Genomic DNA, 120296 nt, shown 5'->3' with positions numbered 1-120296 from the left:
TGTGGAGGCTCCCTCACAGCCCTTTTGCTCCAGGCCCACCTTGGGTTGCCTCACGGGCTGCGGTGGCGAGGGCTCTGACGTGGCTCGTCGCCATGACGACCACAACACATCTTGAGCATGTGCGCCCGCTCTCAGAGTGTTTCTCAGAGTGGTAGCGCGTGTGTCTGATGGACAGATGGATGAGCAGGCTGATCAGCAGAGGGTACACCCTGCAGATCGCCTGGAATAAAACTCAGCCAGCAGAGCGCGGCTCTCGCTGCAGCGAGTGGAGGAACTGACAGCTCCGTATCCAGCGTGTCACATCCCACAGCGTGGTGACAGCCCTCTCCGTGATACAGCTGCTCAGCATGACGTCAGCTGATCACGTGGGGATTCCCCGGGGTCTCCCCCACAGGAGGGGTCTCCAGAGGTGGTTCATTCGCCCACGCACCGACCCCGTGCGTCAGAGGTAAATGTGCTGGAGCTGTTCTCCAGTTTGGGAAGTATTCCAGCACTTCGCCCCGTTGCTGTACAATCAAACATGTGTTGATTCGCCCAGCCAACAGGCCACGGCAGCCTACCTCAATCACCAGGGAGGAGTACGATCTGCGCAGCTTCTGAACGCAGCCAGGCGGCTGCTGTTCTGGGCGCGCACACACGTTGCTCTCCATCAGAGCAATGTATATTCCCGGCGATTTGAACAGAGGTGCTCGCAGAGCGCAGCAGCCGTTTATGCGAGGAGTACGGAGACTCAGACCTGTGTCACGCACACTGGCGGGTCACGCACACTGGCGCCTCAGTGGGATTTGGCTTTGGTGTTACGCGCACTAAGCAAAGCCCTTTTGAACCTTTAGATCAGGTTCACCTTAAACTGTTATCAGCCAAAGTAGGCTATTACTTTTGGCTCTAATATCAGCGAAAAGGGTGAGTGATTGTCCGCTCTCTCTGTGGCTCCGTCATGTCTCCGGATCCAAGGAGATGGCAGTTCAGCTGGTTTACGCCCTAAACCCGGCTTCATGCCTAAGGCTAAGGTCATCACAAACTCTTTTAGGTCAAGAGTGATCACCCTGGCTGGCTTCTTTCCCCCTCCTCACAGGCAGGGGCGGACTGGCCATCTGGAGAATCTGGAGAACCACAGAACGGCCGGTGGTCAAGGGCCGTTGACGGCCGGCCGGCCCTTTAATTGTTTTTGGTTTAACGTCATTTAAGTTGCGCTTCCGGCCGACAGAGGGCGACAGTGGCCGCTAATGCAGTTGTGTGGTTCTTATCTGTCAAATAATCACACACGAAGAAGAAAAAAGACCGGCCACACAGACGCCGCAGCAGACAGGGAGAATGACAAAACATGGATAAAAATCAAAGAAAAAGAAAAGAAAAAGGTGGGGCCGAGAAGGCAAGAGAAAAAAAGGTGAAGTTACTCGCAGATAATGCTAATAAATGTCGCAAATTGACAGACCTTTTTGGCAGCAGTGCTGCTACAATTACAAGCACTATCATCACCAGCAGCTTAGAACAAGTGCATGATGAAGACGAGAATGATGAGGGTGCGATGTCATATATACAGCCAGCCTCCTGCGTTCATGAGGGACAGAGAGTTGAGCTGGTGGAAGAACCAGCTCAACTGGCACATGCAAGTGCAGGGCAAGAGCAAGAGGTGGTAAGTACTATAGAGAAGACGAAGTATATTCAACCTAGTTTTTCCAGTTAGTGTGTGTTGCTCATGTAAGTGTAATAGACTAATATTTAAAAAAAAGTATAGATTAAACAAGTGTATTACTTGTCAACATTTATTAAGTATTAATTCAAGTAGTATAAAAATAATTAACATTATTTTTAACATTAATTTATAATTGTCTAGGTTGAGGATGGAACAAGGGCTGAGGATGACAGCCACTCACACGGCAGCTCAAGCCTGAGGTATTTTCAATGCCCAAATTCTGACAATCACAGTCTCAATAGTTTTTTTTTCTATCACCCTCAGACCAAAACAAAATATTTGACGGTACAAAGACTGTTTAAACGCATGAACGGCACAGATAGAAAATGGCTCACATACTGTGAAGAGAACCACACATTGTATTGTGCAGTATGTTTAGCATTTGCCAAGCCATCTGAAAACAATCCCTTTGTAAGTGGCATGCAGGACTGGAACCATATCAGTCAGAGAGTAGAGGAAGGACCATCATGCATAGAATGTGTGCGGAGGCCTACTTTTTGAGGGCATCCAAATCAGACATAGCCAGCCTACTACATGGATCACAAGTAGTGGCCCACAGAGATCAAGTGAAGAAGAAACGGCAGGTGTTGGAACGTGTGGTAGATGTAGTAAAGTTCATAGGAAAGAGAGGACTTGGCTACAGAGGGAAGGAATATGAGGCAGCATACACTCTAGATCAGGGGTGGGCAATTATTTTTTACAAGGGGCCACTTCAGAAACTCGAGCTGTGTTGGGGGGCCGAATCAAAAATAAGTTGAACTTAATTCTGCTCAATATACCAATACTGAAAAGGTGTTTTACAGTATGTTAAAGATAAGAAATGAATCAGCTTTATACAAAAAGAAATTAGTGCTTTTGATTTTTGTTTTCAGTTAATTTTACTTGTTCAGTGAGAAAAATCCAGTCTGTCTTGGGCTTGAACAAGTGCACGGAAATCTGGTTCAATGTCTGAGGTGGATATGCGAAGGACAGCTGAGAGGTGATCATCAGTGATAGAGGATCTGTATCTGGATTTGTTGAACTTCATCACTGAGAATGTCTGTTCACATATGTAGGTAGATCCAAAGAGGACCATCATCTTCTGAGCATGTCTCCTGATGTGTGGAAAGTTCTCCTCTTTCAGGGAAGAGTAAAACTCAGGCAGTGAGACTGACCTAAAGTGCTCTGACAGAAGTGTGTCAGACTGCAGGTCAATGAGTTCAAGCTGAACATCACTGGGTGCATCATCCACATGGCATGTAAATGGGGAAAAGATCATGTTCATTTCATTCTCAACTGTTTTGAAGTCTTTAAATCGCCTTGAAAACTCACCATGCAGTGCTTCTAACATGGATGAGTACCTCTGGAGGTGATCAGCTGATGGCGTGGCTTCCTTCAGTGTTGGCAAGTGCGTGAGAATGTTGTCCTCCATTTGGCTTGAGAGAAGCGTAGGAAGATGAGTAGCTGGGCAGTGTCACGTACATCGCAGCTCTCATCCAAAGCCAAGGAAAAAGTAGCTCTGTTCTGCAGCTGAAGCTCCAGATTTCCCGCGATGTCCTCAATCCTCCTCGTAACAGTGCGTCGGGAGAGCGGCACTTTCTCATTTCACTTTCGCAGAGTCCAACAAACACTCCTTAATGAACTCTCCGTCCGAAAACGGTTTACTTTTCTTTGCAATTTTGTGGGAAGACATAACTCGTCTTGACAGCTGCATCTCTGGATGTGGAATGTTTTGTGAAAATGTGTTGTTGGCTTTGCAGCTTAGCTAGCAAAGCATCCGACCCCTTTTGCCCGCTCTTCCTCAGACAGGTTATTGTATTTATCTGCGTGTTTGATAGCATAGTGGCGACTCAAATTGTACTCCTTGAACACAGCGACCTGCGCACCACAAACTAAACACACAGCTTTACCTTTCACTTCTGTAAATAAATACTTAGCGGTCCATGTCTTGTTGAAAACGTGGCATTCAGTATCGATCTTTCTTTTTTTGCCCTTAGCGGACATTTCGAGGACTAGCCGGCCAGCATCACTCGTAGCTGTTCACGGCATGCGCGTTTATGTAAATAAATTAAAAAAACAGCAGCGCCCTTTTCAAAATAAAAGCAACACAGTTAGAAAAGTATTTATGCCATGCAAGCAATACAGCTGTGTTGCTTTTATTTTGAAAAGGTTGCTGTTTTTTTTTATTATGTTATAATTTATGATCAACCTCACACGGGCCGGCCAAGGGGCCGGATGTGGCCCGCGGGCCGTAAAATACCCACCCCTGCTCTAGATGATGACAACATTGACCATGGGAATTTTCTAGAGCTCATCATTTTTCTTGGAAAATATGATGTGTGTCTGAAAGAACATCTCACTGAGTGCACAGAAAAAAGTAAGAAGATGCACCAGTCACACTCACAGGCTATAGGTCGGGGTTCTGCTGTAACATTCCTGTCCAAAACAACTGTAAACAACGTAATTTCCACAGTACAGAGGCTAATTCAGGAGACCATTGCAAAAGAGGTTGCTGAAAGTGGTATGTTTTCTGTACAAATAGATACAACCCAGGACATTACGTCCCATGAGCAGTGTTCTGTGATTCTGAGATACGTCACAGACACTGTCCAGGAAAGGCTTCTGGCAGTGGTCAAATGTGAAGCATCCACTGGCCAATATTTTGTCCAGATGCTGACAGATGTAATGGATCGTTTTGATTTGGATATCAGTAATGCAACAGATGGTGCGTCCAACATGCAGGGTCAATATCGAGGCTTCTCCGCACTCCTGTCATCCAAAGTCCCAAACCATGTACATGTTTGGTGCTATGCACATGTGCTAAACCTCGTTCTGTCTGATACAACTGAAGTGTCCATATCTAGTGGGTCCCTTTTCTCCCTCATGAATGACATTGCTGTGTTCATTCGTGAGTCATATAAAAGAATGAATGTGTGGGAGCATAAAAGCCAGGACACTCGACACAGACGCCTCTCCCCAATTGGAGAGACACGGTGGTGGGCTAAAGATGTAGCCTTGAAGAAGATCTTTGGCTCATTTGGAAAGCCAGACCAGGCTCTGTACATTGATGTCATCATGACACTAAGTGAATTTCAAAGTCAGGCCAATTTGAAAACTGCAGTGTGTGTGTCAGAGCAAGAGGATTCCTAGAGGCGCTCCTGAGGTACGAGACAGTGTTGACTGCCCAGCTTTTCCTTCGGATTTTTGAAGTGACAACACCTCTTTCAAAATACTTGCAGACATGTGGACTAGATATCGTGTCTGCCCACAGGATGGTTCTGGACACTCAACATGCACTGATGAACATGACAAGAGATTTCATGACAGTGAAGACAGCTGCTGATACTTTTGTTGAGTGGGCAAATGCAAAACTCGAGGCAGAAGAGGACTGTGAGCTTGAGTTGGAAACAACACTTCCACTGAAGAGGAACAGGAAAAGGAAGATGATGGCTGGCGAAATGGCAAGTGATGAGAGATTGACAGATGCAAACAGGGCCTATGAAGTAGAGGTCCATAACCAGGTCCTGGATACTGTCACAGACAGTATCAAGCGACGCTTCATGACCCACAGCACTCTGTATGCTGACTTGGCTGTCCTTGATCCAAGAAACTTTCCCCAAGTGTGTTCAGCAGAAGCTCTGCCTGACTCTACATTTCAAGATCTAAGCAAATACTTGCTTAAGTTTGACAGCAGGGCAACTGCTGCAAATTTGCAGTCTGAGTTGAAGTGTCTGGCAGCCCAGTGGCCACGGCTTAAAATGTCTGCACTTGAAGAGTACAGAGTAAGAATTTGCTCTGGTTGTGAGGAAGAAGAGACAGAGGTTTTAAACAAACAGTGCAACTCTTGTAAAGAATGCTCAATATGTTGCTACCAACTTCTGAAACGCTACAACCAGAGGAATTTTTCCTCCTCCACGGCTTTGCACGGAGGAATGTCAGTGGAAGACATTTGCACTGCTGCATCTTGGTCTTCCCCCCCCTGTTCATTTATTCAATTGTATTTGAGGGATGTCTCCCTTTCCCTGTGCTGAGTGTCCTGTCAGAGTGAGTGACGTCAGGGATCCAGCTGTGCGCCTCTCTCCTGCCTCTCGGCACACGGAGAGTGGCCTGTATTTCCCCCCTTTTTCCCCTGACACATTTCGTACGGAATGTCTTGTCAGAGTGAGTGATGTTGGGGACACAGCTGTGCGCTCTCCTGCCTGTCTATCTACACGCAGAGAGCTGCTATTCCCCCTCCTTTCTGTCACCGGGCAAAGTGTGACCTTCGTCTCTACTTTTTCACAGCGGCAGGTATGTATTATTCCCAGCCTCGTCCCCTCATGGAAAATATTCATGTTATGCTATATTCCAGGGACTGTGATGCGCCATTCGCATGGTGCAAAGGGCATGGGTTGTTATCTGAGCAGGTGTGTCTGTGCTTCTAGTACCGGGCGGACCCAGTGGGGCGCAGACTACATCTTGCTTCGCCCTTAACCCAATAGCGATAGCCTTAGAGGGCGAAGCCATATACGAAATAGAACTGAAGTTACCTACTGTAACTCCAGCTTCTATGAGTATTGGCGTAGCCCTCTAAGTGCTGGGCCCCACTGGCTCCACGAATAGCTGAAGAAAAGTTATTTTGTATGGGAGCAGATTGTCGGGCCTCCTTCCTATTTATACCGGAAGGGAGCCCGAGGGTGGGGCCCACCTTGCGGGCGGGCGTGGACTACAAGTGTTTCAGTGCTGCGCAGGGAGATTACCCAATAGCGATAGCCTTAGAGGGCTACGCCAATACTCATAGAAACTGGAGTTACAGTAGGTAACTTCAGTTTCATGTGAAGCGTCATCATAACGGTGCTATGCTAACAATGCTCATGTTTATTAACAATGTTTATTGTTTTCTTAGTGTCTCGTGTGACTGCAATCATCACAGGTCTTTCAGTGTCTGCTGCCAAAACGTTGTCACCGCGGTACCTGTGAGCCCTTATGTAATCTGATACCAGTTTCAACCAAATGCTTCCTCGTGACATTTTGTTTCCCTTTGTCACCTATTCATGGTTCCAGAGAAACATATTTGCTATGAAAGATCTTTTTGTTTTCGTACTTCCTCTTGCCAAACTCTATCAGGAGAGTCAGAACATGGGCGTGTATGTTTCATCTGCTATCAAAATTACTACTTCCACTGTGATTTAAAAAGTCACAAGGTGTTATTTTGATCAAAGTAACAGTGTTAACTATTATACATGTCTGCAATGCATAAGGAAAACGTTACTTTAATTCCCACTATTTAGCATTTATCGATCATTAGTGGGGCATTGACTCAGTCATTGTTACCTAATTTGGCGCTAGTGATGTAACGATATTCATTTAACCCTCCTGTTGTCTTCGGGTCAAATCTGACCGATTTACTACTTTCATCAATCATAACTTTTTTGTTTTACATTCGATTGCATTAAGGCTTTATGATATCCTTCACAGTAGACATTTGAACATATACAATTGCTGATCACCACTTTCATTGAATTTTGGATGATTTAGTCAACTTTGAAACACCCATGGTGTTCCCGGTCAAACATGACCGCCATAAAGAAAAGGAATTAGTAACCATCCAGATCAGATAAAACACACACAACACCCACACACATACACACACAATCTAGATGCCTCCCCCCCCTTATGTGCCCAATCCCCCCCATGTGAATCACACCTGGCACTCACAAACACACACAGAACAATTTGACACATGTCCCGCTCTTATGTGCCCATCCCCCCAGATGGATCACACCTGGCACATGCAATACATGTTCAGTGTCTATTCTTTGTATATTTACTGCAGTTTTTCATGTATACCAGTAGTCTGATACAATATTTACAGTTTGAAAGGGTGTTAAATGAAATTTGGTGATTAATGGTTTTTCTGTTTATGTAATAGCAGTTAAAACAGGACCGGTCAAATTTGACCACGAACACCAAAGTAAGGGTGGGGGGGAAACGAAGACAATAGGAGGGTTAAATAAACATCTTTGAGCTTATGAATTAAAGCTGTTGGCATTAATAAACACTTAGATCTACTTAGACCTTTGACATACAGGTCCTCCCAGGGCGTTCCCAGGTATATTGAATATCAATCCCTCGGGCATGTCTGATCTGCCTAGTGGCCACCACCAAGCTTTGCAGGAAAGCTTCAGGAGATTATGATCACTTGCCTGAACCACCTTTATACAACACTGCACTGAGCTTCCTCAAGAAAACAATTCTCTGATGTGAGAACTGCTGAAAAACCTGTCTTTCGGTAAGTTTCTTAATTGGAGAAATGAAAAGAACTGGAGTGTATATATTTGACGGTGCTCAGAGGACATGCATGCGCTTGGCAACAAAACCACGGGCCGCTGAGCAGAGTACACACAGCCATGTTTCAGTCACAAGACAATGCCTGGGACTCTTGCTGCTGACTGACTTGTGTTTGGTATGAGCCGGCAATAGATCAGTTACAGTAATAAAATGCATTAACTGTAAGTAATTACAAAATGTCTAAAGATATCCGAGAGTTAAGGCTAGCCGTTCAACGCTACATAAACCTCAGACATGCACAGACATGTGAGTTGTCAATTCCTGTCTGTCTTTCTTGTTCCAACCTGCATTCTCTCCTTTCCCTCCCCCACTTAAATAGCAAACGCAACCACTGTAATTCAGTAAGAAATAGTTCTCAGGTACAGAAAGGGTGTACGCGAGTTATTCAGCATCCTATTCCCAAGAAGAATGACACATATCATAAAATCAATGCCCTGCTTCAAATTATTCAAAATGTCTTGTAAATTGTTATTTAGAATGCTGTAGGTGCCATGCAAATGCATTTTATTTTTCCCAGGGATGCCTGAGCATTGTGTGTTGTGAGTCAGTGTGAGTCAGCTATTAACTGAAGCATAAGATTAGTTTGAATTCTCCTTGTGAAATGTAGAGTTGCTACATAGATGGCAGGGATATTTGGTGTGAGCAAGAGTGTGTGTACAGTATATGACTCAACCCCATTTAAACATAAGATAAAGGGGCGGAGTATGAGATTGTGTGTGTTTGCAGGTATTCACAGGTCTCAGCTTTCTTCCTCTTCCCTCCTTCCTATTGTTGCACATTCCCTCACTGAGAGAGGAAATCATTTTTCAAAGACCCAGGACCTTTAGCTCACACACAGAGAATCTGCTAGCTTTCTTTCCTTCGGTGAGTAGACGTATTTCATTTTTGTCATATTTAAAAATGTGGTTTAACTTTACTGTATGCTTATTCCCGAAGTCACTGTGTGGTACCATCTTGCAGTGCTGGTGGGGAAACCTGATGAACGACATGCTTGAAAAGTAGAATAAATTATTTGATAATGGTCAGTCTTGTCTCTTAAATCTTTGAAGTACCTTTTCCAACAGTAGTCTGAATGCTTTAGGCGGCTGTGATGCAACACTATCTCCAGCCTCTCTAGAAAAGCGTCATAGTGTAGCAGGCATGCTAACCTACTTTTATCTTTGTATTCATCCAGTAGTGAATGTGTTTTGCACAGATTCATTAAATGCTTTGTGGTGAATCACAGTGCCCTTTAACCTGCATGTATTCTGTTCTTTGGATAAGGTTGATGTTTCTTTGATAGGAGTTGATCAATTAAAAAAAAAGACTCAGGCGGGGTCAGTCCCCCTTTAGGGTTGTTTCTCTGTTGTTGACGAAGAAACAACTGGGGTAGCTTCAAGGAGTACTTCCTTGTGTGTCTCGGGAAAGAATAACTGCAAAAAGTGTTTTATTTTGCTTCAAGGCAAGGTGAACAATTATTATAGTTTCTTACACTTCCTGCAGTGTTATGCTGTTAGGCCTATTTGGTCATTTGTATGTGATCATTTAAAAGTAAAATATGTCTGAGGGTGAGACGCTACACAACACCTCCTACAAAGAAGCGAGACACTGACTCCATAATTGTTTAGCCATGGGAATCAACTTACTTTGTAGTTGTTTAATGTATTTTTATATTTATATTGTGTGTCGTTATGGTCAAGTTGTGTCTCTTTGTAGTTGTCATTTTTTAATAGTTGTTGTCCTTTCTTTTGTTTTGCTTTGCTTCTACCTTTGACTAGTGTTTTTGTACCTCTTTGTCATTTTTTTGCATCTCTTTTTAGTAATTTCTTACCATTTATTTGTGGTCATCTTGAGTGTCTTCCTGCCTGGTACGATGTCTCGTTGAGTGACATTTTGTAGATAAATGCCAGGTGACATCCTGACACTTTGAGCCCCTGGGTATGTGCCTGGTAGTCTCACTCAAAATCCATATGTTCCATAGTGGACATTTTCATATTTACTACTTTTTGCACTTTGGTTTTGTTTTATATATAAAAAATGAACTAACATAACTTATTAAATATGTATGTTTTGGCGAATTCTAAAGATAAAGTCTGGAATTAGAATGGGATCGATTTTAATTTAAGATCACATACCTTGTAGCCCTTAATGCTTTCTTGGGATTGTAGAAAATCCTGTTTGTGCCTGTCAAAAACGTTTACCCATTTTTTAAAGTGTGCATAGCAATAAATTACAGTATTTCCATTGAGAACCTGAAGTCAGAAGAATCTTAAAGGTCCCATGACATGCGTTTCCGGTTATTACCTGTCCCCTTGTGTGTTATGTAGCTTTTTCTGCATGTAAACGGTCTGCAGAGTCAAAAACCCTCAAAGTACACCCTGTAGCGAGTAAAACTCTAACACAGAAAATACCTGTCTATGCTGCCCCAGAACGCCTCGTTGGAGATTTCTCTTTTTTTTCCTGGGTACAGTGACGTGATCTGGGTACAGTGACGTGACCATACCCAATTGGTCCAAATGGATCAATCCGCGGAGCCGTTACGTTAAGTCCGGATTGGTCCAAATGGACCAATCCCGGACTTCCTTACACACACACAATCTTTTCTCAGCTGCAGCTCCGCGGATTTCTCAGCCTGGGACGGCGGGACGCGGCGAGACTGTGAGTCTGTGTGTGAGCACACACACAGACTCACAGCCAGGCTGCGGGTGTGTGAGCACACACACACAGACTCACAGCAAGGCTGCGGGTGTGTGAGCACACACACACAGACTCACAGCCAGGCTGCGGGTGTGTGTGTGTGCTCGGGCTGGTTTAGGGCTGGGTTTCGCTGTGTCTCGCCGACCAGGAAACCACACCAGTAGCCACGCCAGCTCACACTGTCCGCTCCTTGCAGCAGCGAGCCTCGCAACGTCCTGCCAACACGGCACCCAGACCCCACGCAGCATTCTCTTCTGTTTGTTATTACTGGTGTCATTTTCTGGTTGCTAACAAATGTCATTGTAACACATACATAATAATGTAATACACATACTATACAGAGATGCTGTATGAGAAACCAATGTAAGTTTGGAAAATTGCACAATGTAAATCTATTCTAGTAGACCTAACCAATAGAATTATGATCAGTAGAAATGGCCATGTCATGGGACCTTTAAAATATTAGTATGAGCACAACCACATCACCACAGCCACTTATCTGTATGGAAGGTGGATTGCACCAAAGTTGGAGAAGGGGACAACGATAGATAGAAAATAATATGGTGAATTCCACAAAGGAAGGATCACTTGTGGCTGGGATAATTTGATTTAATGAATGTTGCAGTGCAGCAGTACGGAGCCCCTACAGGTTCATATACAAAAATATATACTTTGTCGTTCGCACGAAAAAGTAAATGTTTACACAGAGAAAGTATCTCATTTTTTCATGAACCTTAGCCAAAGTTAAACAGACTTGAAGGAAGGCAAACAAAAGTATTTGCACACATGTTTGACCTAGCCCCTGAGGACATCCATCTTATAGAAAATACTTTTCTCTTTGTCCTGTTAACCTATTGTGATTTGGGTGTGGTCTCCTTTCATTAATTCCCTCTCACTCTCTATACATCACTGCCTCCCTCAGCAGCCCAGGGATCCCCGTCTACCTGCCATACCTCCACCATGACTTCCTTCCTTCTTCCCCAACCGGGAGGCATCGACCTCAGCCTGCCGACATGTGGAGAGATTCGATGCAGCGACCACGGTTCCTGTCTGAGTGAACCGGGGGGCGGCACCGGGTTCGTGTGCAGCTGCGACCTGGGCTACCAGGGCGAGGCCTGCGAGGACACGGTCAACGGGGCGCTGAGCCTCCCGCTGACCCTCAGCGTGCTGGCCGTCATCTTCGGGGTGCTCATGGTGGCTTTCTTCGTTGCCAAGATAAGCCAGAAGCAGAAGAAGAGGAACAGGTACTGAAATATGTTGTTCTTAAGGGACAATGTTAACCTTTTGGTAAAAAATGTTTGATAAGAATTATTTTACCTTAAAAAAGTAGCTTGAGTCGGGGTGTTGTTCGCCTAGCTTAGCATAAAGACTGCAAGCAGAGGCACAGCTAGCCTGGCTTTGAAGTAAACAACAACTTCTGAAGCTCTTCCCTAACACCTCCTTTCTGCTTCTTATATGTTAAACTGAAGTTGAAATTATGTTTTGCTAAAAATAAATAGATGCGACTTCTTGCCAAGGCACCTGCCGCTGCTGAACGGAAGTTGCCACTAGATGCCGGTGTTGTGTCAAATTATGCACCCCCATCATGAAATGCCCCCCTTGTCACGGGAACGCGCATTTCTAAATGACACGTTTATATATACAGTCTATGGTTTACACCTTAAAACGATGTTTAAAACGAAAAGTAAACGTTCAGGGTTTTTATTAATGGTAATTTTCAGACTGTGAGTTGTTTAGTGGTAGCTTGATATAGTCTTGATTCTTGTGGTTAAACTTTTCGCTCCGTATAGTAGTAGTGGTGTCGAAATTCATTCGAAATTCATTCGTCACTTCCTTTTCAATTTTCTTTTTTTTTAATCTTTTTTTTTTTCAATTATTATTGTTACGTCATGTCTGTATACACGTCCTTTAAAATGTATTGTTTAATTTTACATATTTGTCATATAATAATCAAAATATATGTTTACAAATGTTACATAGTCTTTGTCAGCATATTTTTGCCACGTTTGCACCCCTTGCTACTGTATCTTACATAATAAAAGTGTCACATTCATGAAACTTGCTCCATTCATTGGTACTAGTCCTACAACTATTTTATGACAGGCCTGGTTTATCATCCGAGTCAGAAATAAAACAAATAGTCCTGCAATTGTCCAACACATTTACATACACACAGTAATTAATAATACATGTTGAATGAAATAAAGTGACATATTATCCATACTAAAATTGTGTACATTATCACACATAAAATAAACATTCATTTTGAAGATTAGAGTCCAGTGACATGGTAAGCAATCAAAGTCAGTGTGAACAACATGTCATATTCATCTTTAACCCTTGTGTTGTGTTCGAAAGCTGTTACCGTTCATGGTGTTCGCGGGTCAATTTTGACCCATGATTTATCTCCATCTCCAAAACACTCCAAAATAATGACCAAACAATCCTGTTGTAATTTATTCCATAGATTCTTAAGAATGTCAGTCTTGCCCAATGTTTGATAGGCAGGTTTTGTCCCCACTGTGTAAGTACACTGAAAAGCAGGATATTGTGTTGCATGTGTCGCAATTTAGCAAAAATGATTGATCAGAAACAAAGCAGCTTTTCAAAACACCCGAAGTGAATTTGTTGTATGTGCTGTGTGTTTACTTTACATCATAAGCAAGACTTACTCATTTTGGTTTTTTTGTCTAATAGGAAACAACAGGCAGCAAAACAAGGCTACAACATCGCTGTGTAATTTGGATGAATCTCCATTATCTCCGAGGTAAGTGTTCAGAAGGAAATATTCAGTATTTGTGTGCGATTACCAAATTGTAGTAGAGGATTTAAGTCTACTAAAGTATCTTCCTTTAATTTCAATATCATTTTTTTAAACTGACTTCATATTTGCTGCCTTTTATTTGCAATTTGTTGGTTATCTTAATGTACCCACGTCAAGCAAAAATGCTCTGTAGTGCTGCTATTGGTCAAAACACCACAGGGTACCTTAACCTCACACCATTTGTGTCTAAATGTGTTTTTTTTTTTTACATTGAATGAGACTGAAAAGAAAAAACAGGATAAATGATCACAACAATAATAACTCTGCTGTTCTTATCCAGGTCAAACATGGCATTGTGGCCAGTGATACGCTTGAGCTTCCACCAGCATTCTTCTGCAGCACGCTTACAGCGCAATTTGTTGAATTTAGTAAAAAAAGGACAGATCAGATCCACCATTCTTTCTTGATGACTGGTGGCCCCTCTTCTACGACTGATGCTGCAACATCAAAGAAACCCAAATACTGAAATATTGAACTGAACTTTAAAAGGATTGACAGAGACACAACTTCACTGCTTTGTTTCCCGTGTATCATTTGACGACGACAGGCAAGTCAATCATGTCAAAAAGCCAGCGTGTATCAAAGAGCTTTCAAGCTGTTCATTTAGAAAGGCAACAGGAGACTGACTAACAGTATGTTTACAGGTATGTATTTGGCGCCAAACTGGATTTGGGCCATTAAAAATGTTCCTTGCAAACACAGCAGCCACCTTTTTAAACTGTTTTCTATATCTCTGAGAATTAGGTTGACACTACTATTATTTTCTTACAAGCACAATACAATGTTTGAGATGTCCTTGCTAGGGCCCTGCATTCATCACCAGCTTTGTAGGTTTGTTTGAATATTTATAGAATTTTGATGAGATACTGTGGCTCACTAGTGCTCAAGAACAATGATTAAACATAATACAAAATCCTAACCATTAATCACAACATTACATGCAACCATTTTGGTGTAATAGTAGTTTTCACACACTGATTGCATTTTTCACATTGCAAGAAATGAACAGACTAAATGATCGTGTCTTTGGCAGTTTAAATAGAAATGTCACAATCTGCTTACCACACATTTGTACTTCCCTAATCACATTTCATATAGCTTATTTCCATTTCCTATTGTGTCCTCTAACACTGGCTACATCAGGTAAAATAATGCAAATCAGTTGCTCTCTGACGCAGCAGTTGCTTCTTTTTAAATGCAGAGAAAGCTGAGCCCAACAGTAGTGATTCTTGCTGGCCTGTTTTTGTACTATCTGCTAAAAGGAGTGACTTTTTACTGGTATTAAAAACAAAAATGCTTTCCTCAGCAATCAATTTCACACAGGGTAAGACGGGGATATTAACCCGATTGGATTTGTCGTTTATTTTAGTCACTCTGAGTAAGATAGCCAGTGTTAAGAGCTTTTTATGCTGTATTGTCTATTTTTTTCCTACACTGCTGATTGAATTAATGTTTTATATGCTTTTTGTAGTTCTTGACAGCCTATAGCATCAACAATACCCAACACTTTATGATATTGTCTATCCCTCTGTTTTTGTGTTGCTGGATTACACAACAATTCCATGTAGTCAGACATGTTTCAACAAGCTGATATGCTCATAGAAGGTGATTATGTAATCATGTGTGCCCCTGTGTGTGTACAAAACTGGCTGAAAAGTATGTAATTCTTCTCTGTCAGAAGTTATTGGTCAGAACGACAAAGGTAAACTCTTTTGATATATCTATTTGAAATATTTATGCCTCATTTATTTAAGAGATGGAAACATTTTAAAATATTTGCACAACAAATCTGCAGTAAACCACCAAAACTAAGGATTTTATTGCTGATTTTCCACTCTACTAAACACAAAAGCTGGAGAAAAAGTGCCTTTTAAGTGTACTGATCAAGAGGAGTCCTTTTGAAAGGTGAATATACTATGCCAATAACCTGAAACTGAAACTTGTGCGCACACCTCCTCAGATCCTGTTTTACTTCATTTTAAAATTCTTCTCTTGTCATAAATGTTTGACACTGACAGTTTAAAATAAAAGCCTGATATATCTTGTCTTTTCACTTGTATTATTCTGTAATAATAGTTTGTTGTGTTTATTTTGTGTTGCTTTTATTAATATCACTACTGCTGATATGTGCAGAATATGTATGTGCAACTGATATTTACTTAGTTTGTATGTTACATTACATTTCGTTTAGCTGACGCTTTTATCCAAAGCGACTTACAATAAGTGCATTTGACCAAGAAGAATACTAACTTGAAGAAAACAGAATCATATAAGTACATCAGGTTTCATAGAGCCAAACCATTTCAAGTGATACTCAACAGGCTTTAGATAAGCCAGTCCTTTGTTAGTATATAAGTGCTTTGTTAGTATGTAAGTGCTTAGTTAGTATCTAAGTGCGGGGTTTTTTTTTTCATTTTATTGCTCGAAGTGGAGTCGAAAGAGATGAGTTGTCAGTCTGCACCGGAAGATGTGTAAGCTTTCTGCTGTCCTGATGTCATATAATGGGGATCATATTGGCTCTGTAGCTATGCAAGCTGATCTGTGGTTAACTGATTTATGACTCAGTACCCCTAATTAACTATTTCACTGGCATGTATATCATATCTTTACTGCACATACACTTTTTGTTCTGTATGTATTTTGCTGTATGTTCACCAACTTTCAAATAAAATGTACAAAAACTCACAACATATCAATGTTTTATTTAAAATATCAAAGATTTGTTAAAAGGGTCCCTTTTCTGATAATTTTCCATTCATATTTGTATTTTGTGCCTCTACTATGACATGTTTCCATGCTTTAATGTTCAAAAAGCTCTTTATTTTTCTCATACTGCCTGTGCTGCAGCACCTCTTTTCACCCTCTGTCTGAAACCAGAGCCCAGTCTGATCTGATTGGTTAGCTGGCTGGCTCTGTTGTGATTGGTCAACTGCTTAGAGAGGTCCCACCCCTTAACATATCACGTGTAATGTGTTGGAGTGCTATCCAATACAAGCGTGAGTGTGACGTCATTATGTTACAGAAGTAAACAAAGTCGACCTGTTTTTGACTTAACCCTGGCCAATTAAATCTAATTAAATCAAACGACACTTCTTATTTCTGAAGTTAACACGACATTTCATACAGATTCTTGCAGGACTGAATTTGAACTTATTGTAATTATAATTGATCACTTTGGATAAAGTGGTCAAATGAAGAGGAAAAGTTATAATCTTGCTAGGAAGTTAAAGATACAACTATTTTATTATGACAAATGATGTGCAGCTGTGAGACAATAGCTAGTAGTTTATTTCAACACTTTGTTTCAGCTTGACAGACTGTAAGTATCTTTGAAATCCTTACGTAACTTTTAGGGTTTCAATGTGTTTTACCACTGACTACAGACAGCAGCCAGTCTGTTTGTACATCAAAACATGCACCGCTGCCTCTCTGCAGTCTTTCTGGGATCTTGTAACATGATTGTATCAGCCTCAGTGTTTACTAAACTTAACTGGACCAGGAAGGACTGATCTGTTATCATGCACTTCAGTCTTTGTTATCAGATATAATATGTGTCTGTGATGTGAAGGAACAGGAAGGATCTGCCACGAGGGTGACACTATGTCAACACATGTGTTCATTTTAATGAGAAAACTTTGCATGTTTGTTTTTCAGGAGGGGCAACCTACAGTAGCATTTTAAGTTGGTGCTGTATTATTAAAGGGGAACTGATTACATGCACAAGGTTAGGTTTAATATCCTGTGATGTCTGTGAAAATAGTCATGTTATCTGTGACTGTGGAGGAGCTTTCTGAAGTCTTATACAATTTTAAAAAACAAACAAAAAATAATCGAAGGTCACTCAATTGTTCCTTTCAGAATACTTCTTAGCAATTGTTTTTGAGCAAGTAGCCTACTTACCTACTTTGGCTATAGGTAAGGTTTGTTTTTAACCTATAGCGGCCCCTACTGGACGGTTAAGGGGAATGAGGAGGTAGCATTCTATGACAACGTAAAGCAGTCAAACAAAGGTTTTTCAAAGATCCTCAATCACAACTACAGGAAGGTCCTTAAGCTTACGAGGTTATATGTGCAACAAAGAAATAGCCTGAGGTCACCTTGATGATGATACTGGAGGTATTTTGGCTTTGTTTTAGAGAGTGCAACCTTTGTGCCTGCGTTACGATGTGACATGTGCCATTTAAGTTTGAGTGTAATGTGAAGCTGGATTTGGTTACAAAATGGTAAATATGGGAATGAGCATTGTGAAGCTGGACCCATACTAGAAAGTTAAGTCAGGATCATTAAATTCCCGTATTTGAGTCTCCTTCATGGAGGTTTAAAGCTATTATAAAACTTTAAAAAAAAAACCTCTTCAGCATCTCAGGAGAATGAGGCTATAAATTCAAACTGATGCCATTTGTCACACCCAAACACCATCTCTCCTCACCCCAGCTATACTCCGATTGTCAATTTATGAGTCACGGCATTCTTTGCAATTTTATGGACACTAATATGAAACACAACACAAATATTTTGTGTTGGTCTGCTGTAGGTCTGCTTTATGGCACTGTCAGTGACTTGTCCCAGTGTGTGAGCCTCAGACAGAATACTGCTAAACTTTGCATTAAAAAAAGTGACTTACTCTATATCTAACTGGGGCATTCAACAGGTCCAGCTGGGAGTCTGCATCATGATTACTTGGAGGCCATTTTAACAACAAAAGACTGAACGGCCAGGAGATATAGAGAGGCAATTGTTCACTACAGCGTCGCCTTGTGCAAATCCAGTTTAAACAAGAAATGCTGTTAGACAAGATGTTGAAAGAAACAAACCTCTCCGACCGGTCAGGAAACATTCTATCTGTACGTATGAAGAAAAGAAAGTATCTGTGTAAAATGTAGCCTTTCTGAATGTGTGTTTGAATTTGGCCACATGTAATAGAAATTGCAGGCCAAACTATGACAACAAATGTAACCTCACCTTTATAACCACAGTTATTCCCCTTATATATTTTTTAAAAACGTCTTTGTTTTCTCCACATGCAATCTGAACACTTGTAAAGTAACAATAAGTTGATACTCAGTCATCTGTTATTAGGAAACATTGCACATTTAATAAACAACACTTGTATCACAGAGCAATGAGAACAATATTGCTCCCCTTTCTTTTTCAACAGGTGGCCTGTTGTCCTACAAGGTTGGCCATAATCTTAAGGTGCATAAGAATACAGTATTTACATAAAAACATTAGGGGGAAAAATTGGCAATGTAGACAGAAAAAAACAGAATTCTTCACCTTTTACTTTCCTTCTAATATCCACCACATCTCCACCGGCACTGCTCTGTTTATAGCACACTCCAGACAGAGTATCATGATGTAAGTATAAATCATAACCCAGCTATTATGGGTCTCATTGCTAGCCCTGGCTCACTCTCACATCATTTAACAATATTATAGATGTTTGCCTTCAAGTAGCCCATTACTGTCCTAATGATGTGGCTAACTCAATGTATAGACTACACCTAATGAGTTTACAGTGATTTCATAAAGTGTTAATCTCTTGGCACCACTGACATATTCTTTTATGGCCTAAAATAACTGTTGGTATAATGCCTTATGTAACAATACTCCATAATATTAAAAACTCTACTTGTAATATAAAGTTTACCATCTTCCTAGAAAGTTTCCCACTCTCAGTCCTTTATTTAATGTCCATTTTACGTCGTGTTCCTCTCCTGTAGTGTTTTCTTCTCATAGGTCTGCCTCATAAGGCCTGCCGCCGTATGAGGTGTTCGCTGACCGGGCTGCGGGGCTCTTGGCCCGGGGGAAGGACACATCTTCATCCAGGGAGTCTTTCGAGTACGGGACGCTGCTGGCCTCGCTCCGGGCCCGGTCCAGGCTCGGCACTTCGACTCTTCTCGCCGGCTGTCTCCTGCTGGCGAAGCGGGCTCCGGTGACCTGCTCCACCGGCTTCTCCCCTCGGTTCTTCCCTCCGCAGCACCGGCAGATCCCGATGAACATAACGAAGCCCCCCAGGATTTCAAAGATCCCGCCTATGTAGCCCAGGATGATGCAGTAGCCAACGCGCACATCTATGGTAGGGGACACCGTTGACACTTCTTTTAGGATGTGGGTGTACCAGGCGATGGGTATGATGGTCATGACCCCGGAGAGGAAGATCAGGATTCCGCCCAGGCCAGCCAGCAACCAGTTAGGCCTGTCTGTCCAGCAGCGCACCCCAGGGATGGCCACTGCCAGCCCGATTAGAGTCACGATGAGGGAGGCCACCATTAAACCCTGGGCCACCTCGATGACCTGGTTCCCGAAATATTCGATGTCCTGCAGAGTGCAGTCCGCCCTCGTCTCGACTGTGGTGGCCCTGCAGATCTCCCAGATGCCCTGCTGGATGAAAACATCAGGCGGCTCTGAGGGAAGCGAGTTAAGGGTCCTCCAGTTTGGGGCCACTGTGGCGGTCAGGTTTAGGATCCATCCGCAGGGAGCCATGACCATCCCGAAGATCAAGATGCCCGGGGTGCGCAGGGATGTGCGCATCCACTCCTGCGTTCTCTGCGACGGCATGGTTGTTGGTGATGTGTGTGTTCTTGCTGCCCAACTCAGTGTAGTAACTTACACAGGAGAGACTGAGTTTTGACAGTTCCAACAGCTGCTATTTAAAAACAAGTCTGACTGAAACCTGGCAGTGGGCGGGGCTTCAGGCTTACCTGTCTGCTGCCTCGAGTCACCGAATAGGACAGGTGTGGCTGGCCAGCTTCTCATCTGCACCTGCAACTGCAAGGAAGGGGAGAGGGGAGTTTCGACGAAGCTTTTATCATGATGCAAATGTGTGTGATAAGAGAAGATAAAGAACAGGAAACATATTCAGATCTCTTTCCAGGAGACAGTTACAAAAAAAATACAACTTCTATTTTTATACCCCTTTTTTAAATCACCTAAATGTAGTTTTGTCCTAAATGTTTTTATACTGTATTTAAAAATGTAGTCCTTAATTATTATTTAAAACACTTATTTAATAATGATGTGATCAATAAAATGTGTCTGCATATAGGTATACTTTCGCATTAACACATTTAATATGCATTAATTTAAGAAAGAGGAGACTGTAAGAAATATAATTACAAGAAACATTTAAGCACTTAAATGTTTGTTTGCGTGTGTATATTACGTTATTTACCTTTTATTATTAGAGGGGCCTCAGCTCTCCACAGGCTGCTCATTTTGACTCATCATCTTCATTACAAAATTCTCCTTTTTTGGTCCAAGCATGTCATAATACTCAGAGATTACGATGGTTTTGGTTTGGAAAATGCCCATATGGCTGGTAGAAATTCAGTTCAGCAGGAATCCTCTGCAACCAACTGTTCAAATACCTTTTCGGCGTCTTTGAGTTTGTGAACTCCTCCTCTCTGCTTCTATATCTATCTGCACATCTGTTAGTTTCATGGTAACACTTTGTTTATCTCACCTTTCTCTGACTTTCTGAATAGGCCTAAAACCCAAAACATGAACAGAGTCATTGGGCAAACTCCCGGAAAGCAGCAGGTTGAGAGTGTGACTATCCCACAGCCATCAACCTGATCAACCCCACATAGAAAGTGATTTAGCTTCTAAAAGAACCAAACAACCCGAAAACAGTTTGTGATACTCCCACATAATACATTGTTTGAATTGACCACTTCTGAAATTCTAGTGTCTATTGGATCTTTACCCCAATGTGACCCCATTTCCCCAAATAAGCCCTCTAATATATATTAGAGTTTACTATATTTTATTTCTTTTAAAAAGACTGACACCATGAAGAAATGGAAGACATGAGCACTCTGGAAACTGCACTTTGGTTATTAGGGACTTCCGTACCAGCAAAGTTGTGTTTGTGTTGATGCAATTTCCCACAGTGAACCATACAAATTCAAACTCTCCAGTCACATCATGCTGAGGGCGTTGTTTTTTTATGTTTTTGTTCTGAGAGTTGTTTTTCAGGCCTGGCTCAAGCTTTGGCACAGAGAGCAGTTGAAGATGGTATGTGAGGTATGTCAACCTACCGGAACTTTGCATACTCTTCCTCTGATACCACAGTCCTGTTTTATCACTTCTACATGCTGAATCACTGATGTCATGTTACTTTACTTGGGGGTATTACAAAACACAGAGGATTGTCAAACACTGTTTAATTGCATATCTAATTGACCTTTTGATGCTATGGCCGATCTATTTCACTTAAAATCCTGTGGTAGCTTCTGGCTTCAACCCAAACACTATCACTAATCGGGCTTTCTGTTTGGCACTGTTTTTCCTTTAAAAAGATGTCACATTCTTATATTTCGTCACCTCTCATATTAATTAAATCTACTGTATTTCTTATGTTGTTCTTGTTTTCTGTTTAATTAGTTTGATGTTGAAGCTTGTGTAAAGGACTTTGAACTGCCTTTGTGTCTGAAATGTTGTAACTTAACTGAACTTAGTTGAAACAATTCTTAAAAAGCTATTTTCAAAGATGTTCAAGTTCTTCTAAGAAGCGGAACTTATCTTTATTTTCATTTTAAATAATGTATCTGTAAAATAGAACTACATGTTTTTACAGTTTGCTTTCAACTTTTCTCCAGGTTTTTATTTCTTAATGTCACAATGACACATCTTTTTTTCATTTCACAATTATTTGCAAACGGCATTCACAAGTGGTGAATCATACGTGCTGTCTGTCATCCATACTGATGCAGTGCAGACGATTCCTTGTAACTCAAATCTAAATGTTTTACTTGACCATTTTTGTAGATATAGTGTCACCAAAATAGTAAAGATTGATTTACTTTAATAGATCAAATCTGTTTAATGTTGTTTTTAAGGGTCTGAGTTATTAGTCCCAGCATCTTTATAGCAAGAAGGTCCTTGGCTCAAATCAAAGCTACGTGTCTGGATTTTTCCTCATGTTTTTGTAGGTTTTCCTCTTGGTGCTCAGGTTTCTTTCTGCAATTCAGCTCAATAAGGCTACACATTATGGTACAACATTGTATGAGGACATTACCCTTAAATATTTGAATAAAGATGTGTAACTTGGGTTAAGGTGGAACAATGCAAAAAAAAAAACAGTGACAACATGGCAGAGTGTAATAGATCACCTGTCAATCAATCAAATTCAAATTCCTTTAAGCTAATTTTACCCTCTGCTTTTTTCAAATGCACACATAAGAAAACAACTATTAAAACCAGCACAATTATATATATTTTTTCGAAATCTGTGGTAACATATTTACCAAGCTTATTTTGCATAATGTATAAGTCTGCTGTGTAATGTGTAGGCCTAAGTGTGTTTTAAAAAATGCCCGTGATCACATCTACAGTGCCTTTTTTTGTCTAAATTGATACATACTGTAATCAACAATTTGAGCAATATATTGTTATTTTGTATGTTAAAGTGTTTGCTGTGTTAACAGAAGAACTGCTGCAGCTCCTCTATGCCATGATCATATACTGTATTTAAATTAGTACCACAATTCTCCACTAGATGGTTGTGTTGAGTTTCTACAAACCATCTGACATGACTAAAGTCCCCCTGCATTTTACTAGGCTAAACCCTTTATATATACAGTCTATGGGCTAAACTAACACCCCATTATGTTGTAGTAACCCATCTGCCAAGTATGCCATGTTTCCTAAACAAAATGAAAGGTTATTAGTTTTTGTTAAAAATGCCAAGCATGCCATGTTTCCTAAACAACATGAAAGGTTATTAGTTTTTGTTAAAAATGCCAAGCATGCCATGTTTCCTAAACAAAATGAAAGGTTATTAGTTTTTGTTAAAAAAGAAAGAAAACCAGACAAACAAAATAATATGAGTTCCATCTGACAGATGGAGCCATAAACACAACTCAAATGAAAACCAATATAAGAGCAAATGTATTATAAATTAATAGGTTAGAATGAATATGTTTAGTTTTAGTAACATTTAAGCCTGAGATCGCATGATGTAGTATTGTTAGATGTGCCAAGAGCAAGGACTGTCTTAGGTAAGACAGCTTTTATGTGCGCAGCTCCACTTGCTTGGAACAATCTTCAGCAAGAATTGAAACTGAGCAATCTCATTCCTCTGCATGTTTTTAAAGCTAGGCTAAATGAAATGCTCGTTGATACTATGGGTACTTGTAAATGTCTATAGCTATGTAAATGTATCCTGTAAATATAATGTATGATGTCCTTTATTGTTTTATGTTTCATGTGGAACCTATATGCTGCAGGTCTCCCTTGAAAAAGAGATCTATGATCTCAATGGGACCAATCTGGTTAAATAAAGGTTTGAAATGAAATGAAATGAAAGCCCATAGGCTATCTATTCTTTTCATTGGGGCCTTTACATTTGAAAAAACATGCAAATTGCCTAACTTTTAGCTACATCCCATCTAAGTATACAAACCCCCAGATTAAAAAAGCATATACATTTTGTATTATTCACATACAACACATAAAGGCCAAAATGTAATCTACATTTGTGTAGACGGTTAAGTAACTACATTCTTTATAATGTAATTTTGTTACCAATTTAGTTGTAGGCCTACTGATATTTTAGTAAAGCTTTATTCAATAGTTTTGGATAAACCGCCTAGTAAATGTAATCCCAGTAAACCCAAGCGGAAGTTGGACTTTCCTGGGCAGGAAATTGTCATCAGTGTTTTTGTTGCTAGTGGGTACTGTTGTGTTGTGAAAATGGCGACGCCTCGTCGCTCCTCTCAGCAGCAGCAGCCGAACTCCCCGCTTTCCTCCCCGCCCCGCGGCTCCTCTCGCCCCGCAACCCCTCCTGGCTGTCCGGCTGCACCCACCGACGATGCCACCTCGCTTTCGCGCAGAGCCGCGTTGGACAACCAGGCTGACGGGGAGGCAGCCCCTTCATCTCCCACCGCCTCCCCAGCTCTGGCCCTCTCCGCCAGCAGCAGCAGCAGCACTAGCAGCAGCGCTAGCTCCCCGACAACCACCGAGGGCAGCGGGTCCAGCCCCGGCTCTACGCCCGACTCGGGCAGCGGTGACGCGGCCAGCAGCAGCAGCAGCGGCGGTGGTTCATACGGCGCTTTCAGGGACCTTTTTGAAGCCTGTCGTAACGGGGATGTGTCTAGGGTGAAGAAACTCGTGGATACACTGAATGTTAACGCAAAAGACATGGCAGGACGCAAATCTACACCCCTACATTTCGCTGCAGGTAAACGTAACGGAAATCACTGTTTAGACAAACTGAAGTCTTACTCTGACTGTTTGTGGAGCTGGGAGGATGCTTAGGGCGTGGGAGCGACCAGAAAGTAGCTAATAAACAATACACTACTAGTTGTAGCCTATGTTTTACACAACAGTTTTCAGGATGGCATCACTTAACAGAAATCAACAGAAAGATATGAAATGCATCAATAAATAAAAATAACATTTTAAGATTCTAAAACATTTATTGTAACACATGATAATTACCCTTTGTATTTATGTTGTCAAAAACGAATCCCCCATCTCTTTCTGTATTAAAACTTGGTAGGCTACCCCTATAATAAATACATTAATAGTGCTAAAGTAGCTTGGGCTTCTAGATATAAATATTTCCAGCATCCTTTATCTCAGTTATACTAGAATTGCCAATTATAAAGTTTAATAATTATTCAACATCTATTGATTTGATTACAATTAGTTGGTTCATGGCATGGTTAATTTAAAAATCAATTCTGGATTGAGTACCTAAAGGTGTGGATTTCAGGGTCTAAAGGTGCTGGGCAAGTTAAGTGTGTATAACATTATGGAGTTTTTAAAAAGGTCAACTGATTACATGAATGTAAACATGCAAAGGCACGATAATATGTGACATATATTCATGTCAAACTTGCACAAATAAACACACTTTTCTTTAAAAAAGATAACAATAATGTTACAGTTGATACAAAAAGTCCTTTTGCTTATATCAATGAATATGATTTCTCCAAAATGTAACAATTTCAAAAATAAATGACACACAATAACTCTGTAAAACTGGTATTTTGCGTGATTATTCAACAAAAGCTTGAAACAACTTTTACTTGGTGTGTGGGATTACTGTCCATCCATAGAAATATCTAGCTTCTTCTGGAAGTTGTGAATCAATTAGAAGATAAGCATCTTGATTCTTACATAAATCGATATTTTTTCCCCAGCCTTAACAAAAGGACAGGCGGTGCAACACACATTATGTGTGGGCAGAGCAATTTCATTAAGGGCCCTGTAACTATTTTTGTTCCTTTTTTAGAAAACTCACTTCGCATTGGTAGAAGTAAGACTATTTGGAATGAAATGTACCAAATAATAAACCTTAAATCGTGTTGCTGGATAGCTCAGTAGTTAGAGCTGGACACCCATAGAGTTGAACCTGTTAAGTAAGCAGGTTCAACTCCTGAGCTCACCGAACATGTCAGGCAATATTATCCCCTCTATCTCCCCCTTCCAACTCTGCATCTCCAATAAAGGCACTCTCTGGCTCAAAAACATATATAAAAAAAAAGGAAAAATACATCGGGGAAGGGCTGAAATGTCAGTTTGTGTGTTAAACTTTGCATCGGCACAGTAATTTGGCAGGTGCTTCATGGGTTAAGAGATGCAGGACCAAACGAAAGGTATTCTACACTCTTGTTTTTGCCACAAGCAAGAAGACATAGAAAAGACTAAAGATAAAATATAATTTTTTTCATTTGAATCTAAAACGTACTTGTTTATGTTCCACGGCTAATATGAAAGGTGCTCATCTTGACTTAAGCGTTTCAGCTCCAGGGTGGACTGTTTTCAATTCTTTCATCTGTGCAGGCAAAAAGATAAAAGCAGAATAACTCGCACAGCTGCTTCAGATCTCAGGCCTTCCTAATCCTCAGCAGCTTGAACAGTGAGCAGAACTCTGGAGTCCCGTGACACGTCTGTAGTGAAGACATAACAAGCTTCAGCTGAGAGCCGCTTTCCCAAACAGCTGCCACGTGGATGCCTTGCATGACAAATAAACAAAATGTATAAAAATTAAAAAAAAGCCCAGAAGACAATTGAGAGTCTAGTATCAATTATTAAAATGATACGAGAATACAATTGAAAACAGACACAGCAGTGTTTTGTTTCCGCTGTGTTGCTCCTAGATGACTGCTTCGAGTTTGAGAATATCTGGGATCCTCTCTTCTTGCAACGCTGCAGATTGGATTCAACCCTACATAAATAATCGATATGCAATATGAGTTTTTTCTGGGCAAGACGGATCAATTGCCTAACACCTACTTCCCTCTTCCCTATCTTTTCTCTCTCCTCTCTCGTCTCTCTCTGATCTTTTCTCAGGTTTTGGGCGGAGGGATGTGGTCGACCACCTGCTTCAGATGGGCGCCAATGTGCACGCTCGGGACGATGGGGGTCTGATCCCGCTTCACAACGCCTGCTCATTCGGCCATTCTGAGGTGAGACTTTACACAGAAATGTCAACAGTACTCCCCCCTTATCTCAGATGAAAATACGGAAAGAAAACATCATCAGGCAAACATTCTTTTACCCCAAATTAGATTAGATTACTTTATTGTCATTACATAATGCAAGCAGAGTTTAACGACATTAAGAAGGTCTAACCAGATTGCAAATAGTCAGCAGTCTGTACAAAAATAAATGCACTATACAAATATACATATAGATGTAAAATGCATAAATAAAAATAAATGCACCCAAATATTTTAGATATTACATCTTTTAAGGAACTTAGAAAGATAGTCTGTTTATAAATCATAATCATGGGAGAGGAAACCTTTTAGATTTGACTTTAAAGGGGACCTATCATGCAAAATGCACTTTTTGATGTCTTTTATACATAAACATGTGTCCCCGGTGTGTCAGGGAACTCACGCAGCGTCAGAAACTGTTTGGTATTTTGAGCAAAACACTTCAATTAAATGTTTTTTATATATTTTTATATATCTGAGACCTATGCTATTGCCTAAAAATAGCATGATAGGTGCACTTTAAAATGTTTTTTTCCCTCATCTGACTATCCAAGCTTTATATATTTGTCCCTCCACAGCATTGAATTATGGAAAAATGGAAGATGTAACATTTCTTATCAAAGTCAACTTTATTGTCAATCTTTCAGTTTGTGTACAGACAGAGAGATCGAAATACCGTTTCCCACAATCCCGAATACAAAAATACAACTATGTACACAAATATGTACAAAATATGATCAACAGACACATTTATACATATACACACACATTAAGATAAAAACACAACCATCAATATATACAAAATAACAGTCACTTCAATATCATTTTATGTGTAATTACTTATTTGTTCTTCATTCAGATAGATTTTTACCCTTACATTTCCTACACCTTGATTATGCTAGTGCTGTTTTATAAAAACTCTTTAATCTGGGAAAGCAAGCATGCTGAAGATGCACACATCCATGTGAGTGCAGTCTGAGGGAGTGTGACCCCCCATGAGGGCACACAGAGGTGGAAACCACTCTTCCATTATCCTTCTAGGAACAAAGGACAGTTTATACTTTCATAGAATGTAATTCATTGCTGGCGATAAAAAGATCTAAGGGCACAACATTCTGTGAAGTGGTAAAATCTGAAATGGTTGTAGGAGTAAACTGCTATCACTATTTTTATGAGAGCAGAAGATTATTCTAAACTATGATGTGCACAGTCAGCCTTGAAAATGACTTTGAGAAAATATGAACATTCACTGTCATTGCTGCTTTGATATTCTGCCGACGCATGGTGATGCTTTTGAATATGTGCTAATGATTTTTGCCCTCATGGCCATTACCCACGGTGATCAGTGTGATGTTTACAGTTTGGATAGTTTCAGAGGCTTTTAGAGCGTTCTTTGAGAGCACTTTACAACCTTGTCAGCTGTGCTAATGCAGCTGTGTGATGAGAGTCAACGCTGTCCAAATGAAAGCATTCGCACAGCAAATACACATTTGCTCGAGTTGTTGAATCTTTTATAAAATGAAGATTAAACCCTTCAAGTGAGAAAAAAAGCAGTGCCTGAAGAAACAAGTATCTGGCCATCTTATTACACAAGTAAGAGCAAGATGTATTCTGAGTTTAACAGCCGCCTTGGTGTTAAATCAGAGCAGAAACTGAACCCCGATCAGTTTTGAATACAAGTTGAAACTACACACTTGTATTCGTGTTGGTGAGGAACCATGTAAATAGATGATAACTCATTTTGAAAGGTAACTGTAACATGCCCCATACCCAACGCTCAGAACCACTGATTAAGGTCATTTAATGGGATGATATCATTTGAAGCAGGTTAGAGCCAATGTTCTTTGTTCTAAGGTTCAGTTATTAGCAGCGGCCAGGTTTCAACCTTTAGCTCTTTGCCTAAAGGGGCCTATTATGCTTTATGGGTTTTTCCCTCTCCTTTGGTATGTTCTATCGTTTTTGGTGCATGTAAATGGTCTGCAAAGTAAAAAATCCCAAAGTTCCATCCAGAGGGAGTGAATGAACCCCACAATGTTAGGGTAACTGGGCAGTTATTGCTAACACAGCCCTAGCTTATCGTGATTAAACCTTGTCACCTGCCTGAGTCGTGAAAAAATACCATGGAGAGAAAGCATCTGGGATTTGGTGATTTACTAAATAAAGAGTATATGCTGCTGACGTTCTGTATGCTTCTTCAGGTGGTGTCCTTGTTGCTGTGTCAGGGGGCCGACCCCAACGCTCGAGACAACTGGAACTACACGCCACTCCACGAAGCTTCCATCAAGGGCAAGATAGACGTCTGTATAGGTAAGCATGAGACTCACACTGCAAATATTGTGGGATAAAGGAACAAAAGTGAGTGTTAACTGGTTCGCTAGGGGTGATTACGTAGCTATGTGTAGTATGTCGATGATAAATTGTCTAGTGAAAAACATTTTAAGAGCCAGTTAGACTGAATTAGCTGTGAGCAGAGCAGAAACAGAACACATTGTTGCCACAACGGTTCCCACAGTTGCATTGTTCCTTTGGGTGCAATACAATTCAGTGGTTGTTCTGGGACTTTGCTAAATATGTTCCATTATTTGCGGTGGAATTGCTGTGGTGAGTTTATAGATATTAAATCCCCTATTGCTTTTTCAGATTAATGTTTGTGTGTACCCTCTGTTTTATATCTCTCCTCCTCTGTTCCTCCAAAGTCACAACCTGGTGTTCTGTATAATCACACAGTCATTTTTATAATAAATCACCCGAGTGTATGTTATTAATATTTTCCATTTAACATAAAGCAGCAATTACGTGGTGAACTGCAATTACCGTGTTTTCCTATATTTTAGCCTACACATGGATTTCTTTGTCTTACAATATATGAGCTCCCACCAACATAGTTTTTTCATTTTAAAAGTGAAACAACACCACAGGCTCAGTTCAGAATGGACATTAGCAGCAGCAGCTATCTTTAAAAGGTGAATTGGAAATTAGCAAGGTTTTATTACTGATCCCTGAGGAAAATTCCGAAGCAGACGAGATACGCTCTTGCTTGCAAACCGTCTGGGCAGTCAGTTGTAAGATAATCTCTTTATGATCTTAATGGAAAAGCATTGCTCAGTGCGGGTAGTAATGACTGCGATGATAGTCGGCGTCACCTTGCTGCCGGCTTCAGTCTGGAGGAAAGGAGGAAAAGTTGCTCTAGTCATTTTTATGTCCACGATAAGCTGCAGCAGTGTGTCTGGGCCCTGAATGACTGCATAGCGGCAGAGGGCTGTGTGGACAAACAGCATCCTATTCTCATGGCTCACACCAATAAATGGGAATGCCACTGAAATTGAGGAAACATGATCCTTTTTGTTTGGCTTGACAGTAAAGCTATTCAAAAAAAGCCACGTTAGAAAAAAGGATACATATCTAGAAAGAACAGAAACACCACCATATATAGAAAACAAAGAAAAGACATCAGAATGATAGCACGCGATGTTGTGATTCAGGACGCCTGATTGAACGGCTGCGTGCAAAACTGTATCTCTCAGTTGGTTTGCTTTTATCTCTGCAACTGATTTTTGAAACCTCTCAGTGGGCCGGACTGATTCCCACGAAAACGCTTGTTCTTAGTTTTGCACATTCACCAATTCTCACATTTGTTGGCCCAATCTCAATGTCCCCCCCCCTAAGGCCCTAAACCGTGAACCCTCAGGGACATAAATGACGTCAATCGGTAAAGAGTGCAAGAGGCGGCAAGGGCTCCAGATGGTATAAAGTGAAATGGGACGGCACTGTGAGGGAACATTTCACATTACCTTGATGACACTTATAGTGGGTTTGGGACTTTTAGATTTTTCAACTGCCTGCCTTTGGACGTCTTCCAGGTTCTTTCTTTGCGAGGTGATGAGAGGTTATTGCAGATAACTGCTTTGGTTGAACTAAAAATGGTTAAAGAATAAACTAGCTGTGTATAATCTCTTAACCTTCCATTCTGATTTCCTGTTTTTTACGTATCATTGATTGTTGTTCCCCAGTAGCCCTGACACAACGCTATGACTTGTGGGTAATACCTTAAGACAAAGTCTGCAGAGCTGCCGAATTACAGAAAGCCTGCAATAAGGGCTCAGAAAGTCAGCACGACGGCCCTAAAGCAGTTGACGAATTGACAGCAGGGACAGCCGTTAGTGTGGAAATTGGGATTGGGCCCGGGAAACGAAAGGGATTGGAGCATACTGATTAATTGCTGCCATTAATTATGCAAACAGACTAGAAAATTAAAAGCTGCAAATCCTCCAGTGTAGCTCCAATATCTTATTTTCTCTTAGAAGTTCTCTGTCCTTGTGCTGAGAGGCACCTAAACCAGCTGTGTGCTGCTCGAAGAGGCAAAGGGAACCCTGCTTTACTTTGAATTGTCTTTTTTAGCTACAAACTAAACTCAGTAATGGTTGTTTGGATCTCTTGTGTGTACAGATAGCTTCTCTGCACAGGGGGTAAACCCTCGTTTGGATTTAGAATGTTAATGCCTAAACTAAAGTCTAAATTAATTTGATATGGAAATATATGACATTTGTTGCCGTAGCAAGATTGTGTTTTAATAGCACTTCTCTAATGACATGTCGTTTGGGGCTGTATGAATACTTTCAATGTGTTTTGTGTCCTCTAATGACAACGCTAAAGTTTATCCTGATTTCTTTAAGCATTTGAAGTGTTAAGCCCTTCTTCTTGCTACTTTCATGATAAATCCTTCCCACAAATGGAGCACAACAGGCAATTTGCAATTTGTATAGGTGTTGAATATATCCTTATGATCGAAACTCACAAACTTGCAGTTTCTTATGTGAGATTGGCCGTCATCAGGCCAAAAAGGAGCAAGTTACTACATCACTTTTGTGATTTTAAGAAAGTTTGGTGGATCTAGTAAGGGGACTAAGGATAAAAAGTACCACAATGCCCTTGGATTATACTCATCCTCTTGAAAGTACATTCAGCAGGCTTCAGAGACAGCAGGTCATGCCGAGGATGTTGACTACTTATCCAAACACTCCACTAACTGTGTCACTGTTTGGTTGCATGATACAACAATGTTATGGTGCCATTCTGGAGCTCAGGACTGAGACATCTCCAACTGTCGTCACGCACTGCTCCTGTAAACCCAGCAGTAAGCATGACCAAGCGCTGTCATGTCGGAGCGCTGCCTCCCTCTGAATTACACAGCCAAACACATTTTGTGAAGCAAAACGATGATGAATCGCAACCAGTTCAAAAAGCAAATATTTTCAGGTTACATCACCAATTTGTGAAAGCCGGCACCTTCACTACTCCCTTTCTGAAGAAACGCATTTAGCTTCCCTCTGGCATGAACTGAAAAATACTTCTATCATTTTTCTCAAGTCTTGGATGCGAGACTTTTTCACTGCAGCAGCAGGAGGGCATTTTGTCTGCATTACCATACAACCGTAAAAAAACAAAATATAAATAAGACTTAATATCCTCCTTGGGTTATTTTGCTGTGGGGCTGACAGTTTATTTTATGGTGTACTATAAAATAAAAAAACAAGTTAAACCATTTAGATGGGCTTTCAAAATCACACACACATTTTTTTTTTTTGTCCAAACACTATTTAAGATTCTGTTAAAGCATTTTTTTTTGTTTAATGTTAATCGGAAAAGGAAAAACCTACTTTTTTCATGTTTAGTATGGTGTCCCTTGACTGCACAGTTACAGGCATACCAATGCATGTAAACAAAAAGCACATGACCTCTAGCGGCTTGTTTATTGGACAGAGTTTTGGAAGCCTGTCACCCTGCCAGGTTAGAGATTTGGCAGCAGAACAAGAGTCTGATTCGACTGTAACTTCAGCTCAGCATGAAGGATGCTCTGTCCTCTTCTTTGGTGCTCAGACAACTTGAGTAGGAAATTAATCTCTCATTACCTCATCCCTTCAAAATCTCATCAACAAACTTGGGATAAGAAGATCTTGGAAATCCGAAAGCAGCCACCTGATTGGCTGGAGAGGGGAGTTTAAGAACCCACCGCCTCCGTGACAATCAGTTTAGTAGTCCGTTTAACTGTGTCCTCAATTCCAACGCCTCAGCTCCTTTTGACTGGTTGTTGTTATGATCATAGACTCCTGAAATTCCACCCTTTCCTGAATGACATTTATTTTGAATTCATAAATGTATTTGCTTCAATTGATTTGAATTTGAGATGCCTTGTCCATGGGTTTCAAATGAACTTAGACATCTGTTGTGTGGCAGGTTAAGACAGTTGCATGTATGAGTTCAATAAGATACCAACAATTTATTTTAATGATTGCCCTTATTTGTTGGATTAAATATTATCTGTGAAATGTGCAATTTATCGTTCTCCAGTCTAAGGTCTTCATTGTATTTTTCCCTTTCAAAATGTCCTTACTGAGTCTAATTACCACGATGCTAAGTATTAGTTGACTTCTCCAAATGCTAAGGAATTGTGGTTCAATGCGTCCTTTTTTTTAACTCCTTAAGCAAAGGGTACACTGGACCCAACAGCAACATTTAGTTTCAACCTTGGTAATAGTCACTTTTTTTTATGTACATGTTTTTTTAACCCTGCATGACACAAGATATAGGACCTAAGATACGCTTCTAGTAGCCATTTTTAGGAACATTGGAGGTTCACCACCATCGTATCATGATCAGTATCACTACTACAACGTTTTCATTGGAGAAAAAGGAAAACATGTTGGGAAAGAATAAGCTTTCAAATAGTTTAGACTGTCGGGATCATGGAGTAGAGATGGAGGGATAAACTCAGATGAGGGGAATGAGGTGATTAGGCAGGAGAAGCATCAGGGTGCTGATTGGCTGGAGAAAAACACTGGGAAGACTAACGAGGCTGATTCAGAACAGGTGTGTAGAAGGGCAAAGTAGGGACAGGCAGCTCAGGACCACAGGAGTCAGACTGACAGTTGTACAACTGACAACCCAAAGTGTAATGGGTTCTATCTTTGCCAATGCTACATCCTTCCACCAATTATCAGGGATAGTGGTGGTCTAATGGATAGTGAGGTGGGCTGAAGATCGGAAGGTTGTGAGTTCAAATCCCGCCAGGAACACCACCACTAGTGTGCCCTTGAGTAAGGCACTTAGCCCTTAGTTACTCCAGGGAGAATGTCCCTGTAATTGGTAATTGTAAGTCGCTTTGGATAAAAGCGTCAGCTAAATGAAATGTAATATAATGTATCACAAATCCGGCAAAACAAAACGTCCATGGCGAGGTAATGAATGTACTACTCCGATGCCTGAGAGCAGTCGTTGCTTTTCCCTGGATAAATAACTAAAAGAAATGTGTCGGGTATCAAAATCATTGTCCATTATTTCTATTGATCGATTTATAGCCTTATCATATTATGTGATATTAGGTGTAGACGCCTGTCAGTTTTAGACGTTTCATGGATTCATTTAGTAGGGTTGCATTTCTGCTCTCTGTTTTACTTTTCTAACCGTTACAGCTCAGGAAAAAATAATTTCCTTTTCTTTGTTATGGAGGTGGAGGTTTGACATTTGCCCACGTACTTGCCTGCAGCTTTTAGCTTAAATGCTTGCTTGTGTAAAACTGGCAAAAGGCACTAAACACATCTAACCTCAGATTAAACAGGCTGAGAAAAGGTGTCTCTCTTGCTGTATGAGGATGTCCTACTTGTTAGTTACTGAACATTTGGTCATTTTCAGACAGTCATGAGATAACTGTTGCAAATCTGACATTGTCCTGAAAACTAATCCTGTCCAAAAGGGGGATTTAGGTTGTTCAGAGAGGGCTTGTGCAGGTATTACTGACAAGCTGTGCCCATTAGGGACCAAACTGAAGGCTGACGATTAGAGGTTGACAGCTGTGTGTGTGTGTGTGTGTGTGTGTGTGTGTGTGTGGTGTGTGTGTGTGTGTGTGTGTGTGTGTGTGTGTGTGTGTGGGTGTGTGTGTGTGTGTGTGTGTGGTGTGGTGTGTGTGTGTGTGTGTGTGTGTGTGTGTGTGTGTGTGTGTGTGTGTGTGTGTGTGTGTGTGTGTGTGTGTGTGTGTGTGTGTGTGTGTGTGTGTGTGTGTGTGTGTGTGTGTGTGTGTGTGTGTGTGTGTGTGTGTGTGTGTGTGTGTGTGTGTGTGTGTGTGTGTGTGTGTGTGTGGTGTGTTGTGTGTGTGTGTGTGTGTGTGTGTGTGTGTGTGTCACAGCACTAAAACATATTTTTTTTGCTGAGGGGTGAGCGAGTGGGTGACTAAGGTCTGTGTCAGTGCTGGGACACATGAGCATGCACGTGCGCATACTTACACACACGCCCTGCTTATCCTCCTCTTCTCTGCCGGGTAGTGTGAGGTACACAAATCAAAGGGCGTGTGCTCTGGGAGCTGCTCAGCAATCACAGTAGTGGGACATTACACAGAGAGATGCAGTGAGTGTTGACATTAGCGCCCTCAAAAGAGCTAATTTACAAAAAAACTGAGCGAGGCAGAGTTTGTTATTCAGCTCATACCTGTTCAGCACTCGCATGACTCTGCCCTCTCCTCTTCTGCCTTTTCCTCTACTCTTCTTTCTTTTCATCCTCTCCACCCATTTCCCTTCTCATCTCCTCTCTATTTCTTTCTTCTTCTTTTTTCATTTCCTATCCTCTCTTTCTTCTCTTCTCCTGTCATCTTCTATTCTTTCCTTTCCCTTCCTCTCCTCGTTCCTTCCTTTCCCTTTCCTTTCTCCTTCTTTAATCTCTCCTCTCATCTCTTCTTTCGTCACCTCTTAACATTTCTTCTTTTCTCTTCTCCTCTGTTTTCACTATTCACTGCCCTTTCTCTCCTCTCTATCACACTCTTGTTTTGTTTTGCTCTCCCTCCCCTCTTTTCGTCCTCTACCTCTTCCATCCTCCCTGACTCTCTTTCTCCCTCCCCTCCCCTTCCCTCTCCTCTCTCATCTTGCTCTCCGCTGCATCGCTCAGTCAGTCGGGGAGGCGAGAGTCTCTCCACTCGCACTGCCTGCCCTCCTCAGCTCTGCTTCTGCTTCTTCTTCCTCGATCAGCTGTAGCCCCTCGCCTCTCCCTCTGTTTTCATGTTCTCAGCTTAACTGTATACATGTAGCCTTCCCCCGCTTCTCCGTGGAGGTGTGATGTGTTTTGTAGCTGGTCACGTAGCAGCTTTTTGTACGGTCCGCTGTTTATCCGGCGCTGCTGTAGCGTAGCTTCCGCTGCTCTTGTTGTGGCATGTCTGTTTACATCAGCAGCATGGCTCGCAGGGCAGGGGCGGCCAGGGGCAGCCCGGAGAGCGGCGCTAGCAACAGAGGTGGAGCAGCCGGGGGAGGAGGAGGAGGAGAGACATGTGAAGCAGGACATGCAGAGGAGCAAGTGGGAGAAAAAGGAGGAGGAGGTCCAGGAAGAGCAGTTTATGGAGCAGGAGGAGGAGGACTAGGAGGGGTTGTGTGTCGGGGAGTTTGCATGTCAGTCCAGGAGCTCAGCTACTGTCTGTGTCTGCCCTGTTGTTGTACAGTGTTGCTGCAGCATGGAGCCGACCCCAACATCCGCAACACCGACGGCAAGTCCGCCCTGGACCTGGCTGAACCCTCCGCCAAGGCCGTGCTCACAGGTCAGTGTCCGTCTGTATCTGTCAAACTGTATGCTTTTGTATTGTTGCAGATGTGTGTGTGTGTGTGTGTTTATATTCAGCGTCTCTCCTTCTGTCATTTTCCTTGAGAGATTCTTCCACTTCCGTCTAAATGCTTTCCCCCCACAGCTTTAAATCCACGTTCATTTAATTTAGTCCAAGGCTGTGTATTTTTTATTCCCGCCACCCTCCTATTTTACAAGGCTGTGCCACTCGTGTACTCAAAATGAAGTGTTTTTCATTCTACGTGTCCAAGGCCGTGCGCACATTGGTCAATACGCTGCGCTTTTCTCCGTTCTGCTCAGTGGCTTTGAAAAGGCCATTCATTAATTTCTTAGTTTGGCTCTGTGTGTTTATCCAGAGCTGTAATCAGGGGTCAGGGGTGTTTGTGGCTTGGCTTTTCTTTTATCTTCCCTTTTCTTCAGGCTGAGACTGCACTCATTGATCAGCTACTCTATGAACGTACTTAATTCAATTCAATTCAAAGAAGCTTTATTGCCATGACCGTATCAAATCACAGTATTGCCAAAGCACATTTTATAAAAAGTATTAACTCTGAGTAAGCAATACGTGACCACATAATGCAGAGTGTTGCACATCAAAACATCTGCTGCAAATAATGTGTTCAATTTCTCTAGACTTTTGCACCTTTTTCTTCGTTTTTTCCCCATTCCTTTTCCTATTATGTATTTTCTTATTGTTTACCTTTCATTCGTACTTTGCCTGTCATGCCTCAATGAGTGATAGCCAAAGCAATGACACAGCAGGCCTTGACTAATCAACATTGAATCAGCACAATTCTGCAAACATTGACTGAATGAATATGCAATTAAACGCAGTCGACGGTATTTAAATACCCGACACCTCCAACCTCATCTATCACATACTACTGTGGCCTCACGGGAAGCCTTCTTCACCATTGTCGCCATCATTGTCCCAGTTGGTTTTTACATATCATATTTAGTAACTAAAAGCTAATAGGTTGCATTAAAAACGTACCAATTTGTCGCGTTTCCCACCGAAAAATATCTGCAGCTTCCTCCAATAAAACTGCAGAAAAAGGCTTTACACCCTTCCAGGCAAAAAAAATAAAAGTCCAAAAACTCATTGGAGAGCTTTTAGTGGCCAACACGGGACACTAAAACGCTGCAGTGAAACTCTGCAAGACTAATTACGGCTTCTTTTATTGTTACAAGCCCTTGAAGGCAGCCGGACTCATTACACCTATTCAGTGTTAGAGGAACCACTGGGACATAATATAAGGTGCGTTCACACCGGAGCAAATTTTTATAACATTTATTTTAACATGAAGTGTCTTGAATTGGGCTTAACACTAAATGGATACTTTCAATGGTGGAAGGTGGATTCAGATTTAGTGATACAAGCATTAGCAAAAACAGTGTACTCTGTTCCAGTCAGGCATTTACATTTGACTTGAAAATGTATTAATAGTACCAAAAAATGTAATAACTCACAAAACACAATGATTATTTAACACTAAATAATAGTATAGTTACTGCTTTTAAATGAGGAACTAATTAAAAATATATGGCTTTTTAAATAAATAATGTTTTAGTATATTTGTTTTCATTCTTCCTTAGCTGAAAGACAGACAGAGACACACTTTTTGAAAGATTGTGAAGGCGGATTAAGTTTGTATTTCCCCCGCAAATCAGCCCTTTGCATATTCTCTTTTGGTGACCTTTTTCATGCTATATTGAATGGATTATTTTTTGCTTGAATAGCTTCGAGTCACTGTTTTAATATCAGATGGAAAGGTTGAAAGATATGGTTGTTTTACTAGATTAGCCCTGTTTTCGTCTGCACTAAAAGACGAGTAAAGATAATTTTATATTTGACTCTCTTCGTGTGTTCCCATCTCTATGAGGGCATTGACAGGCTCTTTCTCTATTTACACTGGGTGGAATAACCAATACACATCAATTCCTTCAGACACACAACAATGAGTAATTCCCCGCAGTCGCCCTGGGTAAAATCATTGCCACCGAGAGTTGAAATGAGGTTGCTCGGTGCCTGATATATTTTGCGTTTCGATAGCTACCATAATACAAGTTTTGCAATGAAACTGTCATGGAGTTGCAATGTATGTGCAGTAAACCTACCATTTAGCAGAGGAGTAATTGAACATAGTCAATATGTGATGGAAAATGTTTGCCAAACATTGCAGAACTAAAATGTGTGTGTGTGTGTTGTATGCAATGACTAACGGTGGCCAATGGTGTAAACAACTGAAAGACTGATCCCATCTCAAACACAGTCCTGCTGTACACAGTGCAGTTTTGTTGTGTTTGTTAATTGATACCACAGATGGCACAACATTGAGCATTTGAATAAAAGGCTGAAACAAATATGTGAGCAGAATCTGTTAATCAAAAGAGAAACTGAGAATTGTTTCAGCATCATATCCACTGTTGGGAGTTTTTGGACCAGAGGGGCAATTCCACAGGGGGACGCTGGAGATTTGAAGTCGGGGTGAAGAGGGAGAGTAATAACTCCCGATCAAATGCGAACACAGGGACATATTGCACATACTTTCCGATTTAATTTGGCCTACAGTGGCTGAGGAAATTATTATCTCTAATGTCTGAATGTTCTTCCATAGATAAATGTCCAAAAATCTGCCTCAAAATGGAAAAAAGTGTTTCTTATAACTCCAAAATGTGCATTAGAATTCATATTTTGTAAGTAATCTGGTCATAATTGTCTGTAGACCCTGGTCAAAACCCCTGTCTTATCTCTGGCAATATTACAGACAGGAGTATCATTTGAACTAAACGAAGCCAATTCTCCTCAACACTTTTCAGTCATTCATGAGCAGGGTCTTTCGCTGCTCAAAAGAGAAGGTCGTACTTCACCAATGACCTACTGAACCTTGATTTATTTTTGTAATGGAATTACAATTTAATCAGATGTATGATCCCCCATCTACTTAATCTTAGATTCTTAAACTTCTATAATGGGGAAAAAAAGGCACCTGGGATTAGACCATGTTTTAATTTACATAAATTAGGTGCTGTAATAGACATTTTTCAAGACAATTTATAGTAGGGAAAGCACGGGTGTAATCAATAACATTAATGATGTCTATGTTAAGCCATGCCAATAATTAAGGCTATTAATAACACCTGTGCTCAGAAGGTCACCAGATGATGAATACAATGCTTTAAACGTTCACAATATGACTGAGGACTCAATTCCTCACTTCTTGGCCTCCAATGGAAGCAGAAGGGTGTGTTTTTATTTATTTATAATGAAAAAGACTACAAAAAAAGGCTTTTACAATGACGGGTAAGTGTTATTTCAACATCTACTGTTTCGAGGAGTTAACAGAAAAAACATTTGATCCATAACATCAGTAATCTGACTCTCCCCCCCCCCCCCACTTACCCCTGTGGTGGGTTTTCTGTATTCACACTGTGGTTTAGATCAAATTTACCGCATCTTGTTAGTAATGTAAATGATGCTTTTAATGGCCGCCGCTAATTACCTTAAACTATCGTCTTGTTACATTGTCTTTTCACCCGGCGCAGCCCCAGAGTGATTCCACTGTTGTAATTACTGCAGGCAGTGATGCATTTAACCCAATGCTGTTCAAGACAGATTTATTATTGACGGCATGGTCAGGTTTTCAACAAAGGCGGCGGGAAATGTGAGCAAAGCCTTTAAATACTCGTTCATGGAAAAAACTAATGTTAATGTGAACACTTTATGAGCATTTGTTGACCCTGTATGATTTTCTGCTGCGTTTTCTCCTCTGTCCCATATGTTTGGCGCTTATGATTTAGAGGGTCTGCTTCTATAACTCATCTGCTGCAGGCGGGCACTGCTATCAGCCTCAGTCTTTGGTGATGGAAGTTTATATTGACCCATAAATTAGCTCTACTGCTCTGCCACATCCAACAAAGCGCTCTCAAAAAAAAAAGATAAACTCCGTTTCCCGTTAGCAGAAGATGTGAAAAGGAATTTTTTTTTTTGCAGCTTCAAACATCCCCCACACTGCATGGTAATTAAGTTTGTTTTCATCCAGTTTATATTCTTGTCAGATAAGCCTTTTGGAAGCACAACCTAAGAACACTGCATTTAGTTTTGCAGGGTGCAAACTCAAATTAGAAGACTAAAGCCTGGTTGGTGTGCTTTTCAACATCAGAATTAGTATATCATTTATTCCCCTTTAGAATAAACTGTTGCAATATAAGTCGCACAATTAACAAGCAATTATGTGTGACAGAAATTGTAATTCTTAAAAAAGAAACCTCAAGGTATAACCTCCTCGTGACTCTATTGTGCTTTAGTTTAAGAGCCTCGAGTTTCAAGTTAATTATATTGTTTCTTATCAGGTAACATAGGACGGCGTGCACAGATTTGCTTTAAGATTAGCCTATCACTAAATGGTCAGCGACTCCTGGAGCTACATTTCGTGGGCCCGCTGTACACAGCATTTATCAGATGCTGGAGCAAAGCGGGCGCTCTTAGATCTGATTTAAAGTCCTGCATCAATGTCAGGGAACGCTAAACAAATAAGCATTTAATGAGAAAGCAAAGTCGTTTGCAGTTCAGCCACTGCCCTCTGTTACAAAGTGAATGAGAATGTATTTTTTTTACTAGCAAAATCAAACAACACATGTAGTGTTTTGACAGGCAAAGTAATTTACAGTATACAGTGGACATAAATCGAGACTGTAGCTCGGCTAGCATCGCCACATATGACGGATAACAGTAATCTTTTAAACACTGAATTAGGGGTGGTCAAATGGTTATGAACAGCCACATTCAAAGGCAAAAGGACTGAAAAGCCAGTCACAGAAAATGAGAGGTGGGATAATTGTTTAAATATTAGGATCATGGGCCCCAGAGTTCAGCGGCAATCGGGATTGTGCAGCTTTTGCGCTAAACGAATAACACAAAAACAAACCGTTTTATTCTCAAATAACATTCCAAGTGAACAGCGCCCTAGTGCTTCTTTGATAGTTGCTCATATTTTAATTAGATACAAATATGTGTGTACATTTTTTCCTAACAAAATCATATTCTCAAAGATCAGTGATAATGACCACACTCCGTTGAAGTGAACTCATTAGTATCTTTAGAAAAGTTGTGGTAACTATAGCTCATTTATAAGAGAAGAAGAAGAAGAAGAAGAAGACATACTTGTATTAACCCCCAGGGGAAATTCAGAATACGTAGCACACATAAGTCGTAGTACACACATGAACACATGTACAAACAGGACCTATACAGTTGCAAGTCCACTCCGATCAGGACTTGAACCGGCGACCCTACAGTCTTTACAGAGACACTTCTCTCTTGTCTTGCCCAGACTTTCCAGTGATCAGGGCCCCCCCCTATAGCGTTTCTGTCTATATTAAAAATACATTGATATTTGCACTTTCTGTATGTGATAAGGCTTTAATATTATTAGAGCATACATCTTTTGTGAATGGTACATTGAGACAGGTCCCAATCCGTGGTGTCATCAGCAGACACAGGAAAAGTTAGGAGGGAAAGAAATTGTAACGACGTGAAAATCCCCAGAAGAACTAACTTGGGTAACAAAGGGATCACCGGGAGGATTTTACTTTGCATCCGTATTTCCTTTCGTTATTGATTGATCCCCCTCGGGCCGGAAAGCAGTGATTAGAACACTTTCATCAAGTTGTTTCTGTCCTTGACAATTCTTTCCTCATCCATTACGACATTGTTTAACGAGCTTGCAAATACAGAATGTTCTCCATCCACCCCTCATCCTTACATCAGCCTTGGCGTTGATCTGTGCCTTGGACACGTCATCTATACTCTCTGTCCCTTTGCCCCCTGCTGTCTCTCAGCCGCCTGGAGCTCCATACCAATCAGCCCCTCCATCTCCTCCCTGCAAACATTTGTCACTTGTTCTCTTTCTGCTCCTCTTCAAATGCCTCACTCTGCCTCACCATCTTTACATTTCTGACAGTAACACGGTTCCGATGTTATATCAGTCTATGAAGTACAAATATGAGTTCTTGGTGCATCACAGAACATTTTGCAGCTTCAGCTTCAGCTAGTAATCAACAACACTGCCAAAATATAATGAACTTATCGTCCAGGCTTTTTTGCACAAAAGATCTGGTAAAACATCCATTTTGATTTTGTCCTGGTATTAATCGCCCATTTTAGATTTTGTAAGCATTTCCAGCTTAGTTTTTTTATATTAAAATAAAAAATATCTTAAAATTAAAACCTGTAGAATAATACACATTCAGTCAATTACTACATCCCCAGGTTAGTTGACAGAATGAGTGACAGGTGCGGGGGATGAGCTTTAAGAAAATGACAGGAAGGAGGACTTGACTAAGATTCCAGTATTGTCGTATAAGGTATTGAAAGCAGTCATCAGGAATATGCTGTATTTTAAATAACAATACCAAAAGTCTCTGCCTCTGTGAGGCTGTACTAAGGCTCAGCAGTGCTTAAAAGTATGTTATAGTAATCATTTTAACCCTAAATGTGATTTTGAAACAATATATTTTCTGCTTGAATAAGCCAATAAAAAGGTACCTGCCAACCCAGAGGATTTTGGGCTACAAATGATCGACCTTTGTGCAAAAAAAGGCTGACTTTTTATGGGACTTGGGAGTGAGACACCGGTGTCTACAAGTTATGATATATTGGGTCTCTAAATGTGGCCCTTGAGTTGGTACACGCTGTTTCATTTTGCTGTGCCAATGTGCTGCTTGTTATTAGTGTAGCGGCAAGGGCATTGGAGACCTGTTTAAATGGAGTGCAGGTGTATGGGGTGGCAGTCATGATGTTGAAAGTCTATCAGCTGAGAAACAAAACAGCATCAGGTGGTGGAGAGGCTGTGGTAAACTTGAAACCTTTAAAAAGTTGACACCACAGCACCTTCTTCTATTTGCATTGTCAATTCAAGTCAGCTATTTTGTGTTCTGAATTTGAATGGACTGCTAAACCACAGCTACTTCAAACAGCATCATCTGCCACCAAAGATCAGCCAATCGGGTCATTCCATTACTTTGCTTTTGAAACGGAATGTCTCTCTGTAAGCCTGTAGCTTAGGACGGTAAATAAAGAAGGGAAGAACTCATTATTGTCGCATAATCAAAAGGAGAGGGATAGGGCGAAACAATGGAAGGGATAAATAGAGACGGACGAGAACAGAGAGTGAGAAACAGAGTCCATTAGCAGCTATTAATTACATCTGATTTGTATTCACAGACTAGCTGCTTCTGAGCCTCAGAGAGATCAATTCTCAACTCTGGACCTCTGTCAACACACACACACACGCACACACACACTTGCTTATTCCTTAAGCCTCTCTAGTCTTAACCATACTTTTGCACAAAAATGTCCTGTTGCTATTTGCGATATCTTAAGTGCCAATCAGACGACCAGGCAGCTAGTTTGGTATACAAACTGTTGTGGCCCCTTTGATATGAAAGAGTATTTCCTTTAAATTGCCCCTCCGGAATTGCCTGACTTGCTAAATGTACTCAATACAGCTGAAAAACCTGACAAAACTTGTTGTCAAATCCGTGCAGGTAAATTCCGAAGTGAGCATCAGTATGCCCTTCAGGGATCAACTTAACGTTATTTTCCCTTGCCAGTTTGCCGAAAGTCAATATTTACTTTCACCTATACATTTTCTATTGTTTAAATCCAATAACCACATATATTATATTTTTTTATGATTTTTCTGACAAGCTCTCAAACCTTCCGCGCAATACATAGTTGGAGTTTTGCCCACATCCTCTAACGGCGCCCAACCTAACTCCTGTATAACGGATGAGGCAAAATGTATTTTTTATAATGTCTTACCACGTGAGCGGCAACATTTGCTGGCTTGATGTGTCATTTTACATGCCGTTTGAAACTGGGCATTCCTTTTCGTTGTGTCCAGGAATCTCCAGATGCAGTTCAAATTGATATTGACAAAACCGGTCCTTAGCTTTGTGATGTTTAAAATGATCTGATCTGAGGGAATATAATTAAACCACCTGCAGAGATAGCCTTTGAGCTTCTTTCTATTTTCATACTTTTTATATGCAAATGGTGCTCAGTATAGATCAGAAAGTGCCAGGCAATATGCGTGTGACCTTTTACCAGACTGCTGCTGATAGACAGGGACTCACGGTCCAGTATCCCCCTCCTGCTCAAATCAGCGTCCAATATATAAAAGGTATGATTTGAATCAGTGGACTGAAGTAGAAGAATATTTTTCTTAACAATATATGTGTGGTTCATTACATACACAAAGAAGCAACATTTCTAAGAGGCCACTATGAGTAAAGGTCAAGGATGAATGTTACTTGTAGATATACTAATTTTCACACTAGCTTTTCTTGATGAATCCCATTACTTTAACTCTAGCAATGACCTAGTTGGCCTATGAAAATCGATCCAGTCTTTGTGTCCCATCTTATTAATCCGTGAAGCATGTTTAAGCATGTTAAGCCTTAGAGTCAAATCCATTTTCTGAATAGAATAAACAAAGCATCATTCCCAGTTAAACAACATGGATAGTCAAAGTTGGCCTCACTCTTGGATTAAAAATAACGGGAGAAAAAGACTTGAACAGAAATGTTGCTTTGTGATATTCCTACAACATTTGCTATTTTTGTTCAGAAATCGTATCACCAGGCTTGGTTCAGATATGTAGGATACAGTTTATCTTCCCGTGCATGTCGTGATTACTAAATGATTAAACAAACGCCGAATTAAACAATGCTGAACAATTTCTTTTTTACGATCTAAACTCCCTTCCACTGTCACCTTGTCATAGTTAGCTTTTCATCGTCAGGAGTGAGTTACATATGGAAATAACAAGCTGTCATCGAGAAAGACACCACAGCTTCATGGATATGCTGTTATGGGAGGACAGGGGAAAAAAATAGATCTTTCAATAAAAAGGCTTCCAATGGAAATAATAAATGTGCTGATACCTGTCACAATTTTCTTTGTGATATTTATCTTTCACAACCGCCTCCCAAACCTCAAATGACTGGACTATTGACGGCAGTATATCGGACATATATCAACATCCTACCTAAGTTTAGGACTGCCATAAATTCATACAGAACTACTCCAAACAAACTGCTCAGCAAAACTCTACCCAAACCGGGACAGCTGAAAGATTCTAAAACTTTTCCCCGTCTCACGAACTAAAAACTAAATCAAAGGAGTGAATCTTGGATCGTTTTGGTGCAAAACTTCAAAGACAAGTGCTTCACTGCACACCCACTCAGAGTAACATTTATGATTCAGCTGAGCCAACTTAGCCCCTGGACATCTGGCGGATGGCCAGTGGCGGACTAAAATTCAGACCCAAGTCACCACTGGCATTTGAAACCAGATAACAGGTTTGAACTGTTAACTGTTAAAATCATCAGGACACATAAATAGTGATGGATGCTAATGAAAATAGACAAGTGAGAGTTATGAAGACTTCAAGCCAACAAAAAAAGGCCGTAATAATCAATGGAGCAACAGGAGGGAACATCTAAACACACAGTTCAATCTGGTACTTTGGTTATTGTAGATGCTATCAGAGATATTACAAACAATTCTACAGATTAGGGCCTGGATTGTCTTCAGTGAGCAATCAGAAGAACTAAAGCAGGGTTTCACCTAACTGCTTAATGGCGTTGACACACTGGAAGCCCAGTTATTACTGATGGACCGCAGCCAATGGTCGGCGGAGGGATTATGAGGTCCAGCAGCCTTCACTGAGCACATGGCACTGCATAAACTGTGCTCCGTAAAAACTCTCTGTTCTGGGTGTGTAGGCACATTTTCAGGACAGATGGCCTCCACACAAACCAATCTGGAGTTTAAGTACCGATGGACCATTATTGGACACCCATCCAGTCCTCATAGATTAACTCAAAAATGGAAGAGCTGTTTTTCTTTATTTTTCTCTTATGTTGGATTTGAATATGAAGTGTGCTTTACACTTGCCTTACCATACCTATTGAATCCACATTGTCTTATCATGACCAGAACGTTTTTTTTGGAATCAATCTTGGCGTTTCTAACCAGCACCGTTGAGATTTTACGTCCCTGCTTCTTTTGGTGCTGCATGACTAGTACAAATAATTGTGGTGTTCTTTGAAAGAAATAATGTGAACGTGTGTCCATTTAAATTCTTGCCATGTTTTGAAGACATGCTGTCAGCAAGCACTTTCACTTAATTGTGGTTAAGGAAAAAAAGAAAGTAGTTGCTTTTAAAGAGACGTCTGTGTTGGGCAGTTTTAACATAGCAGAACATTAGCCAGTGCTCTCTGTCTTAAAAAGGCTAGCCGGAGAGTGATGAGAGATTTAAGAGAGTGAAGGAGAGGGAGACAGAGGGGGAAGAGAGAGACTTATGGCGCATTTCCACTACACGGCCTCGCTCGGTCTCATTAGGCCTCATTAAGCCTTGTTAGGACTGGCTCACTTTATGGCGCATTTCCATTACAGTTTAGGAACTGGGGTAGTATCTATAGTAACGCAGTGTAGGCGGAGCCATGACGTCATCTTCAATGCGAAACACAAAACCAACATCAGCCGTTAGCTGTTAGCACTCAGAGCTCACAGCTCCTCATATCTGTTCAGAAACTAGACAAAAGTTAAACAAGTACAAACCACAGACTGCCTGTGTCATGGCGAATACAGTCGCTGGTTTATTTATGTCTGTATAGGCCGTTGTTGTGAGTGTGGACGGTCGGAGCATATACTGCGTTAGCTTAGCCGATCTCCATTTAGAAAACAAGCATTTTAAAAGGTTTTTCGCCTGCCGTCTGTCTGCAGACTTGACAAAGCATTAATTAATGGTTTTTACTAAACGGTATCAGTATGTTGTTACTTCGGCATCATTTTGAAACGTGTATTACAATTAAATCACGGTCAAATATGTTCATCTTGTTGTAGTTGTAGCCCCCTTGCCAGCGATTCTCTCTCTAGTTTAGCATACTCAGCCAGACTCAGCCTGGTTGTTCCTGGCCCTAGAACCACGATTTTATGGGGCCAGAAAAACTGTGAATTAGGACCCGCTAGCCGGTACTTGGCCAAGTGGAAACGCAACCAAAAACGGGCCCTGCACGGCTCAGCACGCTTAAAGCGAGCTCCGCGCTGCAGTGGAAACGCGCCATTAGACCCCATTTACACGGGAACGTTTGCATTTACGCACCGTATGCGTTTTCAAAAAAGTCTTCCGTTCACACGCATTCGGTTCAATTAACGTGTCCGTTCACACGAGACCGCTGGAAACGCTGGAAACGCTGTAGTACATATGCCGGGCCTGTAATTGGCTCTGCTGCCGCCACAAAATACACCAAAAGCAGCGAAGAAGACCCCGGAGCATGGTTGCCATTGCCATGGTTGCCCTTCTGTTTATTCTCCGCGGTGGGCGGCATTTGCTCCTGATGTAAATCTCTCCGGTAGTCCACCAGCAAATGACAAACACCCACCTCTCCGCCTCTTCCAAGGGACGAGGGAACCATGCGGCAGAGTTTCCGTTAACATTTTTTTCCGCCGGTCAACATGTCCGTTAAGTTTAAATCTTCCGGACAAAATTAGAAAAGTGCGGGGTCAGAGGTCTTCTTTGTTATTTATTGAGCTTTAAAACAAATTGATAACGACTTATATATAATAATATAAGAATAATAAACGGAGCCTCTCTTTTCCTCCCCCTCTTCTGACAGCCCAGCAGCTGATCTCTGAGCAGGAGACGTGGGGAGAGGGAGACGTGGGGAGAGGGAGACGTGGGGAGAGGGAGGCGGGGCTATTTCATCGTTATCAGAAAATGATCGTATAGAGGCTTACACACGGAGCCGTTTGACCCCTCAGAGCGTTCCGTTTGCAGATCTATCCACCTTTGGACCCGTTATCGTTTGCGGGGTCCGTTTCTATCGTTTTGTTACGGCCTCGTGTAAACGAAAGGGCTATACGCAAGAGAAACTATGCGGATACAACCCTTATCGTCCTCGTGTAAACGGGGTCTTAGTCAAAGCGGAGAGGCAAGGAAGAAAGTGGATAGATGTTGAAAAAAAGGAACAAACAGGGAGTGAAAGCAAGTGAAGGAGAAAATATGAAGATGCTTACTGGCCTGGGTGACAGACGGAACAGAGAGATGAATTGGTGCGACTTCAAGTGAATGCCAAGGAACGGGAAGAGAGGGAAGCTGTGATGGGTGTATGTTAACAGCCTAATCATGAAGACAGAGAACTGCTGTAGCTGTCCGTGAAGGCTCTGTCCTGCTAATGCAGCGGGGCCAAAGGTGTGTGTGTGTGTGTGTGTGTGTGTGTGTGTGTGTGTGTGTGTGTGTGTGTGTGTGTGTGTGTGTGTGTGTGTGTGTGTGTGTGTGTGTGTGTGGGTGTTGTGTGTGTGTGTGTGTGTGTGTGTGTGTGTGTGTGTGTGTGTGTGTGTGTGTGTGTGTGTGTGTGTGTGTGTGTGTGTGTGTGTGTGTGTGTGTGTGTGTGTGTGTGTGTGTGTGTGTGTGTGTGTGTGTGTGTGTGTGTGTGTGTGTGTGTGTGTGTGTGTGTGGTGTGTGTGTGGTGTGTGTGTGTGGGTGTGTGTGTGTGTGTGTGTGTGTGTGTGTGTGTGTGTGTGTGTGTGTGGTGAATTCCTGTGCCGCAAGGCCAAGTGTGTCGCTTTCTTCCTATTATCAGTGACAGGCTCATTGATTGACAACTGCTGTTCGATTGGTCCCCAGTGATGAACAAGGCCGAGCCCTATTTTCCAAAATAACCTAGCAAGAGACTTAAAACAAAGTGACTGTTTTTGTTTTCTGTATTTTTTAACAGTGTGTTCACTCACTCCATGTGGGCCATTTTCCTGTAGCAGATATTGCCTAGTTTTCCACACTGCTGCACAGCTCCACAACATGGAGGGAGTTAGCCAGGCCCTCGGCCACTGTGCACGCAAACAAAAAACAAGTCACTACGTCATTAAAATGTTGTCATGCAAAATATGCTGTTTGCTACTTCTGAAATATGGATTTATTTCGGTTTTGGTCCGTCAAAACTAGCCATTTACTGACATTACCTTGACGTTTTTTTAAACAGTTTTTTAATATTTTATAAACCAAACACCTGAAGTATTATGAAAAATAAATGATGGGTAGATTTACCCATGGTGAACATATTTCTTAATTTCAGATCTCATATCAAACGAGTGTTGGTCATAAACATCACTTGCTAAATACCTTCTTTTAAAATAAACTGATTGTAGCCTGGTTCGCTTTGCAGGATGTCAAATACTCTTAGAAGTTCTTATGAATCATTGAGCAATACAAAATAACTAAATTAAGCTCTTTTATCCCCATGAAGGGAACACACTTATACTATGATTAGTTCTCCCATAAAAAATACTTAAAAGGGAGGAAACTCATTAGAATATTGAATAACTACAAACGATTGAACATAAGCCCTGTAAGAATATACAATTTAAGACAACATATCCATTGCAAAAATCTGTTTTCATGACCCGGCTCACTACCGAGGATCAGATGTAGAGGGGCCGACTGACTGTTTTGTTTCTTGCGTGACTCCTATTGTGCGCTTCACCCAGGACAACAGCAATATGATCTAATCTTATCCATATTAATTTGTCCTCGGCTAACTTTGTTGTTTTGGTTGTTGTTGCTTCTGAGAGGAGGAGGAGGAGTGGGAGCACCGACCTCCTTCCTGTCCTCTCGTATCTGTGTAACGAGCGGTGAAGAATGAATCCACTCTGATGTGTTGTGGCTTTTTCAGGCATGCAAACTACTTTTCTGATACCATCATGAATTAGCATTTGTTTATTTTTTTTTATCGTTATCCAGGAAAGCCTCTCGCAGCCCTCGGGGGACAGTGTTGCTCTTGCTGTTAGAGTAGGAAGCTGAGGGAAGGAAAGCTTTAAAATCATACGATGTTAAATCCCAACAGAGGGGCCCCCGAGCAAGGCATTATTTTTGAAATTTAGTAAGGAGGAGGTTGGAGATAGAGAGGGATTTTGTCACCGTTATGTTCTTTATAGGGGGAAAAACACACTTTTTCTGATCATGGCACATTTTGGTATCTGGAGTGCATGCCAACCCACATATATAACTTAAAAAGGTCCTGCTTTGTTTACAAACTCAGCAAGGTGCAAGAAGGTGGCCAACAACACACAGTTAATCTCCCTCTGGTGCACTGTGTGGAGCATTCATCACAGTGTAAGTAGTGAGAGTGGGTGAAGTAACTGGATTTAGCTAGCAAAAAAGCCCAATCCCCCTCTTTTATAATTTCCGCTCCCCCCATATACTTCATATATTCCCCTCGTGGATTGGTCTCACAGATCCATCCCAGAGGTTGCAACCTTGCTGAGTTACAAGTGGATCGCTCAAGTCCTGACTCAAAGCCATTTGTTGTATAACACTGTTTAAACTGCTTCCACAATAAATGATATTTGATGCAAACAAGCCAACACACACACACACACAACGCAAGCGGACAGCTGGGCACTGAGGCGACTCATGGTCCAGTCATCATCGGTCAGCATCATTTGTGCTTGTACAGCCACTTAGTACACACACACACACACACACACACACACACACACCCTGGAAGAATACACTAGGTCCTTGCTTCACAGTCAAGATATATATAGGATTGTGACGGTTTGACATTGACTTGTTCTCACCTGTGCACGACCCTGGAATCCCACTTGCGCATGCACAAACATAACTTTACACACACAGTCTCACACGTACACACACACACATACCACCATGTGCATGCAGATGAGTACATGCTTGCAAGTATACAACAATTGGAATTCAAAGAGTGATCACTAGTGTCTACTGCACTCTGCCAACACACACACACACACACACACACACACTCTCTCTCTCTCTCTCCCACACAATATCATCATTCATGAGGCACCTAGCCAGTCAGAGCTTTAACCTGTCCTTGTCTCTTCTGTTTGGAGTCAGCAGAATTGTCCACACACACACACACACACACACACACACACACACACACACACCCACACCCACACACTGACCCACACTTACTGACCCACACTACACAAACACGGTGAGACCAAGATGTGTTCATTTACATATATCCTTATACCACGTAGCTGGAATTTCCTAATGAAGGCAGTTCCTCATCCTTATCTGTTGTCAACCATTATGCATGCAAGCAAGGTTAGGGACCTATTGTGAAGGTCACTTTTTCATGACTTTCCAGATCGATATGAGTATCTGAAGTGTTACCAACCCACAAACTAAATGCTAAATATAATAGTAATGGACTGTATTTCCAAAAGTTATTGTACATAGACAAAGGTTGCCATTCAAGGTGCCACCAACATCATGTTGACTGCAAGGGCTGGGTATTGAACTTTGGACGACCCAGTCAGTATTCTGTCGGCTGCCTATAACAAAGGTTTCATCAAGACATTCAAATGTAGCTCTCTTTTCTTTGTCACATGTTGGCTCATTACAATATGACACTTATATCTGAATATTTCCACCAACGGCGGAGGACCACCTTTGCAAAACTGCATCATATTCTTCGCAAACCTGGCAGACAGTATAAGAAAAAGCAATGTACATGTTCAACATTAAAGTTTTTTTCTTATTGTAATCCCAAAATGTAACCTGAACATTAGACAAATAATTCTCCTTCAACACATCATTTGAGGCTCGCAGCAGCTCATCCTATGATGCATTATGGACAGTCACCAGGGAATGAAAAACGTTTTTTTCATCTCGGATTGCATGATGCAGAATGTGTCTTTTGCGCCTTCTAATGGTAGTTACATTTCAAGAAAATGTACTTAAGTCACTAAAAATGTTATGTTAGCTTCACTGCTCCCAACATGTTTGTCTGCATAAATGTGTGTGAATGCTGACTTGTAAATACGATTCGAGGAGTCGAAAATACTGGATAAAGCGCTATATAAATACAGTCCATTTACCATCTTGTGTGTTAGAAAATATTTGTAATGTCAAATATATAATCCATAATAAGCCTATCCATCTTTGTCCTTGCTTTGTGTGTGTTTGTGTGAGGTTTGGGTTGTGTGTGTGTGTGTGTGTGCGAGAGAGAAACTAATTATAACTGCTGAGTGACAATCACTTTAGCTCTCTAAGCATGAATAATATTGGAAGCAAACCGCTGTCGGGCAAAAAGTATATCTATAAAGTATTGCCCACAATTCATTTGAACGCCTTCATTTGCACACTATGCACGGCAGCGGAGTCAGCAGAACGTGTTGGTATAGAATATGTTTTCATTCAGGTGTAAATTACACTCTGTCTGATTGAATTGGGAGACTGAGTCACTCCCTTCTTGTCATTGGTCATAAATCAAAAAATAAATCTTTCCCTTTAGATTCTCAGACCGTGGAGGAGAAGGAAGGATGCAGAGAAGTTAACGTGCCAAGGGGGAAATCTGTGGGAGGGGAAAATGTTGTTTCGAAGACAATGCTGAACAATGAGGTTCATATCAGCTTTGTTATCCAAACAATAAAGTGTCACGATAAAGTTGACAGTGTGAAAACATCAGGTAGCGTCTTTGAGCGTTCATCCCAACTCCCAACCAAAATAGAACGGTATTACCAAATAAAAAAGACATAGTTTTAATGCACTTAAATATAAATGATAACATTCTGATATTAAAATCCATCTGAGCAGCGTGACAGTCAGGTGTGTAGGGGAAAAAAGATTATCCGCACTTGAAATGTACAGAATCTAATTTAACATCTCGATTGGTCTCCGAACATTTCTCTGTTCTCTCTTTGTATTCTTATCCCCCCCCCCCCACGTCCCCGTCTCCCCCCTTTCGTCTTCCGCTGACTGTTCCGCCTTAGCCTCCCTAACACCAATTATACTGTGTCAAATCCATGCATGTCAGTTTCCAGATCCCTAATCATCCCTCCTCTCTTTCATCTACAAATCCTTTGTTCCTCCCTCCTCCCCCTTTTCCCTTCTCCGTAACCTTTCTTCTCCTCTCCTCACCGCACCCCTCCGTCTGCGCCGTGTACACTCGGCCCATCTTCCTCATCCTCCTCATCCGTTTTCAATTTATCTGTATCACATTTACCTCTCCATATTCCTTTGAATTACTTTTCTCCTTTCCTATCCTATACCAATTTTATACCTCTCTCTTTTACTCGGGGGCCCCTTTCGGAGATGAACTGCGTTGGGTAAATATGTAATTTTACATATTGGTTTTTATGTATGAATAAGCCCTCGTGGGACTTTTCAGTGGAAGTCTCAAAGGTAATCTTACTTGGTTGGACCTTTCTTGTGGCTTTCTGTAAAACACATTGTTTACCTTGATGACGTGTTGGAGGGTCACTGGTTTGGTCTCCTCGAGTCCTACATCACACATCCTTTTGTGGCTCCTTTTCTATTGTTAGAACTCATCCACTGGCCAAATCTGTTCTTCTTTTGTTCTGTAGACCTATTTTAATTTAAGAATAGCACTGCTTACAAAGTTCAGCCATATAGCTCCCATAGCTGTCTTACAATAGAGTCCAGAGAGAAATAGCTCCAGCATGTAACTGCCCATAAAAATGCAGACTTTTACTATTTACAAGAGTACTACCCTAAAACGTAACCCTAACCCATCAGACAGTGCTGGAGACTTAATAATATTAGAAGAAAGCCTGTGGTCCAAACTGAGAGGTGGGCATTTAAGATAGGGCCGGACTGATGGAATGTACTATTGAGTTGCATTATGGGAAGTGTAGGATCAAATGTTTTGGAGGCTGACCAAAAGGAAGCATGCCCATTTCATTTTTCGCCACTTTAAAAAAAAGTTGGTTATTTTCCAACAATGCAAAACACAGTCAAGCAACACGACTATTATCACTTTGTTAATTACATTTCTTTAGGGCATTCATGGTTTAGGTTTTCAGTTTGTATTACCTGTTGACGTTGCCATCTTAGGGTAGGAATACCGTGAACATAGTTTAACACATGACGAAGGAAGAAACACACACCGTCGTCCGCGTTTCTGAAGAGTTCAATGTACATATTAATATATCCACCCATGCAGAGAAAGAGACAGTCAATCAATAAAAAAACAAGTAAAAAAGATTATAATAATTAAAGTAATAAAACAGCAAAATTGTAAGATAACAATAAATAATAAATAAAATTAATATAAATATTGTTAACATTAAAAGAAAAAAATAAATTGAAAAAATATTCCATGTAACGTAAACATGGTGCACCCCTTAAGGAAGATGTATGTTAGTTTAAGTAAAGGCTTTATGGTATTAACAATTCAGCAATGATCCCCCCCCCCCCCCCCCCCTCTGTGTTTCCCAGGCGGAGCAGACATATGGGAAGGTGTGTGTGTTGTGACTGTAGTAGCAGGGGGGCAGGGCTAAGAGAGGGAAAGAGGGCGAGGGAGGTAGGGGGAGGGGTTTGTTTATTTCTGTTGTGGTTTTTCTTTTTATGGTGACTGCGCCTCATGAGCCCACAGGGGAGAAAAATCAGGGAGAGAGAGAGAGAGAGAGAGGGGGACAGAGATGATGGAGAACAAGGGCAGATGGTTAGCAGTATGAGCGGCGGGCGAGAGACGGGAGACGAGCGCGGCGGGAGCAATGCACCGACACACAGACGCGTAGAGGCACAGCGAGCGTCAGTCCGCCGCTCGTTGCCCAAACAATGAACGTGCTGTGGTCGCTGCCGGCAACGCATCGCCAAGGCAACCGGAGCCAGAGGGGTGCGCACTGTGCGAGAATGGCAGAGAGAGAAAGAGAGGAGGGGGGAGGAGGAGAGAGAGAGAGAGAGAAAGAAAGAAAGAAAGAAAGAGAGAGAGAGAGAGAGAGAGAGAGAGAGAGGGTGTCTTCCTTCAATGGATAGATGCTTCCCTTCTTCTGTGTGTGTGTGTACATGTGTGTGTGGCTGATCATGTGTGTGTGTGTGTGGTCGGTGTGTGTTGGCGGCCGCCTGTCTGACTCTATGATCTTCTGTCACCATCCAGGTGAATACAAGAAGGATGAGCTGCTGGAGGCGGCGAGGTGAGTACCACTCTCTTTGTTTTCATTTGCCCACCCCCCCCCCCCCCCCCCCCCCCCCCCCCCCACACACACTCCTGCTTCCTGCCTTATCTCCTGCTCTTTGACACCCTCTCATGTTTTGACTCTTCCTCGTTTCCTTGACTCCCTCTCAGCCTCTTGTTCCCATGCTTACTTTCTTCTCTTCTCTGTTTCCTTTCCACGTCTTGTTTCCTCTCATCACTTCTTTCCTCGTCCCTTCCTTGTTCACTGTTTCCTCCTTTTCCCTCCTCTCTGCTCCTGCCCCTTCCTCTTCTCTTTGATCCACTTGTGTTTTCTGTTTCATGTCCTTGTTTCTTACCCTCCTCTCTCCTTTTGTGTTTGTATGCTTGATTCATCCTCTATTCCCTCTCCTGTTTTTCCATTTTGTTTCTCCTCTCCTTTTTTTCATCCTGTCCTTCCTTCTTCTTTCCTTTCCCTCCATCACAACCACACACAAACACAACCCCACACACACACACACACACACACACACACACACACACACACACACACACACACACACACACACACACACACCAAGCTCCTCCACTAGACAGGTTTTTCAGATCCAGAGAACATGTAGGCCAGGGACACTTGTGCATTTTAGAGGAATGTTATGGTTGCAGGCAAACCATGTGGGCAATGTGTTTGTGTGTGTGCACCATGTGCCTGTGTGTGTGTGTGCACCATGTGCCTGTGTGTGTGTGTGCACCATGTGCCTGTGTGTTTGTAGGAATGGCATAGCTTTCGTTTGGGATTGGGTGTGGGTGGCTGAGCGCTCAATGCCTCAACAGCCTCTCTCTGTCTATTCCCAGGCGCACGCACGCACGCACGCACACACACACACACACACACACACACACACACACACACGCACACACACACAGGGAAGCAGCTGGCTTAACATCGCAGTACCCCAGTGTATTATTGGGGTCAGCAGGCTGTTTAAGTGTGAACTGTGAACTCAGTGTGCCTCCATCACAGCTGAGGCACTGACTGGCTCAATGTCAATCCAAAGAAAAACATTTTTCTAAGTGTTCCTTTTGGTGAAATAACATGGCTTACGGGATGTTTTTCTGCTTCATTTTTTCCCCGTTTTTATTTGTGGGCCAGATTTTCCTTGCACAGGAGTAAAGCTGGTAAAATGGTTCCACATAGTCTGAGAGTAATGGAGTTGCTTGATGCATTGACTGAGCAAAGCATTATCATTAATGTCCTCGACAGCAGATGTATTACAGAAGTACTGTAGTAAACCTAGTCTGTCTCTTTAAGGCAGCCAGGCAGACAACAAGCCGGCATTACAAGTCTGGGTAACATTCAACATCTGAAATGATGTTTGTCTGATCTGTTAGCATTTATACTTTGAAAGTACTATTCAATCAAAATTGTACTTCTGATCAGTATTTTGATCGGTAAGCTTATACAAGGAGCGGCACTTTCCATATAACACCTACCTAATATATTGATATTAGAACAGCATTAACCAGTCCAAATGTAAATGTTGAGTATCCAAAGGCTGTTCTTCTTTGGTATTGTCACCATTAAAAAAAAAAAAAAAATTGCTCTTTTTGTCATTTCACAGTACAGGTACTATGTAACGAAATTGTTCCTCTGCATTTGACCCATCCTAGTGTTAGGAGCAGTGTGCTGCCATTATGTCCGGCGCCCGGGGAGCAGTGTAGGGAACGGTGCCTTGCTCAGGGACACCTCGGTAGCACTTGGTCTTGCCGGGACTCGAACTGGTGACCTTTCAGTTGCCAAGCCAAGTCCCTATCGACTTCGCCACCACCATTACCCATCGGCTTTGGTGATTTGAAGGCTCTGAGATCAGATAATCGAAAAAGAAGCAGTGGAGATCCAGTCACACTTAGAGATTTCAGAAAAGCATTTTTCATTTCTTACGTGAAAACATTTATAAATATTCAGGCATGGTTGTGAGCACTGTCCCTCGATGGCCACTGTAGATCATGTGTGTGAGATCTGACAATCTCCAAAAATATAAAAGAAGAAAATGCTACTCATGCTCCTTTTGAATGTGTTTTAGAAATAGAATCACTTTGGATCTGTGAACATGGTGATCAGGATACGACCTCCCGGAGAAGATGGTGAGGACTGTCTGCGTGCAACTCAAAATGTGTGACTGCAAGACTGTACGCTTAGCTAGTGCAATGACTGTGCACCTGTTAGGTTCAACACTGTAGTCCAGTTGGTGGAATATACAGCTCGAGCTGGTTTTCAGAAAAGGAACAAGGCAAAGATAATCATAAACTGAATGGTTGTTTTAAAGAGAGATGTATGAGATGGTTCACTGATACAGCAGTTATTTACATCATAAAGGTATGCAAAGAAAGCCACATGGCATTGAAGTTAACATGCAGTGTAAATAGGTAAATGTGCAATTGGCGGTCCACGGACACACAATGCGAAAAGTTAGTATGAGCCTTAAAGGTAGTTGGCAAAGAAAACTGGAAGAGTGAGAGTAGAGATTGGAAGTTGTGAATGTCTCTTTTGCTCAGAGAGTGTAAGATAGAGAAACAAAGAGAAGGAAGGAGAGGCCCAACCAAAAAAAGTGAGTGAGAGGAAAGCAACATAGGAGAATGGAAGAATAATCCTTTTCTTTCCATCTGACAGCTTCCTCCTTTACGGCTGTCAGGCAGATGATGGTTGGACTGGTCGCTGCCTTGGCAACCCTTTCCTGGTGGTCACACCAATGCCAAGGCAGTGAGCCTAGGGACCAGGAAACACCGATCAACAACATAACAAACTCCACTGCAACTAGACTTAATAGTTTTCCTTCACAGTTTTTATTTTATTGCAATCATTTTTACAAGAAAACACACACACAAAAATAGCTTTCAATCCATCCCCTCCAAACATCCATTTTCTTCAGTGTGTTTCTTCCTTTTCTTATCTCATTCTTCCTTATTTTCTCCCCCACACTCTCCTGCAGAGGAACAGGGCTAATCCTCTCTGGTATTGGATGTTTTCTATCTAATGCCTGGATGTGTGTGTGTGTGTTTCAATTTGCAGGAGTGGAAACGAGGAGAAGCTAATGGCCTTGCTCACACCGCTCAACGTCAACTGCCATGCAAGCGACGGCCGCAAGGTAAAGGCACTCAAAAACACATGCACAGTGTTAAGCTCATCATGTGTTCTGTTAAAATGCATCTCACGGTAAGTCCTCAGTGTGAAAAAAGCAACTGGTTCCTTCAAGGTTTTCTTTTTTAGACCAGTAAAGAGAAACAAATCCTGTTATTTACAGGTTGGATGTATGACATAATCAAGTCACTCTCCTGCAAACATGAGCAGCCTTTCTTGGTTGTTGAAATAAATAAAGGGAGACACAAACCTTTGACCCAGACACCAATAAAACGCCAAATAGTACATTTCAAGGTTGTTGACTGAGGCATACACAACCAACATGTGGCAAACTAAGCAGTGAGACGACAAACAAACTTCCGACTTCTGATCACCGCTTGTTTGTAACAATATGGCACTAGCCAGGTTAGCGTGCTATACATACATGTTCATGCTTATTACACAGGTGGATCTATAAAGTATTCACTTTTTACTCGCAAATGTTTCATTGCACATATTGAGCACCATTGCGTTTTTTTTTTTTAACCTAACACTTCTCAGAGGGGCGTGGCCAGCAGCAGCTCATTTGCATTTAAAGCTACGGACACAGAATCAGCACTTTTGAAACAGGGCTGAAACAGAGGGGTTTATGGCATGCTACAATTCATGATCGGTTTGGTTTTTCGAGCCAAACACTTCACATACTTGTTTTGTTTTTATCTGAGACCTATAATATATAGTTGAAAAATACTATAATAGGTGACCTTTAATCTTTTAGCCTGTATAATACTTGGTTTCCGTACCAATCCCTTGCTTGACAGAGCTTATCAGTCAGCTAATTTCAGAATGAGTTATTAATTCTAGCGTTGTTCGATTGCGGAGTATGGAGTGAGACTTTAGAGCATGAAAAATACTGGACCTGCCAAAGGAAACCCCTGGCAACAGTGAAAGTGCATGGCCAACAGAGGAAAGTGCTGTATTACATCCTGTTGTTCGTTTAATAAAAAGTAATTTGTAGGCACGGCATCCGCTCATGCGATCCTTAGAGAGTCCTGAGCCTCAGGTTGAGCTCTGTTGGGTCACAGCAAGCAAATTAGCTGGTGACTAATTAGTCCCCGGGATGGATAAGTGGACTTGTTTCCAGCTTAGTGTCTCCTCACTCCGGTGGAGGCACTCCCTGTATCACTGTTTCCATCCTGACAGAAGTAAAGACTGCTGCTGACCCGGTTTCTCCTCCAGAGCCGCTCGAGATTGAAGCTCCACTCCGCAGTGGCAGATCGCCAAACAAGTTTTGAATTCTTCATGAGTTCTAGCCGGACTCCCTTGGGGCGTATTATCTCTGCTGGCGTATTACGCGAGGACTTGCTCCACCTATATGATAGCAGTTAAAGCTGTGTGTTTGTAGAAGCTTGCTATTATTGAGAGATAGTTTCATATGAAAAAAGATTTGATTGGTCAGAGACATTTTTCAGAGATTGCTGTAATTTATTGGACGCTAAAGCAGAGCCTGTCGTATTTTTTGTTGGTTGCTATGCCAACTACTAGGGCCAGCAGGCTGCCAAAGCAAGGCTTTTACTCTGAACTCTTGTTAACTGTCATATAAATGCTCTAACAGCTTTGAAGAGGCTTTTTTCCTATAATTACGGACACTTCAGTGTTGTTGTTGATGATGCTTAGCTGCAGCTTGTAACCATCACACTATCATGCGCATGACTGTGAGAGAACATCCTCTAGATATAATCTGTGCAGGTGTTGGGATGTGATACCCTGAGGGAAGAACCCTGAAAGCCTTTTGAGATGCCGGGCACACACACAAGAGATCAGGGAAATGTGATGGTTCATAAGAAGATGAATTTAACCAACCAGGCGGCCAATAAAATTGGGGCTCAGACATATCCTAAATGACCTCTTCTGCACACACTGTGTTTGAAATGCTATTTAATTGCTCGGAAAGCAGTCATGCATGGTAAATATAGGAATATATATTGTTAAGCCTATGCAGTCCTTGTGACTTGCTCAGGGTAATTTAATGGGTTGAGGGGGATTTTGAATGAAGTGAAACTGAGGGACAGCAAACTTTCCCAATATCTTGTCCTAAAACCAAATCCATCAATTAATATAAGCTTGCTGGCATATATGAGTGTGCATACTTTAATATGTATTATGTGTTTGGGTTGCCCGTCTTATTCTTGTAAACGACATATCTCAAGGACGCCTTCAGGAAATATCTACCAATTTTTGCACAAAGGAGGAACTTATTAATTTTAAAGACCAAGACCTTGGTCTCTGTGAACTTACAAAACGTGTTGTCTATCCCTCAAAATGAATATGCTATTTATGACTATTCACGCAAATGTCTAGTAGGATAAAAGGACAAAGTGATAACAGTTTGATCCGACATGAATGTAAATTGAATGTTGACTGGTTGGTGGAGGTATATGCTATAGATTCAGTTTAGACTCACTTAAACTTCCTATTTTTTTTATTAAGGAAGCGTCACGGTTAAAGTACTTTTTGATGTAATTCTGTATATTTTATTGTTTGAGTAGTGTTTAACCGCTTTGGGATTCGGATCCATCCCAAAATGTAATGAGTTCTTTCTTTGCCATAAACCCTTCTATGAAGTTTTTTGAAAATCAGGCCACCAGTTTCTCCGTAATCCTGCAAAAAAATCTATCTGAAAACACGTCCTAACCTCGGAGGTTAATACGAAGTGATTCAGAGTGAGACGGATAACAGTGTGACACAAATACATTTTTTTCCAGATTAAATTCTTGCAAACATGCTAAATATGACAGCGTTGGTCGGGCACGTTGAACACCACTCAACAACCCACAGACACAGACACATTGTTTCAGAGGACACTAATGATAATCATGGACAAAACAGAGCGTGGCGGAATCCTAATGATTGGTAATGATGATGCTTGACTTAAAATTAAACAAGAGCCTCTCTCCCTATCTATTTCTCTCTCTCTCTCCACCCCCCCCCCCCCCACCCCCTCTCCTTCTTCCCTGTCTGTTCCATTTAATTAGAAGAGGCACAGGCTCTCTGTCTCCCTTACTCAACCACACACACAAACACAGATCTGGAGCATAAATGTTGATTGCATAATGCCTTTTGGTTGAATTAAAACGCTCTGCATGTACACAAACAGACGAGAGATGAAGGGGGGAAAAACAAGATTTAAGAGACAAACTACATCCCCAAAAGTATGTGGACAACCCTGACCAAAATACTGTAGTGTAATGTTAGGATCGACCCCTAATCACCAGTTATGAAGACTCTAAATGTGATGTTTTTTGTAGTGCACTATAGCAGGAGAACCGTTTTTCCTCCATAGCTCTAAATGTAGCGAGAGTTTTTTGTTCTGATTGCACGGCTCTATAGCAAAGTCATCAGCAGTATAACAGCCATATGTGTTTGTAAGTGAGTGTTTGTGAACACTCGGATGATTGAGGGCTCATCAGAGTGGGATATTATTAACACAGCTGAATGGAGAGCGTTATCAAGCTGCCTCTATTGAAACCTACCGCTTACTCCCACACACACACACACACGCTCCTGCAAACATCGCTGCCTCAAGGAAATAATGTCTGCAAACCTTCACGCGCCTAAGCCATATAGTCTGGCTTGTTCTTCCACCTCTTTCTTATCATTTATTTTCCTCTCTTATATGCTTCACTGCGAATGCTCCCATCACGACCAAGTAATGACTGACTGTGCGAGAAATTGTGTTTTCAGTTTTTCAGGGAATATATTTCCAGTTGGTGTTTCATCTGTTGTGGATGTGTGTTAGCTTTTTTTTGTGTATGTTTTTCGACTACGGTGAAGTTCTGATCTATATCTTACCAGGAGAAAATCATTGCACCCACTTGCTTCCTAGCTGGCACCGACATCAAATACACAAAGAAACTGAAGAGCAAGACCAAGACTCTGATTCAGAGGGATGAAGAGGAAAGAGGAGAACAGACTTCTATTGAAGTGCTGTTTACATGTTGATTATGGGAGCGTATCCTGCTGAGAGTAGCTCACAGGCTAAGGATTCATCCCTATCTGGTGAAAAACATTTCCAAAAGTGAACTTTTCAGGAAAAAAACATAGTGGATATTTGACTATGAGAAAGTCCACAAAATCATACAAACACTCAGAATCCGAATGAATTGTATTACCTGTTGAACAAATGTTGGTTAATAATAATAATAATAATACACATATTGTTATAGCAGTTTTAGTACTGAAATACATTTTCAATTCAAAACATTTCATATAAGAATACAAAAAAACTCAAAAAGTATAAAAACAGAAGATGCAATGAAATTAATTTGAAAAAAAATCTGATTATACACAGGGTGCGTACGGGTGCTGGAAATCCTTGAAAATGCTTGAAATTGTACGAGGTGTTTTCAAGGTTTGAAAAGTGCTTGAATTTTGGGAATGGTGCTTGAATTTGTAAATGCTTTACTTCGCTTTTTAGATTAAAAGAAAATAAAGAAGTCGGAGCGCGCTTAATTGCTTCGCTTTTACATAAAACATCCCCGCTCCGGCCAATGCGCGTGACCGGCAAGTGTTTTTGTTACGTGTGTGACCTGGGCATTCTGATGAGAGTGATAGATGACAGTATGCCAGGAGGTTGCCGTTTCAACGAGCGTTGGCTAGCAGAAGACAAATACAAGCCATGGCTAAGACGAGGGTCAAGCGAAGCCCAAGAGTAGCCTCCTGCAAAGTGTGCAACAATAACGATGCGAGAGTCTGCGCTGACGAGCCACACACCACACAAAAGGTACGCCATAGGAGAGCATTTTAGATTAGGCTATCGTTGCATGTAAAATACATGACACTTTTCTCTGTGCGCGGCAAAACAAGCTCGCCAAAATGGCTTCACTAGTCTGGCAGTATTTTAAGTGTCCGAAAATGACAATAAAATAGCGGTATGCAACGTGTGTGTGAAGCAGAAATCCTGCAGCTCCACCCGCTGTGACGGACCGGTGAGCGGAGCAGAACACACACTAAGAGTTAGACCTAACACACTTAGCTATTTGATCTACCTCTGGAACAAGCTAAACTAGTTATAAATATATTTATTCTTCACTGTTGGGTCACTCATTACTGGATCAGTGAGCTGCAGGAGATACTGACGGGCTGTCAGGAGAGAGAGAGGGGGAGAGAGGAAAAGAGTGCGCTTCCGCTAATTTCTCCCGTGTTATTATCCCAAGTTAATGTAAACTTGAATAATGTACTTCATTTAAATGTAATAATTATGTTGGTTGGTTGGTTTGTGGAAGCGCCAGTGAATGAGCCTCATTAACTGAGTTTTAAACATCACTTTAAATGGAAGATCCCCATAGGCCCCGCCCACTCGATCGGATCGGCAATCGGTATCGGCCGATACTGATTCCGGCGATCGGCCCCAAAATTGGCGATCGGAGCATCCCTAATAATTGTATATGATATGTTTTATAATGATTGATCATTAAAGTGTTATCAAAGCTGGTAAAGGTGCAGCTAGTTTGAATGACTTTGTATACTACAGAGTAGCTTGTGAATTTACTCCAGGTGGAACTAAAGTCTGATTTAACACTTGATTATATTTCACATCATTCATCCACATCTGTAAAGTAACTAAAGGTATTAAATACATGTAGTGGAGTCAAAGTACACCATTTACCTCTGACTTATGTTTATTGCCAACCTAAAAGTACCTCAAAAATAGTAATCAATAATGTATTGAAAAGTTATTTGGCTGATTGTTTTATATTGGCTCAGCCAGGTTATATGGGATGCCCAGTACAGATGGGTCACTCATTTTGAAATATAAACTTAGTTTTCTTTTCTAAAAATTTAAATTTGTCATCCTCATGTACAATGCTATTATGAAACACACATTTGGTTGTTTATAGCATAAAGAACATCTGATTTAATGTGAGGTAGGGAAATAATCATTTGAGTATAAGTATGTGTATATAAATATGTAATTTACAACAGCTGTAAGGTGCTTGAAAAGCTTGAAAATGCACCTTGAAAATGCTTGAAAAGTGCTTGAATTTGACTTTGGAAAAGGTGTAAAAACCCTGTATACATATATATATAAATGAGTCTAAATGTATATGGGGTAATGCTTTTTTTCCACTCCAGTTATATACCTAACATTAGTATTTATTTATGAATGCATCTATTTATTGAAATATTCAGCTATATTGAAAAGGTTCCAAGTTGCTGCACTCTATCCTGACATAAGGGTGACTGTTTCCTGAGTTTAACAATCGAATGAGGTTCTTTTGATCTTGTTGCTGACATTTCTTTTATTGAACAATGTGCCAAGAAGCCTGGGAACTCTCCCTCAGATCAGTGTGGAAGAAGTCGGGTTCTTGTCTTGGCGGAAACTTGCCCGTGTTGACAAAATCTAGGAGAACATAACACAAGGTCGTAGGAATGATGAATGACTTCTCACTGCAGCTTCAGTGTGCGCATAAATGTAAACTGATGCCCTGTCTGGGACAGATATTACACTTCGGCTCCTGCCAAACAAAGAATAGAAACATCCAGAGGCCTTTTGTTAACTGTTCGGGTGACAGATGACAAATAGGGTGACGAGAAGTTTTTAATACTCTTTTGTCAGTGAGAAATGTAACCCTCTTGTCTTCATGCGAGTCTGTGGCATGTTGTTGTCTGAGGGAGATGCAACCTCAGCAGCTCGTTGGTACACCAGAAAGAATTGGCTGTCAAAATGCTTGTTTCCGGAACAAACGAAAAACATCAAAGGGGCCCTATTATGCTCATTTTCAGGTTTCATAGTTATATTTTATGCCTCCACTGTGACAAGTTTACATGCTTTAATGTTCAAAAACATTTTTCTCATACTGCCTGTGCTGCAGCACATCTTTTCACCCTCTGTCTGAAACCAGAGCCCAGTCTGTGGGAGGCTGTGGCTCAGTAGATCCACTTTGAATCAGGGGGTAGCAAGTTCGAGTCCCACTGCAGTCAGCATGTCGTTGTGTCCCTGGGCAAGACACTTCACCCCAAATTGCTCCTGTGGGGATTGCCCACAGTACTGAAGTAAGTCGCTTTGGATAAAAGCGTCTAACAAGTGAAATGTAATGTAATGTCTGCTCTGATTGGTTAGCTGGCCGGCTCTGTTCTTATTGGTCAACCGCTTAGAGATGTCCCGCCCATTACGTACAGTGTGTTGGAGCGCTACCCAATGGAAGCAACCGTGTTACATAGTGATGCCATTGAAGTAAACAAAGGAGTCCAATAAATATGTTTCAGGCAGAGGGGGGGGGGAGTGTGTGGGAGGAAAACTCCCTCTGGAGACAACTTTAGGATTTAAGCCTTTGTAATCCATTGACTTGCACAAAAACCTATATAACAAACTACAGGAAAGGGAATACCCAGAAAAGGAGATAAGAGCCTCTTTAAGTTTTGATCTGAATGACAGCCATTAAAAACATAACAGGGCTGTTTGTCTGTTTGCTTCTTTGTGTTATTCCTGAAGTTACTTTCAGATTTGTGCTCGGCTTCAAACTTTCTGTGTAGCCTTCTGCTTGTGGGAAATGTCAGAGTTAATAGCTGAGAGGCTGAGCAGATAGACCGGTGATGGCAGAGATAGTGTGTGAGTGTGCATGGGGAGCATCAGACTAGCTGGAGGTTATTTATCTTCCAAGCCGTTGGCTGGGCTGAGCTGTCACTCCCGATAATGTGTGTATGAGAGCGTGTGTGTGCATGTGTCAGCCGGAGGAGTGGCACACAGATCTGCTAATATGTTTATTGATCCAGTCATCTGACACTACTCATCTTGTCGGCGTGTCCACCTGCTGATGTGCAGCCATGACCGGAGTACTAAGGCAGATCAAAGACCCGAGTGCAGGCTAAAGGGATGTTCCACTATGTTTTAAATTAAGAGATGTATTGTTAACCAACCCCTATCAACTTATTCTGACCCCTGTTTTAATCTTCCCGGTCATTGCATAATGAGGATTTTAATTTAATGAATCCATACAACCAAAGTGATGGATAAATGTATATTTTTGACATATGAGCATTGGATTATAGAATGACCCAATACATTTATCCAGGTATTAAATCTCAGGATATCAGTCGGATGAATTATGAAATGTAGGCATCTGCAGCGGATTGTTTTAGTTTAGTTTTGACGCATTAGGTGTTGTTTTTTTTGCATGTGAGTTTGAATCATGGAGCCAAGACAGCTTCATCCCATATTTCTGTCACCCTGCTCATCAATTGTAGACAATCTCCGCACTCCACCGACAAGATATTTATCACCCCACGAGCCTTTTTTCATTTTTTTTCAAACCGTGTCCAATATGGTATACTGTAGGCAGTTTAATTTGCTGATTCATGCTCCAACCTATGCTGCAGATGGTACATTTATATACTCCGTGCACACAGCCCTTTATTTTACCATGTTTCTTCATCGTTCTTCCTCGGTTTAAAGCATTTTCTTGAATTGATTTCCCTTATACATGTGGAGCGGTGTGTGACCAATTCATAAGGAAAAAGATTAAAGGAATCTTGAATTTGAATATTTTACTGCTGTGATCACACTCGTGAATGTATTGGGTTAGAGGAGACAGTTTGAACTGTTTGAAGTTAAAGAATATCAGCATATTTCCCACACACACACACATGTAAAAAAGGACACTAAACAAAATGGCCCAAATATGGTCGTTCACACTGTGAGATAGATCATGTCTCATCGCTATGGCAACTGCTGACAGCTACCAGTCACTGTTGTCATGGGAACAGCTTGACAGGCTTGTAAAGAGACTAGGAAGGCAGAGAGAAAGGACGATCTGAGAGGGGTGAGATAAAAATGAAAACATCACAGAGGGAACTAACAAAGCAGCCCATCACATTTTTATTTAAAATATGTTTTGTTAAATGTTTGATTAATTCCTTTTTGATACAAATAGTGTTTGCTGTTCGATGGCCAAATAAGCTAAATCTGAAAAATGTTTTGATGTGAGGAGACTTTCCAGCTACCTATCAGATGGATGGTGTTTCTATGAAAGGGGAAAGGATAAATGAATTTTTTTAAATGCTACCTAAAGCTGCCAGTAAAAAGATTAGTATTTCCCATCTTGGCTTTAACATGCCCTCCACATCTCTCCTTCATTTTCTTCCCATATTTCCTTCCTTCCCCCTCCTCCTCAGAAAGGCTTTTAGGTGATTAAAACTAGCCGGATAGGTTTTTTTATTGCTATTGTTTTTCTGCTTTCTCTGTCTGCCATTGTAATTGCGGAGTGCTTCTCTCTGAAATATCGCCTACTAGGTTTTTCACTTTGGGGCAACAAATTTCATCAAGTATCAAAGCAGTTTATGGATCAAAACACCAACAGTTGAAGGTCACTGGAGCAAAAAACCAACTACATCCAACTTGAAAATTGCTTTTGGCTGAGTGCAGTTCTCCACCAGGTGTGTCTGCAACCACCACTGCGGTACCATTTATCCTGAGGAATTAAACCAGTATCTAAACGCTGCATGCACCTGCTGCAGACAGCTGTATGGATCACAATACAAATGCTTTTAAATAGCATAAAGCCCTTTTTCTGACCATGTGTAATATCTATAATATCATATCTAAAACATGAAGTTACTCCGCCAGTGTTCAACACATTTTTGGAGTAAATGGTCACATGGTCACATCTCTCTGTATCATAAATACATATCCTGCTTCAATTTAAATGTCACAGTCATGAACTATGACCTGTTATAAACCACCTAATCCGACCCTTATTACACTTACAGCCTTGACACCAGCATCAATAATATGCCAATGTTAACTCAAGAATATTTCAAGAAGCTCATTTCCACTCACTGTTTTGCCGCTGCACTTTCTTTAAAGAGCATTCATAAAAATACACAAAGCCGTTGGGTCACTGTGCGACCTTTCCAAAAATACCGCACTAGAAAAAGGAGCAGGCTGCAGTGGAGAGATGTTGGATGTATTATAGCTCAGATAGATGACAAATGGCTGATGCTTTTTTGATTATTATTGGCTTGTGGCTGCTGAGGTCAGAGGCTCATAATAAAAGTTTCAGCAGGAGCTTTTTTACGACTTGAATACAAATAGGCTTCTGTATGGATAATCCAATAGACCCTCTCTCTCATACCCTCAATCTCACAGGGTTGACAGATTGAGGAGGCGGAGCTTATACCCAGTCAGACCCTGGCAACAACATCATGGTGATGCAACGGTACATACTGATGAGTCACTGCTTGGATTTTGAGTGGTTTTATGATTGGAAAGGGACCTGATTGCTGTTTTAAATATTGGTGTTTTTTTTTTTGTCTGTTTATTTATATCCAACATTTGCAGTCACAAGTACACAGACACACAGACAACACTGCATTAAAGATGAGGATGATGACTAACCACGTCCCATGTCCTGCTCCTTCCAAATGCTGCTGTCACATCCTGTAAATACGAGTACACCATCTGTCCGCCCAGCTCTGCCTCACTGCTGCTGCTTCTCTGCTGAACTCTCACAACACTAAAGATGATCTGTTTTTCAAGATCTCTTCTGACATCAAAGCAGGAGATGGGATCTACACCTTCCTTTTTGTCAGATAAAAAGAATAAAAACAAGTTGTAATAGCCCTAATTGTTATTTTCCGACCAAAGTTAAACATGTTCCTGCTTTTGATAAGAGTTCCAGTATCTCTGAAATCCTTTGAGACCATTCTGCATAATTTACAAAATAGCCGTCCGGCAGTGAAAACCTAATCATTTTGTCAAGAAAAAGGTTCCACTTTGAAAACCAGTACTTTGTAAACATATATATATATTTGTTGATGTTGCCAAGGTTTTGCATCATGGCTGATGAAATTATGTTGTAGTGTGACTTTTAAAAGAGAAATCTCTCTCTGTGTGTGACCTACGACTGACCTCATTATGGGATTTCAAACGGAAAGATATCTACATGTAGGGGCGGTGTTTGAATCCCAGATCTGATTACGGTACTGTAGCATTTAAGAATGCTGCCATCATCGTGTGATTTCTGGGCCATTTTTGTTTTGTTGATTATGTTCCATATTGGGTTTTTGGCGATCTAAATGCTTATTATTTGTATTCTTAAATATTCCTTTATGCTCATTCAAACATTTTGGTTTTGATTTTGCTTGTTGGAAAGAGATGGGACCAATGTTTTGTAAAAGGTTTTGGACTAATCCAACCAAGTTTCCAGAATATTGGCAAAAGAAAATGCAAACTAATCTGCTTTTCCATCCGCTGCCATTATGAGAACACTAGTTGTTGGTTTATCTGAATCCATATAAAAATCAGTCAATACAGTTAGTGGAGTCTCCGGTCAGGTGCCATTGAACCATTGCCCAAGAATAGAAAGAAAGAGAGTTACATTATTCAAATCTTCCGATCAAAACTCAAACAGTTCAATTAAACATGAAAAAAGTGATTGCATTGGTTTCCATTTTTATAATTTTACCAACTTTTCTACCTCAGTCAATCATGACATTTGTTACGATATTTTCCGATTGCAATATTTCCACCAAGTTTGGAGAGGATCTTACTGTCCTGGTTTTCTTGGACCATTGGGAGAAAAATGTCTGGATAATGGCAATGGCATTTGCGAACTGGACACTTGTAGTTAGCTCGGTGCTATCTAAGAACTCTTTGATCTGCTTGCTGTACTGCATGTAGAATATGTATTCCCTGTTCTATTCAAAATGTGATATCGGCTGTAGTACCTCTTGTTGTGTTGTGAAAAGCTTTCAAACCATGTCATAGAGCTAGATTTCCCATTAGTTTTTCTTGTACCGAGTTCAGTTTGACTGAATAATGGGAACATTCTAGCTGGCGTAACATTTCTACTCCAGTGTGGGTGTCACTCGTGCTTTGAAGAAGAATGGCCTTTGCTGAGAGAGGAAGCTCAGCATGGAGCCATCTCATCTCAGTCACATCTGAGAGCATTCAGAAATGCAGCTTTCATCCTTTTTATGGGGGAAATATAGTCGTGCTTTATAACTCTTGATTTATTCAGTGGTGGAACAGCCCATTTCTTTGTGAAAAGTCTTGTCGTACAACTGGTTGGTCATAGGGAAACAGAATGTGTACATCCTTCATTGCAAACTCTATGTTATGAAATCATTATATGCTGTCATATTGGACATTTACTAAATATATCCTTCTTTTTCCTCTCCCACTGTGTCTGTTTCTTCCCCTTTTCCTCTCTTCTTGCCCTTTTTGTCCGTCCCTTTCTCCTTCTTTACCTCTCCAGTCCACTCCACTCCACCTGGCAGCAGGATACAACAGGGTGAGGATAGTTCAGCTGTTACTACAGCACGGAGCAGATGTTCACGCCAAGGACAAGGGGTACGTATAAAACAAATTCAAGTGCACTAAAAAGAGAGTTTTAAGGTAGACATTTATTTTGACCTTTTGAAACACTGCATAATCCTTTAGTGGTAGTTGTGGTAGCAACTATGTGATTGGACAACAAACCACACGCAGGGCTTTCATTGTGTCTCTTAACATTTTCCAACTGGATATGGAAGTGAATTTCTTAATTTGTCATTAAATATTGAGTTATCTATCATACATTTGTGATAAAACTAGGATGTGCACTTACTAAAACATGCTTAAGTTTGAAATGGCGAGTGTACTGTAGATGCTAGACTGATACTAGCTGTTAGCATTAATTGATGTTATTTTAAAATAGAAATTAAACTTAAGAAGATTGAGGCAGACAAAGAACATCCTACATTTTAAGATAAATCTAAATCAGAATTCCATGCTACAGAATTAATTTGCTGAAACTATTTAATTATTTTAGCCATGCTAGCGAAGAGGCTCTATACAGGACTAATAAGCAGATGTTGTTAGCAGGCTGTCACGCTAAGCTAAGATGCTAGCCGATTAAAACATTACACCTTAACTTAACATCAGTATTTTAGCATTCTAATTTTCACCATGTCTGAATGCTGTTGTAGTGTTCCGCTTTGAAAGCACCATATAGCCTCTCAGATTTGTCAGCATGGCTGTAGATGCTTATTTTCTTTTTATTAAGCTGAACAAAGATACAATGGAATAAAGGGTTACATATGAGAGTGTTTATATTGTTTTTGAAAATGTAAATGTATATTTACTGTTAATAATGTTTATCTTTTGCCCCTCCAGGGGTCTGGTGCCTCTGCATAACGCCTGCTCCTACGGACACTATGAAGTTACTGAACTGCTGCTAAAGGTACACTCACACATGCTATCTCAGAGACTGCTTAAACATACCCTTTATAATATAAAGTAAACAAAATGTTTTTCGTGTAAGAAATGGAAATTGCATCCCAGAGAATGAACTTCCACTTTTTTGTCATTGTATTTAAAACAATACAAATATGTACTAGCTAAACAGTTTTCCACAGTTTTCCACAGTGTTTGTAAGGATTGAAAATGGTTGTTAACAATGTCAACTTTGCTCTTTGTCCTCCATGTTGCTTCCCTCTCATTTACTCATACACTTTTTCTTATCTTTCAGCACGGTGCGTGTGTGAACGCCATGGATCTTTGGCAGTTTACCCCTCTCCATGAAGCGGCGTCTAAAAACCGAGTGGAGGTGTGCTCTCTGCTGCTGAGCCACGGGGCCGACCCGACCCTGCTCAACTGCCACAGCAAGAGCTCCGTGGACATGGCGCCCACTCCCGAGCTGAAGGAAAGACTTACATGTGAGTGTGTTGGGCTTAATTTACATAAACTGCAGCTGCGGCGTACAGGCAGCTAAATGTGTCACTGTGCTGAATTAATGAATAGGTTGTTTTTAGGAGAGACTGTTTTTACACCAGACATGTTGGGAGCAATGTGTTCGAGCATTCAGCCGGATGAAAATGTGAATGTTCTGGTAACAGGACTGTTGAGCTGAAAACAAGGAAAGATGGGTTGAAAGGGAGAGAGATGATAACATCTGACATGAACAGTTTCACATGCTTGGAACGCTGAGCAGGACAAAATAGAGTCTTGACTGGTTTACATGCTGTGTACTAGATGAAAAACCACAGAAGAAGAGTGTAGAAAAAAACATCAGGGTTGCGGTCGAATAGTCCAAAAATCAACTCCTATCGTCTATTCCTTGACCTCTGTGTGAAACGTCACGGGGTCAAGGAATAGTGGATAGGAGAATTCAAAAGGATTTAGGAGAAGAGACTGCGGTACTTTAGAGAATCCGACTGCACTTTCACTATCCGACGTGTTTATGATGCGCCAGCGGACGTCATAAATGTGCGTCTGCTGCTGTGGGGAAACTATGGAAACTACAGTTTTCTATACAGCGGACTACAACATGGATGTTTAATAAGAACGAGGGACTACTGTAAACTCATCTAGAGACTCTGCACCGTGCTCTGATGCTGTTGTTTTATGCTTTATGAACGTGGACAACAGAGAAACATATTCTTCATGACCAAAGTTGGAATTGAAATAAAAAAGGAAGGTGAAACTTATGCTCGTCACCCTCTCCCTCCGGTCCACATGAATACAAATGATCCCAATACGTATTATTGTATGAAAAGATCTTAAAATAAATACAAATGTATTTATTATAAACGTTAGTCCTTAACATCTATCACTGTGTATATCACCATTCAAACATCTTTTAAAAGTTGAACAAACCCCACACAGCTCAGTAAAGACTGTGAAATGTTGACTTTATTTGATCATTTCAGTAAAAACTAACGTTCATATTTCTCTTTTTGATTATAATACTGATGAACGTTCAAAACAAAGCACTTTGGCAACTTACCACATACGTTTTAAAATGCTTAATAAGCACCGTAACTTTCATGATATCATTTCTCGGTCATAATCGGTTGTTTCCGTGAACGGCCGACTGTTGTGTGACGGCAAATGCTGCGGCCGCAAGGCATTGTGGGGCAGCATTTTCTCCTCTCCTTTCGTAAAGGAAGGTCCAGTAGTTCCTAAGCTAAAGGAGGTTATAAAGGAAGTTTGAAACCTCCTTTCCTATCATCTAGAGAATTCGAACGGCACTTATAATGGCTGCCACTGAGGTACTTCCGGGTCATTTCACTCCGTTAGGAAGGTTCCTAAGCAAAACAGACTATTCGACCGCAACCCATGTTTTACATCTGTTTGTAATCTTTAAAAACAAACAATGTGACAATGAATCTATGTTGTTCAGTCCCTGCTTACTTTGAAATTGGACTTTGAACTAGGGAGAGTATTTATTTCAAAAATATTGTACTCACCAATACGTTGTATAGCTATGCTAGTGCTGTGTACTGGATGAAAAACCACAGAAGAAGAGTGTTGACAAAAATTAATTAGAAACTTGCGGACTCCCTAGGAGTAGGAGCCGCAATACATCATTTCCCAATTTGGGATAAAAGAAGTAGCTATCTAGAAAGTCTATCTATCTAAGTAACAAAACAACAAACATCTCCTGCTATCAGCTAGGCTAACAACATGCTCCCATAGTCTGTTACAGGCTACACCCTGACCTTTGTCGTGGCTTCAAAACTCTCATTACAAACTGAGAAAAGGTCTCATTTTGAATTGGATCACTGGTTTTTATTTGGTGCATGGTTCACTTCCACAGTTTAACCTGTCAGGGATCTATTTTACAGCAAAACGTACGCAAGCTGTATATCTACAGCAACATCCCCATGCCTCTGTTTTCTTAATGGAGCATTTTTCAAAATGTATGATATTTAATTAAACAGAAATTGAGCAATAATTAAATTCATTTGCTTTGCTCCTGCAGAGTCACAGCAGACAAGATAAGTCTTTGTCTCTGCCAGAACGCTCTCTGCAACTCTTTGAAAGTTAATTAGGGATTCAGCTCTCCCACTTGTGGCGCTTTCTTTGTAATGAAACGGATCAAAGATAAAATCAATGCTACATGAATCACAAGTCGTCTCGAGTTTATGTACAACTGCAGGACAACTGCACCTGTTGGCTGTAAGAGGATGTGATTATGGAAACAGTTGGACATTTGCTGCAAAAACAAAACACCAAATCTAGAAATGAAGACATTTGAGATTGAATCCAACCTTTCTATTTAGTATTTCTTCAAAATGTAATGTTTTTTCCATATTTGGGCATGCACTTTAAAGCTTGTAAAGGTTTTATACCAAAGGTCTTTTCCTGTAACAACTTGTCATCTGCTGAGTAGGGTTTGTGAAATAATATTTTGGATGTGCTTTATTGAACCTTTGATAACCTGACATTAAGTCTCCTGTTGTCTGGAATACAGAATGGTGTAGAAAAGCAATATAGAAGAAATTCCATTGATAAGTTAGCCCAGATGATTGAGACACACGTGAAAGTTGATCAGGGTAACTGGCTTTGAAAAAGGAAGTAGCCAGTTGTACTATTTTAGAGGAAAAGTGTAACATTTAAGGACATTTCTGTTGGGTTTGTCCACCTTTGAGGCTCTGGTGGGTGTTTTATTTAAACGTTTGGGTCGTCTTTCTCTTGTTTCCAGTTTGCCAACCCCTTTGTTTCTCTCAGCATGACAGAGAATAAGCACATTGGCCAAATTGTTACAGTTTTAAAGGTTGTAGATTTAATAGGCTAATGAAATGTGATTATCAAGACAATACAAATATAGACATTATGTAAGTTTGATCAGCAGCTGCTTTTTGACTTATCTGTGAATGAATGTAACAACAGTGAGTAAAACATGAGATGATATCATATATTTCATATGTTGAGCATTTTAAACTAAAAGCCGTCTTTCACACTGACGTGAAAGAAGCTACAAAGGAGGAAAGAAATCAGTTGAATACCTTGTGTAATTGAAAATGCTTTGCCGTTTGTAGAGCACACACAAGTATGTCCTAAAATCCTTTTCTGACTTTAAACTGAAGACTTTCTCTTCTTCAGGCATTTAAAAAATCTTCAAATGAATCGGAGAAGAAAATATTTCTTTGGCTGAACTCGCAGCTTGTGAATAAAAGCCTCAAACTGACATTTCTTTATTTTGTTATTATTATATATGTTTTCTTTATGCTGCTAGTTTCCTCTCCTCTCTCTTTTGACCACGTTCCCTTGAAGATGTGACTTCCAACTATTCCGTTTACACGTTTGATTATAAATGCATGAATGCCGTCGCTCAATAGCTAGATAGATTTGAACTCACTTCTTTTCATGCAGCCTGAAATGCTTCTGACGCAAAATAGTTTGTTTTGTTATTGTGTAGCCCTCGGGGGAATAATCACTTGTTTTCACTCCAACTCCAGGACACAGACTGTTGCATCTAAAGTTATTAGTTTGCTGGTGAAAACTTTAAAGCAGCCTTTCTGAAGTATTAAAATGCAGTCATTGCAAGTGAAAGAATGAAGGGGGAGAACATTGGAAATCTGGTTTTGGTCAAGCTTTCAAAGCACCAGATGCTTCTCTGTGGGTTTGGATGCTTTTGGCTGGAAAACTGTCAAAAAGAAACTCAGAATTCGACTGAAACCGAGGCTGATTTTCTTACGTCTCTAACATGTTGACATTTTGTGTGTGTTCAGATGAGTTTAAGGGCCACTCGCTGCTCCAAGCTGCTCGCGAAGCTGACATGGCGAAGGCTAAGAAGACCCTGGCTCTGGAGATCATTAACTTCAAACACCCGCACACACACGAGACAGCACTGGTGAGATCAACACACACACACACGCTTTTTTGCACACACACATTTCTTCACTGCTGCAGAGATGCTCAGATGATGTGTGTGTCTATGTTTCAGCATTGCGCGGTAGCATCTCCACACCCAAAGAGGAAACAGGTGACAGAGCTGCTGCTGAGGAAAGGCGCCAACATAAATGAGAAGAATAAAGAGTGAGTGCTGTTTTCTTTTTAAATAATTAAACATATAGTCAATTACACGCAGTAAGTGGTATATTATGCTTTAAACACTAAGTTGGACACTAGATGAACATGTTTATGTACAGATTGAGTACATGTAATACTGCATTAATAAAGAAATGTTGACCAATTCTTTCCTCTGTGTAGTTTCATGACTCCTCTTCATGTGGCGGCAGAACGAGCTCATAATGACATCATGGAGGTGCTACAGAAACATGGTGCTAAGGTACGTTTGTCTCCTTTCATCATACATCGACTTCCACCATAATCCTTGTCATAACTAGACAGATTGTTTAGTTGAATCACACTATTTTTACATCAATTGGCTAATCCACAAATGGATTGATGTTCCAAATGTTTCCTATGTGTGTGTTTTGATGATTGGGGGTATCTGTTTCTCGTTCCCATGTACAGTGCTTTATAGAAAGTATGCCAATATGATTAGTTTTTTTCTCTTACTAGAAATAATTGCAGTAATCAGCGTTACACATCGGGTTTTGTGCGTCAGACCCTCACATACAAAGAGCAGTGTTTACTTCCAGAGCCTCCGTTATGATTTGATATGCAACACTCATACAGGATAGAATTCAGCTTAGCTGGAACACACAGTTTCTTTCAGTGGTGGTGACTCATCTTATTTTCATTACTGGAACAAATGCGTTTTCTTGCGCTTACTGTGAGATTGCTATCGATGCTGATGCATGTAAGTGTACAAAATGTGCTCTCACTGCATATAGATTTGAATAAGAACACAGGGTCAAACTCGTCGTCTCAGGTCTTCTCTTGTTTTTCTTATCTAATACGTAAACATCTCTCACATTATACCTTGTAAATCAAATTATTACTTTCATAATCTTTCCTGTGGTTTAGGCCATAGCAGGACATATTGTAAATCAGTTATCTGTATGTGATTTTTCATCAGCATGATGAATTCAACTGGTTTATCAAGATTTTAATTAGCTTAATATGAGATTTTTGTATTCATGAACATGTTACCATTATCCAATATATATGAATAACTTTTAAACAAAATATATAATAAAGAATATAAATACAAATAAATTGAACTAACCCAACTTAGTAAAAGAATGCCATACATTTTGACATGCTCAAATAAACTATACAACAGTTATACAAAGTTATCAGTTACACCTAAACATCATTTGTAAACTTCTAATAGTGAACATCTTTCATGATGATATTTGACTGGTTGTATGAATGTCACATTTTGTTCTTGTTTACGCATACTTAACATCACCAAATCACATGTCTTTATTTATTTATGTTAAATCTGTTCAAATATCTGATGTTGTTGATGGAAAACTCGGCTTAAATGCATAAAAATCTACTAGCATAAGAACGTTTTTGCAAGCTGCCAGAAATTCTAAAACATATTATTACAACTGGAAAAAAGTAGACCCTGCAGCACACTGTAGATGAGGGTTAATGGGTTCACCAGAACATTTAATTACATGTCATTGAGAATGTTGAAGTATCTAAAGGTGATTTTCTTTAAAGAGGTGAAGCAGTTCAGCTAAGTATATAAGTCCTTTAAAGAATCCTAACACAGGGTTGTGTGTCTACAGGTGAACGCCGTGGACACGCTGGGTCAGACGGCGCTGCACCGCGCGGCCATGGCGGGCCACCTTCAGACCTGCAGGCTGTTGCTAGGATACGGGGCAGACGCCTCGCTGCTGTCGCTGCAGGGCTTCACTGCTGCTCAGATGGGAAATGAAGCTGTGCAGCAAATACTCAACGGTACGCCAACACCCTTTGTGTGTGGTGTGGCTGGGTGTGTGTGTGTGTGTGTGTGTGTGTGTGTGTGTGTGTGTGTGTGTGTGTGTGTGTGTGTGTGTGTGTGTGTGTGTGTGTGTGTGTGTGTGTGTGTGTGTGTGTGTGTGTGTGTGTGTGTGTGTTGTGTGTGTGTGTGTGTGTGTGTGTGTGTGTGTGTTGTGTGTGTGTGTGTGTGTGTGTGTGTGTGTGTGTGTGTGTGTGTGTGTGTGTGTGTGTGTGTGTGTGTGTGTGTGTGTGTGTGTGTGGTTGCTGTGTTGTTTGGTTGCTATGCAGCTGTTAGTAACTGGGATTAACTGGAATTGTTTTGAAAGGTCAGTATTTATACCTGGAGACTGAAGGTGCAGTTTGATGAGGGGAAAGGCTGAGCAAACTCACCTGTGCAGTGCTAGAGGAAGTTACACTTTACATTACTGCAGTAATTCCAAATGTAATGTGTGTTTAAATATTCCTTATCAAATACTTTAAGACTTTTATGAGAAACTAAAATTAGGCGTTTCGCAATAAAGCAATACTGATGACATCCTTCATATTCAAATAAAAAATAGATATGTTGTGAATAATGCACACGTGAAAATATGATGTTGTATTATTTATCTTAAGTTGAGTAGATTTGGAATAGCCTCCAGCATTTCTGCCTGCCTGATTTATTGACCGACTGCATCATCCTTATTTTGTCTTAACCACATCAATTAAATAATCAATTGGAAAATGTACTTCCAAACAAACGGCCGTCAGTCAGTTGTCATTCTGATGAATGCGGTGGCAGAAAATGATTGAATTACTCTTCAGAATATTGATGAATCACTCTTTCCTCTAAACAGTTGTCTGGTTGCAAAGTTGACTGTAGAAATTAGTTTATTTAGCAACAATTTAAACCGAAAATGCTTAAAAATGTGACATTTTTGGATGCAAGACGCTTACCTTGCATCTGTCAACAAAGTGACATGCAGCAGTGAATCCCTGGGTTGTGTAATGTCATTTCTCTTCAACATTTGCAGTGGATGCATTTACTTTCATGATTATGTTGTAGCTTTTGCTTATGTTTGCTCAATGCATTATAATCTGTGACTCCTGTATGCTCTGCCCTTTAGAAAACGTGCCGGTGAGGAACTCGGATGTGGACTACAGACTGCTGGAAGCTGCTAAAGCCGGAGACCTGGACACCGTCAAGGTAGATGAGCTAGGATTTATTTTATTATCAACAGTTGGCACTTTCCCTACTTTTTGGGGGTATTAAAGTGTTAGATAGTGTCCCTCCACACAATCGCCTTACTTAGAAAATGAACAAAGGAACTGGACCTCAGTAGCCTATGAGGTTTTTTTTTTAATTGAGCAGCTGTATGATTAAAATAATAAAATGTTTAAACCTTAAATATGCCTGAGCTGATAGTCCCACTGAGTAATACAGACACTTGATGGGTCCAGTGAAGAAAAACATAATAAATATATACAATTATTTTCAATAATTACATTAAATCTGTTATAAAGAATGTTCATTCCTGTGTGAAGCAGTGATACACCGCAGAAATCATGAAGGAAAACAAATTAAAAACATGATTTTGTCAGTGACATTTTGAGTTAATGACACACATTTTATCTTTTTAATTCAAAATGTAACAAAATGACCTCACCTTTGCGGCTGCTCATGTTGCTTTTATGGAGTCTGGTCGCAGTGATTTTGTTAAATGTCAGGTGGATATTGTTCTACTTGAATCAAATGTTTCCTGTTCATGTCTTTGTGTTTTTTGTCCATATTGATCTCGGTCAAATTGCAAAGCCTTTGTTTTTTTCAAAAGGCCAACCTTCGTATAAAATGTCCTAACACGGCTCTCAGTATAATCATAGCCGCTGTTAGCCGCTTTGAATTGCCAGCGGGCCCACTTGTGTTAAAAGTGTGGGCGCTTGTCATGCTCCGTAATATGCTTCGGATAAAACCACCCACCAAATGTCAGGACCCGGTGAGATCCGGCAAAGTATTTGACAGAAGTATTTGGTGAGGAGTGAAAATCGTTGTGTCTTTCCCCCGCCGAGACACACAGTGATGGGGTTCTCCAGATGAAGAGGGCCTGTCAGCGTCTGGAGGGTGAGGCTCTGGCAGGTGGGCAGGGAATCGTAGCAGAGCAGACAATGTGCGCTGGTCTGGCTTTCTGTCAGTGGAAGTACACACACTCGCACACACACACAGACTTAGGGTTAACTGTCTGGCTGAGCTTCTGATTGACGGAGGAAGAGTAGCACTTTGCACCGTTTCTCGGCTGATTCCTGTCATCTGTTCTAACGTAGTGGAGGTCCAGACTGTGACTGTTGGATAAATGTTCACCTTTTAGACCACAGGTCGAAAAGCAGGGGCATATTCTACTGCATTTAAAGCAGTAAATACCGTTTTATAAATGTAAGAATCTTGTTAGAATGACTCCACATTATAGAAAACAAAGCTACGTTTACTGTGTTCTGAGATATTTTTAAAAGGAGTAACATTTTGAATAAGCTAAAACGCCTCAAAAACGGAGCTAAAATAGAGTGAAAATTATTCTTATTTCTTAGTTGGCCGAAAATGTTATTCGAAACTAATGCCCTCTCTCAGACAACTAAGCCATTAATAGGCGTTCTATATATATGCACTTTGCTTAACCTCCTCTAAAGGAAGACACACATAGCCTTCATCATAACTCATTTATGCACGGCATCATTTCAAAAATGAGAAAATTGAATGTAAAATGTAATGTTAAGGAAAAGTTGGAGAGTGTTAGTAACAACAGGAAATATATTTCCAGTGTAGAATACTGGTTATAACTCAACCCTGAATGTAACCTGTTCCTCAATGATATAGCAAAAATATCCAGTTGTCCAGTGATTTCCATTTGATCAATATACAGAACTATTGAACAAATCATTCAGCTCTGCTTCGTTATTACCGATGGTGTTGCCACATAAAGAATCCTCTTTCTGTGCATTGGTACATTAGGATTGTGAAAGGGAACACAATCATTTGGACAGAGAAATGTTCATGTAGGCTGAATACAGATTGTGGGTCCCTCTATAATGAATATAAAATGTGTGTATTATCCTAGTAGCAAACATTCAGTTGCTCTAGCATAAACTTGAATTACATTGTTACCAGCCAGGTTCAAACTTAACTGATGACATGATTTTTATTTATTGCAGAATTAAAATGTCTCTCAATGTTTTATTGCCTTTTAATAATATTTCCACATTTACAAGCACACACAAAACAATGACAACAAAAATGAACATTACATCACTGCTAAATAAGATAATTAACTACCAAAGACATAAACTGTCTTGACAGCACTTAAACTAAAGTACTTAACTTAAACTTAACTACTTGACGCATAGAAGTACACTACAATAAAAAAGCAAAGTAAAGAACTACAAAAGAAAAAACATATATATATATAAACTGTATATACCCTCATTTTTCAGCAATTCCTCTTACCATGGCTCAGGCTACAGTCTTTAACGTTTTTATTCCATGGCTATCATGAACACAGGCTTGATGGCAGTTGAAGTGAGGGATAATAGAGATTGAGGAATATGTCTGCCAGCAGCAGGGTTTCATATTATTTTCTGTACATTATGTTCCGAGAGCGTGGCTGAAAGAAACTTTAAAACACATTTCCCACTGTGTGCTCTCCTTGTACTGAACTGTGTTATTAGGTCTGAAATAACAGCAAAGAGGAAAGTAGTGTTATTTCCTTTGAACAGCAGGGCAGCAGACATGTATTAACTTCACCTAATAACTTCAATATTGCGGCTGTTGTTTCCTGAAACCTTTTTTTTGTCTCAAACCTATTTCATTTCACGGACATACCTTTCATTATAAATACAGGAACAGTGTCTTGCTCTCTCAGAAGCACCGTTTGTTTTGTTTAATGTTGGTTTTGGTTCGTCGTTTATGTTTTTCTAGGAAATAATACAAAGGGTGATGTACACTTTTGAGTCTAGAGACTAGGGCTGTGCGATTATGGCAAAAATCATAATCACGATTATTTTGGTCAATAATTGATATCACGATTATTAAATACGATTATTCATTGACTTTGAAAACGTCAATTTATTGAACTTTAAAACAAATTAAAATAATAATTTGAACAGTATCTGTTTAACTGTTGATTACCCTGAACGTATAATTCAACTGAAAAACCAATAAATAAAATAAATGATACATTTATATTTACATTTAAATAAATAATATCAAAAATAATAAATACCAATAAAAAAAGATCAACAAATATTTTGGAGCGCACTTCAACAAGCTAATAAACATATATACATATGATAAATAAATTAGACTATAAAATAAATTAGATCAAATATTTTGCAGTGCACTGTCACAACCTAATAAGCAAAATAATCGTTTTTTCCGATTATGTTGTTTTCGTAATTGTGGCAGGCCAAAATCGTAATTGCGATTAAAAAACGATTAATTGCACAGCCCTACTAGAGACTGATAAATTGTCCTCATCCTCCCAACATGCTCACTATTACTATGAAAGTACAATGTTCATGTTCTTATTATAGTGTGTAAGCATGCTCATTTGCTAATTGGCATGAATTGCAAAGCACAGCAAAGGCTAATGGGTCTTTAGTTCTGGAGAAATATATGTGAACCTCGCTAAAGTCAGGAGCTTTGGTCCCAGCTGAAAAAACGGACTAAATTCAGCCATAACGAGTTTTTTTCAAAGTCAATTTTTATTTGTGTAGCCTAATATCACAAATCATTAATGTGCCTTAATGGCTTTACAATCTGTACAGTGTATGACACCCACTGACCTACCTTTTGATAAAATAGGAAAATGTGAAAGACTATTGCTGCATATTTCAAGGCCATTTCCTACCAGAAGCTTTATTATTTATTACGACTCATCATTCACCTTCAGTCAGAAAGCGGTGTTATTGCACTTGAACATAAAATATTACTGTCCTTGATGAGAAGCTCTTGAACTGATCTTATCTTTAGTTCTAATCTTACTTTGTCCTTTAAAGCTGAATAATAGAAGCAATAATGTTCTACGTGAGTGGTTATGCTGACGGGAGGATCATAGATCTCTGTCTTCATGGCTCCTTGGTTGATCGTCTCTCTCACTTTAAGAAACAGATATTCATGTTAATCGTCCCTCTTCGTCTCTGTCTCTCTCCAGTCGTTGTGCACGGCTCAGAATGTGAACTGCAGAGATCTGGAGGGAAGACACTCCACTCCCCTTCACTTCGCTGCCGGCTACAACCGAGTGTCTGTGGTGGAGTACCTGCTGCAGCACGGGGCAGACGTGCATGCCAAGGACAAAGGGTAAGATTCTTCATGTTATGATTGAATTTTGGCCGAATTAACAGGCCGTTTTTGCATGTATACACGTGTAAATTGCTCATTTAAAGGTCACCTATTATGCAAAATCCACTTTTTCACATCAGCCATTTTGTAACAGGGCTGAAAAAGAGGGGATTATGGGATGCTACAATGGGTGATCTGTTTGGTATTTGGAGCCAAACACTTCAGAGACATGTTTTGTATTTATCTGAGACCTATAATATATTGATGAAAAACAGTATAATAGGTGACCTTTAAATCCTGATAAGTGATGAAAGTTATTCATTTCTCTACAGAGGCCTGGTCCCCCTCCATAACGCCTGTTCGTACGGTCACTACGAGGTGGCCGAGCTGCTGGTCAGACACGGAGCCTCGGTCAACGTGGCCGACTTGTGGAAGTTCACGCCGCTCCACGAAGCCGCCGCCAAAGGCAAATACGAGATCTGCAAACTGCTGCTGAAGGTTAGCATGCACTTTCCTTTCCGAAAGCCTTACAAACTCTCAGTGAAACAAATGAATATCAATTAACTGAAGCATAATCAACTATTCTTTGGATACCCAGTGGCAGCCACTTCTATGAAAATCAGACAAGTGATGAATAAAATGTGTGGAATAACAGTCATTACAGTCCTTAAATTGGCGGTATTTGCTAAAAGGCATGATTTGCCATGCTCTCTGGGAGTTTATTCTAACCAATCAGACTACAAGGCTTGTGAAATGTTGCAGTTTTACAGCTTTATTTTCCATCACAAACACCTCCAGACAAAGCAACACCCCCACACTGTTGTTGCCATATGGAGGCGCATAAATTATTATTAGATCAACACACAGCAAACTGAGACGAACATCAACTGCAGGGAAAATGTGCTGCTTCAACATTTTTATCCAATGGATTACTTTACTGTTGCAACACAAAGAGAGGAAACTGGGAGCGATCTGTTGGACGCATTAAGGAAAATCAAACTAACAGAATGGGAGAAAAGAGTGGCCAAAACAATACTACAGAATTGGAGTTGTGTTAAATAGATTTAGAAACTATTGCTCATATGGATAGGACATGAAACAGAGAGAGATCAGCAGTGAGGCGGTGCAGCCAGAGAAGAGATCAGTAAGGTCAGACGGACAAACTAAAGTGCTGCACCCAACAGTTCACTGCAGCAGCAATTACTAATCGGGGGGGATAAGTGCAGTTGAGCAGTGCTGGTGGTGACAAAGTGACAGTGTGGGGATGCAGGGGGGTGGGGGGGTTTGGAGTTGCTGGAATGACAGATATGGTTGAGTGGAGTGGGCCGTGTTAAGGAAGGTGACAGCTCTTTGGGGAGGAAAGTGGTTTTCAAGTGAAATGGAAAAAAGACTTATCAAATAGGTCATGACTTAAAAACCTGAAGCAGAAGAAAAACAACTGGGATCTGTGTGGAGCGAGGACAAATTAACACACGGAATTCCATCAGTTCAGCTCATTGCAGTCTGTTCTTCTGAAACCTGAGTGGAAATGACAAAACATTTTAGAAATATCGCAAAAACAATCTTGTTAAAATAGTTGATGTAAAAATGATTAGCAAAATTACATTTGGTAAAGGAGAAACAAATTAAAGGGGCCCTATTATGCTCAACCCTCTGAAGGGATTTGAGCCTTTGCAGACCATTTACATGCACACAAACCTATATAACACACTACAGGAGAGGGAAAACCCCAAAAAAGCATAATGGTGCTTAAGGAAATAAACGTGATGTATACAAAAGCTTTTGCTACCCTGAAGAGACCAGATTAGCAGCTAAATCAAAACAGTTTTAGGTCCATCTGGCGGTTATCTTGTTGTGTCCACTTCTGCTGCGATGGTATAAGGGTTTTCAAACTGGACAATTGTCGCTATCTACTTTAAATCTCGCTTCACCAAGTCCTATTAATACCTTAATAGTAGTTAATCGAAAAACAACCGCCATTCGCCTAATCTTTTGCCAATTTTCGCATCGTTTATTCAAAAGTTGGCCCAACATTTATGTAAAAACATGAAGCATTAGGGCTGTTCTAAAGACTTTCTAAGATTTATGATGGCCTTTCATTAGGGTTAGGGGTTAGGGTTATCAACTACACCTACCTGTAGTTTCTAAATTGCAACAATGAGATGATTTTGTAGCTAATTCAGCAAATCCTCCAGTAGCACAATCCGCCTCAGCAGCTTCGTTCATGTTCATTTCACAAAATCTCTTATTTATCTATAGCGAGTGATTTTGAGTTCCCGTCTGGTGTGACCTCAGTGTCAGTGTGTGACCCTGGAGTGCTGCTACCTCCCAGTAAGTGCTCTCCAAACAGCCGTTGACTTCAGAGATACAGCAGCTCCCTCAGGCCGCTCTGATCTGAGGTCTGGAGGCAGAGGTTAGAAACACACATACAGACGATCGATTCTTCAAGGTGGTGGGAAGGTTTGGCATTTTTCCACTCTGCTTGGAAAATCCTAAAGTAAGCTTGAGCTTGGCAGCGCCCTCATTTCCCCTCTTAACACACACATACACAGAATCCCCCACATAGGAGTTAATCTGCCGCGGCCCCCGGGATACAACTGTTCTCTCTTTTTTGGATAAACTATTCCTGAGTTCAGCAATAGGTTTTCTTTTGTCTGCTCTGTTTGTTGTCAACTTCCTATTGTCCCCTTTCTGTGTAGGATCTGTGCTCGGAATAAAATTAGCTCCAAGTGATGTGATTTTCAGCGGGGATTTTGTGATGCACAAAACACGTATTAGCATTTCTTTTGTTGGGAGAGAAGTTGAGGAACATAATGCGTTTCTCCTCCAATTAAAGGAGAATCTGCTTTGTTAGCACTTGGCTTGAAACGTGTGAACTCCCATGACTTGTGATCTGGGTGTGATGTGTCATCGTCTTGCAAGAGACCGACCTTCAGGCAAGCTGTGTGACATTTTCCTTTTTGGCTTTCTTTTTATTATGGATGTCACTGTTCACAATAAACCCCCATATATGTGTGAGTTTGTGACCATGCTAGCAGTGTGGCTCTAGAGAGGGTCCAAACTGAAATATCTGAACAACTATTGGCTGGAATGCCGTGACATTTGGTACAGCCACTCATGGTGCCCAGATTGTGAATCTTAATGGCTAAAGGCGTCCAAGATTTTGTCTTTCTTGTTGTTGTACAATATTCTAAAGATAAATATGGCATTGCTCTCAGACTCAGCTCAATTTTGGGTTTAGCGCTAATTAGCAAATGTTAGTACAGCCTAAACGAGCCACAAGCATGACTGTAGAAATACAATTCCTCCAAAAGTTATCATCTGTCTATAAGTTACTCACCTTGTGTATTTCTCGAATGCCTCCACGATGAACAAAGAATCCAAAAACTGAATTGAAGGAAGTGGATAAATGATTTAAATAGTACATCATAGCAAAAAAGCATATTTTCTTCAATTATCTAGATCACGTAACTTGATATATGACACTTGGATTATAGGGGTTTGGTCTTAACTGGGTAACGGGCGCTGTGCCCTCTTACTTTTGGCGTGCGCCCTCGAACCAAAATGCTGATTTTCCCCATTACATTTTAAAGTGATGCCAGAAAACAATATTTTTGTTCCTCGAAAACGGTATTATAACTAAAGAAATATGAAAATGTAGTCCGTCAGACGGTATAGACAGCTTTGTTTTTATGGAGCTCCGACGCCTCGTTGTTTAACGTCCGCGCCGCCATCTTGTATACGGGCGTTCTCACGAGAATTGTATATACAAGATCAGCGCCCTCATACGATATTTTTCTAGAAAAAACTGGATGATTTGAATTTGTATTGCTGTTGTTGGGTCATCATTTACTTACTCCTTTTTTGGATTCTTCGTTACCCGTGGATTCATGCAAATTCAAGGCAACAGTGGGTGACTAATGGATATACAAATGATCATTTTTGGGAGATGCATTCCCATCTTATTTGTGCGCAAATCAAAAATAATAAATGCATCAGCTTTTCTGAGCAAGATAATTGTTCAAAGAGCTCAAAGGTTGCAAAAGTATTCACTTCTGTAAATGGGAAATCTTTCATGAACTGAATATAGGCGGAATCCATCGAAAGACTCACAAAAGCGACATGTGTTTATATGTTAATGTCCCCAATTATGACTTGAATGGGTCTCTATTCTCACTTTCCTGGAGTGTGAATAAATTACAGTGAGAATATGATTACAGCAGCAGCAAAGGGATAATAAAAAAAGTAGGGCAGACAAATCAGAGGAGGGATAGGTTCAAAAAGTTTTTTAACGGGAATACAGCAGCGACAGATGTTTAACGGACAGTTTCAGGACAGCAGTGGATACCCGGGGGAGTGGTCTCACAACATCAAGTTTTAATGAGGGGTTTTACAAAACTTGAAATGAAATGACAAGTGAAAGTGTCACCTAGGCATTGAACGATGAAAATGTTTTTCTTTCCAGCCCGTCTCCAGGGTGTGTGTTTTCTACTTCGCTGGGTGTCCTGTGCTCACCCCTCTATCTCCCTCTCTCCCGCGAATTACCTTCATCCTCCCCTCGCTTGTCATCATTTTTTGCTTGTCAAATATAAAAGTTCCTCTGGGATTCAAACAGTAAGGGATTTAGGGGACTGATGTTTTTGTTTTGGGAACGTTGATGACAGTTTATATTCTGTACCAGGAGTAGGGTGGCTAAATGATTTACAATAAGGATATAATTGGGATTAGATTATTGTGCCTTTTGTCCCTTTTTTGGAAAATATATCACACTCATTCTAATGTTCATTATAAACATGAGGTTTTTGTCCATGCTACTATATTGCAACACGCCTATTTTGTACCAACATTAAGCCATTTTGTCTTTGTCATGACAGGAACATTTATGCTTTTTGATTGAAAACACTGTCTGCCATAAATATTTTAGTGTGCAAGCAAGGACTTACGGTTGATAAAACATTTACCTTTTTTTTAAAGAAAATCTTTGTTTCTTCCTTTTCTGTTTTGGCCTGCAGCACGGAGCAGATCCCACCAAGAAGAACCGAGATGGGAACACGCCTCTGGACCTGGTGAAGGACGGGGACACGGACATCCAGGACCTGCTGCGAGGGGACGCCGCACTGCTGGACGCCGCCAAGAAAGGCTGCCTGGCCCGGGTGCAGAAGCTCTGCAGCCCCGACAACATCAACTGTCGGGACACGCAGGGACGCAACTCCACACCTCTGCACCTCGCAGGTAATTCACATGAAGAGACATCAAATAAAAAGCTGCGCACACATTCACAGATCATTCTAATAAGTTGGCATGTTACGTTGGAGGCTAAATAAAGGATTAAAGCCAGGTTTGTTGTTACTGATTGGCTGAAGTTTGTAGGATTCAAGCAAATTTGAACATATCTTCTGGTCACAGAGTCTCCTGGGATTTGTGCCTAGTGTAGTGCCAAGAACAAGGTAGTAAACCCCCAGACATCTGAAGTGTTCAGGGTAGAAACAGCGTGTTCACTGACAGGCAGACTGGAAAACTGAGCAATTTCATTATCATTTTTATTACACATAAATCACTTATTTTACTGGTGTTATTGTATGGGGAAACCAAGTGAAAACCCTCATGGTGTTTAAAAAAACACACCGGTTTATGTCATTTTTTACGTGGCATGACATCCATGAAAAAGGTAGCTGATTGGTTCCTTTTTAAAGAGGCCCTTTTATGCTTTTTTTGGTTTTCCCTCTCGAAGTGTGTTATATAGGTTTGTGTGCATGTAAATGGTCTGCAAAGGCTAAAATCCCATCCTCATTGGACTCCTTTATTTACTTCAGTAACATCACTATGTGACACTCGCGCTTCTACTGGCAGCACATTGTATCTGATAGGCTAAGGGGTGGGATATCTCTAAGCGGTTCAAAAGTCACAACAGAGCTGACCAGAGTGGGTTCTGGTTTCAGACAGAGGGTGAAAAGAGGTGCTGCAGCACAGGCAGTATGAGAAAAATAAAGAGCTTTTGAAGATGAAAGCATGTAAACATGTCACAGTAGAGGCACTACATATAAATATGAACTTGAAAATAAGCATAATAGGGCCCCTTTAATCTTTAACAAATAAATAAAGGTAATTCATGTTACAGATAGACATAGTTTCTATAGGTTTTTTACAGTATTTATCAGTTAAAACCACATAGAAAAACAGTGAAACGGTACACTCTGCTAAAAGAAACCAAACCAAACAAAGGGGTTCAGCATCTCAAAAATATACCTGGGAGCCTGACCACGCAGTGCCTCTAAAGCAATCTGCAAGATCTTAAAATAAGTAGTTAAATGCACCGGGAGCAGTGAGGGGAGGCAGGGATGAGGGCAATGTGTTGTTGTTTTTATGGTGACATAAAACTAGTAGCTATAGCGTACTCTATATAACGACCTTGGATCTCACACAAACTTGATGAAGTTTTAAACCCTGAAAGCAGAGATACTGTGGGTCTTCTAAGGTGCACGCACACGCACACGCGCACGCGCACACACACACACACACACACACACACACACACACACACACACACACACACACACACACACACACACAGGATTTATTCAGGTTCTGTAATCGTGATAAGCTTCAGAGATAACACCACTCCGCATAAACATAAGACAGAAATGTCTTTGAACCGCACCTTTAAATGTCAGGGAGTGGCAATATTTAGATAGTATATTTTTATCTTTGTGCTTGGTACATTTACTTATCGAGACCGCCATAAAACATCGGGCACACACTCTGACACGATGGGGAGATTACAAAGTAATGTTGTGAGAGCTCGCTTAAGGTTAGGCTAAACTATGGTCTCTTAATCTTAAATAAAGTCACGACCCAGTGATTAACGTGTTATCATAATGTTGGAATTAAACCGTGGTTGTCAGGGGTGAAGGTAAATGCCTCTGCCTGCATTGTTTCTTCATATAATCCATACAAAATCTGTTCCTGTGTTTCTAGACTCTATATTTATAAAGCGTTTCATTACTAACCTAGTGTGTGTGATGATACAAGTAGATCTTAATACGGAACTATTTTTGCTGCACGATTGGCATTTTTAAAGTTAAGAAACTGCAGAAAAACACTTTGAAGGTCTTTTTTCTTCTTCACAGCTCTGACCATTTAGACACACACCCACGCACCCTCTGCCTTGCTTGTAAAAGGAAAAGATGATTATAGGCTGTCATGCTGCAGCTTATGTAGGCTGACACTGTCTTTCCTCCTCTCTCCTTACCTGACTTTATTTTGTTTCTCCTTTTCCCTTATTTATCTGACTATCTCTCTACTGTGCAGCGGGCTATAATAACCTGGAGGTAGCAGAGTACCTGCTGGAACATGGAGCCGATGTGAATGCACAGGACAAAGGAGGGCTCATACCTTTACACAATGCTGCTTCATACGGGGTGAGACACACACACACACACACACACACACACACACACACACACACACACACACACACACACACACACACACACACACACACACACACACACACACACACACACACACACACACACACACACACACACACACACACACACACACACACACACACACACACACACACACACACACACACACACACACACACACACACACACACACACACACACACACACACACACACACACACACGTTATTTGGCAACACTGCAGTCTTGAGGACCGTGCTGCTCACATACTTGTTGTCTGGTGCAACTCGTATCCAATAAAAGTATTAACTGTTCCATTAAGTGCTGAGACAAATTAGGCTTTTACTTAACAATTTGTATGATCACGTAATTGATAAAAAAATACCAAGAAAGCCAAATATTCACTGGTTCCAGTTTTTTGGTTCCAAGTTGTGTCTGGTGATCTTTTTATGACAAAACTAGCAATTTGACGACATCCTCTTGGGCTTTGGCAACGTAGTTTGGCAATAATTTTTTGGGGATAACTGCTAAATAAAAAACACTGGGAGAATGAATTGACTTAGATAAACATCGTAAAGTTTGCCAACTGTCAAAGCAACATTTGTTATTTATTATTTGAGACTTTAAATCTATTGTTTCATGTAGGATGCATATCCCAAATGTGGAATATTGTTGCTTACTTAGTGCTGATGAAGACTGAAAGCGTCTTGCTGTTCACAGCTCAGTTAATGCCTGCAGATATTTGTTTCTGTTTACGTGGGATGGTAAGAACCATATTAATTCCGCCCTACTTCCCAATTTATATATTTATCATTAACCTTATGACATCATTCTTAAAAATCCATGTAAGTAGTTTTTCCTCCATCTGTTGTCCTTGGTTGCCTCTCAGTCACATTTTGCTTATAGCATAACAGCATCCTGCTCCTGTAAGAGTCATGAATAAAAACTTGATGAGCTGTGCGTTTTGGACACACACACACACACACACACACACACACACACACACACACACACACACACACACACACACACACACACACACACACACACTCTCTCTTTAGGATCCCCCGCTGGTACTCCAGACAAGCTACATTGTGTTTGACGCTAAGACATGAGCCGGAGACACAATGAGAAAAAAAAGAACAGGAAGAGAAGGCAAGGAAAGACTAGCGGGAAAACAAGAATGATGATGAAATGAATAATTCACAGTTTCTCTTCCAGACAAATCACACACACATTTAAATAAAAAGTAGATGGTGATTTTTATAGCACTCTTACACCATGGCTTCATTCATTTCCTTTATTGCCGCTGTCTCTCTTCCATCCTCCCACCACCTGCGATTCTTTCTGCTCTCATTTTCTAATCTCTTTTCCTCCTCTTCTCCCCTCCTTCCTCCCCTCTACCTCCTCCCCTCTGTCTAGCACGTGGATATCGCCGCCCTGCTGATCAAGTTCAACACCTGCGTCAACGCCACAGACAAGTGGGCGTTCACTCCCCTCCATGAGGCGGCGCAGAAGGGGCGGACGCAGCTCTGCGCTCTGCTGCTGGCCCATGGAGCCGACCCCACCATGAAGAACCAGGAGGTGCAGACGCCGCTCGACTTAGCAACGGTATGAGAGACTTTTAGAAGAAATCATACCCAGAATCCGCCCTCATTTCTTCACATTAGGCGCCTGATTCCTGTTGTGAGCCAGCCAACGGCGATATCATTAGCAAAACTGATGTTTGACTGGTTATGAGAAACTAATCAGACAGAAGGGTTTTAAGGGTGGGACAGGTAGCGTCAAAACTTCTAGCTCCCTAATGAGGCTTCCTAATAAGCCTCCTAATAAGGTTCCTTGCCTGTACAGTAGGTACCATAGTTTGCCGGTGTTCCCTAGGGAATAACACGTCCCTCCTGCTGATGTCTACAGGAGGATCAACTTGTGATGCTGCTAATATTATCACAAAGCATCTACAGATTAGAGGACAGAACATGCTTGTAGCGTTTTATTGTTGACTATAAATAACAAGCCATGTTGTTTAACACATAAGTAGCAGTGTGCTGAACAGTCTGATCATTTATAGGCTGTCAAACTGAACCTCACTCCCAAGGACAGCTGGAATATTCCAGCTGCTCCTTCGAAGTGCATTTAACTGAAGAGCTGACAATAGGCAATTTGATTTGAAATGAACAGCAGGTCAGTTTTTAAATCAGGCATGTTCCCCCACTATTCATGTGGTGCATGTTCATTTGAGGCGTTTTGTTGTTCTTCTTGGCAGTTATCTCAAGGCACTAATAAACGGTCCAAACACATCTCAACTTGGCAGTGAGAAATTGCAACAAATTCCTCCACATATGAAGTGAAGTTCATTCGAAACAAAGCCCACTCTTGCTCAATTCATGACATCCGGGTAACCAGCAGACTTTAGGAGGATAGATATTTGCTACACATTATTGTCAGTTCATACACAAACATTATATTACATTAAAATTGAAGTGAATACTTTGTTTTAGCTGGATAGAGTTTATTAACAATTTTGTTGTCTCTTTGTCTGTCGCAGGCTGATGACATCAGAGCGTTGTTGATTGACGCCATGCCTCCCGATGCCCTGCCCAGCTGTTTGAAGCCCCAGGCCACTGTGGTGAGTGTGGACACTGACATAGAGTACAGACAAAGGGCTATTCGATGACACTTAATCTTGTAGTGGCCATATTATGTGTTAGCTGTAAGAAAAAACTGCTAACGTATGTGGAAATGATGCTAAATCGCTCATTATTATAATAAGCTGAAGCAAGTGTGAGAATTGACATTGTATTAATGTAAGAAGTGTTAACGCTTAAAACAACTGAATGCATTAAACATTATATTTTCAATTGAAAGCTAAGGGTGCATCTATGGCTATTTTAATTAACAATTCATCTGCTGATTGTATTCTAGATGTATTCATTTGTTTAAGAGGCTGAATAAAGAGTTTTTAGCCATTTTAGCATGAAAAATGACTTGAATTATAGAAAATCTAAATATGAAGTCATGTGTACCGTAACAAATGAAATGTCTGTTGAGCTGTAAACAATGAAAGAACTGGTAGAGATTGCACTGTAAAGAGTTGTAAACTGTTAGTCAGTCAGTACAGGAGTTTAGTGATTCAATTTGACCCATTGGTCCATTTAACCAAATCTCCTCTCCCTCTCTCAGGTGAGTGCTAGTGTGGGGGGTGCAGGTGCGGCAGGGGGCGTCTCTCCGTCTCCATCCCCCTCCTGCCTGTCTGCTGCCAGCAGCCTCGACAACCTGACCACGTCCCTCAGTGACCTCACTGTGGGCGGGGCCACCGGACCAGCTGATGGAGCGTCTGGGTCGGACAGGAAGGAAGGAGAAAGTATGTACAGTTTCATCTTGAATCAAAGTCTGGTTCTCTTCTAATGAAAACTGTTTTTGAGTCAACCTGTGCGTGGAGGAAATTCGACACAAAAACAACCTGTTGGTTAAGAAATGAACGAATAATAGAAGTTTAAAGCAAAGTTTTGTTATTTAATAAAGTCAAAAAAGTGAATCTATTTCAGCTGAAAGGACAGAGTCTAACACCAGCAAGTTAGTACTAGATCTGACAATATACAACAGAAAATACAAGCACTTTATACACTCAAAACAAAGGGAAAGGGAAGGTCTCAGCAAGGCAATTTACATTACAGGAAGTGTTGAAACGGTTGAAACTTGCATACATGGTAATTACAAACCTAATATCAATCCTAACAATGGTCGAAAAGACAGCCTTCTGTCTGTTCTAAAGAAGTGAGAATTAGTAGCTAGATGTGAATTCAAACTGCAGGGAAATCAAACCAGAGAAGGAAGTGAAATACTTAAATGAGACTTAATGATACATTTACTACAATACTGTGTAACAGCCGATAACCACGCTGATGTGTTTCTGCAGCTCTGCTCGACATGACCATCAACCAGTTCCTGAAGAGCCTCGGGCTGGAACACCTCAGAGAAACCTTCCAGCGGGAACAGGTACATCCTTTTAAGTGTTTGGGGGGGAATCAAAGTGAGAGGGAACAGCACAAGGTGTGAACAACGGGAGAGGATGAAAGTTGGAAAGAGTTACAAGGAGAGATTGCAAGCAAAGTCTTTTTATAATGGAAATAGTTTTGTATTCTCGTAGTTCATTCGCTTCAGGGTTACATACTTATTCGGTCTTGGTTTGAACTCATTTCTCAGTTTTCTTTGGTTTTGTCAGTCCACCACTTTGGTCCAGACTGAGTTATCTCAACAGCAGATGGGTTGCCATGAAAACTGTTTCAGACACCAATGTTCCCCTTAGGATGAACTGTAATCACTTTGGTGATCCCTTTACTTTTTTGTATTCTATCTAGGGCCATCAACAGTTTCACTTTAATGGATTATTATGGTTTAAACGCTAAATACTTGCAAACTAAATTATAATCCCATCGGACTCAGCTGTCAATTGTGTCAAAATTGAGAGTGGGGATGTCAGAGGAGCAACAGAGACAGAAGAAGGATACAGATGGATGGGGGGAGAGAACAAGAAAGGCTTGAGGAGAAATATGAAGAATACAGACAGAAAGAAAGTGAGATTAATCGGTATTAATGGAAACCCTTTTAATCTCACCAATAACAAAAACTCAGATTCATACAGAAGAGTTTACAAAGCATCAAGAGATTTAACTTCAATGCTATCAAACTTCACTTTGGAACATGTCAACCCAGAAACATTAAGCTGTAATGATTGAAAAAGGTTCTACTCTTGCATCTGTTCCCTGTGTAAAGCCCCAAGCCCCTGATTCTCTGTTGTTGTGGAGAAAGCACTTGTCCACACAAAGTGATTCTCTTATTACAGTCTAGTTGGAGCCCCTTCATGCAAAGAGAACGTAATCATGTTTCAAGACGAAGCGATTCTAACTCAATATAAGAAGTTATTTAGCTGGAGATTCTTGGTGGCAGTTTGTGCTGATGCTGCTTTTTAACCTTTGTGTTGAAAGTGTGAGATGGCAGCTTTAAGTGTCAGCTAGTAATGAGATCCAGGCGGAGGTTTCACTTTCTGTTGTTTAAGGTGATGAACTCAAATTGGTGTGAGAGGTTACGGCCCCCTAAAGGTTTCATCTCTTGGCTGTGATTTCTAAAAAGTGAAACTGAGGTTTTTGCCATCAGTTTACTGAGGAAAAACAGAACACTTCCAAGTTTCTGTTTAGTCTCAGTAAACTCCCAGCAGTATTTAAGCTATGATGAAAAACAGCTATTACAGTAATCACAGCTACACAGAGGAACGTAGGTAAAGGTCAGCGTTTAAAAGCGCCTCAAAATACTTGCAAAACTTCACCGTCCCCATTTGCATTTCAATGGTTTGATTACTGCCGTTCATTCACTGACCTTTTCTTCATGCTGCTTCTATCTTTCTCTCATGAATATTCATCCATATTTGATGGCCCATTGTCTCTCTGATATGTCTTAGCTCCTTAAACTTTCTGTATTTTTGGCAATCTCACTGAACAGTTAAAGCCGTTGCCGTTGTGACAAACATTTGATTTAAGTTGACAGATGTATAAACAGAAATATGGTTTGAATAGTTATCTGACACTATGATTATGAAATGTTTTTCTTACTTTCAATTTACAGTCTTTTGACAAAAGACAACCAGAAGCCGGACTGACTGAGGTGTGTGTTGTTTCCGGGCAGATTTCGCTGGACGTGCTGGCAGACATGGGTCACGAGGAGCTGAAGGAGATTGGCATCAACGCTTACGGTCACAGACACAAACTCATCAAGGGCATCGAGAGGCTGCTGGGAGGCCAGCAAGGTCAGGAGAAACACACACACACACACACACACACACACACACACACACACACAGACACACACACACACACACACACACACACACACACACACACACACACACACACACACACACACACACACACACACACACACACACACACACACACACACACACACACACACACACACACACACATCTATTCCTTTATCAGATTCACTGTATTGAAATAAAAACAGACAATACTGGAAATCCAATTGGCTAATGCAAGGAGGTCTGTCTGATGGCGTATCCAAACAAAAGGGCAATAGTTCGTAGTTGCACGCCTTTCCATTTATTGTACATGGAAATAGCATAGATGATACTTTTGTAGTAGCCAAACCAAAATATAGACGGTAACGGTTGAGTTATGGTTGGATTGCGTCGCGTTTCAATTGCAGTCAACAGAAATGAAATGTGTAAAATTACTTTACACATTGGGATTAACAGGTATGCAGATGATATCATTTACCCAGTGACACATACACACATGTTCACAATCACCAATGGTGACATAGTGACTAACCAAATACATGAATTCCATCTACATATTCAGGCCACTTCTCCTGATCAATTGTGAACATGCCTCAGATCAGCACAGAAACACCCCAAATTGTATTTTTTCATCGATACATCACTCTCTTTTTGTTATTTATGGAAGTATAGCTGTTGTTAATGAAATGTTTTAAGTGGTGTCATTTTGTATCCTTCATTTGAACACCCCTTTTTAAAATGTGTGTATTTTAGGTGCAAACCCGTACCTGACGTTCCACTGCTCCAGCCAGGGCACCGTGCTCATCGACCTGGCAACGGACGACAAGGAGTTCCAGTCTGTGGAGGAAGAAGTACGAACACGCACACAAACTACACGCGTTTCCATCACTACATTCATGAGTTTATAGCAGTCTGGTCATTGAAGTTCTGGTAAAGGACACGTTGTCACCTCCTGCTCCTCTGACTACATTTCCCTCTCAATGAAAGCGGTAACTGAAGTAGACAGCAGACATCACTCTGAATGTGTGTGAAATTAATGAGCACCGTCAGATGCTAACAGGTCATTTAAACTGTAATTAGGACATGAGGTCTATCTGGTCTGTTTATAATGATAAATTGAGCGCTGCGTATATTGAAAATCGTATTTTATAGTTATTCATAATTTCTGTCAGGGTTTATAACAGTGTTGTTCAAGATTGATGAACACTGTTTTAAGATGGATACAAGATATAATATATCTATATTTATAATTGTATAACTCGGTATATCTAGACGCTTAATTTAATTTATTATGTTTATATACATATTTTATTTCATTCTAAATTGGATAAACTGTCACATAACCCAATTTTCCCTGGGATAAATAAGTGTGCATTAGTTTCAGCTAGGCGTACCTAATAGGGCGGTGATGGCTCAAACACCAGATATACATCTATAAATAATAAAACATCAGAGTTAACAGAACACTTTCAAAAGGTAATCTCAGTTTGAATTGCTAACTGAGGTGGGCATAATCATTTTTCGGACTATAAAAACACTCCCAGACTGCAGATAGAGAGGTAGAGAACGAGTCCTCATAGAGCGATGAATCACTCAATGAAACTGCATCCCATCAGCTTGTTTTATCCCACACATTTCCCATTTTAACCTTAAAAGCTTTGCATAATTGAGGTATTCTAATCGCCTCCTGTCTGTTTCCCCGTCAGCTTCAGAGCACTATCCGAGAGCATCGCGACGGAGGCAACGCGGGGGGGGTCTTCAGCCGGTACAACATCATTAAGGTGGGTACTGACAACACTACACCAGTTTTCCATTTTCATTACACAGGAGTTAATTAACTTACAAAGATGGAAGTTGTTGTCTTTGAAAATCCATTTGAATACTTAATTCACTCTTCATCCCTAACTCTGCTTCTCCTTTCATTTCCCTCACTGCAGATTCAGAAGGTGGTGAATAAGAAGCTCCGGGAGAGATATTCACACAGACAAAAGGAAATAGCAGACGAGAATCACAACCATCACAACGAGCGGATGCTCTTTCACGGTAAACACACACTATAGTTCAGGGGGGTGGAGTTTTTATAACTATATCACTAAATCACAAATCAAAACTCACCTCTTCAGAACTGCTTTTAATATTATATATTAGAGAATCCAACAGCTTGTTGATTTACTTTTCAAATACAATTTAATGAAGTTATCTTCTTTGTCAACATGTGTTCATACCCTAGAGCTGTTTAACCGCTTTGGAATATAGTGACGCAGCCAAAGGCTAGAGAGCCAAATGCATGATACATGTTCCTGTTCTCTTGAATCTGTCTCTCAGAAAAAAACTAGAATTACTTTGAGATACGTCCTCCATATCTCAAAGATTCTCTGCTGCTTTTTTAAAGAGGCTTTCAAAATGCACCAAAATCTTAAACAAATAAGAATATGTTGAATTTGGAAGTAGTGTTTTTCTCTTTATAAAGTTGTAATCACATCTCTATAGCTTCAGTCACTTCGTCTTAGTTGACAGAAGAAAAACCCAGCATAGTGTTCTGCTCCAACGTTCAGTCACTCCAGTGCTCTGAGATGAACTTGGCTTCGTGCTGCAATGTTTTCAGACTTACAGGCTGACTTAAAGTTTGAACAAATCCAACAACATTTATAGCCGGTACATTAAACCATTTTGGTACATTGGTACACTCGGCAAGAAAGGACAGGGACGTCCCCCTGACGTCGAGGTGATTGAATCCACGGGAGCGGTGTTGTTGTTGTTGATGTTATCAGCAAAGGACATCCGGTTATTAATCCTCCATGTCCACTTCCAACAACAAAGCTCCGCCAGGACACATCCCTCTGGACTGCAGCAGAGTTCTGATCCTTTCAAACTTTGAACACTGCAGAGAAGAAAATCCCAGGAAGTCGTCTGGCTTCACTGATGCCTGAAATTGTGCGTCTAGCACCAACGGACACACCATGTTCAAAGTCTCTCAGATCGTGGATTTCCCAGAGTAACATTAAGTTCAACAGTATCTCAATCTCTCTGCCTTCTCTGCTTCCTTTAAACTTGAGCTTTTATTTATTTGTGATTTACAGTCTGGGGTAGAGAGCTGTTGAGAGACACTTTGTTTTAATCAAATTCAAATGCTATTGGCAGCTAAAACAAGGAGGTTTTCCAGATGGCCATAAAGGAAGCGTCCCTGCCCCCAGCATGCAGTTTCTTTCATGTTTTTGTCGTTTTATGGCCTATTATGTGTCTCTTCTCCTGCCAGGTTCCCCTTTCATCAATGCCATCATCCATAAGGGCTTTGATGAGCGACACGCCTACATCGGTGGCATGTTTGGCGCCGGGATCTATTTTGCTGAGAACTCCTCAAAGAGCAACCAGTACGTGTATGGGATTGGTGGAGGCACGGGATGTCCCACCCACAAAGACCGCTCCTGCTACGTGTGCCACAGGTGAGATGACTCATTACTTTAGAAGAAATATTACCCGTGTCCCAACTCCACAATACAAACTAACTCTAATCAGGGTCTGATTATGAAATCCTTAATTGACCAGTTAACTGAAAAATGTGGCTATGCATACTTAGTCCACTCAACTTTTTTTGATAGATTGTCCCACAATGCATTGCACAAAGGAACAATGGGAGACTCAACATTAAGCTTTCTTTCCCTGGCTGTTTTCTCCAAAGCTTACATTTTGATAAATGTCTATCTGCTCTTCTATCATTTCCTGGTAGTGCAAAACAGCCCAGCACATCAAATGATGTTGTACTTATTGCTAAATCAAAGTACTATGAAAACTAGAATGTACTATTATTATGTATAATAGTACATTGGGAAACAAAGAAATCAGGAATTTTATGATTTTATTGGGAAACAAAGAAATCAGGAATTTTATGATTTTAGAATTTTAACAGACAGTATTTATGTGAGCTACCCATTGACAGCCTGATATTGTGTGTTTGCATTTCAGGCAGATGCTGTTCTGCAGAGTGACGCTGGGGAAGTCCTTCCTCCAGTTCAGTGCCATGAAGATGGCCCACGCCCCCCCCGGACACCACTCAGTGATCGGGAGACCCAGCGTCAACGGACTGGCCTACGCAGAGTACGTCATCTACAGAGGGGAGCAGGTCAGTACACACTTCTTTTCAGAAATAAATATTTATTTTAATGTTTAAATAATCTGTGGACTATATAGTGGTGCAGGAAAGAGTGCCTAACCTGGTACTATTTAACACTTGAAATCTGCAATGGTTTTTTGAATGAGTTCTTGATTAGATGGCTGAAGTAAGGTGTATGATTAATTCAAGCTTACAAGATTTTACCGTTTTGTTATATATTTTAAAATACAATAATAATAATAATGCAAGATCTTTAGAAAGCGCTTTTCCTGATGCTCAAAGATTCTTAGTATAGTGACAACAATTATGTCAGTATACACCATCTTGTAAATGTCAGCCTACAGCAATACATATCGACTGCACCACTTTGATTTAATTGTCATTTGTCTCAAATATATAACAGTTTAACATTGCTATCACATTTCCTGGAATAGTCTTCAAATAGAGCAACATACAAAAATCCGAAAAAATTCTATTTCCAGGGAAACTGAAAATCCTCAAAATTAATTTATAATAATTATTTCGTTTTCTGTGTAATTGATGTATGTACAAGTTTAGCATTCAAAAATAATTAAACTATACTTTTTATAAGTGTTACTGAGATGGTATGTGTCTTTGTCCACAGGCTTACCCAGAATACTTGATCACCTACCAGATAGTGAAGCCTGAGAGCCTTGCTGCCCCGGCGGCCCCCCCCGAGCAGAAGTCCTAAAAGTCTCAGCTCTGCAAGCAACGGACCAGAGCCACTCTCTGAGGGACTAGAACTGAACTGGAGGGGGTTTCAAACCTCACACACACATTTCAAGTCTCCAGAGTTGACCTTGAGGTGGGAGAGGGCGACAGGGCAGAGGTCAGAGATCAGAAAGCCTTTGGAAACAGACCCGGATGTGTCTTACAAGGAGAAGAGGATTTCAGGATGTTGGGGTGCTCAGTTCAAAGCAGCAGAAAGCAACAGATTTTTTTTTATTGATTTGGTCAAATTTTGCCGGAGAAAATGCAAATGGTTTGTTCAACATTTCTGGAGTTCTTCCAGTGAGCTTCTTTTTTTAAATGTGCAGGCCTGCAGCTGGATTCGCAAAACAATTAAGAATGCAATTACACCAGGACACGGTCCACAGCAAAACATAACACTGATGCTGCACTGTAATCTACCCGCAGTTAATGTAAATGTGTTGTTTTGATATTGTGTCCTCTTTCGACTCTGTGAATCATCCACAGCAACAAAACACCTGCCTGAGGCACCTTCCGAAAAACAGCCATTGTCGTGCCGAGGGAACAGGTCCAGCACATTTGATGTTACATTCTCTCCATTTAGGGTTCATGAAAACAAGAGGCAGCTCTCTGTGTCTCCTTTTAAACAAAGGAGAAATCACAAAACTAGTGTGAGCAGAGGGACGTAAGAGAGATTACAGCGGACAAATACCCAGCAGTCAATAAGGAACAGACTGCAGACCTTCCACTACAGTCCACACACAGGGACCAAACCTCAAATCCACACAGAATAAGATTGTTTTAAATAAATGTTTACTTGGCCATAAAGACATATTTTGGGCAGAGCCAAGTTGTGACACCTGTCAATCATGAAAATATGCCCTGGATATACCTGCTTTCTCTGCCTTAATCTCAATGACTAAAGAAATGGTGTTTTCCATGATATCTTATACTTATATTTAGCTGTTAAACATGGCGGTTGCTGCTTGTTTCAGCACAGCTCATTCAAAACTCAGTCTGTCACCGGAACAAATCGAGCACACTGTGACACTGAGATGATTTGAAACCCAGTGATATCGTCGGGGAATGTCATTTAACTGCGTACAGCAAGCTCTATATTTATCATCCAAGCTAGTATTTCATATTTTATGCCACAATGACTGAATAATACAGATACAAATATTCAAAGTCCAGACATTTTTTTGTTACAGCTTCTCCCTTGGTGTGAGGATTCTGACTGTTACCAACACATTAAATAGACATTTTTACAGAGCTTAATTCAGAAAACAACTTGACGTAATACTTTATGAAGCCCCAGCATGTCATTAATCCTGAACTTGGCAGTTTAACATTCACATGATACGAGTCACACTCATTTCCACATCTCTTTTTGTTTGCTGTTTTAATGTTCCGCACGTGGACCCTTGTGTTTACAAACGTTCTTCTCCATCTGTTACTGCCCCCTAGTGGTGCACCAGAGGAATTGCTGGCTTGTAGTATTACTATGAGGAGACCACTGTATACTCAGAGGTGGGATAAGTACTCAGATCTTGTACTTAAGTAAAAGTAGAAGTACCAGAGTGTAGGAATACTCTGTTACAAATCAAACTCCTTCATTTAAAAGGTTAATCGAGTAAAAGTACTGGCATCAAAATATACTTAAAGTACCAAAAGTAAAAGTACTCATTATGCAGATTGGCCCATTTCAGAATAATATATATAATATGTTTTGATTATAATTATTGATGCATTACTGTGTTTTCAAAGCTGGTAAAGGTGCAGCTAGTTTATAAGTAAAGTACCTCAAACTTGTATTTAAGTACAGTAGTTGAGTAAATCTACTTAGTTACTTCCCACCTCTGAGTATAATGTATATCACAAAGGCATGTTTATAAGGATTCATTTCTAAACAGTGCTATTTGTGTTTTTCTGAAGACTATTCCATTTTTTACTTTTACTTGATTATTTCTTCTATCTTGGAAGCCATTCAGCGGGCTGGTTACAGGCTTCAAAAGATACATATGTAAGCACAGAGCTGCAGGTTGACAAAGAGGATAATAGATATGTTTTACCTAAAGATTATTTCACATTTTTGTTTGTACTAATATTTTAAAGTGACACACTAACATGTATGAAAAAAACCTCATAACAGCAAGATTAGCAAAGTCCTCACATTACGTACTGTACCATTCAACTTTCTTTTTTTTTTACTGACCATGTTTTTTTCTGTTGATTATAATGTTGGATTAATGACACTGCACATCACACGTTGAGTTTCTTACATTTCCATCAAGTCGAGCAGTGCTGAGTCTTTGAAATTCCTTGAAACTGTGTGGAAAAAGGCCTTTAGAGTTTTTGAGAATGGATAGATTGCCTTTAAATTGCTATGAAATGTACTATGATAGATTTATCCAGATCTAGCAGATATTACGAAATACACTTTTAGACATCGTTGAGGGATGGGCTATTCAATCTGACCAAGCTGCTCTGATCTTTTATTTTTATCCTGAATTCGTTAGCATTAGAGTGTCAGTAAGAGTCAGATTTCAGCTGATTTGCACTTAAAATAAAAGGTAAAGATGACGTTGGTCTGAGTTAAGAACATTGAATATAGTGTGAAGTCTAACATCTCCTGGATCTGACCTCAAATCAGTTGCTCATGAGAATATTAAACTAAAGCTTTTTGTCCAACACTTTTCACATTGGGACATTTTTCCCCTCAGGTTTGCAGCCTACAGCAAGGGTTCATCCCAATAACACAGATTGATGACATTGAGAATTTGAAGCTCATCCAAACATTTTTAATTATTATTTTCATGGGGAAATAATACGGAGTAACAACTGAATACTAATGTGACAATTTGAAAAAAGAAATGAAACTATAATGGCAAAAAGTTTCAGTGAAAATAAGACGGATGCAGCACTGGGACAGTTTACAAAGCCCGATGTTAAAGCATGCACTTAAACTATATTTGACCATGGTAGTGGTTTTGTCTGGCATTTCACAACACAACTTAAAATCTAAAGTTCTGATTATATTTCTAAATTAGTGAACGACAAACAATGCAAGTTTTTGCAAGACTGAACATACATATTTTCCTTTTTATGTTTAAACTTGCTGTGTCCCTGATCAGAGCACTAAGACGAGGGTTTCAGGAAGCGTCACTGTTGGAGTTTACGGTGTGACTTCATTACGGTCAGCAGCACTTTGGATTTATTAGCAGAAAGCTGTGGGCTTTGTTTTAAACGAGACTGTACATAAACTAACTCCAGATGGGCCTTTTATAGATGATTTGAAATGTATTGTTCTTTTTCCTTTGAAAGACTTTTTTTATGTAATAACTATTTGACGTGTGTTTGAGCTGGCCTTTGTCTCCTTCGGTCTCAAGGGTCAGTCAGCCTTTTGATGTAAATACTTTGGAGGGGTGTGTGTGTGTGTGTGCGAGCGAGCGTGTGTGTTCAATCAATCCATGCCTATTCTTCTGACCTGCCTTCTACCAAACGGTTTAATTAACACATTTCCTCTTCAGTGCTGTTTGACTTCCTGTTGTACAGACGGTTGTACAGAGCTGCTGACCAGCTAACATGTGTAACGGATACACTTCTAACTGTTGTACAGAAGAAAATCTTAATAAAAGAACTTAACAAAGTGTATATCTGTGTTTAGTCTTTCTTTCATTCTGGATTGGCAGCCACGGTCACTAAACATGATGCACATTTGATTTAATAATAGCTATAGATGTATTATTTATGTTTACTAAAGTCAATTCTGTGTAATCGGGTTCATTAGTTATCCTTAACTGTTAGTTCTCAATTCAAGAAAATACACACTTCACAATACATTTTAAACTTTACCACACAACACAGCCTGCGAATCGACCACAGAGATAAGATCACTTTACACAGTTTAAACAAAAACACTCCATCTGCACCGTGAAACTGGCAAACTAGTCTTTTATGATTCATCTCGTTTAAGGCAGAGTATTTATGAACAACCATCTCTCTAGGTGTTGCTGACACTTAACTTAAGTCACGAGAGATCTGGCAAACCAAGATAGTTCATATAAACCAATACAAAATCCTAAGGCAGCTCACCCAATCAAAGAGCAGAAATGGATCGCAGTTCTTCAACCGGAACAATGATCTGTAATGGATCGTAAATCAAGATGGTCAGAAAAATCTGACAGACATGTGATTTAAGAAGGTTTTGGGAAAGACGAATCAAACTGGTTATCCAAACACAAAGAACAAACACTGTCCCTTAACCAAACAGAACATATTTAATATGAAGCATCATTATATATTGTGTGTGGAATTCTTTGGAAGTCTGGTCGTGCCAATATTAAAAAGAAAACACTTACAATAATATTTATGATTTTTTAAAGTTTTTCTGACAGTTTTGCATATTTTCAACATATTTTTCTATTTATTTTTTTAATATATTTTTGACATACTGTGTTTTTTTTTGTTGCATCTTTTAAACATACTTTACTATGTTTTTTCTGATCTTTTTAAAAATACTATACCATGATATTTTGTATGACATTTTTCGACAAACCATACTTTGTGATTTTTTGTGATTTTTTAGACATACTAAACTAAAGTTGGTTTTCCTCATATTTACTATAGTATGTCATTTTCCTCATATTTACTACATACCTTAATATTTTGTTAAGATATTTTTGTCAACATCCTAAACTATGACTTATTGACTTTTTTGATATTTTGGACATAATACACGATACCCAGGGGGCAAAACCCCATTTTTTGGGAAATCAGACATGGAATGTTGTAAAAGGTTGTCCACCAGAAATGATATCTAGGACCTTCAAGGATCACAACCTGGGTGGACAACCCGGTCAACTAGCTACTGGAAAGCTACAGTGAGGGTCCAAACAATGCAACCCCTATATGAAAAAAAAGTCAACAATTCTGGCTGGATCAGATGCCATCATTCTCTTTCTACAATTCTTTCTGATATGTTTGACAAACTCTATGTTGTTTTTTCTGATATTTTCCACACACTTTATTTTGTGTAATTTCCGATATTTTTGACATACTATACTATATTGTTTTTTCTAATTATTTTGTGTATACTATACAATAACTTATTTACACATTATAAATAATGACCTTTTTTCATTATATTCCGATATAGTATGTCAAAATAACAATTTGTTGTATAATATGTCTTAAAAAGTTAATGTATAGTATTTTGAAAGTCTCAGAAAAAAAATCAAATAATAGTAACTAGAAATGAATATGCATATTAGAGACTTTTCTGGGACAGTAGGCTATACTATGTCGTTGTTTCGATACACTGTACTATGTACTTATTGTATGACATTTTATTGGCAACAGGTGAGGGTGTGAAGTGTATTTACTACCTGCAAATGAACAAAGATAACCGGCATGTACACACTATGACACTATGATGGAGCAAATATTAAGCATTAACTTCACATCATATATTTTCCATAACTATCTTAGTTTTGTGTGTAGGAAATAAAATCTTGACTGAATTTTTGTGAAACGCCTACGGTACGTCTACACAGCAGCGTTAAAAAAATCTTGGAGGTGGGCGTATCTGAAGCTTGAGGATTTTTTGCGAGCAAGGCACGAACAACCAATCACATGAATCTCCCGCCCGCGACATACGAAGCAAAAAAGCCCGAAGTAAACTGGATATAAACTCCCCAAAACAGGCAAAAACCTACCACTGTCTCTGCCACCTCCCTCCATGCCTGGCTCCTCCGGTTTATATCCCGGTAGGTCTGGTCATAAAGCACCGGGTGATTGATTCGCTACCGCTAATTTCTCCTCCATTTTTTGGAATATGAGGAAATGACCTGCGGTATGTCTCTCCCAGCATACACGCCGTTTGATTGGCTAGAGCTTGAACTGTCAGATTTGCGTACACAGGATTTGATTGGCTGACGCTTCCACCTCAGCCTCACCGTTACGGTGCGTCTACACAGCAGCGTTAAAAAAATCTTGAAACGCTTCTGCCCATTCACTTTGAATGGGGTGACGTCACTTTCCCTCACTTTTCGCCGAAATGCATTCTGGGCAGGCGAGCGGAGATTTTCAGGATTTTGAGGATTCAAAGTTGAACAATGTTCAATTTTTGAGGCTGAGGTGGAAGCGTCAGCCAATCAAATCCCGTGTACGCAAATCTGGCAGTTCAAGCTCTAGCCAATCAAACGGCGTGTATGCTGGGAGAGACATACCGCAGGTCATTTCCTCATATTCCAAAAAATGGAGGAGAAATTAGCGGTAGGGAATCACCCGGTGCTTTATGACCAGTCCCTATTTACCTACCGGGATATAAACCGGAGGAGCCAGGCATGGAGGGAGGTGGCAGAGACAGTGGTATGTTTTCGCCTGTTTTGGGGAGTTTATATCCAGTTTACTTCGGGCTTTTTTGCTTCGTATGTCGCGGGCGGGAGATTCATGTGATTGGTTGTTCGCAAAAAATCCCCAAGCCTCAGATACGCCCACCTCCAAGATTTTTTTAACGCTACGGTACGTCTACACAGCAGCGTTAAAAAAATACGAAGCAAAAAAGCCCGAAGTAAACTGGATATAAACTCCCCAAAACAGGCTAAAACCTACCACTGTCTCTGCCACCTCCCTCCATGCCTGGCTCCTCCGGTTTATATCCCGGTAGGTCTGGTCATAAAGCACCGGGTGATTGATTCGCTACCGCTAATTTCTCCTCCATTTTTTGGAATATGAGGAAATGACCTGCGGTATGTCTCTCCCAGCATACACGCCGTTTGATTGGCTAGAGCTTGAACTGTCAGATTTGCGTACACGGGATTTGATTGGCTGACGCTTCCACCTCAGCCTCAAAAGTTGAACATTGAATCCTCAAAATCCTGAAAATCTCCGCTCGCCTGCCCACAATGCATTTCGGCGAAAAGTGAGGGAAAGTGACGTCACCCCATTCAAAGTGAATGGGCAGAAGCGTTTCAAGATTTTTTTAACGCTGCTGTGTAGACGCACCGTTAGGGTTTAGCAAATAAAGGAATATTTATGCATATGTCACTTTTTTGATAAGGGTCCCCCCTTATATAAAATGTAAATGTGTTGATGAGGGTCCCCCCATATATATAAAAAAATGAGGGGGACCATGGCATACTGTTACAAATAATTAAAAAAAAATACCAATCAAGGCCCCTCACTTTTGGACAAAATCTTTAACCTCAACATTATAATATAATATTAAACGGCTGATGTTTTATCATTCATTTCATATTATTTTACCTTTCTCCAGCCTCCTTCACTTCCTCCTGAGTCCCTGAATAAACAAGAGACCATATTTTCTTTAGTCAACTATACTAACGTTACTATAGCATGCTGTTCACAGACATGTTGCCTCGTCTAGGAGGAAAAGCACAACGGACACTGATGACGCTAACGATGGCTGTGTTCCATTCAGTCTCCCAGTGAGTAACTCCAGTGAGCTTGCATGCACAACACCAGGACATCCCCTAATTGGAACGCAGCCATCATTATTTGTATTGAATCCACCTGTGCATTTCCTACCGTGACGATTTAAATGAGCTACCTTCTGATTGGTTAGTGCTATGCTCATGTTTTGTGGATGTTACCGTTTGAAACCACTGGGGGGCAGTCTTTGCTTACATTTAAAAATGAGCGTAAAATTAACACATACAAAGAGGTGATATTATAAAAGACAAATATTACACGATATGTCTGTTGTTTTCCCATTAAAAACGTTATGTCAAAAATCTGTTTGAATGCATTTATTGTTTCATATTATTTAAAGCAGGGATATCGAACTGAATAGTTACATCTGCATCATGTAGTTCATTTATACCTCTGTGTGTAATAACTTATAAATCTAAATAACCCGTGGTGTGTGTCTTAACAAAATGATATAATTCACAGTTTCAATTTAGCCTTATATGAAATTGTGTGTATGCTTATACAATATATTTGATTAGTTTCAAACACCACCATAACAAGAAAGCACATACAACCTATTACTTAAGAACATTTTTTATTCAACAGTGGATCTTCAGTAATAAATAAATGTACAGATAATTCATTCCACAATAAAATTGAGGGAAAGTTGTATTTTTTTTTTTTAAATATAAATGTCCAAGTGGAGGATTGATATTGCCATGATGGGTAAACATCATTGACCAGACAGAGAGACGGAGTGACGCAGAGAGGCAGACAGGCTGACAGACAGACAAATAGACGATTACCACACAGATGTGTACAAAGTATTGCGTTTCCCACTGATTGGCTCTCTCATCTCTCTCTGTCTCCCTCCCTACATGGATCAAATGCAAAGTCTATTCAGTTTACCATCACCATGATGTGCAAATCAATCATAAATTATAAATACAGTATTGCATCACTTCAAAGTGCTACAGAGATAGGTGCCGACAATCTTCAAAAACAGATTTTATTTGAAACCCTGTGTGTGTGTGTGTGTGTGTGTGTGTAACCATGATGGTTCTGTGCCTTTGGATTTCTAGCACAGAGTGTAAAGCTTAGCCTGGTCAAAAGCAGAAGCAATACAAACAACGTCTAAAAGTGTGACATTATGAAAATGGCGTGATGTTTGGCTTTGACGCCCAGAAAGTGGAGATGTGTGGACAATCTTCAAAAACAGAGAATCTAAATAACTAAATAATAACTTGTATTGGATTATAAAACGTTTCGTAAAAACCGAAAGCTATCATCTCTTTATTACTTCATCACGCTTCATTTTTCAGTATGGATTTAAAAGGGGAAATCAATCAGTCTCTAGTGGATAGGGTCCCTGATGTTTGCTCAGCATTGTCTTTGAAAATATGGCCGATAGGAACAAATGTTGCCTCTTTGCACATTTTCTCATATAAAAGATGTAGAAGCACACATGACAAATGTATTTTTTTTCTCTAGACATCATGTTCAAATTCTCATTATTTTCGGTTTATGTTAAGGTGTCTATTAATGGTTAAGGAAGTTTGTTTTGTAGCTTTGGAAAACACTACTTTAATTCTTTTTTATGGCAGGCTGAAAAATGGCCTTTCCAAATGTTGAATTATAATATCAAATATTGAATTACTCAAATACATTATGTTTGTATCCATCTGTGAGTGTGAGAGATGAAGAGAGAAGCTTCAGACATTGTGGAATAAGAGTCTGTACTGCACCGCTGAAATGCTGACGTCTGTTATGTTTGACCAACATTCAGCAATCGGCTTTCTAGCAGCACGCCAACATCTTTAGGAAACCTTTGTGAACAAGGCACAAACATCTGTAAAGGACCATTCGGGGGTGATGCACATTTCAGCCAATAACCAAAAAGAATATCATTTTCCAAAGCATCCTACTGGAGCTAGTGTTCGCAGAAAATAACCTTAAAATGTATTTCTTTGGAAATGGTTCATAGCGAAGAAAAATAATATTGATGTTAAATCATACATAACCAGCTGAATGGTCCTTTACGTGGTCGTCTTGCAGAACCACTGTGCTTCAAATTCTGCCCTCTGATCTAAAAAAGCTTTTTAGCAGTTGTCCTTCTCCTACAGCTTCTCTTGCAGTGCTTTCGTCGAAAAAACAACGTTTTAGTAATGTAGCAGTAGCTGTTCCCTTCAGTGGGGTTTCCCAGTCCATTTACCAGGGCCCTGGCCTTCATTTGGCATCTTATTTGATTTATTTAGCCTCTTCAGTGAGGAGATGAGGAGCAGAGGAGAGGGGGCGGACAGGGTGAAGATGAGAGACAGAGATGAGAGGAGGGAAGGAATATAAAAGGATGAAAAGGGGAGATGAGAGGGGAGAGGAAGGTGTAGGGGGGGGGGGGGCAGAGAGAGGAAGAGGACGTATGAAAGACAGGAAGCCCCGGTCGGAGCACCTGTCACAGAAGAGGCTCCTGCTTTCTATCACCGTCTCCTCGCCTCTCTTTTCCATCCATCTGCCAACAGGAGGGACACCCAAAGGGGAAAGAGCGGGTGCTTCAAATCCCTCCTTCCTTCCTGTGTCCATCTCCTCTCCTAAAGACCTGTCCTCTCCATAGCAACCGACCCTGTCTTCATACTGAGCTTATTCAGTTGGTAGTCATGAATGTGTGTGTGTGTGTGTGTGTGCGAGGCAGAGCGAGAGAGTGTTTGCTGCTGCTCATGCCTCTGTGTCAGTGCATGTTGTTGAGTTTCAAAGTGTGTATCTTTTGTTAACGTCAGTCTGACACTTTAGATTTGAAAGACAGTTCATTTTTGGTCTATTTGAAGAAACCTTGTGTTAAAATGGAAGGAGCGTTGGCTGGTTTCTGTAAAAAGATTTTTTCAGTCTTCGAGTTTTGAATCAGGCACCGTGACGCTTCTCACCTCCCTGTCCTGGAAGCATGTACATACCGGTCAGTAAGACTGACAGATCTTCCAGCCAATGGCAGCCCAGTCTGTGAGTCAGTTAATTGGGTAACGGCTGCGATTGGCTAACCATCAGCATCCGGGGGACGTTGTGAGTGGGCCGTGGTGCAGGTAGGCGGGGTTCACCACGGAAACAGGGAAGTTAAAAATGAACGGAGAGGTGGGCGTGGCCGACGTCACCGTGGTGACCGTGGAGGACTTGGGTCCGAGCAGCGGGCTGGCCGTGGCAGCAGCCTCGACAGCACACGAGGTGGCGAGGAGCTGCGACTCGAACTGCAGCAGCTGGCCCATGAAGCTGAAGTTTGGAGAGATGATGCTGCGCCGCCGCCGCACAAACTCAAAGGCTTCGTCCAGACGCACCCCCTTTCTCTTCATCAGGTAGGCTAAGCAGATGGTGGCGGAGCGGGAGATGCCCGCCTGACAATGGACCAGCACCCGCCCACTGGAGTCCCGTACCGAATCTGTGGAGAGAGGAGGGTCATAGGTCAGAAGTTTTACTAGCTAATAATTATTTTGTTGTTTATTTGACTGTACAGCACTTTGGTCTGGAGATTTGTGTTTTATGAATAAAGCTGTATTCTATTGTATCATTCAGTTTGACACATATCTTTAGACAGAAATATCACAATTTAATAGATTGCCATATATTTAGTACAGATGTTCATGCTCACCAGAGGACGTCCTTATTATTTCATCTAGATTTACCAGTCAAATAATGTCAACCTCACGATTTAGAATATTCTCACACTTTATCCTAATTTTCTATTTTGGCATCAGATGTTGTACATTCATGGTTCCCAGATGAGGTACCCTGATGACTTTAATTGTAAAAAAATGACATTCAAGCTCAATTTCAGTCATGGATATTGACACTTTTCCAGGGTATGTGTTAAATGTAATTAAAGGGCTCCAACATGTTTATAGCAGTTCATGCATTTTAAGGTGAAATATTCTTATCATAGCCTTATGGCACCAATACACCTTCAAATGTAAATCTCAGTTTAAAAGAGAATATCATAGTTCATTTACAAATCTTTCCTCGTGCTTGCTCGTGTTTATCTCCTAATCTTTAGTTATTTGTCGGAAAATATTGTTGTGCTTTCTGAACGGACGAAGAAAGGTTTTTCCAAACGATTTTCCATCATCAAACAAATTGTTACCCGTAATGCCATTTTTTTTTTAACAGCCACCACATATATTTAACTCAACAGACGTACAGCTTTGCCTCAAGCAGTTCTAATTTCTTCTCCTCTACACTTTTCAGTCAAACCAACCTCAAAGTGAGAAAGCAGCAAATCACATTTATCTGAAACACGCAAGTGCAGATAAATGTGAGTCATCAGCCTCTTTCACACTTCCTCCCCTGTCCTATTTCTGTCTCTGCCTCTTTCAGTATGTTTAGACGCATGTGATTACTTTGTTACTGAGAGCAGCAACATTTAGGAAGTAGTTTGATTAGATCCTTTACAGTAGCTACATTTCCCCAAGAGAATCAGTTTCAACAATTAGCCGGACGGTCATGTAATGGAACATGTATGGTGGCCTGCTAGAAATGTAAAAAAAGATAATAGACTGACATTTTGTTGTATATATTTTTTTTTGCATGCAGATTAATTTCAACTAAGTGTCCACTACTGATCGCAATGCGGCCATTTTAAAATAAAATGCACCAGTTTAACCATAGGTGATTTTGTTAATGCACAGATAGCGGATTGATAACAACCAACTCACACCATTTTGTTTTGAGTCTTGCTTTACTTTTTAGCCATCTATATATTTCAGTCAGTTTTCAGGTAACTCAACACGGCGTCTGTTCACCCGGTAACAGAGGATGAGTCAGACTCTAGTCCCACAGCAGCTAACTATGACGCATACCAGCACCTACAGTACACACACACACACACACATACAAACACTCACCAGAGTACACGCTAACAGACATACACTCAGCCCTGAAACCACGTACACCACGTAGAGGCACAGCATGGATATGCAAATCAAACGCAAATCACACACTAACCGTAATAACACGCAAACACACTGAAAAATCGGAATATTTTATCATAGTTTTTATCATTCTCAAATGCCTTCCTTACACCTTTTCTGTGATTGTACTACATCGTTTTGTTTTGCTACTTAACTATTCTTAGATTATGGTGCGTATTTTTTCTCTCTGCAAAACCTGCTTTAATGTGTGGGATACATGGCTACTCGTAAAAAATGTTGTCTAAAGAAATTCTCAGACTCTCAGAAAAGGCAAAGAAAATAATATCTCAGCTGTTATTTTCCATATTGTATTATTAATATTATTGTATTTTAATGATCTATAATTCGGATTTCAAGATAATGCAAAACATGATATGTTAGAATAAGCTGCTTCTCCTTGTCTTACATTAAAGTCATGTATGATGTATTTGGGACTAGGACATTACAAGGTGCATTTTCCAAAATGTTCTGCAGTTTAATAGTCAAGTAAATAATCAGCTGTTCACACACACACACACACACACACACACACACACACACACACACACACACACACACACACACACACACACACACACACACACACACACACACACACACACACACACACACACACACACACACACACACACACACACACACACACACACACACACACACACACACACACACACACACACACACACACACACACACACACACACACACACACACACACACACACACACACACACACACACACACACACACACACACACACACACACACACACACACACACACACACACACACACACACACACACACACACACACACACACACACACACACACACACACACACACACACACACACACACACACACACACACACACACACACACACACACACACACACACACACACACACACACGGATAGGCTTATTATGGATTATATATTTGACATTACAAATATTTTCTAACACACAAGATGGTAAATGGACTGTATTTATATAGCGCTTTATCCAGTGTTTTCGACTCCTCGAATCGTATTTACATTTACAGCATTCACACACACACACACACACACACACTGACCTATGAACTCAATAGCCTCCAGGAACCAGCAGCTGATGTCCTCTTTATGGTTGTCTTCCACAGGAATACATTTGTACTGGTACGCCCCCTCGAAGTGGTTGGGACAGTCGGCGGACACGTTCAGCAGGGCGGAGATTCCTGTGGCGTCCAAAACCTCTTTCTTTGAGGCGTGGAGGGCGCTGCCGAGGTAGAGGAACGGGAGGATCTCCACCGGGCCGCCCTGGACAGATGGAAGAGGGATGATTAATCAGTTGAAGAGACAGATTCTCAGTACTCATTCATGGAGTCCTTTTTATTAAGAAACATCCTCTGACCTAACCCGAAGAGCCATGTTAGTCAGACGCGACTTAAAGAGCTTACATGATGAGACAAAGCATCCACTGTCTCAGTTCAGATGACTTCAGTATAAGTGGGATCTCTCCTAAATATCTTTCTAATCATATTTGCCACACCTTAAATCAGACAGGGGTAACTTTGTATCTGTTTGATCAATCAGTCATTTGATAAGGGCTGTTCAGTTTCAAGCTGAGTCATTTTCTCAATAAGGAAACATATCTGTGATTATGAGCCAAGATTGTGTTTTAATTTATCAGTACAACAGATGTTTCATGGGGGTTTACATCCTGTCATGTTGCAATAAGGACACCTTGTACTTTTTCTGTGATTACACTCTACTGGTGGAAGAAATATTCTAAGAAAGAGATGCTCCGTTGGTTTTACTCAATGATTTATGACACAGCATCAACTGAGCACACGGTGGCTTGTTACATTTCCTAGAAACAGGAAGCATCTCACGGAGCAGAAGAATATGACTTATCATAATCAGAACCATAAAGCATTCAAGGTAAAAAAAAACATTATGACCTGGTTTCCACTTAACCATTCTTTCAAAGCATGTTCCAATGTAAGAGTAGTGGTCTTGTTTTCCCTTTTTAATGGATGTGAGGGGTCAGCCAGCTGTCAGTCTATACCGGTAGTGAGACTTATTGACAGAAAGCTCTGTCTGTTTATGTCACTGCCGCTGACGACCTCGTACTGACACAGCATCAGGATGTGATCAATACTGCTAAGAGATGTAATGTGAGGAGAGAGAGGGGGGGGGGGGGTGGACGCTGGGAGGAAAATGGAGAGTGAGATACCGAAAAACAGGAAGCTACTTTTAATGCTGAATAGTGCGGCCAAGACTATCGAGCATTCTTCTCAGAAAAACGCACAGAGGCTGGATTGTCTGCGTCTCTCTCCTCATGCGTTTCGGGGGGGAATTAAACCCCCGAGCCTCATGTGACTGTGAACGTTGCATCAAATATGCAGGCTCCAAACAGCAGATCACTAAGCAGCTAAACGAGACCGACCGGGGCACAGGAAGTGACGCAGAGGTGAATCAATACTGACCTATGACCTGTAGTGTAGCCTATCATTAGACAAATAACTCACTCAAACAAAAGAAAATATTCCCAGGAGGTTACATTGCTTTTATCCTAGCATGGCCTTTACACTGACAAACAAGCTTGTAACTACACTGTCACTGCTTTCACCATCCAGACCGGATAAGGAAATGTGCTTGAATGGACATGGGAAAGTGAACAAAAGTGATGTTGCGAACCAAAAAGCGTTGAGTGTTTGCTGCCAGCAGATCATGGTGTCGATGATTCAAACTAAACTTGACTTTTACAGGCTGTAACAATGAGTTGACTGAAGTGACATTACACTGACATTGGTAAATGTTAACTATATTACTTAAACAGTCCCTTAAGGGCTGATCATGTGTTGTTTTTACCTGGTCGTGGTGCGGCGTCCCACAAGACGAGCAGGAAGAGTCGACGCTGGACTGGCTGGTGAGGGGCGGTAAGGATTTGGTCTTTATACAAAACTCCGGGTACTCTGAGAAAAACTTGTCGTATCCACCTAGAAAAGAGACATCCTGATTAAGTACCATTCATCCTACATATCACATTAGACACAATCCGAGTGAGATATAATCACTACTTGGAAATGTAAGATCCTCCTGGAACAGTGATTTTTGTATGTGTGGGTGGGAGGGAGGGGAGTTTATATGCTTAAAACTCTACAGCAGTATGCATAAGGACTACAAAAGCATGGCAGCCTACATTACAATTGCTGCACAATCATACATACATAAGGTCTATTCCACCAGGCCCTGAACTACTCTCTCTTGTGGTTACTACCGTGGATTTGAAAACAATGTCGTCATCCCTTTTTTCTTTTTTTTGCATCTGTAGGCTGCTCTGTGCACCTCAGGGATCACATCAGATGAACTGGGAAATGTCATCTTTATAAAGCTACACACAGACTCTCCTGTGCTTCAAGGCGACTACGTCATTAGGATACACACATACAAAAAGAGTGCGCCACAGCTTGCAGCAGCTTTGCCTTTTCAGAATCCCTGCAGCCTAAATATAGCTAGGTTGGTGGGTAAATAAAGCGGTGATTTATTTGTATTTTACAGCTTTTTATCTTCTATTTCTACCCTGAAGGGCACTGTTTCTGAAAGGATCATGTGCCCTGTAAGTCCCTCCGGTTTGATGTGGCCTCTACGCATTGGCATTACCTCATTCACTCAGCTCAGGCCATTGGTCTGTGTGTGAATGTGTTCAGCTGTGAGTGACTGAGTGAGTGTGTATTGTAGAAAAATAATAACACCAGTGCATACAAATAGAGTAGGCCCATTTAGGAGGACATGTCAATCTTTTGTTAATAAAGCAGCTACAAAAACACATACTCAGCCTTTATGAAGGCAATAAAAAATAATATTGAATGCCTGTGAAAAACTAAATAAACAATGACCCAGATAGGATGGTGGCATATTAAAATTCAACTTTTGATCCAATGTATAGCTATAATTACTATTGTAAAGACTCAAAAAGAACATTATCATTAACGTGTCATTTTTTATCAATTTTAAAATGTTTTTGTTTACTAACACAGAGAATTATTTTCAAAAATAAGCTCCATTTGAATATGGATATATTATTACAAAAACAAAATTAACAAAGATAACAAAACCATACATATATAGTCATTGTTTAGTTTGTTATTGCCTAATTTAAAGGCTGAATAAAGCATGTTTTAATCATTAATATAACAAATCTACTATTATACATTTTGCATATCTTTATTGTCCTACATTAGGATTAAATCAAATAATAAATGAAGGCAGAATCCTTATATACTGGTGTTATTGTCAAGCGTAGCTTATAATAATAATAACATGATGCACCTGACCCAACGTTCAATAACAAAGCACTGTATTTACCTTTCAGCAGGTATATGAGTGTTCCGGAGGAGTCGCTGCACACCGCGTTGAGCACCAGAGTCAGCGTGCTGTCCTCCTTCACCGTCTCCGAGTCCGACGTCCTCTCGTCGTACAGCACCACGGCGGAGTACATCCCGGAGCGGAGGCGTTCACGGACCTCCTCGTCCCCGGCCAGTATCTGGTCCAGGCTGAGCACGGAGCCCTTGGCCCTGCGGCGGACGATAGTGTTACAGCGGGCGTTGACGGCTCCGCGGATGTGTCCCGCGTTGAAGGCGAGGAAAGAGCGGCAGTCCAGCAGCAGGCACTTGGCACTGTCGTCCTTTAATAACCGCTTCACCACCGGGCAGTCCATCTCGCGTAGGTCCCCCATAGCACGTCGTATTTTGAGCTGCGTAGGTAGGCTTCACTGTCGGTTATCTCCTCGGTTTGGTTCTCGCACAGTGTGCCCGCACCACCCTCCGAAATTCAGTTCCTGCGTTTGGTTGACTCTATTCACGCATTGTAAACGCACTACTCCTCGCTCTCAGTCCGCAGCACTTTCTTTCTCCCTCTCTCTCTCTCCGGGTGTGCATTGTTTCTCTTTTTCCCTGTGAATGGGTGCATCGCGTTGGAGCGGAAGTGACGTCAACCCCTAGCAGCCAATCAAAAAGGGTCCAGTTTCCCGTCCCCTTTTCTCCTCTGCCGTTCATTCATAAAATAAAAAAACAGACATACATCAATGAAACGAGAGGCGATGGGGAAGGTGATTAGACTCCATGGGGGGAACAGTGAAGTTGGCAACAATCGCCATGTTTTAACCAGCTCATGGCCACATTGGAATACTAGTTTCTGATGATTGAATAAAAGGGTACAACGTACAAGACAAGGGATTTTACATTCAAAGTCTTCAATAACAAAAAAACGAAATAAATTGAATTATATATTAATAATATTTACTCTTTTGGCCTAAATGCAAGTCTTTAAACGTGCATAATTACAATCTCCACATAATGAATCAAATTAATGTGAAAAGTGTCTGTGCTTGTATAATATATTAATACACTTTATTTATGTAGCTTTTCTAAAACAGCCCAGAAAAAAATTAAAATAAATATTTGTCCACTATAGCTGTGAAAAGACGCTAACATTTGCAGCAACTTTATAAGAAGGCATTAGCTGTCTAGTACAATTTCTGTCACCTTGCCCCTAGTGGTCATAGATAAATGAGTGCAGCTTTAAGATATCCCTTTTTCATTTTTATACTTTAACTTATCATTGAAAAATAAAATTGTAATCAGAATTCAATTGTAAATTACACTTATTATTTTAATATTATTTCCATTTAAGGTTCAGTGCAACTACTGCACTATTATATTGATATTGTCTGGTCGTGGTAAGCTGAAACATGATCTGGACCACATTAGGGTGTGCATACGTGCTCACAAGAACGTTTGTGTGTGACTGTCTGAGTGTGCATCTGTGTGTTTGAGGGTGTGTGATCCTACAAACGGAAACACAATTTGCATCTCCTATCACACAGCCTTGGTGAGCGTGCTCAGGTATTTGCATGTTGATCCCATTTCCATGGTTACGAGAGAAAAAAGAGCAGCACAGCAGCAAATGAGAGGAAAAACGCAGACACCCTGACACAAAGAGACTGGCTCCAAAAATGCAGACACTCAAGCCGAAAGAGAAATAATCTGATCATCATAATACTGTAGCATTTCCTAAATAGATGGATTTATTATGAATGGGTGTATGTGGGAACAAATATATGTCTTTCCTCTGGAATACTCAACTCTTCATTATTATTGGATAAGCCGACAAGATGTAACTGATATAATACAAGTATGTTCTGACAGTAAATGTGAAGTGACACCTGATAGCTGATGATCGGTATCAGAAACTGCTGACATTTTTAAATGTCATTTTTCCTGTCTGACAAAAAAAGAGACTGTCTAGACTCC

General features: G+C 40.6%; 4 protein-coding genes across 7 annotated transcripts; 2 read left to right on the top strand and 2 right to left on the bottom strand.

Moving 5' to 3' along the window:
• The first annotated feature begins 7849 nt into the window (after window positions 1-7849).
• Window positions 7850-15552, top strand: LOC117476495 (protein jagged-2-like). 3 transcript variants are annotated; one of them, XM_034123086.1, is made up of 4 exons: window positions 7850-7946; window positions 11604-11925; window positions 13379-13448; window positions 13786-15552. In XM_034123086.1, the coding sequence occupies exons 2-3, from the start codon at window positions 11642-11644 to the stop codon at window positions 13419-13421; spliced, it is 327 nt and encodes a 108-aa protein (XP_033978977.1). In that variant the 5' UTR covers window positions 7850-7946; window positions 11604-11641; the 3' UTR covers window positions 13422-13448; window positions 13786-15552. The 3 variants fall into 3 exon arrangements, with proteins under 3 accessions (XP_033978977.1, XP_033978976.1, XP_033978975.1); XM_034123085.1 differs by lacking the exon at window positions 7850-7946 and adding an exon at window positions 8723-8869 and having other exon boundaries at window positions 11607-11925; XM_034123084.1 differs by lacking the exon at window positions 7850-7946 and adding an exon at window positions 8728-8869.
• A 3021-nt stretch (window positions 15553-18573) lies between these two features.
• cldn23a (claudin 23a) lies at window positions 18574-20160 on the bottom strand. The gene has a single exon (XM_034123083.1). It carries the CDS (start codon window positions 20064-20066, stop codon window positions 19239-19241), a length of 828 nt encoding a protein of 275 aa, XP_033978974.1. The 5' UTR covers window positions 20067-20160; the 3' UTR covers window positions 18574-19238.
• A 4043-nt stretch (window positions 20161-24203) lies between these two features.
• On the top strand, window positions 24204-101767 carry tnksa (tankyrase, TRF1-interacting ankyrin-related ADP-ribose polymerase a). Of its 2 annotated transcripts, none has more exons than XM_034123253.1 (29): window positions 24204-24690; window positions 26811-26926; window positions 29158-29266; window positions 36435-36530; window positions 55511-55547; window positions 58596-58671; window positions 70901-70995; window positions 71800-71866; window positions 72155-72341; window positions 76143-76264; window positions 76358-76449; window positions 76624-76702; window positions 78063-78234; window positions 79362-79441; window positions 83433-83578; window positions 83893-84058; window positions 88573-88792; window positions 90869-90978; window positions 92412-92600; window positions 93535-93615; window positions 94170-94350; window positions 94906-94985; window positions 96669-96789; window positions 97555-97652; window positions 98508-98582; window positions 98739-98844; window positions 100058-100244; window positions 100765-100921; window positions 101538-101767. In XM_034123253.1, the coding sequence occupies exons 1-29, from the start codon at window positions 24204-24206 to the stop codon at window positions 101622-101624; spliced, it is 3819 nt and encodes a 1272-aa protein (XP_033979144.1). In that variant the 3' UTR covers window positions 101625-101767. The 2 variants fall into 2 exon arrangements, with proteins under 2 accessions (XP_033979144.1, XP_033979143.1); XM_034123252.1 differs by having other exon boundaries at window positions 96609-96789.
• Window positions 101768-109635: 7868 nt separating this feature from the next.
• dusp4 (dual specificity phosphatase 4) lies at window positions 109636-118967 on the bottom strand. Its single transcript, XM_034123125.1, has 4 exons — window positions 118351-118967; window positions 116854-116981; window positions 115077-115296; window positions 109636-112475 (listed from the first exon to the last, which is right to left on the bottom strand). The coding sequence occupies exons 1-4, from the start codon at window positions 118718-118720 to the stop codon at window positions 112087-112089; spliced, it is 1107 nt and encodes a 368-aa protein (XP_033979016.1). The 5' UTR covers window positions 118721-118967; the 3' UTR covers window positions 109636-112086.
• Between the last annotated feature and the right edge of the window lie 1329 nt (window positions 118968-120296).

This window comes from Trematomus bernacchii, unplaced genomic scaffold (assembly GCF_902827165.1).
Source record: "Trematomus bernacchii unplaced genomic scaffold, fTreBer1.1, whole genome shotgun sequence".
Classification (NCBI taxonomy): domain Eukaryota; kingdom Metazoa; phylum Chordata; class Actinopteri; order Perciformes; family Nototheniidae; genus Trematomus; species Trematomus bernacchii.
This window is presented reverse-complemented; position numbering and strand designations above follow the sequence as displayed.

What these genes read in the sequence shown, in the direction of transcription:
- LOC117476495 (XM_034123086.1), top strand. Translation starts at nt 11,642, where the DNA reads ATGACTTCCTTCCTTCTTCCCCAACCGGGAGGCATCGACCTCAGCCTG. An exon ending in AAGCAGAAGAAGAGGAACAG is followed by an intron (nt 11,926 to 13,378) that starts GTACTGAAATAT and finishes TTTGTCTAATAG; the next exon opens with GAAACAACAGGCAGCAAAAC.
- cldn23a (XM_034123083.1), bottom strand. Translation starts at nt 20,066, where the DNA reads ATGCCGTCGCAGAGAACGCAGGAGTGGATGCGCACATCCCTGCGCACC.
- tnksa (XM_034123252.1), top strand. Translation starts at nt 24,204, where the DNA reads ATGGCGACGCCTCGTCGCTCCTCTCAGCAGCAGCAGCCGAACTCCCCG. An exon ending in GCTGAAGGAAAGACTTACAT is followed by an intron (nt 72,342 to 76,142) that starts GTGAGTGTGTTG and finishes GTGTGTGTTCAG; the next exon opens with ATGAGTTTAAGGGCCACTCG. An exon ending in ATAAATGAGAAGAATAAAGA is followed by an intron (nt 76,450 to 76,623) that starts GTGAGTGCTGTT and finishes TCCTCTGTGTAG; the next exon opens with TTTCATGACTCCTCTTCATG.
- dusp4 (XM_034123125.1), bottom strand. Translation starts at nt 118,720, where the DNA reads ATGGGGGACCTACGCGAGATGGACTGCCCGGTGGTGAAGCGGTTATTA. An exon ending in ACTCATATACCTGCTGAAAG is followed by an intron (nt 116,982 to 118,350) that starts GTAAATACAGTG and finishes TCTCTTTTCTAG; the next exon opens with GTGGATACGACAAGTTTTTC. An exon ending in GGAGGCTATTGAGTTCATAG is followed by an intron (nt 112,476 to 115,076) that starts GTCAGTGTGTGT and finishes CTCTCTCCACAG; the next exon opens with ATTCGGTACGGGACTCCAGT.